At 36.8% G+C, this 144179-nt stretch overlaps 1 pseudogene; it reads right to left on the reverse strand.

Annotated features, from left to right (window-relative positions):
• Positions 1–5371: 5371 nt before the first annotated feature.
• Positions 5372–120617, reverse strand: LOC149263697 (methylesterase 17-like; annotated as a pseudogene).
• Positions 120618–144179: the final 23562 nt, after the last annotated feature.

Genomic DNA, 144179 nt, shown 5'->3' on the forward strand with positions numbered 1-144179 from the left:
TCTCTCTAAGAAACCAATTTGTTTCATAAGAGGATGATCAGCAACAAAGAGGAAATATGCTGATGCAAAATCAGATCCAAACACTTGAAAAACTTTCAGATACTATTGTCTCCATCACATCCATCAATCACATCCATACTTCATAATAAACCATTCACCTCATTCCACTCCATATTTTCCATTTTCATTCACATACACTTTCCATCTCTTTTTGTCCATTCATAACCCACCAATAAAAGCAAAAGGCTCATTCATATGCTTATTGCCATTGTCATTTCTGTTCTCCATTGCCATTGTCCATGTTCACTTTCCATTCCTTGTCATTTTCATTCCGCAAATAAGCCCTGCTTCAATGCACATTATTGAGTCCATAGTCCTTTGAGTCTAAGTTCTTTGTAAAAACACCTTGAGACTTGCATGCCTTAATGGCAAGTCCTCATGCTGACAAACAATGGGAATACATTAATGTCCCTTGTTCGTTAGATCTTCTAGGTGACTCGACATCAGCAAATTCATTCGTACCTAGCAAGATGTGTTTGGGCATCTTGACTCTCATTGTCATCAATGGTGAGAGTTCTCGTGTTGACTAGTGGCATCCATTAATGGCCACTAAGCCAACAATTTCCTACTATGTTCGACATCAGAACATCTTTTCACATAGTAGGAATTGTGCCAATGAGTTTTGAAGACATGAAGACTATTATTTTCAGCATTTTGGAGCAAATTCAGCAAGTTTTAGTAGAAGCAATAAAAAACCATCTTATCTCTCTATCCATGACTCCTCTTGTTCAGCCACTTGAAGAAGAATGTGATCAGAAGTTTTTAGCCACCACACACATACAACTCATCCATTCCAAAGGGTAAGTGAAGGTACGACATTTTCTAACTTTTAACCATAGAATTCCATAAAAAAAGCTAGAATGATACTTGTTGGAAAAACATTTCTCTTCCTCATTTCATAAAATTGCCAATACTATCAGTTGGGGGGGGAATACATTCATATTCATATCTTTCCATGTCCATAACATATTCAAGAGCTCACATACTTCCAACATATATTAACTATTACATTGCTATTATGAGCATACAATGGCTTTTGAAAAAGTGCTTAAAGGATAAATTGGATACAAACAAAATCATGGTTGTCACACAAGAACCAACCATCATGCAATCCAATAGAGATATACTTTGCAACAATAATCAAAATATCATTATGCAAAGTTCAAAGATCAAAATAAAAGGCAACAATAAAAAAAAAATGGTTGTAACACAAGAACCAACCATGTTGCAATTCAAGTGAAACACTTTGCAGAAATATGAAGTTATCAAATGATATCATGCAAAGTTAAGCCAAAGCTCAAGGATCAAAAGAGTCAATGTAATATATGTTGCATGAGGACATGCAATAGCTTCAGTTGGGGGGTATGTTGAGTCTTGAAAATGTCATTCATTTGCATTACACTTTCGCTATTATGTCCATTATATCACCTCCATTTCACCTCCATTTCACTACTATGTCACCACATTCATCCCACTTTCATTATCATTGGGCTACCTTTATGTTTTTCCAATATTTATTATTTCTAAGCCTTTTAAGTGAATTTGTGGTTAAACATTAGAAAATAATGTGCATATGCTTATACCTAACAAATGGGTTGAGTTTGTTGACATGTGTAGGTTGAAAGGAGACTTCTAGAAGACCCTTATGTGGCACTCTAAGGCCAAATTCGAATTTGGTTGAAAAGAATCATGGGATCATGAGGATATGTGTCACATTTCCTAATTGTATTGTAACTCTAAAAGACATGTGTCTTATCAGTTCCTATTTTGATTAGGACTCTAGAGGTAGAGGGAGATATTCATGGATTATCATTAATGAGATGGCTCTCATCTTTTTGTATAAATAGGAGATCTCTCTCCTTCATTAGTTAGTCTCTTTAGTCTTTTTTTAGTCTCTTTTTAGTCTCTCTTTGGAGAGCTTTGTTGTACTTTGCACTTTTGAAGAGATTGAATAAAGCTTTGATGTTCTCAACATGGAAGGAGATGTGAAGTAGATGTCATGAAGCATATTAGGATGTAAGTAGATTAGATTTCATTTTGAATGTAAGGTAGATTAGATTTTCATTCATGCAATTTTAAGTATGCTTTGATTTCATAGGTAGAAGGGGGCCCCTGCCTTGTACAGTTTGAATTATTGCATTTTATTTTCTCCCGGGATTTGTTTTTATGTTTATGTATTTGCTTTACAAACTAATGGTATTTGAAGTTGACAGGTTCAAGCTGCTGCCTTTGTTTTTATAGCTGATTTTTAATTTTATTTCTCAAAGAGCTGCTAATACATAAATGATCTTCATCATAAATTGTTATATTTTAAGATCAAAATATCACTAACTTGCAGCTGGCTTTGAGTACTTTTCAGACTGTTCTTTCACTACTTTCTAACCATACTTTGCATAGTACATATGGCTGAAGTAGAGAGTTAGAAAGAGCAAAATATTATTACTAGTCTTTAAAGTAGATTTTTGGTTTTAAGTGCTTCTTAGACTAATCTTTCACTACTTTCTAATCATACTTTGCATAGTACATATGGCTGAAGTAGAGAATTAGAAAGAGCAAAATATTATCATTAGTCTTTAAAGCAGATTTTTCTCACTTTTCTAATTCAACTTAAGCTACTTTCTATCCGTGCTTTACACAGTACATGTGCTTAGAAGCATCGAGTTAGAGAGAGATAATCTTTATCTTTGGTTTTAAAAGTGACTTTCTTTTCTTTTATTTGCAGCAGCATGAATGGTGTCTAGTGCCATTGGAAGTGGTCATTTACTTTCAAGTCATTTCAAGTTCTTTGCTTTCAGTTTCATTTCAAGTTATTTCTTTCAAGCTCTTTTTTTGCAAGTTTAAAAGTTTGATTACTTTCTAGACTTATTTCTAACTACTTCCTAATCGTGCTTTACACAGCACATGTGTTTGAAGCAGAGTTTTAGGAAGAGTTGAACATTATAATTGGTCTTTAAAGTGGTTTTTCTTACTTGTCACCTTAGAGCTTGACTACTTTTTTATTTCTGACTACTTCTTAATCGTGCTTTACACAGCACATGTGTTTGAAGCAGAGTTTTAGGAAGAGTTGAACATAAACTATAAAACAACGAAGTAAGAGAAAGGTTAACTAAGCACATATAGTGCACCACACTTCATCAGTTTACGATACCTGGATTGATAATTTATGTAGAGCAATTTAAGACATTAAATTGACTAAACAGCTACTATAAGGAAAACATGAGGAATGGCCACTATATGGTAGAGATTTTCAAAATATGTAAATGTCTTGAGACATATCATTTTCAGAATATGTAAATGTCTTATCTAGAGCTTATAGCATCTATTTGAAATTCTGTGATATATTTGCAATTATGCCACAAAAAATTTAGTTTCACAATTGTTGCAAATTGTAGTCTACAGTGCAGTTGTATGTAGAATATTTTCTATCCTATATAGTCATGTTGTGAATACCATAGGGCTTATGAAGACATTTGTCCTTTATAATTATGTACTGTTTTTAACATAATATAAAATAGACAGTGTTTTCTTGCTGAAAAAAAGATTAAATATATAATAGCAATCATTCTCGAAAAATTGAAAAAAATCAAAAACATGAAAATTCATGTCAAACTTGAAACCAAATCAGATTCCAAAAAAGATTAAAATAAATAATAAAAATAATTTTATTATTATTATTTATTTTAATTTTTCCATGAACATAAAAGGCCAAGTTTCTCTAGTCTCCTTGGACATCACTAAAAAGAGGCCACGCATATCTTCAACCGTATCTGCAACCGTTGGACAGGGACGGTGAAAATCACTGAAGCCTAAGTAAAATGAACTATAAAAATATATAAAAATGGTTAATGGAGCACAAAGTCCAGCTTTTCGATAAGCTTACTCGGACTTGTTATGCGAAATGAATTTCAAGGATACATAAAGAAGGTGAACTAAACATAGGAGAATGCACTTGTGTTATTGCGATAGATATTATGCGTGTGGTTTAATTTTTTTCTTATTTTATAATAAATTTTTGGCCTGTACTGTTTCGAATCCTAATAAAATATATATTAGGGTTTTTAGTTGCTTTTTAAAAAGTTAATTGAAGAAAATTTCTCTCATTAACATATTTTTTCTATTAATTCAATAATGAGAAAATTTATTTGGGTGTTGGGTAATTTTAAATTTGCATTCCAATAAAATTTAAGATTTCCAGTGTATTGAAATCCATGCCGCTGGAACATGGATTAGAGGCTAGTGTTCACACTTTTTAGCCTGTTTTATTTTTATAGTTGAAAATACTAATTACCATATTTTTTTTAGAAAAGTCATACAATATAGTTGTAACCTTGTAACATATGGTTGCAAATTCTATAATAATGAAAATAAAGTATACATGACTCTACAAGGGGTGAAAAACAATTCAAACTTAGACTTCGTAATGTATTTGTTGAGGGTAAAGATAATTAATATTTACATCTTTGTACTTTATTATAACTGAATTGATGTCAATAACTTATGCCTGAAGATTCAATTAATCTTAACCATCTACAAATTTGATGTCAATTGCATATGTAGTAAAATAGCATATGTAGTAAAATAATGGTAAGAACTGAACAACTACTAAATGATTATTCTTTTCTTCCAAGAATAGAATATTTCATTATTCATTAGAATTGGAAAACAAACTTCTCCTTCTCATGACTAATAGGTCCATTCACTTTGCTTATTCTTTAACCTATCCATTCAAAAATAAGAAGGCATTTCATTTTCAACTTTATTATATCTAACCATTCCATCTTTATGGTTAAAATACATAAAATAGTAAAGTTGAAATTAAAATTGATAAAAATTGGAAGAACATTAAACATTACATTGGTAAATCATATAAAGATTTTTTTAATAATGATTAATGAAAAACAAATTAAAATAAATTAAATTAATAATAAAAATAATAATAAAATTACAATTAAAATAAGAATGTGAAAAAATATTTTTTTGCTTTAACAAAGTTATGTAATTGAAGGGTAATTTTTTAATAAAGCCTTTATTAATAAAGGATTAATCTGTTATAAAAACATCTTTTTTGAAAATAAAAATTTTAAGTATAACAGGGAAATATAAAAACCTTAAACAACCAAAAAAAAATAAAAAGAAAATCCAAATTCTAACTCTGAACCCAACTAATACAAAATAACAATAACAATTTAAAAACCGAGGTTTTTTTAAAATGTGTCTATATTTTTTCTTTTACTGATAATAAAGATTTACTGAAAATAAAGATTTACTTAGATAAAGTTTTTCCGTACGATGTAAAAGAGGCTAATTGCAATCATAAGCAGTATGTGTTGGCGATCTCCAGTAGCAGACTATGCAGCTTCTCCGGTGCAGAGAAGAATGGACTGTGGTCTGTGTCCACACTGTAAACCTTCTCTGGTGGCGAATTGGCGATGAGCTCTTCTTGTTCGGCCAGAGAGATGAGCTTCTCCGGTGTAGAGAAGAATGGACTATGGTCTGTGTCGAGGCTGTAAACCTTCTTTGGTGGCGAATTGGCAATGAACTCTTCTTGCTCGGCAAGAGAGAGCGTGTTATCTTTAATAGTTTTGATATAAACTCTTGGAACAACCCCATACCGCTCATCTGTGGTCTCCGGACTTAGGTTGGTCATTGCCCTGATTGGACATGGTCGGAGCAAGAGAGAAGCCAAAGTTGCATCCTGTCAACATCAAATTATATTTAGTACCACTCCTTTTCAACATAATAATAATCATATTATGATTATGTATTTTGATTTCTTTGAGGTAAAATGTTGTTAGTAGATTTAGCTAGGGGGTCGTCTAAACAGGCCCAGGAATTCCTCGCACTGTCGAAAGTGGCTGGAATCCGGTAAAAAATATCAAAAAATCTTGTAGAGGTATTGTTTGAATCGTGTTTTTGATGGTGGAAATGGATTCAGCACCATCAAAAACATCTAGGACATCTAAAATTTTGAAGTTTAATCGCTATAACTTGGATTTACAAAAATCCTTGCCAGATTTTCTCTTAATATGATCGGAATTTTCATAACCGTACAACTCCTCCACACATTTAACTAATATTAAATTAATATAGTTAACTAATTAAAAGTAAAAGAATATTCTTATCAATATGGAGGTTACAGCAGAAGAAATGTCATTAGTAAACATAACTAGTACCAATTTAATATAATCAACCAATAAAAAAATACACTTACCAATGTGGAGGTTGTACCGTAGAATAAATCCTTCTGAAACTTTTGAGGCACTAGTACAGATGTGGCAGGTTCTTCCCTGCCATTCCCAAAGTTATATTCACCTTTCCTAGTAATATCTCTGTCCCGTTGCATCTGCAAATGCAAAGACAATTAACAGGTTATTGTTTAAAGATTTCATATTTTTCTTAGTATGGTGGGTCACTATTTTAGTTTGAAAAATCAAACACTTTAATTTTTTTAAAAATGAATATCATCTATTTAAATTAAATGAAGATCATCTATTTAATACCATATGTGTAAAAACAAACAAATCTTTAATAAATTAAAAAAAAAAACCATAAAATTTCTCTTACTCACAATTGTATCTATATTTTTATTTCATTAATTATATCTTTGTAAAAAAAACCATAAAATTTCTCTTACTCACAACTGTATATATATTTTTATTTCATTAATTACATCTTTGTAAAAGCTAAAATCCTTACAAATTCCGTTTCTCGCTGCATGGATACACTGCTACCGCAATGAGATGCGAGAAACCTTCAGATCCACGGGCTACGCTAATGCCTGCCAAACTGTGCCCCACTAACACTATCTGTGTCTCCATAGAAATTATAAAAATGGTAAAATTATCAAAATGGTAAAATTTAAATTAACAAAATCCCAAAATATTTGTACGCTCTCAGGACTTTCAATTTCGGCGCCCTTTTCATTCTTCAATTTGAGCGGTGGTGTGATATGTTCTTTTTTATTTGTTGAACATAATTTTTATGAAAATTTTAGAATCTGATTAATAAAGATAAATTTATTATATAATATTGCTCTGGTCCAGCAAATAATAAAATTTATTATTTAAAATTGTTCGTGTCAGTCGATTTATAGACCAGATAAGAATGAACCTGCATACCATGAAGAATCGAAACTCAAACACTATACTAACGAACCCTAACCGATGCTTCAGTTCCGGAAAACTAAATGTTACTTTCACACTGCTCTGGTCATAAGTGGCCGGCTCCAATTGCAGAGCAAAATTGGTGGCTCTCTGGGGTATTACAGTGTGCGTCATGGTTTGTAATCGACAAGATTCTAGTTCTTGGAGAAGTATTGATAATCATTTTATGGATTCAGGGGGCAATGTTTTCGAGGTCCCTTTTTGGTTAACTGGATGCAAAACACTAAGTTGTTTTTTCTCTTTTTAGCTGATATCACCTTCCAGCATGTTTTTATAGAGAAAAATCAACTAGCTCATGCTATGTACGAACATCGATTTTTTTATTTTTCTGGGATTGATATTTTATGAGGTGTTGTCTACTAGGAATTGGTTAGACTGTCAAAAATAATTAGAATCTACCCAAAAAATTTAAAAAATTTTGTAGAGAATGTTTGAATGATGTTTTTGATGGTGAAGATAGATTCAACACCATTAAAAACTTCTACAACACACGAAATGAAATTATGAAGTTTAACAATTTTTACTTGAATCTAAAAAATCCCTGCCAATTTTTTCAAAATATAACTGAAATTTCAATAACTTGCCAGTCAAAAAAACATAATCCTTAGACTGAAGTGTAAACATGGTTGGCTGCCTCGGGCCCCATATTTTTGGATACACTGCGAAGGAGGTTCTATTTTGTTTTTGTTCTTTTCATATTTAGTATGTTTCCTGGTATTTTGGTGTCCTTTTTTATCTTCTTATTTCTATTCTTTGTTAGACTGCCTCTCGGAAAGTGATGTGCTTGTCATTGATGGTTGCTTTTTATGGCTCTGTTGATGAGCTAATTGAATCATGGTTTTTTTTTGGGTAGGATTTGCTAAATGGTTATCAAAAAGTGAATTATTAAATATAAATGTTTTTATTTTTAATAAAGAAGTTGTGTTTTTCTCTTTTTGAAAAAAATGTTAAAAGAACTAACACAGTGTTTATATACTTAGGATTGGGAAGTCCTTGTGTGCATCTTGCAACACTATTTAGCTGGCAACAGCTTATTGAATTGTTAAATTGAGGTTTCTGTGATCTATATCAGGTTTATGAGAATAGTCTCATAAAATATGATGTGATTTTAGGTGAGGACTATTCTTATAATCTTATTGAATGTTCACGGCATTTCTATTAAATATAGAGTAAGAAAATGAGAAATGGTAACAAAAATAATTATTTGTAGTAAGATGGATAACAAAGTATAGTATTATTGTTATGAGGATAGACACATTTTCTAGGTCACTAGGAGGATTATGTGTGATTTTTATTTTATGTTATATAAAAAATTCTCTAAATAAAAAAACAATGTCTATTATAATAAAAGATAAAAATTAATATTAATATCTAATCAGTTTAATTAAAAATATTATAAAATATCAATAATCTTATTTTGATTGTCTTAATTTTGTTTGATAATACAACTTATTCTTAAAAAAAATATGTGAAGTATGATAATTTTCTATTAATTTTAAAAAGATATAAAGTAATTATTAATAAAAAGAAATATTATATTTTTATGTGAGAAAAATCTATAATTTTGTTATATTTTGAAAACATTTCAATAGATAATTTCAATAAATTATTTAAATATCCAAATTAATTAATTAATTTAATTTAAAATAAGTGAAATATTCACCGAAAAAGATAACTCTCTGATAATATAACAGAATGTTATTCCAAAAACACTCAAACCTACATCCTAAAATAAAAAACCCCCCGTTTTATTATATGAGCTGTATAATTATATCAGAAACTACAACATACTTCCAAGGAAAAACTAAAACCTACATGGTAAAATAAAAAAAAAAAAAACAAACCGCGGTCTTATTATATGAACTGTATAATTAAATCAGAAACTACGACATACTTGCATTATTGTATTGCTAATAAAAAATATGTTTTTTACACTGCCTACTGCAAACAGGTTGTATTATTTGAAGAGTGCTTTTTTTCCTGTAAGCACTTTGTTCTCTCTCTTCTAAATTTTTAGGGGCAGGAAGATGCCATTGTTTGCATAATTGTTGATAGCCATGCGGCTTTCTTGGATTTGTGGCTGCTCTTGCAATCTTCATTTGTGAAAAGAGTTCAACAATTATTGCCTTAACTGCTTGCCTTATCACTCCAAATTTGTAGTCACTAATTTTGCAATTTGGTGACTATGGCTTGTGAAACCCTTAATGGTAAAGAGGAGATGAATATTTCTTTCCACTTTGGTTCAAGGATGAGTTCAGGGGATAAAGTATGCAACCTATGTAGGAACTCATTAAAATATGCATCAAAATGCTGCATATTATGGAGTTTCATAGCAACCAAAGTGATAGCAGTTAGATCATTGTTAATGTGCGAAAACCCAATGAAATTTACAGTAATGCCATAAAGTAAACAACCAATCATATTGTTTACACGGAGTGACGTTGTCGGGTCCATGTACACACTTCCATCTGCATTTAAAACCTGTGAATTTTCCCATGTTGTTAACACGGCAAGATCTTTCAATGTTTCAGCTTTTAACCATGAGTCTAAAGATCCTTCAAACCCACCAATAATTCTTTTAGTAGAATTAATGGGTCCAATTTCATCAGCCAAATAAGTTCTATAACAAACAAGCATAGAATGCATGACTCACAAAACTTCTGCCTCAGTGCAATTATCTATATTCCACGAATATGTGGAAGATGCACACCAATCTTTATGATATTCAGATTTCATCAAATCTCTTCTATCTCGGGCAGGGCTCCAGGCAGCGTTCCAGGTAGATCTAGATGTGGTCGCATTGACCATATGGTCTTAAGGAATGTTAAACTGAGCGAGGAGAAAAATTCTGTACATACTCTTCAAGTTCTTCTAGGGAAATTTCTTCATCATCTATATCTATCTTGTGCAACTCGGTAGCTTCTTTTTCTTCCTCATCATACCACTTTTTGCTTCCTGTTTCTTCCTCTTTTACATTTTCCTCCTCTGCTTTCTTCATTTTAATCCATTCTGTTAGAGAGGAATTGGTTCATGTACTAGAACGTGAGGAAGTTATGGGATTGGATTTTAAATGTCCAAGATAACTTGGGGCAGCAAAAAGACTGTATGGATAAGAGGTTCCTGGTTTGTGAAATTCTATTTCTACAGGCTTCTTTATAAGACTTGATATTGAACCTGAGATAGTGTAGGGTATCTCTGAGGAGGGTTCACTGAACAAGGTAGTGGATTTGTAGGAATCTGATGAAGGCTTTTTCTACAATAATTCAATAGAATTGGAAACATTCAAAACTTGCTTCTTTATAATATCAAGACTAGAATTTACTCGAACAATTTCTTTCCATGGACTATAGGTGCAACACCTATCTTTTTTTTTTTTTGTCTGTAGATATCGTGAGTTTATCCAAACTTGCAGCTATATGTTTATCATTTTCTGCTAGAGTCTTGACATTATCATTTAGACAAACCAAAGCATAATCCTGCTTTTGCAACATTCTATTCATTAAGTCTTTCAGAATGTCATTCATTTCTTCGATGCACTTATGCCGGTTTCTTAGATATTTTTCCAAACTAGAAAGAGCAAGATTAGTCCAATTTGTGGCGAGGACAGAGTCTTTCACAGAGTCCTCTGTCTGGATTGGAAACAGTTTGAATATTTTCCCATCATTTTTTCTGATGACAAAGTTTTTCCAACGTGGAAAATCATTGTGAGTTTCATAGATTTGTCCATCAAAAAGTTCCCATTTGTGTTTTGCGGGGGAACCGCATCTGATCATGTTTACCTGCAAGCAACTGCAAATCCTTGGGTAGGTTGGATTTGGATATCATACTTTGTATTTTTGGAGAAAATTCTGGAGTCACAAGGGGAGATGGAATAGTAAGAGGATTGGATTCCATCTTTTTTGCTACAAAATTATCAACATTTAGAATTCTCTTCTACCTGGCTCGATTTAAGAAACTTTTCCTCAAGGACTCCTCTATTTGATTAGAGGCACGATAATACCATTCATAAAAAGAAATCCATTGATTGTTGGATTTCATCTATTTTTTCCATTCTTCATTTTTCTGGATGTTGAAATTTTTCCTTTCTTCTTTAGGCAACAGTATGAGTTCTTCAACATATTTGCTTTTAGATTTATATGTGAAAATGTCCCAGTTAAACATTTTCTTTTTCCATTGATTGTCAAGATCATATGGACTAATTCCTTTATAGATTTTCAAAATGGCAATAATTTCATTATCTGAAGGAATTTCCACATGGCTTGGAATTTTATTTTTGGGATTTTTTTCTGTATGATGGAATTTCTGATCCATCCATGAAACCTAAACCCTGATAGTTGTTTTTTATTTTGACTGAATCATTATTTCTTCATTGATGGTGAAGAAATTTGTCTTAGTATATTCTTCCTCAGATTTACTTTTATTTGGTATAAAAGTAATCATGTTTATTCTCCTTCTGTCATCTTCAACATTGCCATGTGGATTTGGTGGAGGTGAAGAAAATTGACAGAAAGTTTTAGAACAGTGTGGATGGTCATAGAGAGAAGCTAGGGAATTACTGGAGGAAGCAATTTCACTCATAACTAATTTTTTTACAGTATGGAGAAATGTAGGATCAACTGAAAATGTGGGACTAGTATTTACAGATGTAGAAATATTTCTAGAGGGTCCACCACGTTCAGCTCGTGACTCTAGAAAGATAGTATGGAAATTACCATCTCTGGTGGTAAAGATTGTGGAGGAATTGATAGGAGAAGGTCAAGTTGGTTTTCTGATGGATTCCCATTTAGTAACCCATTCGGAAGGAGGTTTCAATTCAAATCGGAGAATCATGTGGGGTGCAATAAGATTCATGCCATAATCATGGGTGATTAAAGTGGTGAATTTAGATTTTGATGAGACAGATTTAACCATAGAAGGAGTAGTCTTTTTATAGAATTTGACTACTGAGGACCACCATATATGGCTATGTTTTTACTATCATCCTCAAAATCCTCATAACCATGTGCTTGTAAGCCTAACATCAAAGCATTTATAACATTTGGATTTGTCAAGGCTATGGAGAAATCAGGAAAGCATGACCATGAAGCTGGGCCATAGGCAAGGGTCCCTTGGCATCCACTAATAAGGGATTTAGGAAGAGTTTTCCATCGTCGATAGAAAACACAGGAGAAAAAGGAAACATCCTGGCCTTTCCGGTGTAGAGGCTGGATACCTATTTGGACATGGCCAAAATGGGCAAAATTATAGCCTGCTTTTCTGGCAGCATCAAAATTAGACTGATTTATGATATTCATAGAATGGAGGATATTGTTATTTGAGGTTGTTTGCAAAACTTTTTCTTTGACCTTATATCTCCAGAAATGGATGGAGTCCAGTAATCCTAAGTTTTTGTAAACATTTTTCGGGTCTACTTTTGGAAGAGTCCAAGAATCATATGCAACAAGTTCTGAAAATAGATTAACAGACTTATCAAGAACTATAGACTCTGTAACATATGAGCTTCTTTTCTCTATATTTGCTTCTTCTTGTTCTTTTAGAATTTCTTCAAACGATCTATCCCCAAATTCATAACGAGAACTAGATGCAGATAAAGAGTCCATGACAGCATGAAGAAATAAGTATAGCAGAAGACAATTAAGTTATGCAACTTCAGAGTAATAGATATAGATCTTCAGAATGCTGTGTACCAGATTTATCAGTATTGCGATCGTAAGTAGAGCAGGTTTTGCGGCCCCTCCTGGAAAGAAGTTCTAATCTCCTAGTCTTCAAACGCCATAGATGCAATCTTCGGCTTTAACAGGCAACAAACATTATCGAGATTCAAGCAAACTCAGATGTTCCCAATAGTAAGCTCAAATGAAATGCAACTTCGCTCTGATACCATTTTATTACTGATAGAAAATTGGTAATTACAAGAACACTCAAAGATATTGTAATTGGTTTTTCCAAAACAAAATTTTTCGGATTTGATTAAAAAAAAAAATATATAAATTTTTTATAATGTTTTTATAAAGTTTATTTTAATATATATCTATATATATATATATACAGATTAGACGATTTTTATAAAATTTAAATTATATTAACATATATTTTTTGGAATAATATCTGGTTTTGATGATGAATTACACTTGTTAGTTTAAAATATATTTTTTAATTATAATTTTAATTCAATGGATTCACTGTGTACTTTATTAACACAATTTCATTGTATTTATTAAAAGCCTTTTGCTTTCAACTGAATACTATTGACCGTTCACAAAATGAGATACTATCCCCCAAAAGCACTTTAAACATCAAGCTATAAGCTTTAATTTCATTGATTTTAAGAATCATGAATATTGAAATAGTGACATGGCATGATTCTAGGTTGAATTTAAAACTAGTAATTTAATTTTTGAGTTGGTTTTAGTGTTATTTTTTAGAAGTATTTTTGGTAGATTTTTCTAGTCTAATTTCTCTAAAATTTCTCTAAAATTCTGTAAAAATTTATTGAAATCACAAATTTGACAAGTAACCCCTGCACAATAAAAGCGCCCTAACAAATTTCATCACAATATTTTCCACCAAATTCTAACACCAAAATTCCAAAAAAACAAAAAAAAAACACTAAAAATAACTTTTTTAATCCCTATTCAAATATGCACAAACTCGGAATTTTGGACACTTGAAAACGAGACAGAACAAATATTAACATCAATCGCGGAAAACACTAAATATTCCCACGTCATCCAGTGTAGTGTAATTAATAAACACATCTCTTGCAGCTATAGCCTGAAATGTTGAGTAGGTGTGTAAAAACCGTACAGATTTTATATGCCACTCTACTTTGCAACCAGAAAAACAACTTTAAATTTAATCGGAAATATGTAAAATTATATATATATATAATTTTGTCATTAATATGTCAATGTGCGTCACCCTCTTCCCGTCACCCTCTTCCCATCACTAGTGTGAAGTGGTTGGGATTTTGAGTTATTTGAAAGGTTCTATCTTCTCACTGAAATTTTAAGAATATTTTTTTAGTATATAGGTTAATTACAAAGAAAATAATTTGTATTAATATATTAAGTGATTGTGGTTTAAAGAAATTATAATTTTAGTTGAAAACTAATGGAAATTCTAGTATTATTTTGAGAAAATCAGTTTTTTAATATTTTTTCGAAATTTAGGTTACAATTGTCAAGTTTTAAGATTTTGTTTGCTCTAATTATTTTAAAAAAGAAATATGTCAATCTAGATGAGATAGAACCCTTATGAAGAAGATAATAGCCACTCCTCCTTGCCACTCTAACTACACCCTCTTGAAAAATTTATTTTGTATATATATACACACAAATAAAAATATTTAAAAAAATTAAACTAATTATGATCCTCATTATTAAAAAAAAATATTATTGCTTTATCTCAATATTTCTAAATTTGTGCCCACGGGGCTTTGGATTGACGGTGATTGGGTGCGCTGTTAAGGCACTCCTTGCGATAGGTCACCGGTTCAAATCCCCCGTGGGTACTAACACTCCTTGCGATAGGTCACCGGTTCAAATCCCCCGTGGGTACTTAGGTTAGTCTTAACTGAGAAAAAAAAAAATATTTCTAAATTTGTATTTATAATTAAAAAAATTAATAAAAAATTTCAAATTTATATAAATGATTAAATAGAAGAGATTAATAATTAAAATAAAGTAAATAAAAAGACATTTAACTATATATCCATAGTTAAAAAAGAGGTTATTAATATTAATATAAAAGATAAAAATATCTTTTATATATCTATAATATAATATTAAAAGGTCATTAAGCTTAATATAATAGATGAAAAATATATTTAGATGGTAAATAATGTAGAGGAAAAATAAAAAATCAACTTTATGGAATAAAAATCTATAATGAAATAAAGAGTTAATTATTTTTCAAAAGTTATAAATATTCTAATTATAATTGGTGTATATTTTTATTATGATGATGATTAACCTCTACTAAGATTATTAAGACCTTAAGAAAATAAGAGATTAGTAGAAATTCTTTAAGACTTTATTTCTATGATCGAAAATATGGGAGAGAAGCGTTCCCAGATTGCCATAATTTTTCTTACATAACAAGTCAAGAAGGTTGGTAGTGTGACAAAGATTTTGAAAATTAGAAAATATCTGAGTAAAAGCTAGGGAATCCAAGAGAAAGTGATTTTCATCTTCAACCATCTTATTATCACAAATGTGATAGACTCTTTCATCCCAAGGTGTTTTGGTAATTGGACAATGCTCGGTTTCACTTTGAAACTCATGAGAATTAGTTCTTATCATGACAATGTTCATTTTCTTCTTAGCACTAGTCAAGACAAAAAGATAATTCTTGTTATCAAGGTTGGGGCTGATCACCTCCTTATAATACTTAGCTTCGTTTTTCCCTCTAACTTCTTATCATCCCACAACTTATCCTTAAATTTGGAAGTAATTATATTTCTAATATTATCCTTATTATCCAAGATGGTCTCCTCCTTTACCCTCGAGTGGGCTAGTCAAGACTAGGCATCCTTATGCCAACCTCTCTTGAGCCAGTGGTGGGGTTTTTGGCTAGAGTTAGAAGCAATTTTGTGGAACCTCTTAGCTTCCATTTTGTATAACTTCTTCTTATACATGAGACATCTAATTATAGGCATGCTTTCAATGGGGAAAAATCTAGCTTCAATCAAGACGATAGGGTAGGGAGTATTTCATTTAATTTTGAGGTTGTAGGTTATAAATTTCTTTTGGATGAACTCAATTTCCCTCCTTAGTTATCTAGATATATTGCAACTCTGAAACTCACATATATATAAAATAACAAAGGCGACGAGAGTTTCAAAGAGGAATTTTTTTACTTCATACCCAAATATTTGTTGATTACAACTATTTTCAAGCCATAATAAGCTTTCCAACCTCCAATTTTCCTTTTCTCAATGTTATAATTCCAATTGAGTTGATGATGAATGTCAATTCATCGATATTTGTATGAAGAAACATTCTAAAACTAGTTATTATCATAAATAAAATTATCATAGTTGGTCTTTTTGGATTTGATTTTCCTTACTTTAGTTTTGTCGGTATTAACAATCATAACCATCTTGGAGTAGAAATATTGGGAGGAATCTAAGATGATTGTCGAGATCATCAGGGCTCTTGGCTAGAAGAACAATATCGTCAACATAAAGGAGAAGAGCAATGACCATACCTGTGAGCTTAGGGCCATCACATCTTGTAGCTTCCAAACACTCTTCTAATTTATCGATGTAAATTCCAAAAAGGGTAGGGGATATGGGATGCCCTTGCTTAACTTCGATATTGCATTTAGTTACTTCTGACCAACTCTCGTTGGTCCTAAATTTGGAAATAACATTCTCGTATAGCCTAGTCACAACAACCCTCAACTCAATGTGAACCATTATCTCTTCTAGCCTCTTCCATAGCTTGTCACAAGGAACTATGTCAAAATATTTTCTAATGTCAACAAAACAAGAGAAGGGATCAATTTTGTTATGATGACATTCCTCTACAATGATCCTAAGAGTAACAATACGATCTATAGTTGAGTGATGTCTCATGAAATCTTATTTTCGAAAATGAGCCCATATAGTTTTGATAAAATGTGGCTAATCATAATGGTCTTGTAATTAGAGGGAATGTTTTTTCACCACTTTTAAAGATAGGCATAATAAGACTTTGTGTCCCATTCCTAGGAAGCTTTCAATATCCCTAGATTTCCCATTAGCAAGTTTCTTAATCCCAAACTCCATGTCTTCCAAAAAAAATATCCTCCTCTATAGGAGTGTTCAAGATGGCATCCATGGTGTTAGGGGAATTATAAAGATTCCTAAGATATATATCTAGTTCTTTAAGGAGATCAAATTATTTTCTTTCATTTTACAAATACAAACTTGCCTCTAAAACTTCTTAGGCTCAACTTTAGAAAGGTGAACAAGATGCTCTTGCATCCTATTTATACAATATCATTTCTTCCTTTAGATAATAGCTTTGTACATATTAATTTTTTCAATATTTACAGTTTTGTTAGGAGAATATTTGATCGCTTTCCTAGAAATTTTACAATCATTATCATACAAAGTGTTGGAAGTTCTATTATTCTTTTTATAAGACACCTAAGTAGAGAAGTTGTTAATGGTAGTGGAAATGATTGTAGTAAAAATGTGGTAGATGTGATCAATGTTATCATTATATGTTAAGAAAGATAAATCCCTTTTTAAATCTTTTAAGAAGAGATCCATTTTTCTTTTGTCAAAACAAATGTGCCTTTGAATCCCACAATTACGTTGCATGTGGTTGGTGTGCATGTAAAGGTTTAGAGTTAAGGTTAGGGATTTGTAGTCAGAATTAGGCTCATGATTGGTTAGGAGGTCAAGATTTACAATACATTGAGCCCATGAATACAAGTCATTTGGTCAAAGGTTGGCCACTTATTAATTTTATTACAAATTATCAGGTCTTGGGAGCTACAGAGCTTGATTAGCTTGATACCCAATAATTTATGGGTTATGTCTTTAGAATTCATTTTGAATATACTAGCTACTTCAGAGTCCTCATGTAGCGATAGAGGATTAGGGTGAAATTTATTACTTGGGAGAGTAGCTTGGTTAGCAGTGGTTCTAGTGTAAAGTACCATAGCAAGAGGATATTACCTTCATTCCTTAGACTATGAATATCCTATTATAAGGTATTAAAGAGGAATTTCTTATATAGGTTTTCCTTCTTATAGGAGGCAGAGTTGACAGGAGAAAAATAAAAAAATATGAGATAAATCCTATTGGTGTTAGAGTCAAAATATTGATCCAGATGTACTAGTTGAGGGGATTGATCTTATGAAGTCGAATGTGAGGAGAAATAATTTTTTTTATATATAACAAGCTATTCCACAAAAACCTCTACGAGAGGATTTCTTGTTCTAGGCCGACCAAAGAATGAATTCATTGATGTGGGGGACCTTACATTCATCATGCTCCCAAGTTTCAACTAAGAAGATAAGATCAAAATCACTTGGGATCTGACTTAACATAGGACCTCTATGCCATGGAAAACCATGATAGTCCTAGAAGAAGATCTAGAGTGTTCCCAATTCGTATTTATCACTCTTATTTTGGTGTCTATTTCTAATAATAGCTTTCCTAGTCCTCATGATTGCCCATTTTGCCTTTCTTTATTACCTTCTTTACCTTTTGAACCTATTTCCTTAGTTCAACTTGGTCATACGGAATAAGATCCTCATTTATAAAGATTCCCGACCCTTTTAGGCTTGGAGATTTACTAAGTATATATAATTTATGGCCATTACAACTTACCTTAAGAAGAATCAATTTATGTGTGTGCTTGAGTATCTTTCCCACCATTTTAGCTTGTGTTAGATAAGTTGTTTGAATTTCTCACTTAGTTTGTAGTTGTTTTTTTACTTTTTCTAATGTGCCTTCATTATTTTGCACTATTATATCAACAATTTTAAGGTCTAGGGCTCTTTTATGGTGCTCATGATCTAGTGGGATAAGAAGTTTGTGGGGTTCTCACAAAACGGGCTTCTGGACATGGCCCATAGCCTCTTTTGAAAGATACCTCATAGGGAAGTGATCTCTTGGACTATGTTTTGGGTAGAATTTGCATAGAATGGACTCATTGACAGATCCTTAAAAGTGTTTAAGGAAATGCCTTAGCTGAATATGGTCTCGTGGAATGTAACATTTTTAGGATTTGCAGAGAACGGGCATGGTGAGGAGAAAATGAAGCTCTTTGTGAAATTTGAGCATGTTGAGGAAGAAGAGAAAGTCAAAGAAACCTATGAGATATTTATAAAAAATATTAATGGTGAGTCTTCCCCACTGTGGATCGGGGATTTGGACTTGGTGGAAAATATGAAGCAACCTATTGAGAATAGGTTGGGCATCAGTATGAATACTCAGTGTCTATTTTTTGAAGGGAATATGCTTTAAGATCCTACTTAGATGAAGGAATACCACATATCTAGGAACTCTACCATTATCTTGAACTTGAGGTTGAGTGGAGGTACTCCATGACCCAAACGCCCTAATGGTTTTGCCTCTATCAAGGATGTGGTACAAGGAAATGCATTCAACTTAGTCGATGAACTTCAATTCAACCTTGGATCCTACATTGTAGAACAAATGAAACAAGTACCAAACATGGAGGTTAATCACTCCCTCTTTTTTTCTCTCCAATCCAAAGTTGTAGTATGCATGTTCAATGGATTTTGGCCTAGATATGATGCCTTACACTAGTGGGTCCTTTCATCCTAGATATACTAATGTGAGAATTTTTTTTTATGTTCCAAAGGTGCTTTTATTGTCCAATTTGACACAAAGGAAGATTTGGAGAAAGTTTTAAATGACAGGCCTTGGTTTTGGAGAAGCGTTAGGCTCCTCATCACCCCATGGTTCCCAGATTTTGATGCCACAAAAATGGTGGTCTCAACAATTCCTGTATGGGTAAGATTATCAAATCTCCCCCTCCTTTTGGGACCTCAAGATTCTAGAAGAAATTGGAAACATTCTATGAAAATTCAAAATGACGAACCTCAAAAGAAGGGAGAAAGGTCTATTTACCTTCGTCAAAATGTGTAGATATAGACCAGAACAAAGGTCTACCTGATCACATTCAACTAAAAAATTAAAACTTTTATTGGATTTAATTATTATACTATGAGAATGTGACATTCATATGCCCAATATGTTTCCAAACAGGACACTTGTAGAAGACATGCCCTTAGGAAAAAGAGCTTCCAAAAAAGAAAAAGAGGCGGGCCCATAAATCAAAAGGATGGAAACCATTTGATCCTCACTTGTTAGATGAAGATGAAGAAGAAACCATGGAAAACCATCTGAATCAAGCAGTAGTGGACGCATAGGTCCAACATGGTTTTGAATCCTAGATGCATAATGACATTGAATCACAAGAGATCTAGGCATTAGAGCAACAAAAAACAACACACATACATAAAATGGGATACGAGGTACAAGGAGAGCTCATGTTTTTGAGAGCTCAGACTCAAACAAAGAACTGTACCAAAGAGAACATGATGCAAAGAAGCATTGGTTCCAGTTGGTCTGAACTCAAGGGGATAGTAGAATGAACAAAAAAGAAAGGTAATAAAGCGAGGTTAAGTGATTATCATCACACTTAACTTCAAAGTTTCATATGTAATTTTTGTTTTTAAGTTTTTTTCTCTTTATCTCATAAACTGAGAGGCTTATCTTATGGGATGTTTTACAACATATGAAAAATGTAATTTTTTCCTTGGTTCAAAAAAAAAAATATGAGTCTTTTCCCCTTGGAAAAAAAATTTATATATGAGCTATAGAAGTAAAATATAAAGATATTTATTTAGCCTAAAAAACACTATACCCAAGCTTTCCAATAATTACAAGCTATTCATTGTTTTAACTATCCCAGCATGTAAACCCCATAAGCACCGAAAAGATTACAGGCGACAGAGATCAAATAACCTGTAGTGATATACCCACGTAGAGATTATATATCTATATATATATATATCTATCTATATATATATATCTATATCTATATATATATATATATATATATACATATACATATACATATATAATGAGTTGTAGAGATATGCCAAAATAAAGATCAAAAGAGGCACAAAGAACAAATGATCCGGTATAAATGAAAAGAAACAACTTAGTTAAAATATATAAATAAGGTTTTATAATAAAATAAAGAGTTGGATAACTTTAAAAAAATCATGAAATGAATTATATTATGAAATACTATTTAAATTTGTTTTTCATATAGGGTTTATGATGTGCTAGGGTTTCAAGGTTTCAGAATCACCACCGCCAAAACTGCATTTTCCTACTTATGCAACTGACAGACAACCTTGATGCCACTCTACAGCTGATTCAGAACATGTCAAGCCCTCCTGGGGGAGGGGGTCTACCTTCTCCTTCAAATATGTGGTAATCAGTGCTCATCACCCCTCCAATGGTCCGTCCTCCAGCACATGGTAGCAAAAGGGTAAGCAAGTAGACTCACCAGCGCAGGGAGCTCAATTACAGTCCAGAATGTGGGGCCACTACCTCCCAAAGGAAACTAAAAACCTGTGAGTAGTGATCCCCAACCACTATGTTAGGGTCCCAATAATACTAGTGATTACCCCATTACTATTGTAGTTGTATCCCTTATTAATATTGTTGAGCCCCTATTGTCCCGATATTTTTATTACTGTGCCCCATAGAATCCCTCTATTGTTATTTTTGTGGCTTTATATTATTATTGATAGGTCAGCTGGGTTATATTGTGACTCCATAGACTCCTATATATAGAAAGGGGGTTTTGTCATTTGTATCATCCAAGAATTGTTCATTTGTGTAAGGTAAAGGAGGTTTCCCCCTCGAAGAGGCTGAATTCTAAGGCGTTGATCTCTCTTTTCTATCTTTTTGTGAGCTGGTTTCATAACATTTGGTATCAGAGCTTTGGATTCTAGGGTTTCGCTGCTCCAAATAGGTCATCGTGGAATTTTCGCTATAATTTTTTTTTGTGAAGTTTCAGAAGCGAAATCGAAAACCCATTTGAGAAGAGATCGCATGGAACCTCGGGTCCAAATTTCAGATATTTTCATGCTATATTTACAGAGATATGATCTGAGGAATTTGGTCTTTTTGCAGACTCCTAAATTACATTCCAAACAGGTGACCTGGGGAAAATCGTCATAACTTTCTCTCTGGGCATCAGCTTGAAATTCTATAAGAAGGTATAGAAAGAGGATGGGTTGTAGTTTCTTGTATATATTGTTCAGTGCGATAGGTTGAAACAGTGATACATCGCACTTCATACAAGTTCACTCTTCTGGAAAGGTCTATAATGAGGTCATCTTGGGAGATTGTGCGTAAGTCTTTCTTGGAGAATCCAATTTGGATCAGACTGGTGGCATTGGAAGTAGGACGCAGAGGGCTACTACAGGCCGCAATTTCAGAATTGGATGGTCTGAAATTACAGAGATACATTAGATTCAATATCAAGCTCCTACAAAGTGAAAAAACGTGTGTATTTTTATTTTTATTTTTGCTTAAGCTTGGTTTGAAGAATTAGTTTGAAGGAATTCAAAGGGAATAGTAAAGCATTATTATCAATAATTGATGCCCCGAGGAAAAAAAATGCAAACACCTAGTAAGCAGCATGAAATCTCTAGCATGACTCATGAAGAAGAGGAAGGAATGCAACATGATATATCAAAATTACAAGACCAAGTGCAACAAGTGTCACTTGCACAAAAAGTAAGAGAATCTAAGATGAAATATGTAGAAGCTAAGATGGATGGTTTAAAGAAAGGTATAGAAGTTGAGATGGATCATTTAAAGAAAGGTGTAGAAGCTAAGATGGATGGCATGGAAGCTAAGATAAATGGCATGGATGCTAAAATAGATGGCATGGATGATAAGATGGACGAATTAAAGATAAATATGAATAAGTTGCTACAAGAAATGGTCACTAATGGTGAAAGGGTAGTAAAGGAAACTCACGATGAGAACAAAAAAAAGGTTAATCATGATTCCATTGACTCTAATGTTGGATTGAAGACCCACCATATTCCAAAAATCAATATGAGGAAGTTTGATGGCAAGGATCCCGCAACATGGATATTATAGACAGAGTAATTTTTCAATCTCAATAATGTGCAAAACACACATAAGGTACATATTGCAACGTTATATTTGGAACCAAATCAGTTTGTATGGTATCAATGGCTTTGCTCTCATAAACAAATTATCACTTGGGCAATTTTTACAGAAGAATTGATAGCACATTATGAGGATACAAAAAGCAACACTATTTTTAGCCAATTGATAAGTCTCAAACAAAAGGGTTCAATAATGGAGCATATTGAGGAGTTCCAAAAATTGAACATAAGGGTTAAAAAATATTCCAGAGGAGCATAGGATTGATGTGTTCATAGGGACTTTAAAGGATAATATCCAACATGATGTTCGCCTTTGGGAAACTGATTCATTAGAGAAGGCATTCAGGTTAGCAAGAAAAATGGAAAGCAAAATTATGGCAACCAGGAAGCATACCAATCACAACTATAAAGATGGAAGTGTTGTTACCCCTAGCCTTCCACAACCTATAAGGTTGACACCACAACAATTGGAAGAAAAAGGAGCAGAAGGGCTTTGTTACAGTTGTGATAGCAAATACACTAAAGTTCATAAGTGTGCTGAGAAGAAATTATTCTACATAGATTGTGAAGAGGAAGAAGAAAAGGAGCAAGAAAGGTCAAAGGAAGAGGATATACTCCAAGAACAAAGCCTAGATAAAGAAGAAATGAATCTGACCATATCTTGTAATGCATTGGCTAGAATTACCACTCCTCAAACCATCAAGATAGAAGGACAAATCAAGAAGAAAAAGGTAATAGTGTTGATTGATTTGGGAAGTACCCACAATTTTATTCATTGTAAGGTAGCAAAAGAATTGAATTGCTTCTTATATCCAGCACTAGTTTCAAGTGATGATTGCAAATGGAGGAACGATAAATTGCTCTGGAAAGTGCCATAATATCAAGCTATCCATGGGAGAATATGTATTGAATAGCCCAATGCTTTCCATTCCAATGGGAGGTGATGATGTTGTACTAGGAGTCCAATGGCTACAATCCTTGGGTAAAATAGCTTTTAATTTTCAAGAACTTTTCATGAAATTTTCTACCGAAGGAAAGGAAGTTGAATTAAGGGGTATTGTAGGGAAACAGGGAAAGATAATCAGCTCTAATGGTATGAAAAAGCTTCTAAAAAAGGAACAAAGAGGTGTAATTGCTCAATTATATTCACTAGATGTTTGCACATCAGAATCATCTATTTCTCCAGATCTCCAAAATTTTTTGGACAATCATTCCAAGGTATTTGAGACTCCCAAAGGTCTCCCGCCTATTCGTGATCATGATCATGCTATTAGTTGAGTGGAGGTACTCCATGACCCAGACGCCCTAATGGTTTTGCCTCTATCAAGGATGTGGTACAAGGAAATGCATTCAACTTAGTAGATGAACTTCAATTCAACCTTGGATCCTACATTGTAGAACAAATGAAACAAGTACCAAACATGGAGGTTAATCACTCCCTCTTTTTTTCTATCCAATCCAAAGTTGTAGTATGCATGTTCAATGGATTTTGGCCTAGATATCATGCCTTACACTAGTGGGTCCTTTCATCCTAGATATACTAATGTGAGATTTTTTTTTTATGTTCCAAAGGTGCTTTTATTGTCCAATTTGACACAAAGGAAGATTTGGAGAAAGTTTTAAATGACAGGCCTTGGTTTTGGAGAAGCGTTAGGCTCCTCATCACCCCATGGTTCCCAGATTTTGATGCCACAAAAATGGTGGTCTCAACAATTCCTGTATGGGTAAGATTATCAAATCTCCCCCTCCTTTTGGGACCTCAAGATTCTAGAAGAAATTGGAAACATTCTATGAAAATTCAAAATGACGAACCTCAAAAGAAGGGAGAAAGGTCTATTTACCTTTGTCAAAATGTGTAGATATAGACCAGAACAAAGGTCTACCTGATCACATTCAACTAAAAAATTAAAACTTTTATTGGATTTAATTATTATACTATGAGAATGTGACATTCATATGCCGAATATGTTTCCAAACAGGACACTTGTAGAAGACATGCCCTTAGGAAAAAGAGCTTCCAAAAAAGAAAAAGAGGCGGGCCCATAAATCAAAAGGATGGAAACCATTTGATCCTCACTTGTTAGATGAAGATGAAGAAGAAACCATGGAAAACCATCTGAATCAAGCAGTAGTGGACGCATAGGTCCAACATGGTTCTGAATCCTAGATGCATAATGACATTGAATCACAAGAGATCTAGGCATTAGAGCAACAAAAAACAACGCACATACATAAAATGGGATGCGAGGTACAAGGAGAGCTCATGTTTTTGAGAGCTCAGACTCAAACAAAGAACTGTACCAAAGAGAACATGATGCAAAGAAGCGTTGGTTCCAGCTGGTCTGAACTCAAGGGGATAGTAGAATGAACAAAAAAGAAAGGCAATAAAGCGAGGTTAAGTGATTATCATCACACTTAACTTCAAAGTTTCATATGTAATTTTTGTTTTTAATTTTTTTTCTCTTTAGCTCATAAATTGAGAGGCTTATCTTATGGGATGTTTTACAACATATAAAGAATGTAATTTTTTCCTTGGTTCAAAAAGAAAAAAGATGAGTCTTTTCCCCTTGGAAAAAAAAATTATATATGAGCTATAGAAGTAAAATATAAAGATATTTATTTAGCCTAAAAAACACTATACCCAAGCTTTCCAATAATTACAAGCTATTCATTGTTTTAACTATCCTAGCATGTAAACCCCATAGGCACTGAAAAGATTACAGGCGACAGAGATCAAATAACCTGTAGTGATAAACCCACGTAGAGATTATATATATATATATATATATATATATATATATATACATATATAATGAGTTGTAGAGATATGCCAAAATACAGATCAAAAGAGGCACAAAGAACAAATGATCCGGTATAAATGAAAAGAAACAACTTAGTTAAAATATATAAACAAGGTTTTATAATAAAATAAAGATTTGGATAAATTTAAAAAAATCATGAAATGAATTATATTATGAAATAATATTTAAATTTGTTTTTCATATAGGGTTTATGATGTGCTAGGGATTCAAGGTTTCGGAATCACCACTGCCAAAACTGCATTTTCCTACTTATGCAACTGACAGACAACCTTGATGCCACTCTACAGCTGATTCGGAACATGTCAAGCCCTCCTGGGGGAGGGGGTCTACCTTCTCCTTCAAATCTGTGGTAATCAGTGCTCATCACCCCTCCAATGGTCCGTCCTCCAGCACATGGTAGCAAAAGGGTAAGCAAGTAGACTCACCAGCTCAGGGAGCTCAATTACAGTCCAGAATGTGGGGCCACTACCTCCCAAAGGAAACTAAAAACCTGTGAGTAGTGATCCCCAACCACTATGTTAGGGTCCCAATAATACTAGTGATTACCCCATTACTATTGTAGTTGTATCCCTTATTAATATTGTTGAGCCCCTATTGTCCCCATATTTTTATTACTGTGCCGCATAGAATCCCTCTATTGTTATTTTTGTGGCTTTATATTATTATTGATAGGTCAGCTGGGTTATATTGTGACTCCATAGACTCCTATATATAGAAAGGGGGTTTTTTCATTTGTATCATCCAAGAATTGTTCATTTGTGTAATGTAAAGGAGATTTCCCCCTCGAAGAGGCTGAATTCTAAGGCGTTGATCTCTCGTTTCTATCTTTTTGTGAGCTGGTTTCATAACATTTGGTATCAGAGCTTTGGATTCTAGGGTTTCGCTGCTCCAAATAGGTCATCGTGGAATTTTCGCTATAATTTTTTTTTTTGTGAAGTTTCAGAAGCGAAATCAAAAACCTATTTTAGAAGAAATCGCATGGAACCTCGGGTCCAAATTTCAGATATTTTCATGCTATATTTACAGAGATATGATCTGAGGAATTTGGTCTTTTTGCAGAATCCTAAATTACATTCCAAACAGGTGACCTGGGGAAAATCGTCATAACTTTCTCTCTGAGCATCAACTTGAAATTCTATAAGAAGGTATAGAAAGAGGATGGGTTGTAGTTTCTTGTATATATTGTTCAGTGCGATAGGTTGAAACAGTGACACATGGCACTTCATACAAGTTCACTCTTTTGGAAAGGTCTATAATCAGGTCATCTTGGGAGATTGTGCGTAAGTCTTTCTTGGAGAATCCAATTTGGATCACACTGGTGGCATTGGAAGTACGACGCAAAGGGCTACTACAGGACGCAATTTCAGAATTGGATGGTCTGAAATTACAGAGATACATTAGATTCAATATCAAGCTCCTACAAAGTTAAAAAAGGTGTGTATTTTTATTTTTATTTTTGCTTAAGCTAGGTTTGAAGAATTAGTTTGAAGGAATTCAAAGGGAATAGTAAAACATTATTATCAGTAATTGATGCCCCGAGGAAAGAAAATGCAAACACCTAGTAAGCAGCCTGAAAGCTCTAGCATGGCTCATGAAGAAGAGGAAGGAATGCAACATGATATATCAAAATTACAAGACCAAGTGCAACAAGTGTCACTTGCACAAAAAGTAAGAGAATCTAAGATGAAATATGTAGAAGCTAAGATGGATGGTTTAAAGAAAGGTATAGAAGTTGAGATGGATCATTTAAAGAAAGGTGTAGAAGCTAAGATGGATGGCATGGAAGCTAAGATAAATGGCATGGATGCTAAAATAGATGGCATGGATGATAAGATGGACGAATTAAAGATAAATATGAATAAGTTGCTACAAGAAATGGTCACTAATGGTGAAAGGGTAGTAAAGGAAACTCACGATGAGAACAAAAAAAATGTTAATCATGATTCCATTGACTCTAATGTTGGATTGAAGACCCACCATATTCCAAAAATCAATATGAGGAAGTTTGATGGCAAGGATCCCGCAACATGGATATTATAGACAGAGTAATTTTTCAATCTCAATAATGTGCAAAACACACATAAGGTACATATTGCAACGTTATATTTGGAACCAAATCAGTTTGTATGGTATCAATGGCTTTGCTCTCATAAACAAATTATCACTTGGGCAATTTTTACAGAAGAATTGATAGCACATTATGAGGATACAAAAAGCAACACTATTTTTAGCCAATTGATAAGTCTCAAACAAAAGGGTTCAATAATGGAGCATATTGAGGAGTTCCAAAAATTGAACATAAGGGTAAAAAAATATTCCAGAGGAGCATAGGATTGATGTGTTCATAGGGACTTTAAAGGATAATATCCAACATGATGTTCGCCTTTGGGAAACTGATTCATTAGAGAAGGCATTCAGGTTAGTAAGAAAAATGGAAAGCAAAATTATGGCAACCAGGAAGCATACCAATCACAACTATAAAGATGGAAGTGTTGTTACCCCTAGCCTTCCACAACCTATAAGGTTGACACCACAACAATTGGAAGAAAAAGGAGCAGAAGGGCTTTGTTACAGTTGTGATAGCAAATACACTAAAGTTCATAAGTGTGCTGAGAAGAAATTATTCTACATAGATTGTGAAGAGGAAGAAGAAAAGGAGAAAGAAAGGTCAAAGGAAGAGGATATACTCCAAGAACAAAGCCTAGATAAAGAAGAAATGAATCTGACCATATCTTGTAATGCATTGGCTAGAATTACCACTCCTCAAACCATCAAGATAGAAGGACAAATCAAGAAGAAAAAGGTAATAGTGTTGATTGATTTGGGAAGTACCCACAATTTTATTCATTGTAAGGTAGCAAAAGAATTGAATTGCTTCTTATATCCAGCACCAGAGTGTCAAGTGATGATTGCAAATGGAGGAACGATAAATTGCTCTGGAAAGTGCCATAATATCAAGCTATCCATGGGAGAATATGTATTGAATAGCCCAATGCTTTCCATTCCAATGGGAGGTGATGATGTTGTACTAGGAGTCCAATGGCTACAATCCTTGGGTAAAATAGCTTTTAATTTTCAAGAACTTTTCATGAAATTTTCTACCGAAGGAAAGGAAGTTGAATTAAGGGGTATTGTAGGGAAACAAGGAAAGATAATCAGCTCTAATGGTATGAAAAAGCTTCTAAAAAAGGAACAAAGAGGTGTAATTGCTCAATTATATTCACTAGATGTTTGCACATCGGAATCATCTATTTCTCCAGATCTCCAAAAATTTTTGGACAATCATTCCAAGGTATTTGAGACTCCCAAAGGTCTCCCGCCTGTTCGTGATCATGATCATGCTATTCATCTGATCCAGGAATTGTTCCTCCAAACATCGGATCGTATAGATATCCCTATGCCCAAAAGAGTGAAATTGAACGTATGGTTGCAGAAATGCTAGAGGCTAGTATAATTCAACCTAGTCAAAATTCTTTCATTGCTCTAGTAGTATTGGTGCACAAGAAGGATGGATCATGGCGCATGTGTCTAGATTATAGGGAGCTTAACAAGCTCACTATTAAAGATAAGATTCCCATTCCTATCATTGATGAATTACTGGATGAATTGCATGGATCAATTTACTTCACCAAGTTGGATATTCATTCAGGATATCATCAAATCAAAATGAAGATTGAAGACATTCCGAAAACAACATTTAGAACTCATGAGGGTCATTATGAATTTTTGGTCATGCCTTTTAGCCTTACCAATGCAACTTCTACATTTCAAGGTTTGATGAATTCCATTTTCAAACCCTTCCTTAGAAAATTTGTGTTAGTATTTTTTGATGATATACTAATCTACAGCAAGTCATGGAAGGATCATGTTGAACATGTTGACAGGGTGCTACAACTATTGGAGGAGAAACAATTATGTGCAAAAAGGTCCGAATGTTTCTTTGGAGTACAAGAGGTGGAATATCTGGGTCATATTGTATGTCATGAAGGAGTTAAGGTAGACCCTAGCAAAATTAAAGCCATTAAGTAATGGAAAATCCCCACATCCATAAAGCATCTGCGAGGATTTCTCGGGTTGACAGGGTATTATCGAAAGTTTGTTAATAATTATGGGAGAATAGCAGCACCTCTAACAAAGTTATTGAAGAAAGATGCATTTTCATGGACTCCAGAAGCAACAAAGGCCTTCGAACATCTTAAAGAGGCAATGTGCCAAGCACTAGTCTTAGCTAGACTCGACTTCACAAAAACCTTTATTGTGGAATGTGATGCTTCAGGAAATGGAATTGGTGTTGTTTTAATGCAAGATGAAAGACCCATTGCTTTTGAAAGTCATCCAAGCAAGGGAAAGTTTTTACACAAAGCTATTTATGAGAAGGAAATGTTGGCAATACTACAGGCACTTAAGAAATGGTGACCCTACCTAATGGGAAGACACTTCAAGGTAAAAACGGATCATGATAGCCTTACATACTTTTTAGAACAAATATTATCCTCTGAAGAGCAACAAAAGTGGGTCACAAAGATATTGGGTTATGACTTTGAAATCATCTACAAAAAAGGGAAGCAAAATGTGGTGGCAGATGCACTCTCAAGAAAGGATGAGGATGTGGAAGCATTGTTGTCCGCCATTTCTATTATCCAACCAGATTGGATAAACAAAGAAAGGGAGGAATGGAAGAATGATGAAGAAGTATGGGCACTTATTCAAAAGTTACAACAAGATTCCAGTACATCTAATACATTTAGTTGTCAAAATGATTCATTATGGCACAAATATCGCTTATACCTCTGTAAGAATTCACAACTCAAACAAAAAAAATCTTATGGAATTGCACACTTCTCCCTTAGGGGGCACTTAGGATTTTTAAAAACTTACCACAGGGTTAAGAAGGAATTTTTTTGGGATGGCCTTAAATTGGATATTCAAAAGTTTGTGGTGGAATGTTTGATTTGCCAACAAAATAAAGTTGAAACAATTAAGACCCCGAGTCTATTACAGCCTTTATCCATTCCAAGCCAACGTTGGGAGGAGGTTTCAATGGATTTTATCACAGGTTTACCCAAGTATGAGGGAAAGAGTGTGACCATGGTGGTAGTTGTCAGACTTACCAAGTATGCACACTTTTGTGCATTATCACATCCATTTAAAGTCAGTACAGTTTCTACTGCATTTATGGAAATAATTCAAAATCTACATGGAAACCCAAAGATTATTGTAAGTGATAGAGATCCCATTTTCACTGGAAATTTTTGGACAAAATTATTTTCTTGTCTTGGTACTCAGTTAGCTCATAGCTCATCTTATCATCCTCAATCTGATGGGAAAACTGAGATAGTAAACAAATTTTTGGAAGGATATCTTCGTTGCTTTGTATCTGATAAACAGACACAATGGGTCAAATGGTTGCCTCTAGCTGAATGGTGGTATAACACTTGCATACAGCAACAAAAATGACCCCATTTATGACACTTTATGGATATCAGCCACCATCCATCACATCATATTTAAGAGAAAATTCTAAGGTTCAAGCAGTGGAACATCACATCGAACATCAACAACAAGTTCTCCAACTCTTAAAGGATAACCTCGTGTTGGCACAGAATAGAATGAAAGAACAGGCATATCAACATCGCAGTGAAAGAAGTTTTGATGTAGGTGATTGGGTATTCCTACGGCTACAACCATATAAACAAATGTCCCTCAAGAAAGCTAAGAAGGATAATAAATTATCACCAAAGTATTATGGTCCATACAAGGTGTTGCAAAAGAATGGTACTATGGCATACAAATTGGAGATTCCTGCAGCGTCTCAAGTGCACCCAATTTTCCATGTTTCATGTTTAAAGAAAGTTATAGGCAACAAGATCCCAGTTCAAAAGATATTGCCAAAACTTGACGAGGAAGGAAAAATTATATTGGAAACGGAAGCAGTCAAAGAAACAAGAATTTGATAGCTACGAAATCGATCAATTTCGGAGTATCTCATCAAGTGGAAGAACTTATCCGCTGAACGTTCCACATGGGAGGATGAGAATTTTATACAGAAGCATCGAGAACTACTTAAGCATTGAGGACAACACTTTTTTGAAGGAGAGGGGCATGTTAGGTCCCTATAATACTAGTGATTACCCCATTACTATTGTAGGTGTATCCCTTATTAATATTGTTGAGCCCCTATTGTCCCGATATTTTTATTACTGTGCCCCATAGAATCCCTCTATTTTTATTTTTGTGGCTTTATATTATTATTATTAGGTCAGCTGGGTTATATTGTGACTCCATAGAATCCTATATATAGAAAGGAGGTTTTGTCATTTGTATCATCCAAGAATTGTTCATTTGTGTAATGTAAAGGAGGTTGCCCCGTCGAAGAGGCTGAATTCTAAGGCGTTGATCTCTCTTTTCTATCTTTTTGTGAGCTGGTTTCATAACACACTATAAGGAACAATGTCGACAATTTATGCAATATAATTCGATAGTTTGTAAATTTATGGGAATCTGGCCCAAGGAGTCAAATATTCTTAGATGGATCCAACTCAAATGGAAACCACAAGCTCCATTTGATCTTGGCCTCCATGTAAAGGGTTTCTTCACAATGATATTTGAGGATTTGGAAGACCGAAGGAGAATTTTGGATAACGGGTCTTACTTCATGAATAATGCAGGGTTATTCATGAGGCATTAAGAACCTAGCTACAACCTGAAGAAGGAAGAGTCCTTGGCAGTGCTTATTTGGGTTTGACTTTACTCTTTGCTAGAGGATTTTTGGGAGATGGACAACCTCGAATTGGTTGGTAATTCCACTGGAATTTGTTTCCAAGTCTCGGAGATCACCAACCGCCGACGGTTCTCATCCTATGTCAGAATCTGTGTTTACATGAAAATATCACAACCCCTTATAGAATATGTTGACATTGAGTACCAGGATGAAGGTTGGTCTCAACCATTGGACTACGAACATTTCCCTGTGAAATGTAGATTTTTTAATGAGTATGGGCACCTATTCCATGATTTCCCTTAGTGGCAGCAAGAGATCCCCTCTCCTTCAGCTAATCCCCCCCAAACGGATTTCAGGAAGTTCCAAAATGATGCCCTTCAACCATTAAAAGTCCTCCCACTAATTCTATGCCACTCCCTACTTCGGAGGTGGTTAATCGCTCATCTCGAAATTACTTTGCTCTTCTAGCAGATTCTAGTGAAAATGATAAGCCAAAAGCACCTAAAGTTTTGTCTCAATCTCAAGCAGCAATGCAGGTGGAAGTAGGTCCAGAAAACCCTAAGAACAAATAACCAAGCAAAATAAAATCATTGGAAGAGCTATCAACTGGTACATAGATTCAACGAGTCCTCAGCGAAGCCTAGCAAGGCTTACAACATGAAATCAAAATGGATCAACTCAATTCCGATGAGCAGCTTATGATAGCTTTCCCTCGGAACTGGGGAAAACCTAGATCGAAAGACATTCCTCAATAACAACTAGATCAATTCCACTGGATCTATATATAATGGGAACAAAGTCAAGCTCCTATGGAATCCCCCCCCACACCTAATCTTGGCTTTCTGTAATGAGGAAACACCTAGTAAGTGTGCTAAATCCAGGTCGAGGCCTAGGAAGAAGGGAAGAAAACCCAATAGTGAAGTGATTAGAGAAGCAGGCTCGATCTTAGTTAACGCAGAAAAAGCCAATGGCATCACGGAATACTACCAATGAACTCTAACTCCTCCTCAATGAAGGTGGTTTCCTAGAACATAAGGGGCCTTAACTCAAAGGGAAATTTGAGGTACTTGAGAGATAGAATTCAAAAAAAAATCCTAGATATCATAGTATTGCAAGAAACTAAGGTAATGTAGAAGAAACTAAGTGAAATCATGAGAAGAATCTGGCCCACAAAATAATGTATGGCATTGGATCCCAAGGGTAGTGCAAGAGGGTTGGGAATCCTATGGGGCTCCAGATCTATCTCCTTCGAGGCCTGTTAGGTTTCCCTAACAATCTTTCAGGCCAATTAGAATGTATAGGCTCCTCAGAGATGGTTTGGTTAGCAGGGGTTTATGGTCCTACTCTTCCATCGGTGAAGCCAACTTTTCTTAGCAGTTTACGATAGCTAAAGGAGATTCTAGGTGTGGCCAGCTGGATTCTTGTAGGATATTTCAATATGATCAAGGATTTGGGTGAAAATAAAGGAGGAGTTTGACAATTGGATCCTATCCCTATCTCCTTTCAGGATACTATTCAAGATATCAGAGTAGAAGTCATTGATTTCATTAATGGCTCTTTCATGTGGAATAATCGATGAGGGGGAAACACAATATTGCCTCATGTCTGGATCACTTCCTTACCTCAGATGATGTCCTCCAGCAAGACCTATATTTTTAAGCTTAAATCCTTCCATGCATGGGATTAAATCATTGGCCTATCTGTCGGGAAATTGACTTGAGGATGGCCCCGAGGAATAAACCTTTACGCTTTGAATCTTTAGCTAGAAAGAGATGAATTCATTGCAAAGTTAGAGGAATGGTGGAAGGACATCAACGTGATGGGGAAAAATCATATGGAAAATTTCTAGATGAAATTGAAAGAACTTAAAGCCTAGGATTAAAGCTTGGAATCATTCTAAATTCGGAAATATTCATCACAAAAAGAGGCGTTTGGAGGAGGCAATGTGGTTAATCTAACAATGGATCATCCTCTAAGGTCGAACTAAAACTCTTGCTGCATAGGAGGGTCAGGTCCATGATCTGGAGGAAAGGAGAAAACAAGAGGAAACCTTATGGAGGAAAATATCAAGGATCCAATGGCTTAAAGAAGGTGAGCGAAACACAAAATTCTTTTATAGGACTATGTTAAAGCACCGACATTTTAACATGATCTTTCCTCTCATGGATCGGGAGGTTAATGAATTTTTCAACATGAGGAGATTTCAGAAGAGCTGATCACCCACTTCTAGACGTTGTTCACGGAACCAAGGGTAGAGTGAAGTGGGGCCATCTCTAGAATCAGGCAATGCATTCTCCAACTAATTTGAAAAGATCAGAATGAGGCTCTTATGAGGGGGATATCATACATAGAAGTTGAAGAGGCTATTCATGCGCTCCCCTCAAACAAAGCTCTGGGCCCTGATATATTGAACTCAAAGTTCTTTAAAGATGCCTGACACTTTCTTGCACTAGAAATCCATGAATTAGTCGATGAATCCCACCATTCCCAAAGAATATGGTTGTGTAAGAATGCTACATTTATCATGCTCATCCCAAAGAAATGTGTCGCATTGGATCCTAATGGGTTCAGACCAATCTCCCTATGTAACATTATTTACAAAATTATTTTAGGCATTTTAGTCAAGAATCTCAAACCTTTACTGAAAATGATTATTGGACCTGAGTAATCAGGCTTCATGGAAGGTCGGAAAATTATGGATGGTATCCTAGTCGCTCATGAGGTAGTCAATTCTCTATCCTTGTCCAGATTTCCAGGTATGCTTATTAAACTCGACCTCTCTAAAGCTTACGACTATCTGAATTGGAATTATCCCCTGTCTATTCAAGATGATTTTGATTTCTCTCACTCATGGATCGGTTAGGTTAAATATATGATCGAGACTCCATTCTACTCCATCCTCGTCAATGGTTCACCATCTCGCACTTTTCAAGGTTCTAGGGTTTTGAGACGAGGGTATCCCCTCTCCCCCTTTCTTTTTATTATTGCAGTAGAGGGTCTAGGATGTCTCATTAAATCTTCATCTGATTGCCATCATCTTCAGGGCTTAAGGCTTTCTCTAGAGCCCCCTCCTATAATGCATCATAAATTTGTTGACGAAAACATGTTATATTCAAATCCAAATTTAAAGGAAGCTAAGAAAATTAGCTTCATCCTTGAGGCATTTTAGCAGGACTCGGGCACAATTATCAATGAGAGAGAATATGATATTTTCATTTCCAATACCCACCCAAGGGTGCAAAGTCATCTGGCCCGGACCCTTGGCTTTTGAATCAGTTTGTTTCCTAGTAATTATCTGGGAGTCCCCTTGGTCTCTAATTCTCTGAGAATGACATGTTGGAAAGAGTTGTTGAGTTGTATTGATAAAAATATTTGTAGCTGGACCTTCAAGGTTTTGAACTCTACTGGTCGGTTAGTTATTTTAAGAGTAGTCCTGCAAGCTATTACGATCTATAAATTTTCAACCCTCCCAGCCCCCCGTAGTATTTACAAGGAATTAACAACCAAGTTTCAGATATATCTTTGGTCGGGGTCACAGATCAGGCATAAGTGGGCTCAGGTGGTCTGGGATAAATTATGCAAACCCAAGATCCACGGTGGTCGCAACTTGAAATATCACAAGTTCTTATCAAAATCTCTTAGTGCAAAAATTTGGTGGTGGTGGTTGCTTGGTGGACAGGAGATATGGAGGACCCTCTGGTCATTCAAATGGATTAGCTGGCGGCCATTACCCTTTTTCTGATCACCAAAATTTGTTGAATGGCTCCTCTATCTAGAATATTAATTTAAAAGTGAATCAAGATATTATAAAGGATAATAGATTTTGGGAAGTCAGGAATAGATGTAAAGCCAGATTTTGGGAGGAGGCTTGGATGCAATACCCCAAAATAAACCAAGAAGGTCACTTTTGGGATATCCAAACATCCACCTCTCAACTAGGAGTCATGCAGGTCAAGGAATTCTTGAAAGATACCAATAGGTCATCAAAATGGAGAGTTTGGAGATCCCTAACGCATTGGCTAGATCATAATCCCCTTTTGGACTGGGAGGCCCTAGTCTTGATCCTCCAACAATAACCTATATTAAACAATGGAGAACCAAATAAAATCAGATGGGGTCATCTTCTGAGAGGTATGTTTTCTCTCAAGGAAGCATATTCTATTCTTTCTTCTTCTGCAGATCTGAATCCAAATCCTTTATGGAAAAGAATTTGGTATTCTAGGCTATGGCTAAAAGTTTCATTCTTTATCTTGTTAATTGGGCATGGAAAAATTCGTACTTGGGAAACTATTAGGAAAAAAGGGTATTTGTGGTCCTTCTTGGTGTCCACTTTGTTATATCACGGAGGAAACAATGTACCATCTCCTTAAATTTTGTTTGGTGGCAGTGGATATATGGGACCGAATTTTCGCACTTTTGAGGGCTATGCATCGATCTAAAAATATTCTGAGAGAATCATTGGAGTCATGGCGTTGGATGCTCTTCAAGAATCCCATAGTGAATAGAGCATGGTGTCTTTCACAAGGATTTGTCCTTCAGAATCTTTGGAAAGCGAGAAACAAACCAGTGTTCCACTCAGAGATCATCAAGGCTGATGAGGTTTGTGAAGTAATAAAATATAACATCAACGAATCCATCTCTATTTCCCATTAGTCAGAGGAGGATTGGAAAATTGAGGGTAGGGAGAACGACATTTGGAATGTCTTAGCTCGTAGCCCAGATTATCTTGCACCAGGGTCCACTCACCTGATACATTTCTTCAACCCCCGCCTGGGCTTTTTAAGCTAAACTTCGATTGTGCTTCTAAAGGAAACCTTGGTTCGACTGCCATTGGTGGTTTAACTCGTAATGATAAGGGTAAAGTAGTGATTTTTTTTGTGGCCTTGTGAAAAATCTCTACCAATAATGTTTCTAAATTCCTCACATTGGAGAAACGATTCAAATTGCAACAAAAATGGTATTTGCTAAATTGCAAGTCTCTGGGGATTCCCAAATCGCAATTTCTATGTTGCAGAAGTTTATTAATGGGTCTCCCCTAGATAAGGTGATGAAAAGATGGAGACTTAAGCTTACTGGAGAACATGTACACTCTTGGATTTCCTCCTTTGACTATGTAGTCACGGAGCACATGGGTCATGAAGGGAATAAGGTGGCTCATAGGTTAGTTAATTGGGGAAGTGATCACCAAGGTCATAAATTTCTCAATGACTAACCTTTAAACTCACAAAATTCCCACCTTGAGGAGTTCAATAGAATAATCGCTTCAAAATAGGCATCCATGATGGGGGTTATGAACATCGAGGATACCCAGATGCATGGGTTATGATGATGAACATATGGCAAATGGTGTGGAGGTTAGTCACCTAATCCTCCCATTGCGTTAGCAGTATGGGGGAATTAACGATGAGATGTGCGAGTTTTCAATTGGTCTCTTCGAGATTGAGAGTGGGTGAGTGTCATTGGTATATGGAAATTGTTGATCTCCAAGTTTGGTATTATGCTCTGATAATTTGGTGGTTAGCTGTTTGAGGATTGAGCTCCGCTAGTTTCACATGTTTCTCTGGCTGGTGGCTTGCCTGGGAATGGTGGCGATTTCATAGCTGTTGTCTCCTCCTCAGCCTCCGAGTTATAAAAACGATAAGTTCCCTTTCCTGTGTGTGGTTTCCTTCTTTTTTCAGAGGTTTATGTGAATTGTTTCTGGTTATCAAGTCAACCCTCGAGCCCTTCTGCGTGGTGTTAGTCAATTCTCTTCCTGGAGCTCTTTTGTGTTTGCAGGGGTGTCTATGTATCTTGTCAACCGGTATTATTCTTAGTTATCCTATTTTCATAGCCTTTCTGTCACCTCTCACTACCAACAACTAGGTGAACAGATATTGGGGTTGGTGGGGGGGGGGGGGGGTGTGGGATCGTCCTAAGGTGTCTACAAAAACTGGTTATCGAGGGGGTTCGTGCCCAGTGGGTTGGTGGTTGGATGTCCCATCACCTGATCTACATATTTCTTTCTTACTTCTTACTCTAATAGAGGTGTTGGAAAGATTCTGGTCTACTTGTTGTGTTTCCTAGCTATGGTCTCATTTTTAATTCCTAGAGGTGGAGATAGTCGGTTGGAAGTTCCTTGTTGTAGAAGTATTATGAATAATTTAGGGTTGTCTGTTTCTTTGCTGCATATTTTGGTGCGTTTCATGGTGACATTTTTTGCTGGTGTTCTTGTCTCTGAAGAGTTTTCCTGGGCTTTCATACCCGAGTCCAAGGGAATTTTGGCTAGCCACATGGAAGACTGTAAGCATTTGAAGGTGGTGGTGGTGGACCAAGTGCCTAAGAGTTCAAGGTGGGGAGGCAAAACAACTAGTAGCATGGTTCGGGTGGTCTCGGGGGACCGTGGTGGTAGAGGTGGATTGAGAGAAACTCGAGGTGGGTGAGTAATGAGGATTGGGAAGTTGGGCAGTGTGACGCATGGGGTGGATGACGTAGGATGCATTGGTTAGGGCGTGCAGGGGTTGCTAGTTGACACCATTCCTCTGAGGATTTTCGGGATCTGGTCCAGTCTCTTCTGGGTCAATTAGAAATTCATGATAAGGCTAGGAAGGAAGACATGAAGTTGTCATTGCTACACTCAACTAGTTGCATTACTTTCAATGCCATGTTTGGGAGAGGATCAGGGAAAATTTTAAGGATGGAAATTTATCTCAATGTTTAGAAACCTTAGCGAATACCACTAGTCCATAATATGAAATCTATAAAATGTTTGGAGATATTTTTGTAAAAATAATCAAATTTATGTTATTTTTATATAGTCTATATATAATGTTTTGGCAATTTTTATGGTAAAATAATTTCATTCTATAAAATTTGGGCGATTCATTTTTACAAAAAAATGGAAATTAGCGAATCTTTTTTCTGGAAAAATGTATAGAGTATTAGCCCATGGGCGAATATTAGCCCCTAAAATTTTCCATGGAGAGGATTGTGGTGCTATGGCGTGGTCAAAATTTGCTATCTAAAAAGGTGGAAATGTTGGAGACATGGATGGCTTGTTTCAAGCATCACCTCCAATGCACTTACCGCCCCCCTCCTCCTCTAAGGATTGGACCAGATAATCTTGTCCCGATTACCTCTAATGATTGAACATGGTTATAGGCGTTCTACTTGTTTTATTTGTCTTTTGGTGCTTTTGTCCTACTAAGTTGTGGATTGTCTCTAGTTGTACTTATGTTTATTTTCTATATGTTGCTAGCAGTAGTCAACAGACCTAGTCGGGGTGAGACTCCCTACATTTTGATACCTATGTACGTCTTTTTTGATGAATGAATAGAACCTTGATTTACAAGAAAAATAAATATGAAATCAATTAATTGGTCATCCTTGTGATACCAAGAAAATGAAAGAAAAAAATATTCTCTTTTATAATATAGTACCAAAGTCTAAATTAAATGTGAGTTGCAAAATATTATTACACTATTAACTTTTATTTATAATAAGTGTTTTTTTAATCTTTTCAAATATAGAAATAAAATTTAAATGAATCAAGTAATCTCTCTCTTAATATAGTGAAGGGTGATTTTAATAAACTTTAACCTTTAGTATTATAATAATTAATTTTAAATTAAAATTGTATTTTGATAATGAAAATAAGAATAAAACTAGTATAGATCTATTTTAACCATACCAACACTCGAGAGGGACCAAATCTCATTTTATGTAAATATTCTTTTTAGATTGAAAAACTTGAAAAAAGATTTACACGTCAAGAGATTTAATCCCTTTTAGTTCTTTGTATTTATTGTTTTATGTTAAAAATTAAATGAGTTACACATTTTCCTATTATTAGGAAATAACTACATTATTTACCTTTAATTACTTTTTTGTGTTGAATATTGAAACATTTTGTTAAGGTAAACATTAACACACACACACACACACACTTTTTGTATATATATAGAGAGTTCATACTAAAATATATTAGTTAATACAATTTATTTAAGTTTTATATTGAGATATTTATAAGAGAAATATAATTTTTTTTAATTACTTTATCTCTACAAAGTTTTATAAAGTTATATTATTTAACATATATATCAAAATATTTTATTTATTACTCGAAGAGTGAAAGTGAAATATCAACCAACCAAGTAGAATAAAAGTGAAATATCAAGTTAATTGTTGTGTTAATGATTTTTAATTGTTTATTTAAATTTTTTTCTTATTTTTGTTAATTTAATTACTTTTTTAGGACGTGACATACTTACACATGTCCTTCATACTGGACCTCATACTAGATTGTGGAATGAGCCTCTCGTCTCAATACTGTTGGTTTATTATTAAAGAATTAATAAGATAAAAAATGGTTTATTATAAAAAATTTAATAAATTTTAATATTTTTAGAAAATTAAATTATGAATATATTTATAATAAATATAAAGAAGCGAAAGAACTGGGTGCAATGAAATTGGTGATTGTTATGTTATTAAGTATTATGTAAATCATAGGGGTGGCAGGATGGGGAGGGCTTATAATTAACCTTGAAGGAAACTTAGCCATTAATTGCTCCCAAGGCTCGGAAAGAAAACCAACAACCAAGTGGAAATGTAGTGTCTATTATTAGGCATATTATTGGCTCAATATATGGGAATCCCCGAAACTGTAATCTTGGGAGAATCATTTACCACAATACAACATTTGAATAATGACTCATCTCCTAAAGAGAACCACCTTAAGCTCCTCCTCCAAGGAATTGAATGTGCCTTGAAACACTTTTGAAGTCTTTCTATCATATTATAAGAGGGAAACATATAGAAGCAGAGAGTCAAGAAAATATAGCCTTCCTTCTCAATGTGGGTCGAATGGAAATAAATCGATCCAAAGGATGAAGAACTATACCTTAGATACAAGAATTATGTACAATAATATATCACAAGCTCACCACAGCTCATACAAGGTGACAATATACAAGAAATTTTAAGGTTGGATAAACATATGAAGAGACATTTCTATTTGGATGTCGTGGCTCCTACTAAGTGAGCGGGCCATGCATGGTGTAACAACCACCATTAAAAATCCATGTAATAAAGTTAATAAAGGAAAACTAAGACCAAGGCCATGGGACACGTATTCCAAGTTGAATGGTGGGAAAATCATCCTAGTGGGTGTTCATTTTGGTTAATTAATGGCTATGGAAATTGTCAAAGGAATTGACAAAGGAAAAGAGGCAATAATTAACATTTATTTATGAAAATAATGGAAAATAAGAGAAAAGGAAGGTGAAAGGTCACATATTTGCATGAGGAGAAAATTGAAGGAAAAATAGAGGAAAATGAAGACAATAGAGGCCTCAATGATAAAAGGATTCTCATGATATATTCATGGATTTTTCCAATTAAATCTTTTGTCCATTCTTTGGCGGAGCTCTCAACCTATTCTTTCACTCTCTCATACTCTTGCACACTTGGAGTTTTTTCAGAGTATATTGGATTTGGAGAAAGAAGGAAAAGGAAAGCGAGAAAGCGCAACGGAATAGGGAGATCAACAACTACAATTGGATTTCTTTGCAGGTATCGAGTTGCATGGATGGTTTCCTTGCTAGTTTTGATAGGCATTGTATATGCATGCAGTTAGTTGGTTATGATTTGTCATTGGCAAGGAGGATTACCTGGATTGACAATGGTTTTGCCTAGCCTTTCCATTTCCTAGATAGCCATGGTGTTTTGGGTTTCCCCATTTTTTTCTCATTGGTTCTAATGTTCCTTATGGATGTGGGTCCAGTTACTAGTTCCTAGAGATTTGGTTGAAAAAACTCTTTGGAAGCCCTATAACAACTTAGGTTGAGTTACTAGTCCATGAGCCTTGGTTGGGAAAATTCTTTGGAGCCCTTGATGGGTTGAGTTACTAGTCCTGGAGCCTTGGTTGGACAAATGATCTAGAGCCCTGCGACAATTGTGGGTTGAGTTACTAGTCCTAGATTTGGGATGGAAGAAACGCTATGGAACCCCGGACAGCTTGGGTATAGACCGATCTAGTTGGTGTTAGTGATGCTCGACCGTGAGATGGAATCAATGGTTAGGGGTTGAGGTGGTTTGGCCTATGGAAGCCCTGATTTGATTTGTATGGTTTATTCCATGATATTCCACATTCAGGCCTAGAATATGGCATGGGGGTGATTCGTTGGAAGAGAGATTTGGTTCAGCCCAATCTATGGTTGGGTGGTGCATGGAAGCCCCCGACTTGGTTGACATTTTCATATGTTAATAAGAGTTATTTCCTATTGTGATCTATGAGCAATTCATGAACTAGACAATGTTATGACAACTATTATGAGAGGGCACCAATCCTTCTTTGTGATTCTTAGATAAGTATCAAATCCTTATGTTTAAATATGCATTCATGACCTATAGATTACATGCTTTCCATGTGTTTGACAAATTGTTTGTCATGGATTGGATTGGTTAGGTCAATTTCTTGACTAAGTTTTACATTAATGGGTTTTTCCTTGTGTCATTCATAATTTTGGAAAGTTTTATCAAATTATCGGCAGAGCTATGGATACTAGCCCTGAAAACATGGCTTATATTTTGGGGTCGCATGCTCGGAACTGGGAAATATAGACTACTGTCTCTAGGAGACATACTTATCAATGTGACTAGAGGGTCATAGGCACTGGCTTGCCTTGTTATGAAAGTGGCTAGGAGTCCCTATCACTAAAAAGACAAGTTAGCTCATGGTTTGGGTACTTGGAGTGGTTTTTTAGCTCTTGTAGCCCCTCTAGGATGTGGTGAGTTGTCAGTTTATCTTACGTAGTCAGACCCACTTCCTTAATGGGACCTAGGATGTTGGGTCATGTCATGGTAGCTCCTCCTTTCATGTTTACCCTGTCAGGTCGCTGAAATTGGGTAGATATGGGAGGGGAGGTTACAGAGTGGTATAAGAGATCCCTAGTTTAAACACTTAGATTAGATGGGTGAAATGTGTTTGTTATGTGTGCATGTTAGATTTCTATGTGTTGTTATGCATGCATTGTGATAGTCATTTTTGTAGTTTTTGTCATCTTGATGTTGATATGTTGGCTAAGATGGACTACGAGATGCAAATCATCATAGCGAGGCTGTACCACTAGACTTCATGGTGGGATCGGATCATCATATAGGTTTGTATGTTTGAGTATACAAGTATGATTGGTTAATAGTTTTTATATGAATTATAGTTATGTATATTCCTGTCATTCTATCGTTGTTGTGGTTATATGCATGATATATGATAGTTAATCAGTGCAATCATATGCATATGAATCAGATAGTCATGTATGGTATTTAACTTGTTGTATATGCATTGTAATCATACACATGATGAATATGGTCATTTTATTTAAGTTATTAATGTTATATGTATCATGCTAACTTGGAATGGCTCATGCAGATGATTATGGTTATTATATTCAGGTATGAGTCGATGTATTTGTGATATTGTGTCATACTAATCTGGACTGACTTGTGTTGATGCGATAACCTCCCCTTAGATACATTGAGGTATGAGTTGGATTATGTTCTCTGTTTAATTTATTTAACATGGTATGTTCACAGGTGGTTTGAATGTCTTATTGATATGAGTATATGTCTATAAGGTAGCATGAAGGAATGATCTTGTTCAAGATGATTGTACTAATATAATATGTGCTGAGATCACTGATATGCACAAGAGTGTAAGTACGTGCTAGTTGTAGTATTATGACTAATGACTATGAGTTGACTGTTGATTATGATATGACTATTAGTATTGGTAAAGGATGATTTCAAATTAATATACATCATGTCTTGAATTTTGGAACATGTGGCTGACATGTGTGAACAATTGCAGGAAACATGTTTGGTATTAGTATGACAAGGTAATAGTTGATTTGTTTATATAACTAACATTTGGGTGATGTCACAATATATTGTAGGACTCGATTGAAACAAAGTAAAAGGTAAAAGGAAGGAATTGGGTAAGAATTCCTTTGGGAATGTTTGGAAATGGTAGTTCCAAATGAATGAGTGCTTGCATCAATACATGAAGTCTTCTGAACCTTGATTTTTTCTAACATTATGTGGATGTGCTAGTTTCATGAACATGTATTTAACAAGTATACCCATTGGTTAATAGTTTTATATGTATCCGTTAAGGTAATTAGTGTCCCTTGAGAGATGACATGGATGTGTTCAGTTACAAGGAAACATGCTTAGCACAACAAGGTTAGATAACTTGTATACTCTTATGTTTATTTATGCACTAACAATTATGTGTTCATGGCAGTATGATGCAGGGGATTGCATGGAAAAGATATTTCCATGAAATGTTGAAGAAGGCTCAAGTTAAGCTTTCCTCTGGAAGCATTTGGAACCCATGGGGTTGAGCCATGGTGTTTATTTCTATTTTTGTATTTTTGGTATTTTTTGATTTGTTTGTGTTTGACTTGCGATCTTGATTGTGTCTTGTAGTTTTGTGTACACGTTGTGTAGGAGGTGTTCTGTACAAATGGTATTGTGTGCATGTTGTACATGTAGTATTGTGTGAATGTCATACATGTTGTGTTGTGTACATGTGGTATTATGTACATGTCATAAATTCTATGTTGGATACATGGGGTATTGTGTTACGTGCATTGTTTAATCGTTGTATTGTGAAATGTATATTCATTGTGTTGTACTATGTGTATGTATATGTATTGTGTGGTGTTGTACACTGGGTGTAGGTGTATGTGTTGTGTTGCATGCAAGGTGTAAGTGTATTTTGTTGTGTTGTACACTAGGTGTAGGTTTATGTGTCATGATGTATACTGAATATAGGTGTATGTATTTTGCAGTGTTGTACACCGTGTGTGGATGTATGTATTGTGATGTAAATTGTGTATGTGTATGTGATTAAAGAGAAGAGAAGAAATTGGGTGTTTCTCGGGTGTGACAACCAATCCAGTGTGTGTACGAAAAGGACAAAGGAAAAATATAGAAGCAAAGAACCGATTAAATGATAATTATCAATATTTTATTTCAATTTTATTATGCATGTGACCTTTGACTTTGATTTATGATGGTTACATGTGATCTATAATTTTGGTCTATGATGGTTGCATGTGATTTATGATTCTAGTTCATGATGGTTATGTTTTGAGCTAACCAGATGTGATATCTTTATACATGATGATTTTATCAAATCGTTAGTTTGACTTGTTGTGACAAGAAGTAAACACAATTGTAGGTTACCTTTTGGTGAGCTACCAATGAGGTATGATTTGAATTATTTCAATTTATTTTGAATCTAATGGGAATTACGTGCTTGGTACAAGAAAGCATGGAAATTCCTAGTTTGGGTGGTGGGGAATGCCTGATTGGGTGGTTGAAATTGACTGCAAGAATTAGCAGGAAAAAAAAAGGAATTAGGACATGCAATAGTATGTTGGTAAAGAAATTCAGGAGTAGGGCCATTATGGGACACTGGTACCCAATATTGTCCATTAATTTCCATGAGCATGCTATGAATGGTATGATGGCTTTTAGGCAGGGATATGCCTTGTTTTTTATACTTTCTAATGCGAGGAAAATTTACCAAGGGATGGATGGACTGAGAAAGGGGATGCTGGGGAAATTGGAAGGTGAGTGGTTGCATGGAAGGGGGTGACTGGATTGCCCGAGGGACTGTGTAGCAGAGAAGGGAAGATTGATGAGTGAATTTATTTTGGTCATTATCATTTCCAGATGGGATCAAAAGCACAATGGGAGTGTGCCATGGTGAAATGAGTTAGTAATTGTTCACTAAGGGGACTAGTAGCGCAAGGATCATAGCACTAGAAATTCAATGCAGGTTGACTTTGGCAGTGGATTTTGGACTTACTGGGAAGGAGGTGAATCCTAGTATCAATTTTATGGTGGATGATCCGTAAAATGTCATGGATATTCCACTGGACAGTTTGTCACAACAGATATGATAATATTATATTAAAAATTTGATATTCTACACTATTACAGTTTCGTTTAATTTCTAGATCTGTAAAATTAACTGTAATTAGTGCATGCATGTAAAAGTAAATCAAGAAGAAAAGTAGAGAATGAAAAAATAAGCTCACACACACACATAACACACAATATATGCTTTTTGGGAAACCCTTTCGGGAGAAATCCCAGCTGGAAGGTGAGGCCGATTCGCTCTCTTTCTCTATCTAGAAATATGACTGCAGATACAAAGAAGTAATGATTGCGGCCCATGGGCTACTATAGTGCACAAATCCTCTCTGTATGCCCTACCACCTATCTCTCCTAGCTATCTTTTGTCAACTATAGAAAAAAATTCTCTTGAAAGAATGAAATGCATCTTCCTCCTAGTGGCTCGATTATAACACAACCCGATAGCCTACTAGTGGTTAAGTTTGACTATATCAACTCTTAACTAGAGTTACAAAACAAAATATTCTAGATTCTTTTGCATCACAAAAATGTGGCCAACCCCTTTTTTATGAATAATGGGGGCTGATGTGAGATCATCCTGAACTGTAGATGTGAAAATAGAAAGGTCAATGTCTGAGTGGCATAAATTTTGCATATGGAATCTGATTGACGTGATTCTTGTGCAGTTGGAAATCTCTCCATGTGTAGAACAACATGAAAAGGTGTTACACTAAAGCGACAAAGTTTTACCCCCAAAAAAAGGTCATTTGATGCCTCAAAATGCTCTTGAAAGGTTTAAGACCCTATTTCAACAAACTGGGTCTTATCAGTAAAAACAGTCCCATGAGTTGATTCCTCCACATTTTCCACCCCATTTTCATAGAGATGGTTGAAAAAAAATATAATGATCTAATTCATATCACACCTCCCCATTTTTCGAGGCTTTTGGTCCCAAAAAGATTTTACTGAATGAGGTGAGGAACTTTTTCCTCCACCTTCTCTCTAGTGTACCATTTAGCTTTGCCTGGAATTTGTCCATTCAACCCAATCTACCAAAGGTCTTGTTTCCCTAGCCTTGTAGTTATGGACCTCTTCTACAAAACTGTATCTTTTGTCAACTCTGCCTGAGTGTTTGGTGCCAAATACTCCATAGACATTAGGACCTGTTCCTCTTCCTCATCTGGCATGGAAGGCTCATAGAGTTTCAAATTCTCTACATTTACAGCTGATTAAATGCGAATATATTGTGGTAAAGTAAGTCAATAGGCATTATCACCCACCTTTTTGAGTATCTCAAAGGGACCATACCTTAAAGCCTTGATTTTCTTACCAGGCCCCTGTAGCCTCCTCTTGTTCAACTGTAGCCATACTTTGTCTCCCACCTTGAATGATTTCTTTGTTTTGTGCTGATCATGCTTGGCCTTATACTTCACTTACGACTTCTACAGTGTTTCTTCTACCTGTAGATGGATCTTCTTGATCTTCTCTATAATTTTTTCAACCCTCAAATCATATCTTGTAATGTCTTCTTTCACTCCTCCTTACTGCCCATATGAAATATCCAAAGGTGAAGGTGGAAAATATATAAAACAATTTTCAAATGGGGACTTTTCTATAGAAGCATGGACCACTTTGTTATAAGAATGATGTATATATACCATATTTTCATCTCAGGTCCTTGGATGCTTCTGGTTGTAACCCCTTAGAAGTTGCACCAAAGTCTCGTTAACTGCTTATGCCTGTCCATCTATCTGTGGATGGAATGTTGTAGATCTCTTCAACTTCATGCCCAAATCCTCCCACAATGTAGTCCAGAATTCACTGAGAAATGTTGTATCCCTATTTGAAATTACGCTCCTTGGTATCTGAAAGTGTACCCAAACCTGTCCAAAGAACAAGTTCATTACTTCTTGTCCGCTGATGGCATTTTTACATGGCATCAAAGCACATATCTTGTTGAACCTGTCAACTACCACAAACAGGTAGTCATGTCCCTTCTTGGTTGTCGGTAAACCTCCCACAAAGTCCATGTAAATTATTTCCCAAGAATGAATAAGTATAGGTAAGGGATGATACAAGCCCCGTTTCTTGTTGCTAGGCTTGCTGGTACAACAAAGCATGCATCCTCTTATGAACCTAGCTACTTGTTATTACATCATGGGCCAATACACATACCTTTGAAAGTTAGGCACGATCTTCCCTACACCAAAGTTACCTGCAACCTCGGAGGTGTGAGCCTCTCTTATCATTCACAAATGCTACCTTTTGGAACACATAGCTTATCTAGCCTGTAGAGTAAACCATCCTAGAGATGGTAGTAAATGGTGTTGTCACCATCGTGCACATGACTCTGACTCTGTAACTGCTGATGCACCTCCTTGAAGTCCCCGTCTTCTAAATATGCCTCTTTGTATGCATCATGGGTGAATTTATCCATGTGCATAAGAGTCCCCAAAGCTGTAATATTTGATATGGGTGGCCCTAAAATCATATCGGCCAACTTGTTTGTGCTTCCCTTCTTATACTTGATCACCAAATGAAATTGTTGTAAAAACCCCATCCACTTGTAATGCCTGCTATGCTGTAGCTTATTATGGGCCTATAGTTACTGTAACAACTGGCGATTTATGTTGATTATTGTCTCCTTTCCCATTAGATAGTGCTTCCAATTCTTCACATCTTGCACCATGGCATAGAGCTCCTTGTCATAGGTAGGGTAGTTAAGAACTGCCTCATGAAATACTTAAGAAGGGTAGCGAATAGGCCTTCCTCCTTTCATAAAGATAGCTCCCATAGCATACCCACTCGCATCTGTCTCCACTTCAAAGGGTTATTGCAAGTTTGGTAATGCCATAATTGGTGCTTCATTGAACGTCTTCTTTAACTCATCAAAAGCCTTCTGCTTCCCTTTTCCCCACTAAAAACTCTTGTCACTTGTTGTTATGGCGTGGAACGGTGCTGCTACGGCTAAAAACGAGGCTATGAATTTCCTCAGGTACTGTGCTTCTCCAATGAAACTCCTAACCTCAGTAACATTAGAAGGCACTAACCATTTCATGATGGCTTCAGTCTTGAAAGGATCTATCTTCAATTCTCCTCCACCAGTCACATATCCCAAATACACCAAGGACTGTTGTGCAAACTCACACTTCTTGAGATTTGCTAGCAGCTGGTGCTTCTTCAATGTTTCCAACACCTACGTCAAATGTAAAATATGCTCCTCCCACATAGCACTATAGACTAGTATATCATCCAAATAGAATATAAAAAATGAATCCATATAAGGGTGTAGTACATCATTCATTAATCTCATAAATATAGCTGGTGCATTACATAGGCCAAATGGCATAACTAACCACTCATACAAAGCTTTCCTAGTTTTGAAGGCGGTCTTCCATGTATCTTCTTCTTTGACTTGAACCTGGTGATATCTAGACTTCAAGTCTAGCTTGGTGAAATACTTTGCTTGCTACAACTGATCTAGCATATCATCTATCCTGGGAAGGGGGTATTTGTTCTTGAGCGTGATTTTCTTCAATGCCATGTAATCTATACACATCCGCCAAGTCCCATCCTTCTTTGGCATAATGATTATGGGTGACCCACATGGTGATGTAATCGGTCGAATGACACCCTGTTACAACAACTGCTGCAACTATTTCTTCACCTCACTTGATTCTATAACAGACTGCCTGTACAACCCAATATCTGGAAATGGGGAATCTGGAAATAACTAGATCTCGTGCTCCACTTCTCTCTTAGGGGGCAGCCCTTTAGGCTCTCGGAACACGTCCTTTTCCGCCTGTAACAACTCCTCCAATTATTGTTTTTGTTTCTTACTACACCCCTTTAGGGATGCCTTGCCTCTTATTGACTCCTCTACAGACTGATTTTCCCTTTAAAAAAATAAAACATACTTCTTACTAGAACTGATCAATTTTTGCCTTGGTTGGCACTTACTAGTGAAATTTTTAACTTGCCTTTGTGCGTGTTGATGATGAATTATTTTCCATCCTTGATGAGATGATACTAGTTAGCTCTCCTCATGAATATTGCATTATGCATGTACATGTATGGACTCCTGGAAACAACTCCACATACATCAAGGGGAACCACATCCAGATCTACTTCATCAATAAAATCAACACAGATAAAAATTCTAATTTTACACTGTGTTGTTACCTTTAGCTCTACATCCTTATGTACCCATCCTACTAGATATGGGTTTGGTTGATCGTGAAATTCCATCCCAAACTTCTTGACCAGATCTGTTATAATGATATTTTCTTGCGATCCTGATACAAACAGAGCATCAATCTTCATCTTCCTGACCTGTATCTTTACATGGAAGAGTTTGGTCATTTCTTTCTCTTCTTATTGCTGAAGGCTACTCAAATTCACCTCCTTTTGCACTGATGTACAAATGATCTTCTCATTTACATTTGAGTTATTTTCAACTTGGTTGCTTGAATCAATGGCCATGAGATTCTTCTTCTTATTATCTTTCGTCTTATTCTTCAAGTTTAGCTCTAGATGCAACTTCCAACACTTCTCCTTTGTATGTCCATGAATGTTGCAGTGGTTGCTAAGATCTTTGCACTGGTGTATTATGGATGTTGTTTTTTAATCTTTTCCCCATTTCTTCTTCTTCTTCCCATCCTTAGAAGCGTCTTATTTCTCCTTTTTCTTCGATCCACTTGATTGCGCTCCTTTCAGGCCTATGTTCTCGAGGTATTGTGCTTGTACACAACCCTGATCCACCATTTTGGGCTTGAACAACATCACTTTCTCACGAAAATGGCAGTGCAGACCCCCCAAATACTTGAGGAGTACATATGGGTTCTTTGGAGAGAGACCCAACATTATAGCCATCCTTCTAAATTCTACAGTGTACTCCTGTATGCTTTGGCCCAACTTTTCCCTGAAGTAATGCCTTCAGATCCACTTGTCTTCCACATACTCAATGGGATAAAACTATGACTTAATGATGGTTTTGAAATCCTCCCACTTAGTAACTAGAGGTTCTCCCTCCAACCTCAAGGTTTTCGTGTGGTTCTCCCACCAAGTCAATGCATGGCCCTCTAATTTCAGCTGTGCAAATGAGAGATTCTGCCCTTCCTCGATTTCATGGACACTAAAATAAAATTCCAATCGCTGTAACTAGTGGTTCAACTTGAGAGCATCAATTTTCCACTGCATGGATTGATATCAAAATTTTCTTCCACTTTAAACATGGATTGATTCACGACACTTGAATTGGGTTGATCTTTTTCGGGTTCTTCGTTTGGCTAGTTATTTGCATCTTCTCGATCTCCCAATCCCCCTTCTGGTTTGTCCTCTGCATTCGAACACACTTCTTCTCCAAATATCCCCATCTTATCGCTTAGGTCTGCCATGAGTAGGTTGACATTGCGGTTTTGTTGATGGTGCTAGACTCACCAACATTCATGGGATCACCCCGGTATGAAGTCCCAACTAGACCTCACACCATTTGGTGTGGGAGTCCCATCTAGTATGATGGCCCAGTTGCCATTATCTTAAGGATTTGCCTCAACTCTTGCTTGTCAGCACAGGAGAGTGGTTCACTTTGTCTTTGAGAAGTGAGTTTTGCATGCCTGGTGAGTCTAAGTGTACTTGTGTCAATGGTTCTTTCACTGTGAGGGGGAAAAGGTGACGGTGAGTTCCATGTTGAAAGGACTCAGTCCCAAATCAGCTAGGAACACACAACACAAAGGACATACACAACTTTTGTCAGAGTAGTCCACTCGAATGTGGCAGTCACAACAAACAAGGTAAGATAACATGTACACCACTCACAGATCAGTTCGAGACTAGTGCAACAATTTTTACAACAAGGTTCATGTGAAAGGTTTGTTTGATGTCCGACAAAGCAATTGACATGGATGGGACAACATTAACAACATATAAAACACATTTCCATTAATAGATTATGCATTACAACAAATTAATCAGTTCGGATGTAGAACACATGGTTAAATCAACATGCATTACAAGTGCTAAAGATCGGTCTTACAACAAATACAATACATGTGTGAAAATGTGTTGGCCTGTTGATAGGCTTTTGAATTAAGAAAAAGTTCCAAGACACATCGTTACACCATACATCACTAACCCCATCAATGGGGCATTGGAGCCACTACTTACTCCTCAAAGAAAATATTACAGACTCTCTTCGCTATGTGGGAGGAGCTGAGGTGAAAATTCCTTTCATGTACAAATGAGGGTGGTATTTATAGCCAAGGGTGAAACTGACCCTTGTGGCCGTTAGACTACCCTCATGACTGTTCGACTTCCATTAATTTTTACTTACATGACTCTATGTTCAACAAGTGAGTCTCTTGGACTTCCATGTTACATCACATTGATTGACAACAAGCCCATAGTGGAGATGTGGGCAACGTGACTTATGACTTGACTCGACATGACTTGACATGACAATGCTGGTACATTTGTGCTATTGCTAGAGTGCATGTCGAGCTATTGCTGCTGAGTGATGAATGTCTTCATGATGTATCATAGCTTCACCTATGCATGGCGAAGTGCGCAGAGTCTTCGATGGTCCTTGGTTTGCTGGATGAATCTCTAGCATGTTGTTCCTTGCTTTCGTGTTGGAAGGCTTGAAAGGCTCACTTTTAGCGAAGGTGCATGTTCACCACATTCGTCTGTTTCACATGCTTCATTTTTTCATCTACTTCACGTGCTCCATTCGTTCATCCATTGGCGAACCTGTCCATTTGCATGTGCTCTCTTTTTTCACCCTGTTCGTCATCTTGACATGTTTGTGGGTGTACTTGTACCTGCAGTCACTCATGGCGAGACGACATCAAATCCAAAAGCTCATAGTCTACCACGACACATGATCATTCAGATGTGGGTGATCGGGAGAGGCAGTAGGGTTGTGATGCGTGATGATGGCTCTAGGAAACTGTTGATGAAAGTTGTGCAAGAGTCACTGAGGGATGGAGACAAATGATCTGTGTCGACAATGATTGTATGCAAGGTCTGGCTTGGCTGGGAGTAAAAATTGCACAAATTTTAGGAGGGACAGTCTGAGCTGTAGGAGGGTAGGGTATGCATACTCTGCGCATTTTCCAGAACGAACATCCAGCAGGGGTTGGACAGCCAAATTTGTGCAATTTTCCAGAGGAACGGGTAGGGCTGCATGAGGGGTCAATAGGTAGGGATTGCACAATTTTTTTGGGGAACTTCCCAGGAGACTGGCAGCTAGAACTATGCAATTCCCAGAGGGAATTGCCAGTTGACGGCTGGGGTCACTAGCAACTAGACTTGTGTAATTCCCAGAGGGAACTGCCAGTCAGTTGCTGGGGTCACTAGTAGCCAGACTTGCGTAATTCCCAGAGGGAACTTCCAGTTCGCTACTGGGGTCACTGGCAGCCAGATGTACGTAATTCCCAGAAGGAACTTCCAGTTTGCTGCTCAGTCACTGGCAACATAAACTACGCAACTCCTAGAGGGAACATGCAGTCTACTACTGGGAGCTACTGGCTGGGAAAATTACATTAAGGACGATAGGTTGTCCTGCTGATCATCTCTGTCCAATGTATGAGCTGAGATGACTAATGGGTAGCGGGATGCCTGCTCATGAGAACTGCGCAATTTCTAAGATGAACAACTGGTCGACTGTCTGGGTGGCCAGCAGGAGTGTTGATTGAATTTCTTGCGAGTAGCACAACTTGAAAGAACTATCTTGGTGCTTCTGCACTGTTCTGGTTGACAGTTGATTGGGTTGAAATCATGGTGATGGTCCGGTTGTCAGTGAGGAGTCTCGCCTTCAGAACTTCAGCAAAATTGACTAATTGTGTGAACAATCGAAAGATGCATAAGTGATCATATAGACATCTTGCATGACTCGACGATGAAATGACCAAACCATCCAAACACACATGTTCAGCATGACTGACCAAATGTGCAAGTGACAAGCATGACACTCGTGATTGAACGTTCATGATTGAGATGACACTTGCGTGACAGTGAATATGACTCCGTGTGTGAGTGCGATAGATGTCTTCATGGAAAACATAACAAATGCATAAGAAGCAAAGACTTTGAGCATAACTAGAACACAATCACAAGCATGACTTAGACATCAACATGCAGAGACTTGAGTGCAATAAACAAGCAAGGCGAATGTAAATACTCACACAAGCTCATGGAGTGAACCTGAGTGTCTGCAGTCATCAAGTGAAACTATCCAAGGGAGGCTTCGAAATTGGTGTAGGCCAAAACTTTGGAGGGTGTTTGTAGCCGCTACAATAGGTTTATATCTACGACTTGTTCTTCGAGCCACGAAAAACTCACCTCTGCAGAATCATGAGGTTTGTTTACAGATTCTTTTCCCATGATCAGGGTTTTACGATTTTCAGCCTCGCCGATCTAGGTCCCTACAATATCCACAAAATACCCAAAGAAACATGCTCCGATACCAAATGATCTATAAACTTCTGTGGATATTCCACTTGACAGTTCGTCACAACATATATGATAATATTATATTAAAAATTTGAGATTATACACTATTACAATTTTATTTAATTTATAGATCTGTAAAATTAACTTTAATTAGTGCATGCATGTAAAAGTAAATCAAGAATAAAAGTAGAGAATGATAAAATAAGCTCACATACACATATAATACACAAGATATGCTCTCTGGGAAACCCTTTTAGGAGAGATCCCAACTAGAAGTTGAGGCTGCTTCGCTCTCTTTCTGTGTCTAGAAATATGGCTCCAGATACAAAGAAGTAATTTCTTTGGCCCATGGGCTACTACAGTGCACATATCCTTTCTGTGTTCTCTACCTCCTATCTCTTTTGGCTATCTTTGCTTTACTATGGAACAAAATGATCCTGAAAGAATGGAATTCCTCTTCCTCCTAGTGACCCACTTATAACACAACCTGATAACCTACTAGTGGTTAAGTTTGACTACATCAAATCTTAACTAGAGTTATAAAATAGACTCTTCTAGAGTCTTTTACATCACAAACACGTGGCTAGCCCCTTTTCCATGAATAATGGGGTCTGACACGACATCCTCCCGAACTATAGGTGTGAAAACAGGAAGGTCAACTTCTGCGTGACATAATGTTTGCATACAGACTTTGATTGACGCGATTCTTACAAAATTGGAAAGCTCTCGATGTGTAGAATAGTTCACAAAATTAAAAAGTTATACGCTAACACAATAGAGTTTTCCCCCAAAAAATGTCGTTTGATGCCTCAAAACGCTTCCGTAAGGTTTCATACCCCGTTTCGCCAAACTGGGTCACAACGGTAAAAATGGTCTCGTGAGATGATTCCTCCACTTTTTCCACTCCAAATGCATCGAGATGGATGAAAAACAATATAATGATCCAATTCGGATCATTGGAGGTGCGATCATCTAGATTACTTTTTGCGGATGCAGACATCATATCTTTTTATTTGTTGGTTAGAGAAAACATGCATATTTATATGTGTATATTATTGTAAATATTGTATCCAACTGGATTTATAAAGCTCCATGGACAATATGTTTATTTATTGGTTGAAGAAAATGTGCATAAGTATATGTGGTTGTTATTGTAAATACCATAATAAGTTGTGTTATAAAGCTCCAGTAAACAATATGATTGTCATGTTTTCAGTAGATGTCATTGTAAATACTTCGATAGTTGTGTTATAAAGCTCCATAGGAAGTATCTTATTGATTTCAAAAGTTCTTGGCTAATAAGTGTCATTGAACATCGAGGATGGTGTTCCCCCAAGGGGGAGGGTTCTATAACAACCCCAATTAAAAATACATGTAAAGGTTATGAGACATGTATTCCAAGTTGAATGGTTGGAGAAACATTCTAGTGGGTGTTAATTTCAGTTAATTAATGGCTATGGAAATTGGAAAAGGAATTGGCAAAGGAAAGAGGCAGTAGTTGGCATTTATTTGTGAAAATAATGGAAAATAGATGGAAGGTGAAAGGTCATAGATTGCATGAGGAAGAAATTGAAGGAAAAATAGAGGAAAATGAAGAATATAGAGGCCTCAATGATAAAATGATTTTGAGGATCAGTTCATGGCTTTTGCAAGTTCTATGGTAAAGCTATCAATCTATTCTCTCACTCTCTCATAATCTTGCACACTTATAGTTTTCTTAGTGCATTCTTAGAGCAAATTGGATTTGGAGAAAGAAGGAAAAAAAAAGCGGAAAAGCATAAGGGAATAATGGGATCAACAATTGCAGTTGGATTTCTTTGTAGGTATCGACTTGCATGTATAGTTTCCTTGATAGTTTTGACATGCATGGTATATGCATGCAATTATTTCGTTATAATATGTCATTGTCATGGAGGATTACCTAGATTGATAGTGGTTTTGCCTAGCCTTGTAATTTCCTGGATAGGCATTGTGTCGTGGTTTTCACCATTGATTTTCTAATTGGTGCTCATGTTCCTTATGGATGTGGGTTGAGTTACTAGTTCCTAGAGCCTTGGTTGGACAAACGATCTTGAAGCCCTGAACAACTTGAGTTGAGTTACTAGTCCTCGAGCCTTGGTTGGACAAACACTCTAGAGCCCTTGGTGGGTTGAGTTACTAGTACTGGAGCCTTGGTTGGAAAAACGCTATAGAACCCCATGACAGCTGTGGGTTGAGTTACTAGTCCTGGAGCCGGGTTGGAAAAAACAATTTGGAGTCCTGGACAGCTTGGGTAAAGACCGATCTTGTTGGTGTTAGTGATGTCTAATCGTGAACTGAAATCACTAGTTGAGGGTTGAGGTGCTTTGGCATCTAGAAGCCCTGGTTTGGTTTGTTTGGTTTATTCCATGAGATCCCACATTCATGCCTTGAGTATGGCATGGGGGTGATTGGCTAAAAGAGAGATTTGGTTCAGCCAAATCCATGGTTGAGTTGTATGTGGAAGTCCCTGACTTGGTTATAATTTTTATATTTTAATAAGAGGTATTTTCTATTGTGATCTATGTGCATATGTGTTGATTATGATGGTTATTTTATGGTTGCATTGCCATGGCTTCTACACTGGTTATATGTTGGTTATGTGATGTATATTACTTATGGCTGTTGACATGTTTTGATGAATATATGAATGGCTGATGAATGCATGGACTAACTAATGTTATGGTAACTATTATGAGAGGGAATCAATCCTTCTTAGTGATTCTTAGATAAGTATCATACCCCTATGTTTAAATATGCATTCATGACCTATAAATTACATGTTCACCATGTGTTTGGCGAAATGTATGTCATGGATAGGCCTAGTAAGGTCAAGTTCTTGACTAATTTTTCCATTAACAGATTTTTCTTTGTGTCACTCATCATTCTAGAATGTTTTATCAAGTTCTGGGTAGATTTCTTGATACTAGCCCTTAAAAGTGGCTCAAATTTAGAGGTCACATGCTCAGAACTGGGAAATCTGGATTGTAGTCGTTGAAAGGTAGGCTTATCCATGTGACTGGAGGGTCACAACCACTGGCTTGCCTTGTTATGCAAGAGAATGGGAGTGAAAATCAATAAAAATGTAAGTTAGTGCAGGGTTTGGTCACTTTGAGTGGTTTTTTAGCTCCTGTGGGTAATGTAGCCCCTATACGATGTGTTGAGTTGCCAATTTGTCTTCCGCAATTGACCCCATTTCCTTAATGAGACCTAAGAGGTCAGGTCATGTCATAGTAACTCCTCCTCTTGTGTTTAACCCGACAGGCTGGTGAAACTAGGTAGATATGGGAGGGGTGGTTATGCATGGGAGGCCACACCATTAAATCCACATGCTACATCCTTGATGTTCATACAAAATTTCCTGCCTCAACCTGATTAGGCACTTCATTCTATGACGAGTTTTATGAAACTAAGCATCATGAGTATTAATGGTGATTCAATGGATTGTCCATGTGAGGCAAAGGGATCTTGTAATAAATCTATGGACTGTATTTGGTTCCCTTATATAAGTGTTAGGGTGCAATTACAATGGAAGCAAATGCAAAATCACCACCAAGCACATTATGTGTCATTCCATTCTTGAAAGCATTGTTTGGGTTGCTACTCATGGAGACAATGCGCTATGTATTTGGCTCTTTGTGGAAGATTTTTCAATGTGTGACAATGGGTTATGTGTTTGGATCTCCCATCTATTGAAAATTTGTAGTTGAGGATGCAATTCCCTCCTTGGAGAAGCCCAAAAAAGCTTAAGGAGACCCCACTTGCACTTGGAAAAATCGAATATGCACATGGAAACATATTTTTTTTAATGTTGGTCCAAATCAACTTAAAAGGTACATGTCAGTGTAGAGAGATCACATATAAATATACCTAACTTGACATCACTTGGAGGCATCACATAACACATGAAATCTTCTTCATTTGGTTCAATCTCCTCTGAAACCTGCAGGTCCAATTTCACACATGCGAAAGGAAGAGGAGCTCTTTTACCACATTTGACTGAGATGTTGAACAACCATATTTTACCACATATATGAAGTTGGGGTTCACCACAGGTTAACTGTTTACTTTGGCCAAATTGTTGGAGGAATTTTGGATCTGTTTTAACTCAATTTGACTAAGGAGAAGAGGCCACATTATTTTATTGGTTGACCAAATTTTTCTGAGCACTTTGGACCAATGAATTTGGCTAGTTAAGGTCACCATTGACTGTTGTTGACTGCACTTTGACAGGCCTGAAAATCGCAGAACTGGTACTTTGACAATACTTGATTGTTTGTCTCATCTTTGATTGGATATTGGATTGTTGACTTTGATAGTCAAGGCTTTGACCTTTGACTTATTGATGAATGTACCTGGACTATGTATCTCTACTAAAAATTTGATGAACATCTAATAGAAGAAGAATTTGGTTTGGTTTTCCCCCTTGTGGGTTTTTTTTACTGGTCTTTGACCTAAATCTCTATGTCTCATTGATATTGCCTATCTTCTATTATGAAATTTGTTTATTTTTCTATCTACAATTACTTACTGTTATTGGGTGATTGAAAATAAATTGGAAAAGTGATTGCTACTAAAAGAAGAAATTGTTAAGTGATTGTTACAACATATAACATTGTGAAAAATTGACATGGTGTCAGTGTTGAGGTGAAGAAAATCCCAAGTAGACAAGAGAAATAATCGATGTGAATAAATCTTATATATCGTTGAAGTCCAATTTTCTCGGTCAAGATGTCTACCTCATACTTCAAGATTGAGGAGAAGCTAAATGACTCCTCCAAATTTTCTCCATGGAGGGATAGATTGGCTTTGACTTTGGGAGAAAATGATTTTAAGGAGTATGTTGAAAGAAAAGTGCCCGAGCATCCAAAAAATGCAACTGCTACTGCCAAGTTCAAATATAAGAAAGGTGTGATCAAAGCTAAGAAAATTATTATTGATTATTTGAGAGCTCATTTGATTACATATGTGTACAAGATAAATAAATCCAAGGAAATGTATGATAAGATGATTGGGATGTATGAAGTCAACAACTTGAGCCAAATTCTTGCTTTCAAGAATCAACTCAAGGACATGAAGATGAACAAGTGAGACCATTCAAGAATACTTCATGGGATATCTCCACTCAAGGATCAACTTTTGACTACTGGTGAAATTGTATCTAATAGAGAGCTAGTGTTGGTCACCCTTAGGGGTCTTCCTATGATTTGGGATACATTTATCACAACCATTAGCAACAATGGAAAGTTTCCCACATTTGATGAGATATTAAGCAAGTGCACTCAAGTAGAAACGAGGATGATCTCTAGAGGAAGAACTCAAAAGCATGAAGAAGGAGAACCTACTACGTTTGCTGCTCAAGGTAAGAAGAAGAAAGAGAAGGGAAGGCCCTCAAATTGGAAGTCAAGAAAGAAAGGTCAAGGATTCAAGAACAACAATCTAGGATTCAAAAAAAACAATATAGGATTCAAGAATGGCATGTCCAACATCCAATGATACAATTTTCATAGGCATGGTCAATATGACCGATATTGTCTGAAAGAAAGAAATTCTCCAAGGAACAATTAAAGAATGAAGAGATGAGGACCCCCTACCCAAGAAGAGACTTGTCATCCTCCCATGAGATCAAGGAATTCAAGGTATGATAATAATGTAGCTGAAACTCAATTTGAATACTTTCTTGTTTATGCTCTTTCTAGTTCCTCTCCTTCAGATTATGATAGCTGGTTAGTAGACAGCAGGGATTCTAGACATTTCATTAGCTAAAGATAATTCCTCTAAAATCTAATTGAGAGGGAGTATGATTTGAAGATAATACTTGGAGATAATTCTACATATCCTCTGAATGGGTTCATATATATTTCTTTTCATTTGAATTGTGGTGAAACTATACATCTACATGATGTCTTATATGTGTCGAGATTGAAGAAGAACCTTGTGTCAATTTTTACCATGGAAGACAAGTACCACCCTGCCAAGCAAAATCTGCTTCAGGAGAACTCATACTGAGTCCCTGCATCGTAATTTCTCTGCTAAAAGACACAATAAAACAAGGCCACCACTGAAGCTAGACCGGAGACGTGGCCCTCGAGAATAGGGTGAACGCCTTATTAAAACTGTTTGTGTCTTTGTGTAGCTTACTGTATTTCTCTGCTGTATTTCCAATTAAAATGTTTGTGTATTGGCAATCTGATCGATCCGTTGTTTCAATAACATAGAACACACACCAGCACATGAGTCTGTAATACCTTTTGTTTAACAACTCTTTAACTGAGGTCACTCATAGGGTGATTTTCAGATCATTATTCATTTTGGGGGAAGAATTATTCCTCGACATAATACATGAGGTTTCTGTGGGGTAGGTGGAAGGGGTCAACCCATTCAATCTCATGCCCATTCACAAATATAGGAGACTATGGCCAATTATTTCTCATCAACCTCCTATTCCACCCAAACATAGATTCACAAATTGAAGTCTTAGGCTGCATGCGAGTGGCATGCTTAGTCAAATTCAGAGTTGCTAGAGGAAGTGTCTCAATGGCTTACAAGCAGTGGCAATACCAAGGGACACATGAATCAATATTTTCAGAAGATCATGTTTCATTGCCAGTTAAAGACCTTACTTGGGAGAGTATTAAAGGAGAAACATGAAGACAAGAACAACATTATCTCCTTTCTCAATGATATTCAACGTAATTAGTGGAAGAAACATGACAATTTGTATATATTAGAAGTGTGCTTAACTTGAACATTGAGAGGCACATCCAATGTGAGTTTAAGCCCTTTATGCAACCTTATTTGAGTAGAAGGATTTATATCATCTATCATCATTTCATGCCTGATTTGGCTTTAAGGCTTGGTTATGTTTCATTAGGTTATAGTACTTTGGTTTTTTATTTAGTTGTTGTTTTTGGTCATCTATGTAGACATTTTGTGACTTTCATACTGACCTATAACTTTGGTTTCTGAAATGGCAGGGTGAGGTCGGTAATTTTGATGATGGGCTCAATGTTGATGTACGCTGATTTTGAAGGTTATATGTATATGTATATGTATATGTATATGTATATGTATATGTATATGTATATATATATATATATATATATATATATATATATATATATATATATATATATATATATATATATATATATATATATATATATATATAGGTGTATTTAAGATCTCTGTGGTTTATTTCTTCTGATTTAGTTACCGAAGAATCCACAATAAGAACCATTTTCTGCCAACGTTTCAAATCCCAACCGGGATCCATCATCAGGACCACTTGAATGCTTGATAGAAGAAGAGCTAATTTGAGAGATTAAATATTAATGAGAGTAGCTTAAGATGAATGTTGGCTCTCTTTTTTGAATAATAATTTTGATTAATTATTGATGAGATGTCGGATATTTTTATTTTTATTTATTTATTTGTTTATTATTATATATATATATATATATATATATATATATATATATATATGAGCTAATTAATTGATTTAAATTAATATAAATTATTATTATGTTGATCATTATTAAAATTAATATTAATTTTAATTAATCAATTATAATGTTTTTAATAATTAGTTATTTTTAATTTAATATCATAATAATTATTAATATTAATTGTAAATATTAATAATAATAATAATAATAATTAATAGTAATCCTCGTATATTGTATTAATATTTAATATTTATTATATATAATGTATGTTAGTAATTTTTTATTATGATTATTATCAATTAGAATTATTGATAATATATTTTAATAATTAGTTACCTTTAATTTAATATAATAAATTATTATTAATATTAATTGTAAATATTATTATTATTATAGCCCCGAGGGATAGCTCAAATGGTCGAGTTCCCGTTGCTAGTACTCTCCCGGTTTGGGAGGTCACGGGGTCAAATCTCCTCGACGCCCTCGGGGTTAGGCCTGATATGGCCGACCGGCAGATCCCTTCGGGTGGAGCTGCCCCGCTTCTCTATGTGGACGTAGCGGCCACTCCGTTGCCCGTGAACCACACTTAAAAAAAAAATAAAAAATATTATTATTATTATTAATATAATAGTTAATAATAATAATATTAATAATATTAATTGTGCTATATTGTATTAATATTTAATATTTATTATATATAATATATGTTAGTAGCTCTTTTTCTATCAAGCATTCAAGTGGTCCTGATGATGGATCCCGGTTGGGATTTGAAACGTTGGCAGAAAATGGTTCTTACTTTGGATTCTCCGGCAACTAAATCAGAATATAGAGGTGTAGTCTAACTTATATACAAAATAACATTTTTTCACCAGAATTCACTAAAATCTGACAATACAATTTCAAGTTTTTTTGTTCTTTAAAATACATTTTTGAATGCATAAATGGATTCAACACCCTGAAATTATGAAGATTAAACAATTTAAACTCAAGTTTTTAAAAATCTCTATTAGATTTTGATTAAAATTAACCAGAAAAATGTTGTGAAAAAGGTCATTTCGTCTTTAAGTTAGACTACACACATATATGCACTTAACTAATATATTAATTATTTTTATAATTATTAATAATAATAATTTAAAATAAAATTGTCAATGGATCTTATCTCCAATAGTATGGTGAATAGTTTATTTCCCTAGTTGTTTCATTAGCTTTTGGAGATATAGCCCATTAGTGACATTTGTGAAATATTTGTATTAAAATAAAATTATAATTTAGTTAACTTTTATGATTCCTTTAAAATAAGTAAATAAGATTTTATAAATGAAGTAAAGAGTTAAATAACTCGTAAAAAATTATGAAATAAATTAATTTGTATTTTTATGAGACCAAGAAAATGAAAGATTAAAAATATTCTCTTTTATAATGTAGTGAGGAAGTCTATATTAAATCTCAATTTCAAAATATTATTACATATAGTAGGGAATTCTATAATAAATCTCAATTTCAAAATATTCTTACATTATTAATTTTTATTCTTATTTGTAATAGGATTTTTTTTCATTCTTTTTAAATATAAAAATAAAAGTTTAAATAAATCAATTTGTTCTTTAAAATTAATATAATGAAAGTGATTTTAATAAAATTCAACCATTTTCATTGTAATAATTAATAATTCAAATTATAGTGAAAGTAATTTTAATAAACCTTAACTATTTTCTTTGTTTTTGGTAGGTAAGAACCCACAGGGGATTTGAACGAGTGACCTATCGCAAGGAATGCCTTGACAGTGCACCCATTCATCGTCAATCCAAAGCCCCGTGGGGTATAAACCTCAACTATTTTCATTATAATAATTAATAATTAAAATTATAGTTTGGTAATAAAATTAAGAATAAATAATGTTTATTTATGGATAAAAAATTAATAAGATAAAAGAAGGTTGATTATTAAAAAATTAATAAGATAAAAGAAAGTTCATTATTAAAAATTTAATAAATTTCAATTAAAATTATGAATATTTTTATAATAAATATAAGGAAAAAAAAATATAAAAATAATAATAATTTTTTATTACCATATAATAAAATATTATAAAATTAAACATAAGTTTTTTAATTTGATAAACAAAAAAATAACAACCATAATAAATTATTATGTGTTGTATAATGAAATTTAGAAAATCCAATACACTTTTGAAAAATTGGAATTTTTTACTTTTAAATCTTATATATATATTTTATTTTTATTATAAGAGATTCATTTTTAAGGGTAAGGCATATATACTTTATTTTTTTGGTTTTGAACCTATGATTTTTTAAGAGGAAGCACATGCTCTTAACGATTAGGCCCACTCAAGCTCTATTATTAGGCTCTCACACACATGAAATAATTTTTAAACTATATATATATATATATATATATATATATATATATATATATATATATATATATGGGACTCATTTTTAAGGGTAAGGTATACGTACTCTATTCCTTTGATCTCTTAAGAGGAAACACATGCTCTTAACCATTAGGCCTACTCACGCTGTATTATTAGGCTCACTCAATATATATATAATTTGGAAAATTAATAAATTGAATTAAAATATGAAATTTTTAAGAGAAAAATTAATTATGAAGTGATTTATAATTGTGAAATGAGAATTTTGATAACAAAGAGTTAATTATATCCGAGTGTAATAACAATTTTGATAATCAAAAGTTAATCATATCCAAGTGTTTTATTCTAGCATGTTGAAATAAATGTTAATAAATATATTTTTTTGTCTGTTAGGTAATGTGAGTCTTGAAATCACTGTGACTTTTGATAGGTGATTTGAGTAATGACTATCTATGAATGTCTAACGAGTCAAAATCAACTAGTGCACTTGGGCTACACTAGCCCTTAGCATAGCTAGATTTTTGCCGACTAAATTTTGAATTGGTGATTTTTTCATCATGGAATACCTTACCAAAACACCCTATTACCTTGTATTCTAGGCCCATGAGAAAATGTTAATAAAATATTTGATTAACATGATAATATTTAGATAGATTAAGATTTTGTTTGTAAAGTGGTTTCAAATATCTATTTTTCTCACCAATTCAAGGAAACTAAAAGAATAAATGCATAATTCAAATTTAAGAAATAAGAACAACAACTTCTAATAATTAAATTTAAAAAATAGATGAAAAAATGTAAATATATGTTTCTAATTTAAAAAATAATGAAGAAAAAATGTAAATATTATAAACATATGTTTAAAATTTAAAAAATAATTAGGGAAAAATGTAAATAGTATATGTTAGAGAGCTAATCCTCGGGATTAATCCTGGGTCAGTTCGAGTAATTACGAGTCCAAAAACTCCCATAAACTAAATCAAATGTTTTCTGTATGTATTAACATGTATACATTGTACATTGATTGAGATTGATGAATATATATTTGATTTAGTAGTCTCATGTGTTTTACAGTGGTATTAGAGCGGGTTATTTAACTTTGCTAATTGAATGGGCCACTAGATTTGTGGTCATCTAGAGCATTGCGCAAGGGAAATAATTCAGGTAAACGTATGCAGAAGTGAGAAAGTGGGAATGAAGAATGTGTGGAAGCATCAAAAGATTTGAAGCCTCAATGCAGAACATTAAGAAACCAGAACTTCGTCTGCTTGAAATCTGTCCATAGCATTGAATCTTGGTGTACGGTGGTTGGTACAGTTATAAAAAGGTGCGTTAACAGTTATTTTTATTTTCCAACGATAAATATTGTATGTGTTCCTGGATCCCTGAATAGGTGACGAGCGGGTGAGTAGAGTAATGGATTCGTATATTGTGCCTAATAATTTTAACGCTTCTAGTTTCTATTGTGATCATAACCTTAAATATGGAGTCTAGGGCCAATTGTTGGAATAAATTTTATTGTGGCATGTCTAAAGATATTACAAAGATTTGTTGATGATGATGATGATGATGATGGTTAACGTCCGCTGAGACCAAATAATGGTCTATCGGACCTAAATAAACAAATTATCTATTTTGATTTAAGATTTTATTCCTATGCTCAAAAAGCTTGGAGAGAAGCCTCCTCATCTCACTATAATTTTGACATTGTAAAAGGCTAGGAAGGTCAGTATTGTAACAAAGATTGTGAAACTGAGATCTAATGTGGTTATACGCGGGGCACTCTAAGAGGAAGTGGTTTTCATCCTCGATGTTCCTATTCTCACATATATGGCAGATCCTTTCCGTCCATGGCGTTTTAGGAACTGCCCAACGACCTGTTTCACTATGGAGATCATGAGAATTCGTTCTAATCTTTGCTATATTAATTTTCTTCTTTGAGCTAGTTAAAATAGAGAGATACTTTTGATCTTCTAGGGTGGGGTCGATGACCTTCTTATAATAACATAATTTTCTTTTAGCCGCTAAGTCTTTCTCACACCACATTTTTTCTTTGAACTTAGAAGTAACAATGTCTTTAATGTTATTTATGTTTTGCAATGCATCATTTTCGTTGATCTCCCAATAGTTTAACCAGGCCCTTGTGTCTTTATGCCACCCTCGATTGAGCCTTAGGTGGTTTTGGCTAGAATTTAAAGCTAGCTTAGGAAGTCTATGATCGTCTATGTTACTGATTTTGTGCTTGTACAACAGAAACCTAAGCATAGCTAGGCTCTCAATAGGGGAAAGACCTGCTTCTATAAGGAGAATAGGATAGGGTGTATTACTTTTAATTTTCAGGTTATAAGTTATAAAATGCTTCTGGATTTGCTCAATCTTTCTCCATGATTCTCTAGAGATGCTGCAACCCCAAACCTCATAGCCATATAAGATATCCAGCACTCTATCAGTTGTCTCTACCTGTGGTTGGCTTCTTTTTACACCGAGCATTGGAATTTAATTGTGAATGGATTGGAGAAATTAATTGGTATAAGCGTTGTAATGATTATGTGATGCGTATCATGCGACTACATTTTACACTCAACATTGAAATTTAAAGTGATGTGTATCGTGCGACTTTTTTTTACATTGAGCATTGGAATTTAAAGGCGCATATTGGTGACATCTAGGAATCGTTGTTGAAGTTAAAAGCAATCAGGGGTTTCTTTGAGTTGGGGTTTTCGACCTAGAGATGCGACAATGATCTGTTTAATTCCGGTACAGTAAAACACCCAGACTCCAGAGAGCGGTTCCATGTGATTATGCTCTTTCCCACTTCGTATGATAAAGCTCAAAAACGTCAGTACTAACTTAAAAAAAAAATACCCTCAGATCACTGTTGAGGAAAGAATGGCTACACATTTAATTAAGAAAAAATCTTTGAAATATGACATTAGAGTTTAAAAGCATATTTTAAAATGTTTAGCGTGTTGGAATAAGTGATGATTATTTAAAGAGTGAAAAAAGTAAAAGAAAATTCACGATGGTAACTGTATTAACTATATTTATCACTGATGTATGAATGGTAACTGGAAGGTGGAGTCGAAGGCTGGGCTTAATCTATTGTTTGAGAAACAGATGATTTTGCACTACATGAGTTTTTTTTTTGTTTTTTTGGGTTGTTTTTTTTTTGGTCTTTTGTTTTGATTTTGTTTTTTGTTTTTTGGTCTTTGTTTTTTTTTTTATTTATTTATTTTTTTATTTATTTATTTTTTCTCCCGAATATTGTTTGGAATTATTTACAACATTTTTGTTTGATTTGCTTAAATTAATCTCTTCGATTCTCATTTTTTTTGAATCCATGTTTGAAGTGGATCCCGACATACAGGTGCCAGATTTGTTAGCACAATATGCCAAAGGGAATATAAAGTGCTGCCTCTAGTGAAATTGCATTCAGCTTTCTGCCAAATATGAACAAAACTGTTCATGCTTTAAATAGCCTCTCAAAAGTTGATTTCTTCATTGTTTGACCAATGAGTAGTTATTTGGTTGTTTTGACTATGTTTTCTTATAATGTTGTGGTGTTCTTGAACTCTGGTAGCAAGAGTATTTACGCTGAGCAAAGGTTGGCTGATTGTTCAGTGGTAGTCTTTCCCTCTCCATGGTATTATTTATGACGGGCGCAGTTTATTAAGATGATCATGGTCTCTCATAAGTTGCGAAACCAGACCTTTGATTTGGATTTTATTAAGTTTAAATTATAGAGTTAATGAATATGAAATCAAGAAGGAAAAATGGCATTGTGGTTATCCCAACTCATCTAGCTACATGATGTATTAGAGGTCATTAGTTCAAACCTTTGTGGATACATTTGTTTAAGTTGTTAAGAGCACATATTTTTTGCAATAGCTTCCTTCTTGATCTGACATTATAAACAGGTGCATTTTCAGTTGAACCTGACACCCAGTTAAATCATCGTCAATTTATTTGTATTGGGTGCATTTTCAGTGGTAGCAGACACTCCTTTTTCAAAGTTGATTGCTCAAGAAAATGTCAAAGTCAATGATTTGTTGCAGTTATTACGTAGTTTAGTGTCATCTAGTGTTCATAATAGTGTCCAAGTTAGCAAGGACACACTCTCTCACATTTAGTCATGTTTGCAAAATGCTAGAAGAAAAATTGAATCCTTGGAGCTAGAGTCCCAGTTTCAGCAAGAAGAACTACAAAATAAGATTTCTGAGCTTGTCCTTATTCAGAATAATAATTTGTTTGAGCCGGATCGCTAGTTAGAAAATGATCAGAGTAATGTAGTGGTTTCAAAAGAAAATGCAACTGAATGTTCTTATGATAAGCCTGTTATTCCCAAAACTTTCGTAAGGCCATGGGAAGAGATTAGACACAATAAACACAGAACTCGTTTGGGTTACAAAGAGGATATTATGGATGTATCTTTTCACATTTCAGATTTTGCTGAACCGATACAATTTCAAAGTGTTGGATTTTTGGACGGTGTTGTTCCAGAAAAGTTGATAGATGCCAACAGTGTAACAGAGTTGGACATGTGAAGGATCGATGCTTTGATCTTCACCTGTGTGAGCATTGTGGAAAGCGAAATCATCATACAAATAGATGTTCCAAAAATAAGACTACTGCAAGAGAGAAGGTAAATTTCAGATGGATTTCTTCATAGGATTGGATGAAAACAACCAAGAAGATTTACAGGTCATATCAAAAAGAATATGTTCCAGAGGGATGACCAGAATTGCACTGATGAAGAGTACTTCTAAACCTGTATCCAACAAGGGGGGAATTGCTGATGGTCTGCTACAAGTTCGAGTTCAAGATGTCAAGCAAGCCTGAGTCATATTTGAGTTGATTGAGTTGATTGAGCACTTCCATGTTCGCAATTGTTAAAGGAACTATTGTGATAGTTCTTGAGTTTATTGTCACCGTAAAAACACATTTTTGTTGGTGTTAGGAGAATCACTATTACGGTTCCAAAGTTGGTTTTGGCTAAGATTTTGAGTTCTCCCATATTGGTTTGTGGTTATCTTTGAAAATCATTTTTGAGAGACATTCAACTCTTCACTGAGATGCATTTTTTCATTTTGAGCTCTCATCCTTGGATTTTGGTATACCCCTTTGGATTATGGGGGGAATGTTAGATAGCTAATTCTCAGGATTAACCTTGGGTCAATTTGGGTAGTTATAGGAGTCCAAGAACTCCCGGAAACTAATTCAACTATTTCATGTATGTATTAATATGTACACATTGTACATCAATGATTGAGATTGATTAGTATATATTCAATTTAGTTTCCAGTCTCATGTGTTTTACATAATAAACATACGCAGAGAACAAGTTTTACTTTCTAAAAAGTTGTAGGTTGAAATGCACATGGTAGTAGAATATGTACACTCTACGTAAACTTTTGACTATTAATTTGTTACACAAAAACAAAAATTGGGTGATTATTATTGTTATAATATAGTTTTTTTCACTTTTATAATAATTTCAAAATTGTTTATTATTTTTAAATGGTTACACAAAGACATATTAAAATCATATCATTATTATTGTTATAACATAGATTTATTTTCACTTTTAGAATTTTAAATTTGTTTAGTAATTTTCTATAAATATTTTGTAAAAATAAAACATTTAATATAAATATTTAATAAAATAGTATAACAACATTAAAAATATTAATGTGGTTTTGTTGAAGCGGCTACATACACCCTCCAAAATTTTGCCTTAGCTTCGTTTTGGAGCCTCCCTACCAACCATCCTTACTAGCATGTCTTTTATTGTCAATTACATAGGCTTCAATTGAGTTTTAGTGGCTTGCTGACCTGTGCATATTAGATTGTTTGTCTCCCTCCTGTAGGGCAACATTCCGGACTTAGAACATTTGCTGGCTGAGACACTCCCCCAAAAAATTGTGCAATTCTGGAGGGGAACCAACCTTCCCTCTAGAAATTGTGTGAATCAGTTGGGTAGCTTGCTGGGCTCCAGAAGTGCATAGAACAGTCAGAAAATCCTCCTTCAGAAAAATGCACAATCTGACCTGACACTCGGCCATAGCCCATAAATTGTGCAATTTTGGGAGGAAGTGACCTGTTCAACCTAGAAATTGCGTAATGCCTGAAAGATAGCCAACTCTGCTCAACCTAGAAATTGCGCAAATTTTCATCCCATGCTCACAAACAGATGCATGGGCCTTCACGTTGATTGGTTCCCTTCGGGACCGAGCAAACATAATTTTCATGCATGGGTTGTTTTTAAAGAAAAATAGTAAAAGGTAGCATGCAAAGGCATTCCTAGATTTGAGGGACCTATTTCTAGCAGCTAGAGGTTACATGGAAAGATCATTTTAGAAACCTCTCGCTAAGTGTCGCTTTTTCTTACATTTGTGGCATGCACGTCATAACCTCGATCTTATCAAAACTTATGAAACAAATATTGCAGAGCTCATTCCTCACATTGATCTTGCAACTCTGACATCCCACATCGCATCGAGGAGTCTTCCGCACTTTCTCTTGTCTTGTGTTGCGTTTCTGTCGCTTTTTGTGTTTCGCTTTGTTTAAGTGCTGTCTACTTGGTTTCAAAGAGCACTTGCTATAATTTTAATGTATGTTAGCTTGTAGAAGCACCATTTCAGTTTTCATTTTCATCTCAATGTTGTTGCATGCATGACACTGTTTTTGCACCAATAGTCACCATTGCGGAAACCCGCTTCACACATGTTGGGCCGTTAATATGTCATTATTATTATCACTTTTGAACACTTATTCCACCCATTTCTACTATTCTTCATCATGTCATTTATTATAATTTACTATATAAATCCATTTTATGATGATTTATGCTTCTATGAATGAATATTATTTATTCTCCTTTATTTCTAATAAATTGTTGATTATGCATGATTTTATCAATGATTGTTTTAATAAATCAGTTGTAACATTATTCATCATTTTTAGCCTCCAAGATAATTTCGAGATTGAAGATTTGATCATTAAAAGTGCCAACTCAGAAATTCGCTGGAATAAGAAGTGACAGTTTTTCAGTTGCGATTCTGAGCAAATGAAGTAGAATCTGGAAAATTCGGAACATGGGTTTTGTCCAAAACGGACCCAATTAACTTTAATGAAGAACGGTTTGCCAAAATTTGGCTTTTACTGAGATAAACACAGGGTTCTTTGAGCACGATTTTCTCAGATTTGTTGTTGCGGCCGTCCTCCAAATCTCAGCTGCAAAGCCAAATTCGTCTTGCTCTTGTTGAAAGCTGGATGGAAATATATCTTCTTGTTGATCAATTGGTTAGGAGCAAACAAATTTTGTAATAGAAATCATGTTGTACCTATCTTTATTGTGACTGCTCTCTGATCTCTCTTTATTTAAATCGGAACACAGATCAGAGAGGGGAATGGGAATGATGGAAAAATGATGGAATTGAGGATTTAGAATTAGAGATTTAGAATTAAGAATTCATGATAGGATAGGAGGAAGAAAGGATTGTTTCAGGCTGTAAGTCTCAAAGCTGCTGCTGTTGTAATGATTTTACCATTTAATGATTAATACCTGATTTGGGAGTTGTTGTTCATTCTTTTCATCTGAAGTAGCCCAGCAGCATCCGCTGGCGGCTAAGGGCCCAGCCTCTGGTGGAGTATGCTGCTGCTGTGTATGATATATTTACAATTTCTGCTGTGTGATGGTTTGATTTATTTCCTATTCTTTTGAATTGCATTATTTTACAGTTTCATGTTTTTATAGTGTGCTGTTAGAATATTTTATGGAATTGTTTTATTGCACAAGTTGAGATTGAATCGCGTGGCTGTTCTTTTCCATCATAATAGAGATTACTATCCTTTTCAACTTATATTGTTATGCTGTTCATTTCAAATGTAAAGCTTCGTTGTTCATTTCAAATTGTTGGTTATTCGATTCTAGTAATTAGAGTTTGTTGTTCAGATTTATTAAATATGATTTGTTGTTTAATTCCTTTAATTATAAGTTTGCTGTCCATTTACTTCGCTATTTAGTTTAGTTGATTAATTGCAAGAGTTTGCTCTTAAAGAGTTTTCCTAGTTTACTTTCAATGGCAGCTTTAGTTTAATTTCTATTTCCTTTTAATTGCTTTAAAGCAGGACTGTCAACTGTAGAGAACATTGGTTATTGCTTCCTCGTTCCCAGATTGATCGTCTTATTCCAGTTTGATTTCAATTGCATCAATATCCAGAGGAATGAGTTATTGCTATTGTATCCTCGATTGATGGTTGTTTGAGTGAATGATTTAGTTTAAGAACATTTCAGTTTCTTTCTATTCCATTTCTTAATTTTTTTTTCATTTCTTATCTGTCGTTCCATTTCTTGTTATTCGCATTATCTTTTCTTTGGTGTGAAGAACGATCTAAAACTGTAGTGGGCATTGGCATTTTCTGTCTAGTTCCCAGATTGATGATCTGTTCCTTGATTACTTTTGGTTACATCAGTTTCCAAAGGGATGAGTTATTGCTACTGGACCCTTGACTGATACATTGCTTATTTTTCCGAATGCATGATTTAAGTCTTAAAGTGCTTTGTTGTAAGTAGATTTTATTTCTAGCTTTCATTTACTTTTGGATTTTGAGCACTATATTGCAAAACATTACCCTTGAGTAAATAGCTGCCTCAGACTGAGTACACTCTTGAACTAAAATGTCGTCCCTGGGTTGATAATTAATGTGAAGGTAATTAGGAGTTCAAAAGACACCTTTTTATCGCTCCACATTTTGGTACCATTGCCGGGGAGAGTGTAGCCATTTCTAAAGAGTAGTGTGAATCTGATGAGTGCCTACTAGGGAAGAGTTGGATCTTAAAAACGGAAGGTAAGAACCTGCGTGCGAAGCATGTAAAAGCCCTGCTCCACTGTCCGCTTTCCTAACAGATTTGTTGTTGCTTTGTTGGGTAGAAATAGATGTTTGAATTTGTGTGTGAATGAATTAAAAGAAAAAAAATAGAAATTTTGAAAAACAAATCTCATGATTTCTCTCAAGTGGTGATGTAAGCACCACCCATTTCACTAACCAATTGATAGGAACATTTGAAGAAGGGGCCTCGAAGAAACACATGAAGAACATCTTCTATTATGGTAAGAAATGGATCACATTTTTACTTTTGAATTTCCTATCAAAGATCTAGGAGGAGTGACACAAATGCACATAATTCCCCCATTGTCTCTACCAAATTTTCATGGCTTGACAAATAAAGATCTAGATACATTCTTATTTGAGTTCGAAATACTTTGTAGAGGATATGATTATTGTACTAATGATCAAAGATTGAAAGTATTTCCTTTTACTCTAAAAGGAGCAGCTCTCCAATGGTTTATGAGCCTAGGTGGGAATTGCATCCAAACATGGGAGGACATGAAAAACATATTCTTGAAGAAGTACCAAGACTATTGCAAATCCAATGAAGATATTTTCGGTATGATACAAGGGGAAGATGAAAGTTTGGAGGATTATGTAGATCGATTTCATTATAACCTTCAAAAATCAAAGCATAAGCATTTGGAAAAAGAGATCTTAAAAACACTCCTTCTTAAAGGAATCAAAGATGAATTTTTAGAACTCTTAAATCTGATAGGAAAAGGTGATGTTTTTTAGTTATCATATGATGATGTTTGTGAATTGTGCATAAGGTATTCAAGACGAATCTCCAAGGCTAGTAAGAATTCTAGAGATGTTTGTTCTTTCTTTTCCAAATCTGCTACAAGAATAGGAGACATAAGAGCTGAAATCAATACTTTATTTGAAAATTTTAAAGTTGATTTTATTAGCTCTCTAAGTTCAAAATTGGATGCTTTGCAGGTTCGGAGAAATCAACAATTTGATGAAGTGTTTTCCACTCATGACCAAAAGGAGCAGTCCATAGATAGTTGTTCTTCCTTATCTAGGATGGAAGTAGCATATCAAAGAGATGAGGAAGATGCAACAAAGTCAAAACCATGGAAATCATGGCCTACAGGTATGGTTCAAAACACTTCCTCTTCATTCTCTTACTTGCATAATCCATTATGGAATACTAATATGTTAGGGCAGCCATGTCAATTTCAATATAACCACCAATCTTGTTTACAAGTTGGGCATGGTTCATCTTATGATGGCATGACTACTCTCCCTCATCTTGTAGCACAAACATATTCTCCATATTTTTCACCAGCTCTTCCACAACATCCTGCTTGCATATCAAATTTATCCACTCAACCCAACCAACTACATCATCACAATGCTCCATTCCTTACACATTTTCCTGCTCAACTAATTCCACACCCTCACCACAATAAACCAATACAACATGCTTACAATGTTGAACTGCCAAATTTACCCACCCTTCCCACCCATTCTATCTCACATGTGCCATTAGAGAAAACTTATAATGAGATTCAGAATGTTTCAAATTCAAAAATTGTAGAAGCTATGGAAGAAAATGAGGTTTCTTATAGTATGTATCAACAAGCTATTTTAAAAGCTCAAGAACTTCATGATTTGATGGATATGAGAAATCAAGAAAGTAACTGATACATTGAACATTGGTTTCACTCCATCATTTGTTTGCAACATCACTCTATGCTTCAACAATTTTTGATACCATTTTTTGAAGGGAAGTTGGCTTTTCATACCCTAATATCCATTAACATGCATTTTTCAAATTTGGGTATGTGTATATGTGAAGCCTTATTTCTAAAATGGTTCCACTGGAAATACTCTTATACCTACACATATTCGATTCTCAAAAGAAGAGTAGGATAGTGGAGAAAATAAAATAAATAAAGAAATAAAACAAACACATTTTTTTTATGTTTGTAGAACTAGTTGTTTTTTGTTGCAACATGCTATGCAAATCAACATTGGTGATAATTTTTTTTCAATTCATTTGTGTATGTATATGAATTATAATGGAAATAATAGTTCTAAAAACACTCATTTTCATTTTTATCACCAATTTGAAAAAAATGCTTGAATACCATTTTTTGGCTTGCGGGCTTGATGAAATTTCTGGAAAAACAGTCGGGACAGCCATGTTTTGAGGGACCAAAAGTGAATATTTTAAAATCACGTTTCTACCCTAAGTAGCCCTTGATTTATACTTTCCAACCCAATTTGAATCACTCAATTTGGATTTGAAATGAAAAATTTAGAACCAAAACATTGACACGGTGTCAAGCGGGCAACTCAGGAACAGAGTTGGGACAGTTGGTTTTTGAAGGCCTAAATGAATGACTTTTTAAAACCTGTTTTTATGGTAGATTCCTCTATGAGTCTAGTTTACAACAAAATTTGAATCACTCATTTTAGATATCGTATGGGGAATTTATGTTCAAAATACTCACTGTCTATCGTAAATCAGCACCCTTAAAACTATGTCTTTCCGGCTGTTCCTTATAGTATTTGACCTATCAACTCTTCTTGTGTTCAAAACCTGTTTCTATTGGAGATAAATAAATGAATCTAATTTCATTTCCAATTTGAATCATTCGAATTTGACATCAAACGAAGAATCTATGCTTAAAACATTCACTGTTGTTCTAAGTGGGGTAATCGAAAAAGACTCTGTTATGCAGGTTGTTCTAAGTAAAATTGACATATAATATCATTGAATTTTCAAAACCTGTTTCTATTGGAGATATACCTTTGAATTCTCTCTCATCTGGCTTTGAAATCACTTGATTTGGACGAAAAACAAAGAAGTTGTGATTAAAACACTGCTGGTTAGTATGGTCGACCACTGCTCTCCCGCAAGTGACAAATAAATTTTACTTTGTTATTTTCTCTGTGGATTTGTTATATAGAGTAACTACTTGTTATTTTTTTGCATAATTCTTGGATTAGGGGAGCCCGATGACCTCTCTTTCTCCATGATTTAATGTTTTATTGCAGGTAGACACTCGTTTTTTGCAGGTCTTGGGAAAATAAAGAAGGTCAATTTATGGACGAGTGATTTTTGAAAGAAATTTTAATGAAACAAAGGAATTTCATCCAAGTCATTACCCAACGGATTCATAATAGAAGAAATGAAGAATTGATTTCAATTTGAAGATTCATGTCTTGTCACTGCTGCCAAAACATTTTTCAAAAAGATCATTTTTTTTACATAATATCATAGCTGTTGTAACTTAATTTACATATTGTTTTTAAATAAAATGTTGTTTCTTTTCTAATTTCTCTTATATTTTGTGTTTCAGGTATTGCTTCATTCAAAGTGTAACTCATCCTCAGCATCAATACAGTGAACAGCTAATTCATTCTTTGCGTGCTTGTGTTTCATGCTTGTGCATTTTGCTGTTCCTTTTCTGAAGGGACAGCGTTTGTGTGCACTTTTGTCGTTTCTGCTGTTCCTTTTTCAAAGGGACAACAATTTCTTCTTACTGTTCCTTTTCCAAAGCAATAGAACCTTTTGCGTCAGCCATTCATTTTGCTGTTCCTTTTTCACGGTTCATATTGCTGTTCCTTTTTCACAGTTCATTTTGCTGTTCCTTTTCCATGGTTAATTTTGTTGTTCCTTTTTCACGGTTCATTTTGCCGTTCCTTTCTCACGGTTCATTTTTTCGTTCCTTTTCCACGACTCATTTTGTTGTTCCTTTTTCACTTTTTGTTGTTCTTTTCCGAATGGAACAACACTTCTACACTTTCACGTTTTGTTGTTCCTTTCTGAATGGAACAACACTTCTGCACTTTCACTTTTTGTTGTTCCTTTCCGAATGGAACAACACTTCTGCACTTTTACTTTTTGCTGTTCCTTTCCGAATAGAACAACACTTCTGCACTTTCACATTTTTGCTGTTCCTTTCCGAAGGAACAACACTTTCACATTTTTGTTATTCCTTTTCAAAGGAACGACACTTTTCATTTTTTCTGTTCTTTTTCCAAAGGAACGACACTTGCTTTTTTTGTTGTTCCTTTTCCAAAGGAATGACACTTTTCATTTTTGTTGTTCCTTTTCCAAAGGAATGACACTTGTGTTTTTTCTGTTCCTTTTCCAAAGGAACGACATTTTTCGTTTTTGCTGTTCCTTTTCCAAAGGAACGACACTTTTCATTTTTGCTGTTCCTTTTCGAAAGGAACGACACTTGCGTTTTTGCTGTTCCTTTTCCAAAGGAACGACAGTTTTGATTTTTGTTGTTCCTTTTCCAAAGGAACGACACTTGCGTTTTTGCTGTTCCTTTTCTAAAGGAACGACACTTTTAGTTTTTGTTGTTCCTTTTTCCAAAGGAACGACATTCTCATTTTCACACTTTTTTTGTGTGTATTTTTGCTTCTTTTGTGTGCATTTCCTTTGCTGTTCCCTACACGGAACACCACTTTTTGAGTGTTTTTGTTGTTCCTTCAAAATAGCAACACTTTGGGAGTATTTTCGAGAGCAACACTTCCTTTCTCTTGTGGAATTATTCTTAGTTCATCTCAACCACATTTCACTGATTCCCCTTCATGGCATGAAGTACACTATTTTTATGAGGACAAGAATTATGGATTCTATTGAAGCAAGTTAATATCATTCACATTATGATCTTTAACAGGACATCTCCTTGATGATAGATTATTTTCAAAAGGGACACAATTATTTATATACTACTTTACTGCATTGTTTTCTGTTGAACATGATATTGATTGATCATCTTAATACCATGCTCGTTCCACCCTTCTGGATTATAATCTTCTCTGTCTGTAATAAATGAGATTATGGGTATATTTTTTATTGACATGTTCAACTTCTTCCACCATCTCTGCTCTTAAGGAGTATTGAGCCTCCCTCTTTTTATCATAAAAATGTGTAATAACAACAAAATTTTGTTCGTAGATGGAGGATAGGGGGTCTCATTACGAGCCAGTCTACCATGTTCATAAGGCTATAACAAAGTGACATTCCCATTATGGCCACCACACCAGGGTTATGATCCATTGGATAGCCAAATTATCCTTAGAATAGGAGGTCTCATCACGAGCCGGCCTGATCACTTTTGCTACATTCCAGTGAATGGCAGTGTGGTTATCTGGTTACCACACCAGCGCACTGGTCTCTTCTGTAAGAACAACACTGAAACTCTCTAGTTATAAATTGAGGATTCTGGCTCATATGGGTTAAAAAGCAACCCTATTGTGGCTATGGACGCCTGCTAGCAGCAGAGGCTCTGCTTATGGTATTGAAGTTATATTTTATCGTCAATTATTACTATAATACCCTTTTCTTATTTTTTCTTTTCATCAGAGAAGTTATTTCCTTAACTTTTTCCCTGTTTTGAACTTTTATGCATGAGAAATTGTTTTATGATCAATCACATCATTTTCAGCTAGCATACTATCAGTAAAGCATCTTTTTGGCATATTGTTGTTCTTTTTATATTTTTCATAACTTATCATCAATCATAAGCGTCCTATCTCTTATTCATAACTATCTTTACATACTCTGCTCTCATTATAACCATAACTCTCGCTGTCCTATCATTGATAAGTGTACTCTGCTTCATTTACTGATATATTGTTCATTCCTTTGCCTTGTCATCAACATAACCACTCTCATACGCTTTATGGTCATGGAATTCATTTTCCCATTGGAGGGGGGGAATGTATGCATTATGGGATTGCATGTGACATGATTATTGTTGGAAATAATACTGAAAGGGGGGGTGAATCAGTATTATCTGGTAATTTAACAAATCTTCCTTATTTGATCTTTGAATTATTCTTGCATATCAGTACCATAAAATAATGAGCATGAACAAAGAAAACAGATAGTCACACCAAAGAACACAAGATGTAAGGTGGAAACCCAATGTGGGTGAAAACCACCTGCTGCAATATGTCTCTATCTTCTTTCAAATTAGAAACTCCTTTTACAATGATTTTGTACTGGTGCAGTCCTTTACCAGTACACAGGCTGCAACCTGCAGAGAGCTACAACTCTCTACTTCTTTTCATAAAGCATCAAATGATCATCCAGTACATAACAGTTACTGTCTACTACAGATAACAGAATTAACCCAGAACACCTTATCAACAGATAAATACAATCAATAGAACAGAGACGCAGTTTTTCCTTCTGTGGCCTGCGACCAGACGCAGCTAACCTTTTGCTACACTGCGTCCAGACGCAGATATCCTTCTGCTGCGCTGCGTGCCCACGCACTGTTCCTTCAACTGCTCTGCATTCTGTTGCTTCAGGGACGCATCCAGAAACACAATCGCGCCGCATCTTTCTGCTACAGGGACGCACCCAAAACCACTATCGCGCCGCGTCCTTCTGCTACAGAGACGCACCCAAAAACACTGTCGCGCCGCGTCCTTTGCTTCAGAGACGCACCTGAACCTTGATCGCTCTGCGTCCCCACGCAGATCTCCAGTTACTGAACCGCGTCCCAGACGCACCTGAACTTCGTCTGCCCTGCGTCCCCACGTAGGTCTCCAGATTCTGCACTGCGTCCCGGCGCGCTTTCCTTTCACCGTACCTGCGTCCCTCCGGGTATGAATGATTTCAAGACTTTAAGTGTAACCCAAACAGTCAGATCTTCAGATCTGATCTTGCGCCAAAGAGATCTCAGTCCTTCAGTAGATTCGCCTTCTTTAGATTTAGATCAGATCTCACCCAAAAGGATATTCAACCAAAGACATACTTAGCCAAATGATCTCCTTGCTTTATATAGGCAAGCTCCTCCTCAAAACATGGAACAATACCACGAGCCGACACGATAGAAACACAAAACCGTCGGCTAGATACCACACAAGAAACCCCCACGTGCTTTTTCTCTGCCTTGAAAAGTGTGCACTGGGTGGACGCATCCCCTGAACGGCTGGACTGCGTCTCTGGACGCGGATCCTGCATGGTGTACCTGCGGGTACGCACCTTCTGAACTGGTTTCTTGCGTCCTTCTTAATTTTCAACAAACTGAGAGCCTTGCCACGGGAGTTGCCATCAAGTACAACATCTGTAACATACAGCCATACCAGAAAAACGTAATGCCAACAATCTCCCCCTTTGGACTTGATGGCAACCTCACAAACTTCAGCTTCATTCTCACCCTTTGACATCAAGGGCAAAGGGGTATGCTCCCCCTAAGATCATGCTCCCCTTGAACCAGATCTGTAACAAAGAACCATGATCCTCCATGAAAGAGATAGAGACATATTGCAGATATTTCAAAGATCTCCTTCTGACCATCCTCCATAATGCCAACAATGCATTATATGCTCCCCCTGAACCTGTACCATCAATTAGAGAAGGTTCAACAACAAGAAGATGCATCAACAACCCCCAGCTTTTGCCTGAGGTACTCAAAGGTGTCCCTGGGCAATGGTTTGGTGGGAATATCAGCAACTTGTTCCTTAGAAGGAACATACTCCAACTTGAATTTCTGTTCAAGCACTTGTTCCTGGAGAAAATGATACTTGATTGGTATGTGCTTGGTTTTTGAATGCATAACCGGATTCTTTGAGATGCTGATTGCACTTGTGTTATCACACAAGATGGGGATAGGTGGCGTACAAGTGATTTGAAAATCCTGCAAAGTCTGCATCATCCAAAGAAGTTGGGTGCAACAAGATGCAGCAGCAACATATTCTGCTTCAGCTGTAGACAAGGCAATCGAACTCTGTTTCTTGCTGAACCAAGATACCAGTCTGGAACCCATAAAGAACGCACCACCACTTGTGCTTTTCCTATCATCCACGCTTCCGGCCCAATCTGCATCTGTATAAGCATGAAGAGTAAGATCTGTATCTCTAGGATACCATAAGCCATAATTTTGAGTCCCTTGAAGATATTTGAAAATTCTCTTCACTGCCTGAAGATGAGTCTCCTTCGGATTTGCCTGAAATCTTCCAACTATTCCAACTGCTTGCATGATGTCTGGTCGGGTACCTGTGAAATATAGTAAACTTCCAATCATAGATCTGTAGGTTGGTTGATGTACTGCTGCAGATTCATCATTTGCACTGAGACTACATCCTGTGACCATGGGTGTACATACTGGTTTTGCATCTTCCATGGCATATTTCTTCAAAATCTGTTTGAGATACTTGGTTTGAGATAAAAAGATTCCTCCTTCTTTTTGTTGGATTTGCAAACCAAGGAAATATGTCAGTTCTCCTAGCAAGGACATTTCAAATTCTTTCTGCATGACCGAGGCAAAGCTTTGACTCATAGCTTCTTCATTGCTGCCAAAAATAATGTCATCTACATACACAACAAGTATTAGCAATTTGTTATTTTCAACTTTTATATACAGATTGCTATCTGCTGAACCTTTTGAAAAACCTTGTTGATGAAGATATTTGTCCAACCAGTAGTACCAAGCCCTTGGAGCTTGTTTGAGACCATAGAGAGCCTTTTTCAATCTGCATACAAGATTTGGATCATTTCCAAGGATGAACCCATCTGGCTGTTCAATGTACACTTCTTCTTCCAAGTCTCCATTCAGAAAGATTGATTTCACGTCCATTTGAAATACTTTGAAGTTTTGAAAACTTGAGAGAGCAAGGAACATTCGGATGGCCTCAAGTCTTGCAACAGGAGCAAAAGTTTCTTCAAAGTCTATTCCTTATTGCTGCGCATACCCTTTACAAACAAGTCTGGCTTTGTTTCTAATTACTTCTCCATTTTCATTCAATTTATTTTTGAAGACCCATTTTGTTCCGATAACATTCTTATCCTTTGGTCTAGGAACCAGCTCCCAAGTGTTGTTCTTTTCGATTTGCTCAAGTTCTTCATCCATTGCTTTCACCCAGCATTCATCTTTGCATGCTTCTTTCACATTTTGTGGTTCAGTAGAGGAGAGTAATGCCAAATAGCTTGAGGCTTCTGCAACTGTTCTTCTTGTTTGTACACCTGCTTCTTTCTGCCCCACAATCTGAGATTCTGGATGATTCTTCTGAACATATCTGGATGGAGTCTTTTCTTCTATTCTTGTTTGCTCTTCTGGCTCTTCTTGAGGTTCTTCTTGAGGTTCTTCTTCTTCATCATTTTGTCTTTGAGGATAGCCTTCATCTTCTTCGATGTTTTCATGATGGACTTGCCTAGGAATGTATCCCTTCTCATCAACCACTACATCAATGCTGTCAACAATTCTGCCAAGTCTTTTATTGTAGCACTTGTATGCTTTGCTATGTGGAGAGTAACCAAGAAGAATGCCTTCATCTGCCCTAGGTTCAAGTTTGCCAAGCTGCTCATCAGTATTCTTGATATAGCATTTACTCCCAAAGATTTTGAAGTGCTTTACCGAAGGAGTCCTGCCACTCCAAAGCTCATGAGGAGTTTGAGTGCTGTTCACCCGGACATTTGTTTTGTTGAGAATAACAACCACAGCGTGTGCAGCTTCACCCCAGAAAGTTGTAGGAGTTCCTGATTCATCAAGCATAGCACGAGCCATTTGTTGGATTGTTCTGTTCATTCTTTCAACAACTCCATTTTGCTGAGGAGTTCTAGCTGTAGAGAATTCTCTCCTTATCCCATGTTCATCACAGAAATCGAAAAATTCATTTGAAGTAAATTCCCCACCTCTGTCGGATCTGAGGCACTTAATTTTGTGACCTGATTCATTTTCAACCAAGGCTTTGAAGGATTTGAATTTTTCGAATGCTTCATCTTTGTGCTTCATAAGTCCTAACCAGACAAACCTGGAGAAATCGTCAATAAATAATATCAAGTATTCCTCTCCTCTAGGTGTTCTTTTCCTGAATGGACCACATGTATCTGTATGTACTAGCTCAAGAGGTCTGCTAGCTGATCCTTCTTTCTCTGGAAAGTTAGTTCTGGTTTGTTTTCCAAACTGACATGATCTGCATATGGTGTTGTCAGGAATTTTGATATCTGGAAGATCGTGAACTGCCTGATATTTGCATGCTTTCCTTATTTGTGAGAAGCTTAGATGTCCCAACCTTCGATGCCATAACCAGTGCTCTTCATCCTTGCTCAGATAACATTGTTGTTGTCCTTCTTCAAATATGTACAGATTATTTGGAGTTCTTTTGCCTTTGAGTACTGTTTTACCTGTATCAAGATCACGAACAAGACATCCATTTGATTTGAAAATAACCTCGGTTCTTTGATCACACATCTGGCTGACACTTAGAAGATTATGCTTCAATCCATCAACATACAAAACATTTCCAGCTTTGACCTTTTCTTTTAACTGAGCAATCCCTTTTCCTTTTATAGTTGCAGGAGTATCATTTCCAAAAGAAACTTTCTTTCCCTTTTCTAGAGCAGAATAAGATTCAAGTTTTTCTTTATCACCTGTCATATGTTTCGAACATCCACTGTCAATGTACCATAGATTTTCCTGTCCCTCTGCATAAAATGCTATTCCACATCTTTCTGTTTGAGGTTCCTTTATTCTCCATGTTTTGGTGCTTGAGGCTTGCTCCTTTTTCTGCTAAAACCTGCTCCTGCATTCAGATTCTTCATGACAAAAATTATTGCAAATAGAACATTCGACTTCATTTTCAAGAACCGAAAAGTTGTTATAGGTCCTTTTTGTAATCCCTGTCATACTTCTTTGTTTTTGAGCTTCCCTAGTCATGATTGTTTTATATGCAGCACATTGAGCTGCTTTGTGACCAAAGTTATGACAAGAAAAGCATTGTCCATTGAAGAAACTTCTGCGGTTATCGAATCTACCAGCTGACTGATTGTAATTTCTATTTTCATCTATTCTTGGACCAAATTGAGAAGATTTTACCTGTGGCTGGTTCACCCTTAAGATGGATTGCCCTTGATAGTTTCTGTTTGTAATTCGTCCCTGCTTTACCTGATGATCTTCATTGTTCTTTTGCTCATTTCTTCTTGCTGCATCAAGATAACTCTTTGAGGTGGATGCTTGAGAGGTTTCTCCATTGTAGCCCAGACCTGTCTTGTTTAGAGGAGACCGCTGCACATTGATAATCTTATCCAAGGTTTCGGATCCTTTGACAAACTTAAGATTAATAGCTTTTGTTTTCTCAATCTCTTTTCTAAGACCAACAATTTCTCCTTCTAATTTTTCAAGATGTTTTTCCTTTTCATCAATTTGAAATTGTAGAGTATCAATGATCACATTCTTTTCTTCTATACATCTCCTGAGTCTAGTGATTTCATCATAAAGGTTATCCACATCTATAGCATCCATATAATCATCATCTTCAAATGCCATTAATAACTTATATTCATTACCTCGTTCATCTTCATCACTGTTTGATAGACCATCACTATCTTCATGGGTGTAATAGCTTTTCTTATTTGTACTTTGTTTCTTGTTCCATCTAGCAGGTTCCTTTCCTTTATCCTTATAAGGACATTTTGCAGCATAATGACCTACTCTTCCACAAGCAAAGCATTTGAAAGGTAGCTTACCTCTGAACCTTCCAGAACCCCTTTGAAGATTTCTGACAAAATTGGATTCTTCTTCCTCTTCTTCTGGAACATGGCTTGCTTCATAGTAATCTTCCTTGCCTGATGCCTTGAAAGCAGCTTCCCTTCTGTCTGATGGACCTCCCTTTCTCATTTCATAAGCAGTTAGAATTTCATGTAGCTGAGACATAGTGAGAACTCGGAGATTTTCCTTTTCTTCTATTGCAGATACTTTAGATTCAAACTTGGGGGATAATGATCTTAGAATCTTTTCAACTACTATAGCCTCTTTTATTTCTTCACCCAAATTTTTCATACAATTAACAATCTCATCTACCCGAAGAAAATAATTAGCCACACTTTCATCATTATACATCTTAAGAGTCTCATACTGAATCCTGAGAGTTTGAAGTTTAGCTCGCTTTACCTGTTCATCTCCTTCATAGCTCGTGACCATTTTGTCCCATATCTCTTTTGCTGATTTGAAGTGCATTACCTTCATGAATTCTGTTTGGGATATACTTCCTAATAGAGTACTGACTGCTTTTGCATTTGTTTCATACTTCTTTTTCTCAGCTGGATCTGTAGGAGTAGCTGAAGGAAAAGCATAGCCTGTTTCTACAATGTCCCAAACTTCTGTACCAAGAGATTGAAGATATGCAGTAACTCTTACCTTCCAATAATTGAAGTTTGTCCCATCAAAAATCGATGGCCTGATTGATGCTTCTCTCTCGTAGTTGCTCATGATGAACGATCTACCTTCAAGCGATCAAGCTTCTCTGAAGGACCTACTCCGATACCAATTGTTGGAAATAATACTGAGAGGGGGGGTGAATCAGTATTATCTGGCAATTTAACAAATCTTCCTTATTTGATCTTTGAATTATTGCATATCAGTACCATAAAATAATGAGCATGAACAAAGAAAACAGATAGTCACACCAAAGAACACAAGATGTAAGGTGGAAACCCAATGTGGGTGAAAAGCACCTGCTGCAATATGTCTCTATCTTCTTTCAAATTAGAAACTCCTTTTACAATGATTTTGTACTGGTGCAGTCCTTTACCAGTACACAGGCTGCAACCTGCAGAGAGCTACAACTCTCTACTTCTTTTCATAAAGCATCAAATGATCATCCAGTACATAACAGTTACTGTCTACTACAGATAACAGAATTAACCCAGAACACCTTATCAACAGATAAATACAATCAATAGAACAGAGACGCAGTTTTTCCTTCTGTGGCCTGCGACCAGACGCAGCTAACCTTTTGCTACACTGCGTCCAGACGCAGATATCCTTCTGCTGCGCTGCGTGCCCACGCACTGTTCCTTCAACTGCTCTGCGTTCTGTTGCTTCAGGGACACATCCAGAAACACAATCGCGCCGTGTCTTTCTGCTACAGGGACGCACCCAAAACCACTATCGCGCCGCGTCCTTCTGCTTCAGAGACGCACCCAAAAACACTGTCGCGCCGCGTCCTCTGCTTTAGAAACGCACCTGAACCTTGATCGCTCTGCGTCCCCACGCAGATCTCCAGTTACTGAACCGCGTCCCAGACGCACCTGAACTTCGTCTGCCCTGCGTCCCCACGTAGGTCTCCAGATTCTGCACTGCTTCCCAGCGCGCTTTCCTTTCACCGTACCTGCGTCCCTCCGGGTATGAATGATTAAAAGACTTTAAGTGTAACCCAAACAGTCAGATCTTCAGATCTGATCTTGCGCCAAAGAGATCTCAGTCCTTCAGTAGATTTGCCTTCTTTAGATTTAGATCAGATCTCACCCAAAAGGATATTCAACCAAAGACATACTTAGCCAAATGATCTCCTTGCTTTATATAGGCAAGCTCCTCCTCAAAACATGGAACAATACCACGAGCCGACACGATAGAAACACAAAACCGTCGGTTAGATACCACACAAGAAACCCCCACGTGATTTTTCTCTGCCTTGAAAAGTGTGCACTAGGTGGACGCATCCCCTGAACGGCTGGATTGCGTCTCTGGACGCGGATCCTGCATGGTGTACCTGCGGGTACGCACCTTCTGAACTGGTTTCCTGCGTCCTTCTTAATTTTCAACAAACTGAGAGCCTTGCCACGGGAGTTGCCATCAAGTACAACATCTGTAACATACAGTCATACCAGAAAAACATAATGCCAACAATTATTGCACTCTGCGATAACTTGTTGATTTCACAAAATATCAGTATTGCATGTATACAAAAGTTTTCTCTGAAATTTTTGCATGCATCTTATCTGTTGCTATTCAAAACTAACACTATGGATTCAAGAACATTGTATGCAAAATAGTGATTTGTTTACAAGAGAATAACAAGTATGGGGGGAAAATTTATTCGCAGCATGACCACACTATTGCAACTAACAGAAGAGGCTCGAGCAACTCGTGAACATGAACAATTCTTCAGACATGATGTGCTTACCTGGATCCAGCATTTTGCATCACTTTCAGTGCCAACTCTGCCTACATCAGTTTCAACACATGCCAGTACATATATGTCATTCCACATTTTTCTTTTTGGAGGTAAAACTTGAGGTAAAATAGCATACTTTTCTGATTTGTTACGAATTTAGGAGAATTTAATGAAATCCATTTTGAACATCATTTATCATCCTTCATTCCACATCTTTACCACTTCCCCTTTTTCAGCGGCATATTATCTTTCAGTTTGGGGAGTGTTGCTTTCATTCATTTCTTTCTTATGACCATGTCATTCATATTCTTTATCCTCCATTGCTATTCTTATTCATTCTCAACACCTCCCTTATTCCATGTTGTTTTACACCAAGCATAGACTTCAACAGATAGTAGCAACCACCTCTATTTGTTTTCTAGCATCGCGTGAGGGCATGCTATTTTTTCAAAGAGGGCGAGGAATTGCTACGCATGATGGATGTTTGAATTGCTACGCATGATGGATGTTTTCTATTTTTTTTCTCATTTAAGGCATACAATTTTAGTGTAGAAATTGATTTCCATAATATTTCTAAAGCTATGAACTTAATTCTTGTGATTTTTGGAAAACACGGACGTATCATTAATAAAAACCTAGACAATTTCAAGATAAATTGGTTCATAAAATTTCGGAAATCATGCACTCTCACCTACAACCATTTTGTTTATATCTCATGATCCGTGCATCAAAACGATCTGATTTTTGTATCATAGAGGCATTCGTATATTGTAAATTTACTTGCAACATTTCAACAAAATCTGGTTTGTAGTTTTTGAGAAAATGGTTAATGAAGTTTGTTGTTATCTATATCATATTTTGCTGCAACTTCATACATATAGTTGAATGTCAATGTAAAAATTGTTATGCCTTCATCAAGATTACTAAAAGTGAATATTCATTAATTAAGGAAGAATTCATTTGTTCTATCCATTTCATGAGCTGAGATGAACATATTTTTTATTGCTTGGTTAACACATGGATTTTTGTCTTTGGGTTGCATGAGGACATGCAATCTATTCAGTTTTCGTTGCATGAGGACATGCAACATATTGAGTGTGGGGGTATATTGGGCCATTAATATGTCATTATTATTATCACTTTTGAACACTTATTCCACCCATTTCTACTATTCTTCATCATGTCCTTTATTATAATTTATTATATAAATCCATTTTATGATAATTTATGCTTCTATGAATGAATATTATTTATTCTCCTTTATTTATAATAAATTGATGATTATGCATGATTTTATTAATGATAGTTTTAATAAATCAGTTGTAACATTATTCACCATTTTTAGCCTCCATGATAATTTCCAGATTGAAGATTTGATCATTAAAAGTGCCAACTCAGAAATTCGCTGGAATAAGAAGTGACGGTTTTACGGTTGAGATTCTGAGCAAATGAAGCAGAATCTGGAAAATCCGGAACATGGGTTTTGTCCAGAACGGGCGCAATTAACTTTAGTGAAGAACGGTTTGCCCAAATTCGGCTTTTACTGAGCGAAACGCAGGGTTCTTTGAGCACGATTTTCTCAGATTTGTTGTTGCGGCCGTCCTCCAAATCTCAGCTGCAAAGCCAAATTCGTCTTGCTCTTGTTGAAAGCTGGATGGAAATATATCTTCTTGTTGATCAATTGGTTAGGAGCAAACCAATTTTGTAATAGAAATCATGTTGTACATATCTTTATTGTGACTTCTCTCTGATCTCTCTTTATTTAAATCAGAACATAGATCAGAGAGGGGAATGGGAATGATGGAAAAATGATGGAATTGAGGATTTAGAATTAGAGATTTAGAATAAAGAATTCATGATAGGATAGGAGGAATAAAGGATTTTTTCAGGCTGTAAGTCTCAAAGCTGCTGCTGTTGTAATGATTTTACCATTTAATGATTAATACCTGAGTTCGGAGTTGTTGTTCATTCTTTTCATTTGAAGTAGCCGAGCAGCATCCGCTAGCAGCTAAGGGCCCAGCCTCTGGTGGAGTACGCTACTGCTGTGTATCATATCTTTACAATTGCTGTTTTGTGATGGTTTGTTTTATTTCCTATTCTTTTGAATTGCATTATTTTACAGTTTCATGTTTTTATAGTGTGCTATTAGAATATTTTATGGAATTTGTTGGGTCCCTATAATACTAGTGATTACCCCATTACTATTGTAGTTATACCCCTTATTTATATTGTTGTGCCCCTATTATCCCCATATTGTTATTTTTGTGCCCCATAGAATCCCTCTATTGTTATTTTTGTGGCTTTATATTATTATTGTTAGGTCGGCTAGGTTACATTGTGACTCCTTAGACTCCTATATATAGAAATGAGGTTTTGTCATTTGTATCATTCAAGAATTGTTCATTTATGTAATGTAAAGGAGGTTGCCCCCTCGAAGAGGCTGAATTCTAAGGCGTTGATCTATCTTTTCTATCTTTTCTTGAGCTGGTTTCATAACATTTGGTATCAGAGCTTTGGATTCTAGGGTTTCGCTGCTCCAAACATGTCATCGTGGCATTTTCGCTATAACGTTTTTCTGTGACATTTTAGAAGTCACAAAAAAAACCCATTTGAGAAGAAATCACTGAACCTTGGGTCCAAATTTCAAAGCTTTTCGTGTGATAATTGCGGAGTTATGATCTGAGGAAGTTGGTCTTTTTGCAGACTCCTGAATTACATTTAAAACCGGTGACCTGGGGAAAATCGTCATAACTTTCTCTCTGGGGATCGGATTGAAGTTTCGTAAGAAGGTACAAAAAGAGGACGGACTGTAGTTTCTTGTGTGTGTTTTTCAGATTCAAAGGCTGAAACAGTGACTCGTGGTACATCGTACAAGTTCGCTCTACTGAACCAGTCTAAAAGCAAGTCACTGTGGGAGATTTCACATAACTCTTCCTTGGAGAATCCAATTTTGCTCAGACTTGTGACATTTGAAAGAGGACACAGAAGGCTACTACAGGTAGCAATTTCAGAATTGGATGATCCGAAATTACAGAGATACATCAGATTCAATATCAGGCTTCTATAAAGTGAAAAAAGGTGTGTAGTTTTTTTTTTTTTGTGTAAGATTGGTTTAACGGAATTCAAAGGGCATAGTAAAGCATTATTATCGGTAACTGATGCCCCAAGGAAAGAAAATGCAAACACCTAGTAAGGAACCTGAAAGCTCTAGCATGACTCATGAAGAAGAGGAAGAAATGCTACATGATATATCAAAATTACAAGAACAAGTGCAACAAATGTCACGCTCACAAAAGCTAACAGAAGCTAAGATAAATGGCGTGGAATCTACGATAAAGGGCATGGAAGCAAAGATGGATGATTCAAAGATAGATTTGAAGAGAGACATGGCAGATTTGAAGATGGATTTGAAGACAGACATGGCAGATTTGAAGACAGATAGATAAGTGGCGTGGAATCTAAGATAAATGGCGTGGAATCTAAGATAAAGGGCATGGAAGCTAAGATGGATGATTCGATGGCAGATTTGAATATAGATTTGAAGACAGACATGGAAAAATTGAAGAAGTTGCTACAAGAAAGGGTCACTAATGGTGAAAAGGTAGTAAAGGAAACTCATGATGAGAACAAAAGAAATGTTAATCATGATTCCATAGACGCTAATGTTGGATCGAAGAATCACCATATTCCAAAAATCGATATGAGGAAGTTTGATGGCAAGGATCCCGCCACATGGATATTACAGATGGAGAAATTCTTCGATCTCAATAATGTGCAAAACACATAAAAGGTACGTATGTCAACTGTATATTTGGAACCAAATCAGTTTGTATGGTATCAATGGCTTTGCTCTCGTAAACAATTTATCACTTGGGCAATTTTTACGGAAGAATTGATAGCACATTATGAAGATACAAAAAGCAACACTTTTTTTAACCAATTGATAAGTCTCAAACAAAAGGGTTCAGTAATGGAGCACATTGAGGAGTTCCAAAAATTGAACATAAGGGTAAAAGATATTCCAGAGGAGCATAGGATTGATGTGTTCATAGGGTCTTTAAAGGATAATATCCAACATGATGTTCGCCTTTGGGAACCTGATTCATTAGAGAAGGCATTCAGGTTACCAAGAAAAATGGAAAGCAAAATTATGGCAACGAGGAAGCATACCACTCACAACTATAAAGACGGAAGTGTTGCCCCTAGTCTTCCACAACCTATAAGGTTGACACCACAACAATTGGAAGAAAAAAGAGAAAAAGGGCTTTGTTACAGTTGTGATAGCAAATACACTAAAGGTCATAAGTGTGCTGAGAAGAAATTATTCTACATAGATTGTGAAGAGGAAGAAGAAAAGGAGCAAGAAAGCCCAAAAGAAGAAGATATACTCCAGGAACAAAGCCTAGATGAAGAACAAATAAATCCGACCATATCTTGTAATGCATTGGCGAGAATTACCACTCCTCAAACCATCAAGATAGAAGGACAAATCAAGAAGAAAAAGGTAATAGTGTTGATTGATTCAGGAAGCACCCACAATTTTATTCATTGTAGGGTAGCAAAAGAATTGAATTGCTTCCTATATCCAGCACCAGAGTGTCAAGTGATGATTGCAAATGGAGGAACAATAAATTGCTCTGGAAAGTGCCATAATATCAAGCTATCCATGGGAGAATATGTATTGACTAGCCCAATGCTTTCCATTCCAATGGGAGGTGCTGATGTTGTACTAGGAGTCCAATGGCTACAATCCTTGGGTACAATAGCTTTTAATTTTCAAGAACTTTTCATCAAATTTTCTACGAAAGGAAAGGAAGTTGAATTAAGGGGTATTGCAGGGAAACCAGGAAAGATAATCAACTCTAATGGCATGACAAAGCTTCTAAAAAAGGAGAAAAGAGGTGTAATTGCACAATTATGTTCGCTAGATGTTTCCACATTGAATCATCTATTTCTCCAGATCTCCAAAAAGTCCTGGACAATCATTCCAAGGTATTTGAGACTCCAAAAGGTCTCCCACCTATGCGTGATCATGATCATGCTATTCATCTGATTCCAAGAAGTGTTCCTCCAAACATCAGGCCGTACAGATATCCCTATGTCCAAAAAAGTGAAATTGAACGTATGGTTGCAGAAATGCTAGAGGCTGGTATAATTCAACCGAGTCAAAGTTCTTTCTCAGCTCCAGTAGTATTGGTGCACAAGAAGAATGGATCATGGCGCATGTCTCCGGATTATAGGGAGCTCAACAAGCTCACTATTAAAGATAAGTTCCCCATTCCTGTTATTGATGAATTACTGGATGAATTGCATGGATCAATTTACTTCACCAAGTTGGATCTTCGTTCGGGATATCATCAAATCAGAATGAAGATTGAAGACATTCCGAAAACAGCATTTAGAACTCATGAGGGTCATTATGAATTTTTGGTCATGCCTTTTGGCCTTACCAATGCACCTTCAACATTTCAAGGTTTGATGAATTCAATTTTCAAACCATTCCTTAGAAAATTTGTGTTAGTATTTTTTGATGATATACTAATCTACAACAAGTCTTGGAAGGATCATGTTGAACATGTTGACAGGGTGCTACAACTATTGGAGGAGAAACAATTATATGCAAAAAGATCCAAATGTTTCTTTGGAGTCCAGGAGGTGGAATAGCTGGGTCATATTGTATCTCATGAAGGAGTTAAGGTAGACCCTAGCAAAATTAAAGCCATTAAGGAATGGAAAATCCCCACATCCATAAAGCATCTGCGAGGATTTCTTGGGTTGACAGGGTATTATCGCAAGTTTGTTAAGAATTATGGGAGAATAGCAGCACCTCTAACAACATTATTGAAGAAAGATTCATTTTCATGGACTCCGGAAGCAACAAATGCCTTTGAACATCTTAAAGAGGCAATGTGCCAAGCACCAGTCTTAGCTACGCCGGACTTCACAAAAACCTTTATTGTGGAATGTGATGCTTCAGGAAATGGAATTGGTGCTGTTCTAATGCAAGATGAAAGACCCATTGCTTTTGAAAGTCGTCCAATCAAGGGAAAGTTTTTAAGCAAAGCTATTTATGAGAAGGAAATGTTGGCAATACTCCATGCACTTAAGAAATGGCAACCCTACCTAATGGGAAGACACTTCAAGGTAAAAATGGATCATGATAGCCTTAAATACTTTTTAGAACAAAGATTATCCTCTGAAGAGCAACAAAAGTGGGTCACAAAGATGTTGGGTTATGACTTTGAAATCATCTACAAAAAAGGGAAGCAAAATGTGGTGGCAGATGCACTCTCAAGAAAGGATGAGGATGTGGAAGCATTGTTGTGTGCCATTTCTATTATCCAACCATATTGGATAAACGAAGCAAGGGAGGAATGGAAGAATGACGAAGAAGTGTGGGCACTTATTCGAAAGCTACAACAAGATTCCAATACTTCTGATACATTTAGCTGGTAAAATGATTCGTTATGGTACAAAGATCGCTTATACCTCTGTAAGAATTCCAAGCTAAAACAAAAGATTCTTATGGAATTGCACACTTCTCCCTTAGGAGGGCACTCAGGATTTTTAAAAACTTACCACAGGGTTAAGAAGGAATTTTTTTGGGATGGCCTTAAATTAGATATTCAAAAGTTTGTGGCGGAATGTTTGGTTTGCCAGCAAAATAAAGTTGAAACAATTAAGACAACGGGTCTATTACAACCTTTATCCATTCCAAGCCAACGTTGGGAGGAGGTTTCAATGGATTTTATCACAGGTTTACCCAAGTCTGAGGGAAAGAGTGTCATCATGGTGGTAGTTGACAGACTTACCAAGTATGCACACTTTTGTGCATTATCACATCCATTTAAAGCCAGTACAGTTTCTACTGCATTTATGGAAACAGTTCAAAAGCTACATGGAAACCCAAAGATTATTGTAAGTGACAAAGATCCCATTTTCACTGGAAATTTTTGGACAGAATTATTTTCTTGTCTTGGTACTCAGTTAGCTCATAGCTCATCTTATCATCCTCAATCTGATGGGAAAACTGAGATAGTAAACAAATGTTTGGAAGGATATCTTCGTTGCTTTGTATCTGATAAACAGACACAATGGGTCAAATGGTTGCCTCTGGCTGAATGGTGGTATAACACTTCCTTCCATACAGCAACAAAAATGACCCCATTTATGGCACTTTATGGGTATCAACCACCATCCATCACATCATATTTAAGAGAAAATTCTAAGGTTCAGGCAGTGGAACATAACATCGAACATCAACAACAAGTCCTCCAACTCTTAAAGGATAACCTCGTGTTGGCACAAAATAGAATGAAACAACAGGCAGATCAACATCGCAGTGAAAGAAGTTTTGATGTAGGTGATTGGGTATTCCTACGGCTACAACCATATAAGCAAATGTCCCTAAAGCAAGCTAAGAAGTATAATAAATTATCACCAAAGTATTATGGTCCGTACAAGGTGTTGCAAAAGATTGGTACTATGGCATACAAATTGGAGCTTCCTGCAGCTTCTAGATTGCACCCAGTTTTCCATGTTTCATGTTTAAAGAAGGTTATAGGTGACAAGCTCCCAATTCAAACAATATTGCCAGAACTTGATGAGGAAGGAAAAATTATATTGGAACCGGAAGCAGTCACAGAAACAAGAACTTGACAGCTACGAAATCGATAAATTTCAGAGTATCTTATCAAGTGGAAGAACTTATCCGCTGAAGATTCCACATGGGAGGATGAGAATTTTATGCAGAAGTATCCAAAACTACTCAAGCGTTGAGGACAACACTTTTTTGAAGGAGAGGGGCATGTTGGGTCCCTATAATACTAGTGATTACCCCATTACTATTGTAGTTATATCCCTTATTTATATTGTTGTGCCCCTATTACCCCCATATTGTTATTTCTGTGCGCCATAGAATCCCTCTATTGTTATTTTTGTGGCTTTATATTATTATTGTTAGGTCGGCTGGATTATATTGTGACTCCTTAGACTCCTATATATAGAAATGAGGTTTTGTCATTTGTATCATCGAAGAATTGTTCATTTATGTAATGTAAAGGAGGTTGCCCCCTCGAAGAGGCTGAATTCTAAGGCGTTGATCTATCTTTTCTATCTTTTCTTGAGCTGGTTTCATAACAGAATTGTTTTATTGCACAAGTTGAGATTGAATCGCGTGGCTGTTCTTTTCCATAATAACAGAGATTACTATCCTTTTCAACTTATATTGTTATGCTGTTCATTTCAAATGTAAAGCTTCGCTGTTCATTTCAGATTGTTGGTTATTCGATTCCACTAATTAGAGTTTGCTGTTCAGATTCATTAAATATGATTTGTTGTTTAATTCCTTTAATTATAAGTTTGTTGTCCATTTACTTCGCTGTTCAGTTTGGTTGATTAATTGCAAGAGTTTGCTTTTAAAGGGTTTTCCTAGTTTACTTTCAATGGCAGCTTTAGTTTAATTTCTATTTTCTTTTAATTGCTTTAAAGCAGGACTATCAACTGTAGAGAACATTGGTTATTGCTTCCTCGTTTCCAAATTGATTGTCTTGTTCCGGTTTGATTTCAATTGCATCAATATCCAGAGGAATGAGTTATTGCTATTGTATCCTCGATTGATGGTTGTTTGAGTGATTGATTTAGTTTAAGAACATTTTAGTTTCTTGCTATTCCATTTCTTAATTGTTGTTTCATTTCTTATCTGTCGTTCCATTTCTTGTTATTCGCATTATCTTCGCTTTGGTGTGAAGAACAATCTGAACTGTAGTGGGCATTGGCATTTTCTGTCTAGTCCCCAGATTGATGATCTCTTCCTTGATTACTTTTGGTTACATCAGTTTCCAAAGGGATGAGTTATTGCTACTGGACCCTTGACTGATACATTGCTTATTTTTCCGAATGCTTGATTTAAGTCTTAAAGTGCTTTGTTGTAAGTAGATTTTATTTCCAGCTTTCATTTACTTTTGGATTTTGAGCACTATACTGCAAAACATTAATATTGAGTAAATAGTTGCCTCAGACTGAGTACACTCTTGAAATAAAAAGTCGTCCCTGGGTTGATTATTAATGTGAAGGTAATTAGGAGTTCAAAAGACACCTTTTTATCGCTCCACAACACACATGCATGCTTTCCCATTTTCTGAACCCTGCACTTGCGGTTTGCATGCATGACCATGCACACTTTTCTACACTCAATTTCACCATGCACACATACTTCTCGTATTTTCAGTCGCCTGTTGGTGGGTCTAGGCTACCTTGGTCCAAACCTTGCCTTGCCCGGCTAGAATTGTGCATTTCTGGAAGCGAAGGCTCTACCTTCCCTCCAAAAATTGTGGAAGTCTCGCCCAACAATCACGTCCAAGATTTCATTGCACAATTCTCAGAGGTAGTGCCTTGCTGGCCCCAGAAACTACGCAATGTAGTTTGCTGGTTTGCATGTCATTGCTGACTGAAAATTAAGAATTGCATTGCATAGTTACAACAGGCAGTCATCCAACCTCCCGACAACCCATATTATGCCTTTTGTAGTTTTGGCAGTTAGTCTCCCAACCTCGCGGTGAGAATTGTGCAATCTTCATAGACAGTCGCACAGGTATGTTGCATGTTAGTCCTCAAGTTTGTTTTGGTTTTCAATTAACATATTTCTTGCCATAAGTGTTTCTATGTATCCATGTATCGCAGGTGTTTGTCTGCCTCTCAGCAGCACATGTATAATGGATTCTAGGAGAGCAGAGTCAAAGAAACCATTCAGAGCGTGAACACCATTGAACGCGCAGACACCATCACAGATGACCAAGCTTAGCATCAATTCACCACTGTCAATCATGGCGAGGATGTTGAAGAGTTTCTCTTACCACAACTATCTGAGTCTTAGTAATAGCTTGCATGGCTCGCTCAAGCCTATTTTTTCTCACATGGGTGCATGTGTAGATTGTATGTAACATCTTGCAAAGTGAAAGTCCAAGTGTCCATAGTTGAATGTAGCAGTCATGTAGTAGGTGAAGCGTCATCAGGGTAGGTGAAGAGTCACAAAGGGGAATGCCAAGGGTCACCCCACCCTTTACTATTTATAGAACCTCATAAATCATTGTAAGGGCTTTTGGGTAGCTAAGCTTTCAATAGGAGTATCTTAGAGAAAGCTTGGAGAGTATTGTAATGAGCATTGGCTTCTGCACAGTGCAGAGCTAGTACATCTCTTTGGAGGAGTAGGCGGTAATGATTGTAATGTACCATAATCGGGAGTAGTGGTTGGCCATGGTTGTACTATATGATTAGAAATTTCACTTCTTAATATAACATCATGTTGTAGTGGCTACAACCACCCTCCAAAATTTTGGCCTGCACTAATTTCAGAGCCTCCCTTGAAGAGTTTAACTTGATGACCGCACACACATTAGTTCACTCCTAATCTCGTGTGTGTCTTTACATTCACCTTGCTTGTTTATTGAATTCAAGTCCCTGCATGTTGATGTCTAAGTCATGCCTGCGACTGTGTTCTGGTTATGCTCAAAGTGTTTGCTTCGTATGTGTTTGTTGTGTTCACCATGAAAGCATCTGTCGCACTCATGCACAGAGTCACATTCATTGTCGCGCAAGCGTCGTCTTGATCATGAGCGATCAACCATGAGTTTCACACTTGTCGCTTGCACCGTCGGTCCATCATGTTCAACATGTGTATCTGGATGATTTGGTCGTTTCATCATCAAATCATGCGAGTGTGTGTTCGTATGATCGCCTATGCATCTTTCAATTGTTCACACACTTAGCCATTTTTTGCTGAAGTTCTGACGACCAGACTCCTCACTGACAGCTAAACCATCACTCGACTTTCGACTCAATTGACTGTGAACTAGAAGAATGCAGAAGAAACAAGCTAATCCTTTCAAGTTGTGCTGCCCGCAAGAAACTCAATCAAATCGCATGCTAACCACCCGGACAGTCAGACCAAGTAGTCAGCCCGAGACTAACTCCCCTCAAAAATTGCGTAGAGGCCATTGACCTCTCCCATTCAACTGACTGAGGAAATTGTGCAGACAGGTCGAACAGACACCAAGTGCCCATCCCTGTCTCCTTTAGAAAATTGTGTAGTTTTCCCAGTCACTCATCCGGATAGTCGATCAAATGTTCGTCTCAGAAATTGCACAGTGCTCATGACCAAGCCTTCCACTGCCCATTAGTCAGCTTAGCTCAAAAATTGCGCAGAGATGATCAAAAGACTGCCTGTTCCCTCCAGGAATTACGCAGTTTCTACTTCTAGTCACTGAGTAATCAAATGCCAGTTCCCTATGGGAATTACATAGTTTTGGCTGTCAGTGACCCTAGAAACCAACTGCTAGTTCCCTTTGGGAATTGCAGAGTTTTGGTTGCCAGTGACCCCAGCATCCAACTAGAAGTTCCCTCCAGGAATTGCACAGTTTTTGTTGCTAGTGGCCTAACAGCCAACTGGTAGTTACCTATGGGAATTGCGTAGTTCTAGCTACCAGTATCCCAGGAAGTTCCCCAGAAAAAATATGCAATCCCTGCCTACTGACCCTTCATGCAGCCCGACCCGTTTCTCTGGAAAATTGCACAAATCTGGCTATCTAGCCCTTGCTGACTGTTCGTTCCGGAAAATGCGCAGAGCATTCCTACCTTGCCCTCCTGCAGCCTAGACTATCCCTCCCAAAATTTGCGTAATTTTTCCTCCCAGCAGAGCCAAACCTTAGAGGCAGTTACTGTCAACTCAGATTGTCTATCTCCATCCCTCAGTGAATCTTGCACAATTTTCATCAGTAGTTGCCTGGAGCCATCATCTCGCATCACAACCCTGCTCCCTCTCCCGGTCACCTGCATCTGAATGATCATGTGTCATGGTAAACTAGGAGGTTTTGGATTTGATGTCATCTCATCATGAGCGACTGCAGGTACATGTACACCGATAAACATGTCAAGACGATGAATAGGATGAACGAAGGGATCACATCTAGATGGAAAAGTTCACCAATGGATGAATGAATGAAGCATGCGATGTGGACGAACGTGACGAACATACACCTTCACGAACGAGTGAGCCTGTCAAGCCTTCTAGCATGAAAGCAAGGAATAACATGGTAACGATTTATCAAGTGAACCAAGGACCATCGAAGACTTTGTGCACTTCACCATGTGGAGGTGAAGCTATGATACACCATGAAGACATCAATCACTTAGCAACACTGTAGCTCGATATGCACTCCTATAGTAGCACGAATGTACCAGTATTGTCATGTCAAATCATGTCGAGTCAATTCATGAGTCATGTTGCCCACATCTCCACTATAGGCTTGTTATCAATCAATGTGATGTAACGCGGAAGTCCACGAGACCCACTTGTTGAACATAGTCATGTAAGTCGAAAATTCATGGAAGTCGAATGGTCGTGAGGGTAGTCGAATAGCCACAAGGGTCAGTTTCACCCTTGGCTATAAATACCCCCCTCATTTGTACATGAAAGGATGTTTCACCTTAGCTCCTCCCATATAGCAAAGAGAGTCTGTAATCTTTTCTTTGAGGAGTAAGTAGTGGCCCCAATGCCCTGCTGATGGGGTTAGTGATGTACATTGTAAATATGTGTCTTGGAACATTTGCTTAATTCAGAAGCTTGTTAACAGGCCATCACGTTTTTACACATGTATTGTATTTGTTGTAAGACTGATCTACATCTGAGTTGATTCATTTGCTGTAATTCATAATCCGTTAATGGAAATGTGTTGTATATGGAGTTAATTCTGTCTCGTCTGTGTCGACTGCTCTGCCGGACATCAGACAAACTGTTCACATGAACCTTGTTGTAACAACCATTACACTCGTTCAGACTGATCCGTGAGTGTTGTACGTGTTATCTTACCTTGTATGTTGTGAATGCCGCATCCGAGTGGACTGCTCCGCCAGACATTGTGTATGTCCTTTTCCGTTGTGTGTTCCTAGCCAAGTTGGGAATGATCCCTTTCAACGTAGAACTCACCTTCACCTTCTTCCCCTCACAGTGAAAGAACCATTGAAACAAGTACACCTACTCTCACCAGGCATGCGAACCTCACTTTTTGAACACAAAGCGAACCACTTTCTTGTGCTGACAAGTAAGAGTTGAGGCAAATCCTTAAGACAATGGCAACTAGGCCATCATACCGGATCGGACTCCCACACCAAACAGTGTGAGGTCTAGTTGGGACTTCATACCGGGGTGATCACCTGAATTTTGGCAGGTTCAACACCGTCAACATTTATGGCACTAGAAGGAGGGCAACCATTTGTACATGCCTGAAATTCCCCTCACACTCATTCAACAAACATCTGGTCAAGGTAGTAACTTGCACTCTCTCTCACCTACATCTGACTTAGCGATTGGTTACTCCTCACCTCCCAATGTTGAGCACGAGACTTCAGATCAACACCTTCGCTCCGTTCGTCCCATCACTCACTAGTTCGTGAAAGTAATCGAACTAATCCTAGACAGACAACATCTTCCACACATAGTGAGGAAGCCAAAGGCCACTCCCACGAGTGTTGTTGTATCATCAGTGGAAGAAGCGACCCTTTCCACACTTGAAGGTCTATGAGAAGATATCAAAGACAAAAAGAAATCTCGAATCCTCTGGTAAAGTGAACAAGGCACTCTTGTGATCTCGAGATTAGGCTTTGGTGTAGAAGGTGGAGGGGAAGGCAGCGGAGGAGGTAGAGGCAGAGGCAAACCAACAGACTCAGAGTCAAAAACATCAGACTCCGAAGGAGAGGAAGAGTACAAAGAAGATGAACAGATGTCTGACCCAAATCCTGAATGGATGACTCAGGGACCATTGGCTCTCCCAGCCCTCTTGCATAAGATGATGAGGTAGGTGGAGAGAATGAATGTGAAGTTTGATCCTGACAGCATGGTAAAGGTGGAAGACCACCTAGACAACTTCTACCTATAGCTGTAGACCCTCGAGGTTCTTTATGATGATGTCACATGTAGATTGTTCCCATGTACCTTGGTTGGTCAAGCAACTGCTCGGTATCACAGCCTTCCACCGAACTCTATACACAACTGGGTCATATTCAAACGCATGTTCCTTGAGAAGTTCACTGATGACAAGATCCCAGCCATGCAATTCAAAGAGTTGGGAAGCCTTAAGATAGAGGGAAAAGAGAAAGTGAAAGATTTCAATAATAGGTTTAAACGTATATTGAACAAGTTCCCAGCAGACACTAAGCCTCATGACTCCATCACCACTGATTACTACACGTCTGAACTGCCAACTAGCATTTCGCAGTTCGTCAAGCAAGATGTGAGACCAGCACTATTGGAAAATTAAGAAGATGCTATCGTTGTTGAGAAAGACCTGTGTGCAGTTGGAGTCATCAAGGATGATGAATTGACGAAGGACTGCAAGGATGCGAGCAGGAAGTCCCAAGCAATGATGAGCAAGGGTAGAGATCAGGAAGCAACCAATATTGAGATTTTCACTTGCCTTCTCAAGAGCTTGACCACTAAAGTGTCCAAAATCAAATAACGTAAAACAGACACTTTTTCAAGCAATCCTCCACCAAGGCAGAGATAGGCAAGCAAGTCATCAAGCAACGACCAGTTCATTTCAAAAACTATGCAGAAGCTTGTGTTCTAGCTTGAACAATGTGCAGATCCTAAGTTCTGTTCTTTCCATGAAGAACATCATCCTGAGAACTCTTGTTCAGACTGGAAGTGAGTCAAAAGTGCTTTCTACAGTCATACACTCAATGCACAAAGAAATATGTAGGAGCAACCAGAAGACATTGACAACGATCAAGAGGTTGCACTTGATGAGCCATCAAGCTCTAAGCATGAGGTGAATGTGTATCAGTGCTCGCAAATGAACACTGAGAAACATCTCCAGAAGCAAACTGACCATAACAACCTTAGAAGTAAAGGGGCTCCCCCTACACTTGGGGAGATGCAAGTAAAGATTAGACTACTGGTAAGGAAGGCCGATCCACCGGCTACCCCGAAGCAGAAAACACAAAGAAAGTCCGAGGAGACAACGACGGATGAGAGTACATCCATGAGTAGCAAGTTACGAAACACTCCACCGGACAACACGAACATCCGTTCCACCCCGGACACCTCGGTGAGTCAACCACCTCTAGACTACAACATTGTTGATGACATGAAGAAAACTCGAGCGAACATCATTTTGTTCGAGTTGGCTAAGATCCAGAGTCAGCGAGATATCCTATTGTTCGATTTGGGATAGACAGCAGTAGACAGTGCAGCCTCTACCACCGAGGGAGCAAGAAAACCTCCTTGATCACTTTCCACAGTGCCCAATATGCTCTAGATGGAAGAAGCAAACCCAGGTTGCCCTCCATTCCTACTTTCATTTCAAGTTTTTAATTACAATGTTCACAACTTCTTGGTTGATTCTGGTGCGACAACCAACATCATGCCACTCTCCGTTGCAAATAAGATCAATGCACAATGGAGTGAGACATCCACGTGAATAATCCAACTTGATTGAACATCGGTACTAGCCATTGGTGAACTGCGGGACGTGAACATCCAACTATCCCATGACATTCGAGTCCACCGATGCATCAACATAGTTGTCATCGACATATCGGAAGCATATGGTATATTACTCAGCAAAGACTGGTCCAACAAGCTACATGGATATTTCACCACAAACTTGTCTCACATGTGGCTTCAGTACAAGGGAAAGTGCAACCAAATCTGGGTAGAATCTGAGTGGTACATGAAGCATAATGTCATTCCCATCAATGGTAAGAATGAACCATTGGCTCTCACAGAACTCATGTTCAGCAACTACCTAGAGAAAATGCTGGGGTGTTACCTGCACGATCAACTCCAACCCCACCAGACACACAGTTGGGACTGCTTCCTTCCCCAACTGATGGTAATGAAACTTGTACAGTACATTGTACCAATAGTAGTAGTAGTAGCAGCAATACTAGCACATGAAGCAGTCCACGTATAGATGAGTTGTGGACTTTGTACTTCGACGGATCAAAGACACAGGACGACTCAGGAGCCAGGTGTGTTCTAATCGACCCTTGCAATAGGAAGCATTTGGTGTCAAGCTTCTCAGAGTTTGAGTGCATGAACAATATAGCAGAATATGAAGCACTCGTGTTGGTCTTACAAAAGGCCATAAACCTCAAAGTGGTGATGCTTAAAGTGGTAGGTGATTGAGAGATAGTGGTACGCTAGTGTTGTGGCCAGCAACACCCCCCCTTATTCAATTAAGTATCAACCATGATACTGAATGAATGGGGACCCTTAGTTAATTTTTAGGAAAAGCAAGAGTTTCTTTTTGAAGTCACAATCATACGCTTAGAAAAAGCCTCTTGGATATTTTTAAGACTAAGTCTATGATAAAAGAGAAAACCTTTAAGGTCGCATTGAAAAAGGATAGGAAACACCTTCATTTCCGTTTTCATGCGCACCATCCTCATGTTAATAATGACATCGCATCGCAAAATAGTAATGCTCATAAAGAAAAACTTAAAGATTCGCCGATCTGCGATAACGCTGATCGCTAGATCGCATATCGCAGAAATGAGCCAGGCAAGATTTGGTAAACATCAAATTTCTGCGATCAGCGATATTGCAATCGCTGCGATGCCACATCCATGCGATTTGCGATGATGTGATTACCGATTGCGCGACATGCGAGATTACGTCAGCAAATCATAAATCACTTCGGTACGAATCCTTCGGGCGCGCCATTCAAAGAAAAAGCCACTTACTATAATCTGACCCGAAATCATGCGCTTTTAATGATAGTAAATGAATTAGTTGTCAGTTATTAAATGGATTAAAGACGCGTGCCTTGGTAGAGATTTGCTTCACGTAAGGTGGCATATTTGATTTATCCGTTGCATTTAAAACTCTCCCATCACCTTTCTGGATTAGTCATTTCCATTTCACTCGTAATCTGCAGGAACAAAACGCTAAGACGACTCAGACAGAAACGCAAAGAGAAATGGGAAAGAAAAATAAAGCTCAAAGCTCCGAAGCGAGGGAGAAGACCAAGGAGATGGCGCCCCTGTACACAGACACAGCCTGTAACAAAGATGCAGGGATTTCAACATGGGAAGGCATGTACAGGCTGCTAGAGGAAGAAAAGCCTAGAATAATGAAGGTGACTGTTGTTGCGGGTGCACCATGCTCTTCTGAGGCGTCATTGGAGGACCTAACATGTTCATTCCTTCACAGAATAGCGGCAAGACCCAAAATTATACCATACACAGATATGATCAAGTGGATATTGGATGATGCAGAATTGAAGAACAGACAATTCAAAGTTCATGGACATGGGCTCGTGGGATCGTTTGCTGCGCAAGATTTGAAGCTTATGTATCATCTTCCTGAGCCGCAAGCGACCTATAATGCACAATTTGTTAAGAAGTTCATGGTGGAGAATCCAGATCTATCAGACACCACTAAGGAATGGTCTAGAAGAGATGAGCCGCTAAAAAAGGATAAAAATGGTATGTACAACACTGGTTCCCTCACCTCTCCATATTGTTTTTCTACGGCCATGCTCTGTAGGTTATTTGGGATGCTGGATATCAACAAGTTTTCATCTAAATGGCTGCCATTAATTGATGCTGCCACTAATGCTGACATCCTAGATTGGGCCAAAATCCTTTCTGATACTCTATACACGGCTGTTCTCAATTACCGGTCTAAGAGATCCTTGTCTCAAAGGGTATATCCTCCTTTTTATCTGTCTGCCTATATTATGAATTTTGTCTGTCTTGTATCTGAATTCCCTATTATGGGTTGGAAATGGACTACCCAAGACCCTTTTCCCATCCATGTTTATCATAAGGTCTTATGGGATTCCCAGTTTACCCCTCACTTTTACCAGATTTGCCATGGGCTTATTTTGCCTCTATATAGAATGATATATGATAAGGACCCCCCAAGGTGCTCTCCCAAGGCCCAAATTGACATCATCCCCATCGCGAGATGGTTTGGGGAAGAATGGTTTACTTACATTAGAGTTTTTGGAAGCACTGTACCTCCACATGTCCTACCCCTATATATCCCTGATAAAATTTTGGCCCGGGAAATCGCTTATCAAACCTGTTCTGAAGGCAGCCTGACCAAACACCTAAAGGACAAGAAGAAGGCCATATCGCCTCAATTTCACATAACTTGTGGGGCCTTCTCTTTGTTTGATGTAGGACACGCTTTTGGTGAAGTGGAGAATGTGACGTGTCTTCAATTATTTAAGTTCTTAGTGAGGCCATTCGACCCAAATGATGTGGCCCAAGAATTCACAACGAACGTCAAGATAAGAGTGTTCTCTGGAAAGAAAGATCCGTTTGATGATCTGTTTCAGAGTAAAAGTTCGCTCAAAGAAATTTTGTGGGAAGCTCAGTCGAGGTTGTCTCCAGATGACCTCCAAAAATTCATGTTATACAGAGAAAGAAGGCTAGCCAATATTCCACGAGAGAGGCTGCGACTACCTACTAGGGAACCAACTCCAAGCACCAGCCTCAGTGAAAACTCCAGCACTTCCAGGTCTAAGTCCAACGCCGAACAAGAAGTATCTGAGCATCCTGAAGAGTCTGGTCACGACCAAGGAAAAAACGAAGAAACAACCAAAGACACAGCTCAGTCGAGTGCAATGTCTCAGCAGCAAGTTATCGCCTCACCACCAAGAGATGTCCCCCCTCCTGTCATCGAAGCACCACTTGTCACGACAGAGCTAGATAAAGAGCGGGAAACCTTCAATGAATTGATCAATCTTGAAGGGCAAGTCCCGAAAACACCTGTGAATAATACACAGGTGGTGCAAGAAGTCGTTTCAACCATGGTCAGTAGTGCCACAGAAGCTGAACACCTTCCTATCGCTCCAACCTCAAAACTTCTACTTAGCGTAGAAGAAATTCCCCCACTGGATGTATTCTATAGTCCCCAACACAAAGCAGTTGTAAGGAGATAGAGAAAGAAAAGAAAGCTTGAAAATACACTGTCTCAAGAGGCTGAACATTTGGACGTCTTATGGAAAGACCCCAATAATAATCCGATTGAAAATCTTACGAAGCTGTCTCAGATTGCAGGGGCGTATGCTTCTGCAACTATTGATAAGGCCTCCGAAGTTAAGCAACTATTAAAGGAACAAGAAAATCATATACAACTGCTACAACAACAATTGCAACAAGCCAACGCGAACACTGAAGCTTCCAGACAGCTTGAAAAGCTACAGGAAGACTTTCAATGGATGCAGATAGGCTATCAAAGGAGTCTCGAAGAAAAAAAAAACAATTGCAGAGTTTGCAAGAAACGCATAAAGATGAGCCTAAGCTAGCAGAGTTTATCTCAGAATCTATCAGCTTGAACGAGCAACTACTGCAACAACAGGAAGAGTTGGGACGTAAAATATCACAGCGGAGTCACTATTGTGCGCTGAGTGACAAAATCACCAATCAAGTGGTGGATTTGCGGAGCGACGATGATCAGAACAACAAGAGGGTGACAGAATACTTGACTTGGCAAGATGATGAGGAAGGGAAAAGAGCAGGTGCACTTAGGATTAATGAAAATCATAAAGAGTTGCTCTTTAATAAATGGGACGATCAAATCACGCGGGCGGAGCAAGCAGCAAAGACAACAGCGACACAGGCAAGCATTCTTATCGACTGTGTAAATGAAAATTTACACAGGGCAAATTTAATTGCAGAGATCACCCCGGGGTACCTACCAAACAAGTTGCAACTGGAAATAGAATGGAGGCAGAAAGCACAGGCAAAAGGAAAGGCAATCCAAGCATTGGTGAGGCTGAATTGGGAATGTTACTGGACGTATTTGGTTAAACCGCACAGCCAATGGATGACAATGAAATGCATTACAAACGCAGCCGAGAAGTTAGCGCCAGCTCTCGTGGATGCCGTTTTTGCAGCGCAGCTCAGCGCATAAATCAGCCAGCCGACTCTTCTCAAGCCTATGCTGGACACTTGCAACTTTAAAGACCAAGCTCATAAGTGATTTCATTTAGAATGTTGTTTTTTCTCTTTTTACTAGATTAGAAAAAGGACGGTCATTTGAAAACCGTATCCTAAAATTTTGTAATGATACTATTATTAGAATTAGGAAGTAGTACTTTAACCCTTCTCATTGCATTGGAGAAGGGTCCAGAAATTTGTCAAAAACTTATCCTCGGAACATGCACTTCTGCACCTTCAGAGGAGGTTTTGATGAATGGAATGATCGAGACTTATTTGTGTTTGTATTTTAATGTCTGCTACTGATGTTGCACTTCTGTACTCTTAGTAGATGTTAGAAGTAAGTAGAGATAAATCATTATTGCTTGAAGTTTATTAGTGAAAATCAGTTATAAATGGTACTTTTATCTCTTGAAGAATTTCTGCTTATATTCTTAGAGTGATATGCAGTTTTAGTTGTTTATATGTTGATGTATGAATGTCTGGGTTACCATTTGGCACTTCTGTACGGTGGAGTCATTTATTTATGCTTGACATATGGATAACTTAGTATGTGATTTGCTGTTCACAACTGTTTTGCCTAACTTCTTATGCAGAACGATTTATCTTAATTGATTTACATTCTTATGATAGCTGAATGATATTTATTACCAGTTATTGTATGAAATCTTTTTAGATCGCATAATAGAAGAGATATATCTCGGGTTAGCGTAGATTAGATGTGTTGTTTTCATTAGATTACAATAGCATAGAGTTAGTTTACAAGTTAAATTTGAGTTAGCTCTATAATACTTCTAGAATTAGCATAATCAAACTCTACACACACACTCATTATTTGGATTGGGAAGCTGGTCCCATTATCCCCAGTCGGACCCGCTACACCAAACGGGCAAGGAGCCGCCAAGCAGGTTCCGGACCGGGTGGGTATCCCCCTTGTCATCGACCCGATTTCCAGGCCCTCAACATATTTGGCGCTAGAAGGAGGGCCTGAGCATAGTGTCTGTTGGCATGTTTTCCAAATTATAAAGCTTGGAACAGGATGGTTGCTCATAGAATTCCTATTTGGAGTTGCATCCATGTTCCTACCTCTTCTAACACTCCACCAGATGTGGTAAGGCTCTTGTCTCAGGTAAAATTCAACGGTAAGAATAATTCTTCTGCATTTAATCATGCCCTTCAGTTCATTCAAAAAGTTTCAAGTTCTGATATTCAGAGAATTGATGAAGGCGCTTTGTGCAGAATTTTTACTCTTACATTCACAGCGGAAGCTAGAAAATGGTGCAGAACCCTCCCAGTTGCATCAATCCACAGCTGGGACCAATTCATCAAGATTTTCATTTTGGAATTTGATTGTTATAACTATGACCAGGTGTATGATGAAATTGACTATCTACGGAAGCAAGATGAACCGGTAAGGGATTTTAATATGCGATTTCATCTTAAATGCCTAATGTATGATATTGAGAGTGAGCTCACGGATGAAGAATCTTCAGATTATGATGAGTATTCCCCACCTCCTACGCCTGATCAAGCAGAAATTAGTTCAACCTTTGTTTCATTTTCGTCTAATATGAATGAGCATTTCAAGTCAAATACACAAATCATCCGTGAAGAAGAAAATCTGCAAAGCTTAGGAGTCATGCATCCTCTAATACCGGAGAACAAAAACGAAAATACTGAAAGAGAAACTACCTTAGAACCAGAAGATTACTCTGATACAAAGTCAGACAATATCATTACGAATCAACGAATGCAGGGGCCAAGGTTAGAACAGTGAACTATTTCTCTTTCAAAAAGTATCAGCGCACAAAGGTATGATCTAAAGCCTAATGTTTATGATGGATCTGATGAACAAAGTTTTTTTTATGATGTTTTCAAATGTATTATTCCAGATTCACATTTTTCTCTTTATCCCGATGTTTTTAGTGATGACAATTTTTCCCCTCTCAACATTAAAGATATCTCAAAGAACACGGAGGGCTATTCAAACGACTCATCATTAGGTCTTCAAGATAAAGAGAGCTTTAGCACATCCTTTGATTAATGTCAAACAAGAGCTGCTTGACCTCCCTTGTTTGAAAATATATAATGAAAAAGAGGAACCTAGGGAAATCTGTAGAGTCTTTAGTGATGGTTACTTTGACAACAATGATGTTGTTGAGTTATCCCAAGTAACTCAACTAGGTTCAGATAATGAGAAACAACTTGAATCAGAAATCATATCAAACGACCCTCATTTCAAAGTAAAAAATCATTTGGATGATTTTACTATCCAAGACAATACCCCGATCTATGATTCATATCATGAGGAAAACTCCACTCCTGTTCGCAATCATAACTTATTCCCTGATTCACAAGACCTGGCCAGTTCTTGTGAGGAGCAAGATGTTACAAGTAAATCCCAGTTGTGCTGTAACAATATTTGTACAAATAATCATTCATTTCTTTATCACTTGAACTCATTTTGTACAAAATCGGATTTCTTTTTAAATTTTCAAGCTTTTGATAGATTATGTTTTAGCGATTTATATATGAGAACTTTCGTTTCAAACGAAATCGCTAAAAACCCAGCGTTAACAAAAAACAGGTTACAAGCCGTTGAAACTAAAAAATCCTTTTCACAATCTGACTTGTTATCCTTCCTATTGTGAGATCATCAATTCATAACAGAAATTCATCCTAATTTTTATGATCCAATAGGTATCCAGTTGGAAAAAGGTTCTCATGAGAAAGGAAAATCAGACAGAATTCCAATTGAGGTTGTATGTTCTTATTCCACAGTCAATATTTATGATCCAAGGAAAGTTTGGTTCTTTACACTGATGTTTGAAAGTTTCATACCACTAGGAATAAAAATGAATAGATGGTTCCATTGGAAATATCATTTCACATAAGTTGATTTTCTGTATATAGTTAGAATAGGAGTAGGAGCAATTTAGCTAGGTTATTAGGTTTGCTTTTAATAATTGATAGGCAAAGTCATTCTGTACATAACCCTAGGGAATGCTTGCCTCTCATTGCGTGAAATATTTTTCTCCATAATAATGTTTACTTTGGTTAACGACATTTGGCATTTACTAAAGACACCTTTTCTCTGTTAAAGATTTTTGAAACTTCTGCTTCTATGAACAGCAAATCTTTTAGGGATTTGATCTTTATTATCAATAGAACTTTAACCCAGATATGATGATAGTTTCAACTGCAAAAATTTAAAGAAAGCTATCTCAGTGGAGAATTTGTTTTAGGTCAACACAATGAAAGGTATCAATATTAAAATAAAGATTCTCTATAGAAACAGCAATTACCAAAACAGCCCTATCATTGTTGTCCAGAACTTTCTTAAGGAAAGAAAATTTGACTTCCTCCCTGCTAAAGGAAAACGCAGCATTCAGAGGAATAATCCAAAAAGACACTATATCTCAAAGAATAAGAGGTCTCATCGCGAGTCGGCTTATCATAATCACAGATATTATAACTTGCTGACTTTGCCAAAACTGTCTACCAAAACAAGGCAATGACTCAATATTGTTGCAATCAAAAGACAAGGGGGCTCATCACGAGCCAGCTTGTTCAGCAAAAGTGTAAATCAAGTGAATGACTGTGTCATAATTTGGCCACCAAACCAAGACATTGTTCTTTAGAGAATAAAAAGGAAAAAGTGTCAGAAAAGGGATTTTTCTCTGAAAAAGTTGTAAATAACCTTAAGCAGGATAAAGGATCATTGCTGGGTAATAGGTAACCCTGTCGAGGCTATGGATGCCTGCTGACAGCAGAGGCTCTACCTTCGACAAAGGAGCATATTTACAAAGAGCTGATACATAGAGAAGACTTTATTTTATGTTTTACAAGACCAACTAATGACTGATTTAAATGCAAAGACAAGCTGAAGACGCAAGTAATTGAAATAGAAAAGAGGTTGAAACGAAACATCATTGACAGTTTAAAGTATCATTTGCCTTATCTTTTTATAATAAAGTTCAAGTTTTTCTTTAAGAAATTTTTTTAGAGGTTTGAAAGCGTCAATATAAAAGCAGAGATAACTGGTTCTCCCAAGTAAATCGCCAATTGTTGTTGCCAGCATCACCCCCGCTTATTCAATTAAGTATTAACCATGATACTGAATGAATGGGGACCCTTAGTTAATTTTTAGGAAAAGCAAGAGTTTCTTTTTGAAGTCACAATCATACGCTTAGAAAAAGCCTCTTGGATATTTTTAAGCCTAAGTCTATGATAAAAGAGAAAACCTTTAAGGTCGCATTGCAAAAGGATAGGAAACACCTTCATTTCCCTTTTCATGCGCACCATCCTCGTGTTAATAATGACATCGCATCACAAAATAGTAATGTTCATAAAGAAAAACTTAAAGATTCGCCGATCTACGATAACGCTGATCACTAGATCGCATATCGCAGAAATGAGCCAGGCAAGATTTGGTAAACATCAAATTTCTGCGATCAGCGATATTGCGATCGCTACGATGCCACATCCATGCGATTTGCGATGATGCGATTAGCGATCGCGCGACATGCGAGATTGTGTCAGCAAATCATAAATCACTTTGGTACGAATCCTTCGGGCGCGCCATTCAAAGAAAAAGGCACTTATTATAATCTGACCCGAAATCATACGCTTTTAATGATAGTAAATGAATTAGTTGTGAGTTATTAAATGGATTAAAGACGCGTGCCTTGGTAGAGATTTGCTTCACGTAAGGTGGCATATTTGATTTATCCGTTGCATTTAAAACTCTCCCGTCACCTTTCTGGATTAGTCATTTCGATTTCACTCGTAATCTGCAGGAACAAAATGCTAAGACGACTCAGACAGAAACGCAAAGAGAAATGGGAAAGAAAAATAAAGCTCAAAGCTCCGAAGCGAGGGAGAAGACCAAGGAGATGGCGCCCCTGTACACAGACACAGCCTATAACAAAGACGCAGGGATATCAACATGGGAAGGCATGTACAGGCTGCTAGAGGAAGAAAAGCCTAGAATAATGAAGGTGACTGCTGTTGCGGGTGCACCACGCTCTTCTGAGGCGTCATTGGAGGACCTAGCATGTTCATTCCTTCACAGAATAGCGGCAAGACCCAAAATTCTACCATACACAGATATGATCAAGTGGATATTGCATGATGCAAAATTGAAGAACAGACAATTCAAAGTTCATGGACATGGGCTCGTGGGATCGTTTACTGCGCAAGATTTGAAGCTTATGTATCATCTTCCTGAGCCGCAAGCGACCTATAATGCACAATTTGTTAAGAAGTTCGCAGCGGAGAATCCAGATCTATCAGACACCACTAAGGAATGGTCTAGAAGAGACGAGCCGCTAAAAAAGGATAAAAACGCTATGTACAACACTGGTTCCCTTACCTCTCCATATTGTTTTGCTGCGCCCATGCTCTGTAGGTTATTTGGGATGTCGGATATCAACAAGTTTTCATCTGAATGGCTGCCATTAATTGATGCTGCCACCAATGCCGACATCCTAGATTGGGCCAAAATCCTTTCTGATACACTATACACGGCTATTCTCAATTACCAGCCTAAGAGATCCTTGTCTCAAAGGGTCTATCCTCCTTTTTATCTGTCTGCCTATATTATGGATTCTGTCTGTCTTGTATCTGAATTCCCTATTATGGGTTGGAAATGGACTACCCAAGACCCTTTGCCCATCCATGTTTATCATAAGGTCTTATGGGATTCGCAGTTTACCCCTCACTTTTAACAGATTTGCCATGGGCTTATTTTGCCCCTATATAGAATGATATATGATAAGGACCCCCCAAGGTGCTCTCCCGAGGCCCAAATTGACATCATCCCCATCGCGAGATGGTTTGGGGAAGAATGGTTTACTTACATTAGAGTTTTTGGAAGCACTGTACCTCCACATGTCCTACCCCTATATATCCCTGATAAACTTTTGGCCCGGGAAATCGCTTATCAAACCTGTTCTGAAGGCGGCCTGACCAAACACCTAAAGGACAAGAAGAAGGCCATATGGCCTCAATTTCCCGTAACTTGTGGGGCCTTCTCTTTATTCGATGTAGAACACGCTTTTGGCAAAGTGGAGAATGTGACGTGTCTTCAATTATTTAAGTTCTCAGCGAGGCCATTCGACCCAAATGATGTGGCCCAAGAATTCACAACGAACGTCAAGATAAGAGTGTTCTCTGGAAAGAAAGATCTGTTTGATGATCTGTTTCAGAGTAAAAGTTCGCTCAAAGAAATTTTGCGGGAAGCTCAGTCGAGGTTGTCTCCAGATGACCTCCAAAAATTCACGTTATACAGAGAAAGAAGGCTGGCCAGTATTCCACTAGAGAGGCTGCGACTACCTACTAGAGAACCAACTCCAAGCATCAGCCTCAGTGAAAACTCCAGCACTTCCAGGTCTAAGTCCAACGCCGCACAAGAAGTATCTGAGCATCCTGAAGAGTCTGGTCACGACCAAGGAAAAAACGAAGAAACAACCAAAGACACAGCTCAGTCGAGTGCAATGTCTCAGCAGCAAGTTATCGCCTCACCACCAAGAGATGTCCCCCCTCCTGTCATCGAAGCACCACTTGTCACGACAGAGCTAGATAAAGAGTGGGAAACCTTCAATGAATTGATCAATCTTGAAGGGAAAGTCCCGAAAACACCTGTGAATAATACACAGGTGGTGCAAGAAGTCGTTTCGACCATGGTCAGTAGTGCCACAGAAGCTGAACACCTTCCTATCGCTCCAACCTCAGAACTTCTACTTAGCGTAGAAGAAATTCCCCCACTGGATGTATTCTATAGTCCCCAACACAAAGCAGTTGTAAGGAGATAGAGAAAGAAAAGAAAGCTTGAAAATACACTATCTCAAGAGGCTGAACATTTGGACGTCTTATGGAAATACCCCAATAATAATCCGACTGAAAATCTTACGAAGCTGTCTCAGATTGCAGGGGCGTATGCTTCTGCAACTATTGATAAGGCCTCCGAAGTTCAACAACTATTAAAGGAACAAGAAAATCATATACAACTACTACAACAATAGTTGCAACAAGCCAATGCGAACACTGAAGCTTCCAGACAGCTTGAAAAGCTACAGGAAGACTTTCAACGGATGCAGATAGGCTATCAAAGGAGTCTCGAAGAAAAAGAAAAACAATTGCAGACTTTGCAAGAAACGCATAAAGATGAGCCTAAGCTAGCAGAGTTTATCTCAGAATCTATCGGCTTGAACGAGCAACTACTGCAGCAACAGGAAGAGTTGGGACGTAAAATATCACAGTGGAGTCACTATTGTGCGCTGAGTGACAAAATCACCAGTCAAGTGGTGGATTTGCGGAGCGACTATGATTAGAACAACAAGAGGGTGACAGAATACTTGACTTGGCAAGATGATGAGGAAGCGAAAAGAGCAGGTGCACCCAGGATTAATGAAAATCATAAAGAGTTTCTCTTTAATAAATGGGACGATCAAATCACGCTGGCGGAGCAAGCAGCAGAGACAGCAGCGACACAGGCAAGCATTCTTATCGACTGTGTAAATGAAAATTTACACAGGGCAAATTTAATTGCAGAGACCACCCCGGGGTACCTACCAAACAAGTTGCAACTGGAAATAGAATGGAGGCAGAAAGCACAGGCAAAAGGAAAGGCAATCCAAGCATTGGTCAGGCTGAATTGGGAATGTTACTGGACGTATTTGGTTAAACCGCACAGCCAATGGATGACGGTGAAATGCATTACAAACGCAGCCGAGAAGTTAGCGCCAGCTCTCGTGGATGCCGTTTTCACAGCCCAGCTCAGCGCAGAAATCAGCCAGCCGACTCTTCTCAAGCCTATGCTGGACATTTGCAACTTTAAAGACCAAGCTCATAAGTGATTTCATTTAGAATGTTGTTTTTTCTCTTTTTACTAGATTAGAAAAAGGACGGTCATTTGAAAACCGTATCCTAAAATTTTGTAATGATACTATTATTAGAATTAGGAAGTAGTATTTTAACCCTTATCATTGCATTGGAGAAGGGTCCAGAAATTTGTCAAAAACTTATCCTCGGAACATGCACTTCTGCACCCTCAGAGGAGGTTTTGATGAATGGAAGGATCGAGACTTATTTGTGTTTGCATTTTAATGTCTGCTATTGATGTTGCACTTCTGTACTCTTAGTAGATGTTAGAAGTAAGTAGAGATAAATCATTATTGCTTGAAGTTTATGAGTGAAAATCAGTCATAAATGGTACTTTTATCTCTTGACGAATTTTTGCTTATATTCTTAGAGTGATATGCAGTTTTAGTTGTTTATATGTTGATGTATGAATGTCTGGGTTACCATTTCGCACTTCTGTACGGTGGAGTCATTTATTTATGCTTGACATATTGATAACTTATTATGTGATATGCTGTTCACAACTATTTTGCCTAACTTCTTATGCAGAATGGTTTATCTTAATTGATTTACATTCTTATGATAGCTGAATGATCTTTATTACCAGTTATTGTATGAAATCTTTTTAGATCGCATAATAGAAGAGATATATCCCGGGTTAGCGTAGATTAGATGTGTTGTTTTCATTAGACTACAATAGCATAGAGTCAGTTTACAAGTTAAATTTGAGTTAGCTCTATAATACTTCTAGAATCAGCATAATCAAACTCTACACACACACACATCCTTTGGATTGGGAAGCTGGTCCCATTATCCCCAGTCGGACCTGCTACACGAAACGGGCAAGGAGCCGCCAACCAGGTTCCGGACCGGGTGGGTATCCCCCTTGTTGTCGACCCAATTTCCGAGCCCTCAACAAGTAGGTACATGACACCATTCACTGTTTATCACCACATCTAAAAAACTACCAAGAAGAGGTATGGTGACTAATGTCAAACTTCCAATCATTTAATATCGTTGTTGTGCCATGTACGCGTAATGCATCTACCAATGCACTAGCAAATGCAACCTCAATAATGTCACTGATTAGGGATAGATTTACTATTGAAATTTTGTACAAACCATCTATCCCAGAAAACATAACTAACTTACGCGTGTTTAATGATGATCAACAAATACTACATTTTATGGCCAACACTGATGTTTTCAAAGATGCAGCAATAGACGCCGATAAGCATGAGCACTCTCTGCAAGAAGGAGTTGATGGCATGAAAGGTCACATTATCGCAAAAGGCGTGGTATCACTAGAAATGTTATATGACTTGCAAGAGTGGTTCCATGGGCCAAGGAACAACAAGACCCATTGTTTCACCATGACGCACGAACTGATAAGCCTGGGAACAGAAAAGGATCCGAAGTTTGTTAATATTAGTACATGTTGTACACAACAAGAACGGAAAGCTTTCATCCGCTTTCTCAAACAGTACCGAGATGTGTTCACGTGGACATATGATGACTTGAAAACTTATGACACGTAGATCATCCAACATATCATCCCAATTAAGGATGGGGTAAGCCATATAAAAAAAAGTTGAGAAAAGTACATCCATCGCTTGATATAGAAAGAGCTTACTAAATTGTTGGATGCACGGATCATATATAAAGTTTGTCATTACAGTTGGGTCTCCAACCTTGTGCCTGTATGAAAGGAGTCTGAGGAAATCCGCTTGTGTGTCGATTTCCAAAACGTTAACTGCACCTTGATCAAAGACAACTACCTTGTGCCGTCTATGGACCATATTTTGAAAACAATATCTAGGGCACAAATGTTCTCTCTCCTTGACTATTTTTTAGGATACAAACAAGTTCTGGTAGCAGAACTTGATAGACTCAAAACTAATTTCCGTACCAAGTGTTATATGTTCACGTATAGACAAATGCCATTTGGGCTTGTAAAACGCAGTCACAACATTTCAGCGCGTTATGGACATCGCATTTTGCAGACTCATTAGGCAGAGTGTGGTGGTATACCTCGATGATGTGACTATGTTCTCAAGAAGACGAGAAGACCACATACGCCATCTTAAGAAAATTTTCGAACGATGCTGAAGATACGGGATTCCCTTGAATCCTAAGAAGAGCGTATTCACTGTGTCAGAGGGAAACCTCCTTAGACACATTGTTTCTAAGAGCAGGATCAAGGTGGATCCAGACCGGGTCCAAGCTATCATGCAAATTTCTCACCCAGTCAACAAGAAATCCATGTCGTCCTTCTTGGGTAAGATAAATTGCCTTCAGAAATTCATCTCCGATTATGCACAAATAGTCAAGCCCATGCAGGGCATGCTTAAGAAAGATGTAGTGTACACTAGGGGCAAGAGAGAAAATCATGCATTCACCCAGATTAAACAAGCCATTACTGAAGCACCCACACTTTACTGCCTAGATTTCAAAAAAGATTTCCTCCTATACACCTTCGCTTTTGATAACTCACTGTTGCATTACCCACTCAGAAATATGAAGCTAATGATGAATGTACCATCTCTTTCATGAGTGCAAGCATGCAGGGACCAGAGCTTAACTACCCCACCATTGAAAAACAAGCTTATGCAGTTTACAAGGCAGTGAAAAACTTTAGGCCCTACTTGCTAAAGAACCACTGCATAGTCTTCGTTCCCCACCCAGCAGTTCGTACATTGTTGGTACAATAAGAGCTGGGAGAACGATGAGAAAACTGGATGACAAGTTTGCAAGAATATGATCTTGAAATCAAGCGAGTACACACGATCAAATGACATGGGCTCTACAGACTTGTAGCTGAAGCAGTACATGCTACGGAGAATGAAGAAGAGCTCACCTGTTGGGAGCAAGATATTGACATGTACGAAATAAGGTGAGCAACCCCCACGGAAAACGGAACCTTTTGGTACACAGATGTACACCAGTACCTTTAGCATGGCACCATAACCTCTCACTTTTCTACCAAACAGATGAGGGTATTCTGCCTGAAAGCCTTGGCATATTAGTCGGTGCACGAGGTGCTTTACAGAAAGCATAGTAATGGAGTTTTTCTCAGGTGCCTGGAGGCACAAGAACTAGAGAAGGTACTTCGAGATCTGCATGATGGACATGGCGGGGGTCACTTTGCAGGAAATACCACCGCACACAAGGTTATGCGAGCTGATTTTTACTGGCCCACATTATTTAAGGATGCACATGCCTATGCCTGCAAATGCTTGTTCTGTCAGTGATGCACCGACAGAACGTGAAGATCAGCAGCCCCACTACACCCTGTTGCAGTGACTAAACCATTCCAACAGTGGGGCCTAAACATCATTGGGGAAATTTTCCCTCATTCATCAAAGAAACACCACTATATCTTAACAAAAACTGAGCACTTTACGTGATGGACAGATAGAGTTCCACTCAAACAAGTGAACGACCAAGATGTCATCAGCTTCCTCGAACAGAACATCATCTCACGCTTCAATGTTCAGTATCACTTGTTTTTTATAATGAAACTTATTTTTCGTCTTTGAAACTCTATGACTTTGCATTAGAGAATGGTATTATGTTAAAACATTCATCGAATTACTATTCGCAAGGAAACGGTCTAGTAGAGACTACAAATAAAAACCTCATCCGTATAATCAAGAAGATCGTTTTCTTTTAGCAACGTAACTGGCATACTGCCTTGACGAATGCACTATGGGCTGATCGTCTAACACCTAAGCCCTTCTGAATACCTCACCATACTTCCTAGTTTACAGTAAAGAAGCTATCCTCCCGTCGAATATCTACTTGCCCGCTCTTCAGATTTCCCAAGAATCCCAAGGTGAAACTTGCCAGCTAGTTCGGCGTAGGATGGATGCTCTCCATAAGCTTCAGGAAGAGAGGATGAAAGCAAAAGAAAAATTCACACTCCACTAGAACCGTATCAAGAGGTGGCTCAATAAGAAGTCTGCAGGGAAATCTAGCTTCGATGTGGGTGACTTAGTTCTAAAATTGGATAAGCTCGATGAAGATAAAGGCAAGCATACGAAGTTCCAGTCCTTGTGGATTGGCCCATACAAAATCCATGAGAAACTTGGCCCCCACATGTATCATTTGTGATCAATTGATGGGAGGCTTGACAATCTTCCTATCAATGGACAAGATCTCAAGCTTTATTTTTAGTAGACCGGGCTGCACCCGTGCCATGTACATAGTCTGCTTGCTGCTTGTTGTTTCATTTGGTTTGTTTTGCTTATTATCTTTTCTTTCGCTTTTTTTGATATTACTATTTTTGCTCAAGTTCATTTTGTTTGTTTGATATTTGATCCAAGTCTCTTGATTTTACTGGAGGGTTAAAAATTCTAGAGAAGTTTTGAATAGTTTCTATTCTTTACAAATATAAACCAGTTCTTCTAACATTAGATATGCTTTGAAAATCCTTAAGAAATTGGTGGACATTCGGACATCAATTATTTTAAATTTATTAAAAGTAAATGCAACTTAACAAACTCTCTAGTACACTACAACAAAATCAATTTAAGCTCTCAATGAAAAAATAAAAATAAAAATCAACAAATCCCCTCATCTACAGTTGAAATAAAAATATTTTAGCTAAAAATTATAACATAAAATAATAATAATATAATATATATATATAATCCTATAAAGCATCAAATGATACATGGACAGAAGGATATATATATATATATATATATATATATATACATGTAATAGAAATCATGTTAGGCAGCAACAGTAGGCATTCTCGGTTTTGGTTTCTCTCACTGTATAAAAATAAACTACTCTAATAGAAAACATAATCTACAGTACTATTCCTCAAACCACTACACCTGGCAGGAGCCTGTTTCACTGCCTGTTTGAGATTCGAATTTTCACTGGAAATGTAGGGCAAAGAAATTTAGAAAAATACTTCGATCCTTAAAAGTCCAGATATCAAATTTCTTTACCTAACCTAGGATGGCTACCCTGTGACTTTTTCAGTCTAATGGCTGAAAGGTTCGAAAGATCATTGAAAGAAAGGCGTTCAAGCGCATAAATGACCATCGGAAGCATTAAAATGAAATCAACAATAAAGTAAAAATGTACAACAGGAAACGCAAGCACCTTTTCTGTCTGTGGGAGCTTGGCTAGGAAGTGCATAAGCGGCTGATTGTACTCCTCAAATGAGGTGATGGAATCAGCGGTAACCGAACTTGTACCAGCGCTCATCAGGTCGATTGCTGATACCCTGTGGCCATCTTTCTCAAGAAGCTCCACAATCTTATACCAACACCATGCTCCATGCATAGCTCCATGAACCAATACAAAGTGTACTCCCCTTCCTGTACAATCCATCTCTTTTGAATTTCTGCTATCACTCTTCAATCTTCTTTGTTATGCCTCATGGATTTCTGGCATTAAATTCTCTGGTTTGTTATTTTAAAAATCTCTCCCAAAGCCATTTCACAAAAGTACTAAAATATGGAAATGGGAGATCCTGTGGGACCTGGCTCGATTAAGACAACTTCTCAAGAGTAATAAAATCCGGAAATGAAACGAATCATATTCTGAAGCCAATTAAATTCTCTCGTTTGTTATTTTAAAAATCTTTCCGATTGTCTTCTCAGAGATAAAATATATTCCAAAGCCATTTCACAAAAGTACTAAAATATGGAAATGAGAGATTACGTGGGAACTGGGTCGATTAAGACCATTTCTCAAGAGTAATAAAATCCGGAAATTAAACGAATCATATTCTAAAGCCAATTAAATTCTCTGGTTTGTTATTTTAAAAATCTTTCGCATGGTCTTCTCAGAAATAAAATATATTCCAAAGCCATTTCACGAAGTACTAAAATATGGAAATGAGAGATCTGGGTTGATTAAGATAATTTCTCCAGAGTAATAAAATCCGGAAATTAAACGAATCATATTCTAAAGCCAAAAGGCATGAACGTATCTCTTCTAGATCCGTAGTAATCAAGCAAAAAAATATAATTTCTGAGATGACCCACCTGGGGAGCTATCGTGCAATGGATGTATTCCAGAAGACTGAGTAGACTGAATAATAATGTGAAACGTGGCACGGAGAGAATAGTGGTTGTTTATATCTGACTTACTAAAAACACTGTAAAAATTCGCTGTTATTGGAATATGGTATGGCAAAATATTTACAAATACAGTGTAAGTCCAGATATTTTACAATATTTAAAGTTTTTGGTGACTTAAATGACACTAGGTCGTCGATTGAAACTTTTATATATATATATATATATATATATATATATAAAACCATATATAACCACATTGAATATCTACTGAATTTGATTTATGCTATGGCAAAAGGGTTAGAATTTTTTTCACCATTATTAATAAGAAATCTATATATTATAATCTATGTTATATGTGGTTCTTTAAAAAAAAATGGTATATTCTAGTATGCATTTTAGGGATTTGTGAACACTTCAAAAATGTCCCCAAATTGTTGTGATTTTATTGGAGGGTGTAGAATTTGCTGACCATCTTGTAGATTTTAGGAATGTTTTTGATGTATTTTACAAAATACTGTAAAGAGTTTAGGGATTTTATGTGTATATTTTAGAAATAATTTAGTCATGTATTTTCAATTTTCACAATCATGGACATCCATGATTGAAGGATATCATAACTTTTCCCATTCATTATTTTTCTATTACACTCAGTCTAAAATTGTTGAACAAGTAAAGATCTAAAATATTGGTTTTCTACTAAGATGGGTTTCAATTACGTTTCTAGTAACTTAAATATTGTATTTTCAACTACAAAATTACAGTAAGCAAAGCATATATATCAAGAAAAGAGGAAATAGAACATTTTAAAGGGTTCATCCTTTCTCTTACTTTTTCTCATTTTTCAAGTGCATCGGTTTGCAAAGTCTAATGCTTCCGCCACCCCAACCTCATTGTGAAAAACAATCAAATAGTAATGATTTTTTTTGTAAGCTAGGGTAGTACCTTCCGTTTCTATTTATAAAAACAATTTGATCCACGTACAACATTTTGGTGTCCTCAACTTGCCCATATGGGAAACCAAGTCTGTTGGCCACCTGAGTTTGTTATAAGCCATCCAAAAACAAAATTGAATGAGTCTTTCCATCCATGCTACATAAACTGCACATCTAAAAACACTAAACATGCTACAAACTAGCATACAGACGTCTGAAAAGAAAAGCTAGCCGCAAAATAATCAAACAAGAAACTATAAAGGACTAATCCTTCCAGTCATCTATGCCAAAATCTGCATTAGCAGGTGTTGCCATCGAGTCTTTTGGTGCTAGAGACAACTTTATCAGCCTTTGCTGGATCTCATCCACCTTGCTGTCTTGCATTATCATGATGATCTGTAGATTTTTCATTTCCTTTTTAATATTGGGCATGCCTTGGGCTATTGCTGCCACTTCTCCTGCCACTTGCTCCAGTGCCTTCGCTAGTAAACACTTTAAAACCCAGTACACATGTAGAGCTTTCTAATAAAGCATCATTTGGCCTCTCGTGTGCCATGGATCGGGGATAATATCTCTCCATTCCTCCAACTCTCGTTCTGATTCCTCTCCCATTACACTGTCTTCCATCTCTTGAATTAGTTATTGGATGTTCGCGTCTGTCCCTTCTCTATAGGCTCGAGCTGCCTCTTGGACTGCCGTTCTCATGGATTTCCTTCCTCGCCTCTAACTTGCTGGCACCGAGGTTGACAGACCACTTCTTTCCGGCTAGCTCTGTCACCCTCTACCTCCACGACCCCTGCCTCTACCCAGGCGAGCCATTTTCTCCTTTATTGCCTCCTGATTGCAATTATCAACAACGAAAGTTAGCTTTCGGGGAGCTACAATCTTCCCATCAATCAGCATTTCCTTGTCATTTAGCCTTCCTGCCCCACTCCGACCATCCCCGTTGTTCTGAAGAGTCAAAGGTTTCTCCTCCCCTAGACAAAAGAAGGTGGGCAAGCCCTCTGTCATGCTGCCTCCGCCTGGATAGGGTTCATGGATTTCTTGGGCTGACCATCTACACCACTACTACAATTCCTCGACATACCTCTGCTTTGATCCTCGCTCTTCCTCACCATGCAAGACTTTGAATCGCTCAGCCACAACCCTTCTCCTGCAAATCCCAACTTACCCCCCTCTTCTGCCTTACTATGCATGGCAGAGTAAAAAGCAAGCTCGCTAGGTTGCCCCTCCCCATCAATTCCCATCGTTCCCCCCTCCTCCACCATACTAAGTAAGCTAGAGAGAAATGCAGGAAGAAAGCCAAAGGAAACATACCCATAATCACGCTCGACCGTTGATGATCCCAATGGCTACGCCGCACAGTTCTCCTCCTCCCTTCGTTGCATACTAAGTTTTTCTCCCACCTTTACCACCCTCATGTACCTCATCCCATCTGGCCCATGTCCCATCCCACTACCACCACCATTTCTTACCTCCTCTCTCCCCACACTCCTTCCACTACACTGCCTCAAAACTCCTGCAGGCATGCAGGGTGCCACCATGGTCATTTAATCTATGGTGAGGATAGTAGGTGGCCGTCCTGGCCATCCTCTCATGTGCGTTGTCCACCTTCTTGTACTATCCCTCTTTATCACCCTGATCGAGGGCCACCTGTGTCTACTATCTTGAGGTCATGTCTTCATGGCAATCTTGGGCCAGGATTGGGGCTCTAATCTGGGCTCCTCTAGTTGGGTCGGCCAGATGCTATCCAGCTTGCCCCCTTGTTCATTACTTCCCCAATTTGCTAGGAAATTAGCTGCTGTATTGCCCTCCCTTATTACGTGATTGATGATCATATATTAAAATCTCTTTATAATGGTTTCCAAATCTTGGACCAGGCTAGCCATCGTCCCGCTTTTCGTAACTTTATCCCATGTCTTCCCATTATTGAGATTCCTTATCATGTCAATAACCAGTTGGGAATCACCTTCTACTTCCAGGTTATTGTAGACATTTCTTATCACTATTCTTAGTCCTTGATAGACTGCCATAAGCTTTGCTTCATTAATGCTCATGATACCACCATAGTCTGAGTATACCCATCTTGTTCTGCCTTGGTCATCCCGGAATATGCCTCCGAGCCCTGCTCGCCCTAGGTTGCCTTTGGAGGCTCCATCAAAATTCAGTTTGATGAAACCTACCGAGGGGCGAGAAAAGTGGATAGGGCTAATACTGCCTATGTCAGGGAGTTTCCACATCTGAGGTGCTACCATTCCTAGTTCTAGATTAAGCTTGTGCAGAATCTGTTCTTCCTCAGGTGTCATTTTCCAATCCTCTTGACTGCATGTTTCCACTAGAATAGTTTCTCTTATATGGCTCAGGGTTCTTCTCCAGACCTATTCTAGTGGCAGCTCTTTGTTTTGAAATATTCTCCTATTTCTTTCTTTCCATATCATCCATATATTCATGCCTACTGCTAGAATCCAGGCTCTTCTTACCCCTTGGCTAAATAGTAATTACTTGAATTACGTACTAAATGTTTGAATAAATTTCAATTGAATTTCCTTATGAATATGAATATAATACATTTATAGAATCAAAGCATTTTGTAGTGGTTTTAAACCAGGAATACTATTTACATTTACTGTGACCATCACTAACAAGAAATATGAAGAAAATAGAGACAATCCTCTATCTCCTAGACCATTCATAAATATTACAAATTTAAAATAGTTACACTTAAATTTCCTAAAGCTATAATGCATTTTACTCATGTCTAGCAACCAATAATGGAAAGCCACTCAACTCTTTTCTATTTTTTTGAGATTTTTCAAAATTGGCAATTGTAAGGGATGCCTATTATACAACATTATATAGCTCTTTATGCTTATAAGCTTGAAGCAAATACATACTAATAGTGAACTTTGAATTTTTAATATCTCTCTCTCTCTCTCTCTCTCTCTCTCTCTCTCTATATATATATATATATATATATATATATATATATATATATACATAGCCATACCCAACCCACCATACCTAGCTCTCCTAGGATAGGTGCTCATACCCCAGAGTTACCCCATTTCTGGAAACCAATGCAAAATTAAACTATAATGTTAGTTAGTTTACAAAAACTTTAATTATAAAATTTTGTAATGAAAGTAGAAACTATCCTTGATCCATCTAAATATGGATCTATCATGGCCGAGAGGGATCAAATCCCTCGAGGTGCAAACATTCTTTTTGCAGTGTAGAACTTGAAGAAAAGTTTACACCTGGAGGATTTGATCCTACACATGATAGATCTAGAGCTAGATAGATCAAGGACGTGGAATTCTCAAATTATTATTATTATGTATATGTTTGAGATGAGCTTCATACTTTGAAATTTACATGTTTATTTTTATGGATATGTTTGAGGATTTAAAATAATGACATGTCAATACATTCTTCTTTGGACTTGGATTGAGTCTAGTGAGTTCATAAATTTGAATCTTTCATTATACATAAAGCTTACAAACTTTTCCTACATTAGGCTATTATTAAAAATATCCACAATGAGCCTATGGATTTCAATCATGTTTTTCCTTTTTTTCATTTGTCCATTTTTAAAAGGCTCTTCCATGGCTTTATATCATGTTTTGTTTTCTTTTTCCGAGTTTAGCCATTGTAAAAATATCCATGTCAATTTTACATTATGTTTTATTTTCCTAGGATGACCTTAACATTCTAATTTAGTATGTGTTAGATGCGTTGAGTGGTATTTGTATCCGAGTTTGGATGTTGTGACTGGATGTTATAGTCCTTTATTGTATATATGTTTGTATATGTAAATGTATATAAGCAATTAATTGTTGATGAAAAAGGGAGACAATTTTTCCAATAATTAATTTGTTGTTACAAGAGGATTGATTATCCATATCTATTTCATTTAATTCCATGTATGGTACCTTTGAGAGCTAATCAAGTCTTAATGGTTTCCCTCTAGGTATTACTAAATATATATTGAAGAGTATTTTTAATAATTAACTTCCATAAGATTACTGCTGAAATAATTTGTTTCTTGGCAAACTGCTGAAATAATTTATTTACTTCAAGAATATTATGATGATTTTTTTCATTGATAACCATTATGAAAATTCAAGAAATAATGAGTTTCTATATTTTTTCATGGGTAGCTAGGTTTATAAATTCTCTATACTATCTTTTCTTCAAACAATTATAATAGGGTTGAAGGGTTAGGAATGACAAGTTTTGGAAAAACAAACAACATAGTTTCATAGATAATTGGTTAAGGGATTTCTTATGAAAATTATTTTCATGATACGATTTCTAATGAAGTGATTTTTGTAAAATAATTTAATCTATTTTTTTTATTTTACCACATATCCACTTTCTATATCTCTTAAAAATGGACCTTGAATAACATTTTGATGTAAATTTTTAAGTTTTTGTTTGTTTTGAATGTTTATAAATATATGTCTTCCTCTAATAAATATTTTGGATGAAGGTTAAGAAAAAATGAAAAATGAAAAATTATTTTAATTTTTCTTATTAAAATAATAAATCCTAAATCCTAAAACAATAAATTAAAATGTTCATTTATGCTTACGAGTGCTTTTATTAATATTTTAATAGTGTAAATCACACACTATCATTTAATTGTGAATCAGGTTGGTAAACTTGAGAGGGGCTTGGTGCAATAAATGATCTATTCTAAGTGCATGGGGTTTGGTTGTTTCTTTGAAAGGATTCTGTTAGGATATTCCGACACATAGGAAATAGTTAAGTATAACATGGTCTAGTATAGAGTTAGGTAAAGTGTGTTTCTTTACTATGTACATTTTGTAACTTACAATCCGACGGTCACGATATGTAGTGATCTGATAGTTCATTCTCTCCTCAGTATTATCGACACTTGATCCGTGGCTTAACACCCGATTGGTCCATGATCTCTATTTAAAGAGCATGGAGGGTCATTTGTAGGTTAACCGTTCATGAGAGAAGCTTATGTAAATCTTCATTCTTTTATTAATAAATTGCCTGAAGTCGCCGCGTTGGCTCAGGCCGTGGACTGTTTCCCTCGTTGAGGGTTTTAACCACGTCAAAAGTACTGGTGTATTGATCTGCGATCTGTTTGTGAGCGGTGTCCTTTGGTGTTTTGTCTGAGGAACTTACCCTGTAAATTCCTACATGGTATCAGAGCTGTTTGAGGGCCGTGTCCATTGGTGATCCAAATCTGAAGCCGGTAGAACTGTATTTGACTGCCATTTCCTAGATCTACTGTTTCTAACTGCTTTCGAGCCGAGAGGGCTGCTCTGTTTTGTTGGGCGCATCTGTTCCAGTGAGGAACCCCTTTCGTTTCACGCGAAAAGGTTTCCGGTAGCCCTAGCTGCGTCATTTTTTAAGATCTGGAGGTATACAATGTTTATTTGTAGTTTACAGTTATTTTCTCTCTGTTTATTTCAGTTTCGGTTTATCTAGCCTTTTTTATTACCAGATCTATACCTTTCATTTCTGCGTATGCTCTTTGCCCCGCGACTCTATGCGATCTGGGCAAATCAAAAACAGAAAGGAAGGATTTTTCTCATGTGTATGCTCTTTTCCGCTGTGCCTTAGTGTGATCTCGGAAAATCAGAAACATTGAGGAAAATATTTAGTTTCTGGCTAAAGCTAACTTCGAGCCACAAGTTTTGTTTTTGAAAATATTTAGTTTCCAGCTAAAGCTAACTTTGAGCCGCAAGGTTCATTTTTTTTTGTATGTCTGTGTTGGGTTTTGTGTTTTTTGTTTTGTAGGGAAAAAGAGCTTTCTCAAAGCAAGCACGCAACCCAAAGCTTCAACCCCCCCCTCTCTCTCTCTCTCAAACTTTTTGTATAGCTCACTTGGTTCAAAGATAATTTATGAGAGTAGAGATCTTGAGTTCAAGTCTCCTTTTTGTGGGGGTGGATTTTTCATTTCCGCACATTCCCGCACTTCGTCGGTGACTTCATCAATTTTTTTCAAAAATCCATAACTTCTTCATCCGGAAGCCGTTTTCAGAACCCTTTTTTGAAACAACCTAATTTTTCGAGATCTTTCCATTGGTACACTTAGTTTCAGCATCTATAGCTTCAGTCTTTTTTTAAATGGAAAGTCCATGCCAAGTTATTCTTGACAGCATGAACTACTTCCAATGGTGGTCCTACATTGTGGATTTACTTAGAAGTAAAGGTCTTTACTGAATAGCCACAGGCCAAGAGACCAAACTGAAAGATGAAGAAAAGGCAGCTAAATGGGAAAATAGGCAAGACCAAGCACGTGGGTTGATAGGGATGTCTATTTCTCCAGATCTTAGATTCCATATTGCAGAACTTGATGCTCCTGATGAAGCAATGAAACAGATTACTAAAGTGTTTGGAATTAAAAATGAACTTAGAGCCCATCAACTTGAAAATGAGTTGCTTACATTGGACCCCAATAATTTTTCTTGCATTGAAGATTTTCTGTCCAAGTTCAAGACCCTTAGACTTCTCTTCGAAGGTGTTAAGGTTAAGAAAGAAGATAGTAACCTTATATATTCCATTCTTACTAAGTTGGGACTAGCCTACTCTGTGTTTGTTTCCACCTTCCATTCTACAAGAGAAGCCTTCATTTCTCAAGGACAAGACTACAAGTCCCCTTCCTTTGATTCTTTTTGTGATTATTTAATAAGAGAACAAGAAAAACTCTTACACCTTGGTCTTCTTAATCTTGGAAACTATTCTAAGAAAGCGTTAGTTGCCCAGCAGCAACCAAATCCAAAGAATCCTAAGAAGTTGTATCCTAAAAGGAATGGTCCTAAACCAAACAAGGGTCTTAAGCAATTTCAGCCTCAAAATGAAAAATCATTTCAACAAAATGATAAGACAAATAAAAACAAAGGGAAGAAGACTGATAGACATTGCAACTTTTGTAATCGAGATGGCCACTTAGAATCCAAATGCTTGAAGAAGATGGAAGCCTCGGAAGCAACAATGAAGAAGCATAAAGTCCATTTGGAGCACTCTTCAACTTCAACTTCATCTTCAGGAATGGCACTTTCTGCATGTGGTTGTCAAGCATCTCGGTCTGGCTATGCACTAAATCTATCTTCTTCTTCTCATTCTCATGAGTGGCTCATTGATTCTGGAGCTTCTTATCACATGGCCAAAAACAAAGCCATGTTTTCTTCTTTAAATGATTGTAACACCAAAAATATGTATGTTGGTGATGATAGATCTCTTAGTGTTGTAGGGACTGGAACTATTCATCTAGACAATGGTCAGTTTAATGATGTATTATGTGTTCCAACCTTATCATGCAACCTTCTATCTGTATATTAGATAACTCATTCAGGTGAAGGTAAAATCGTTGAATTTTCACCTCACGATGTTGTAATTAAGGACCTAAGAGATCCTAGACATATTTTAGCTACTAGCATTGCTGATGATTCTACAAGGTTGTATAAGTTTCACAACTTTGGGTCATCAAATCTTCCCTCAGTATTTGTTGCTCATAATGATGAAGTGAGCAAACTTTGGCATGAGCGATTTGGTCACTTAAACTATCGCTCTCTTCAGAATCTATGTAAAGAAAATATGGTGACAGGTCTTCTAATGGTATCTTGCAGAGATGGTGTTTGTTCTGGATGTGTACTCGGAAAACATCATCAGGACAGTTTTGAAAAATGTGCCTCTTGGCATGCCTCAGCCCCTTTACAGCTTGTGCATAGTGATTTATGTGGTCCACTTCCAGTTGTTTCCTTCTCTCGCTACAAGTATTTCTTAACTTTCATTGATGATTTCTCCAAAAGCACTTGGGTATACTTCTTAAAACTCAAGAGTGAAGTATTTAACATGTTCTTGGCCTTTAAGGCCTTTGTTGAAAAACAATATGGACATCAAATTCTTAAGCTAAGATCTGATAATGGCGGAGAATATGTTAAAAAGAACTTCTTCAACTTTTGCATTGAGCATGGAATTCAAATGCAACATACTGTTCCATATACTCCACAACAAAATGGTGTAGCTGAAAGGAAGAATCGCACCTTAAAGGAAATGGCTAATTGTATGCTTCAATCTAAAGGAATTAGTCTTAGTTATTGGGCAGAAGCAATTAACTGTGCAAATTACATAATAAATCGCACTCCTACTAAGGTTTTAAAGAATATCACTCCAGAAGAAGCATGGAGCTCAATCAAACCAGATGTAAGTCACTTTCGTGTTTTTGGAAGTGAAGCATGGGCCCATATTCCAAGATGAGAAACATAAAGCTTTAGAATCTAAGAGTGAAAAATGTATTTTTGTTTGATATTCTAAAGATGTCAAAGGATATAGAATTATTCCACTTAAGTCCAAAAATGTTATCATTACAAGAGATGTAAAGTTTGCTGAAAATATATCGGCCTGCGAGCCTAGTTCGGCAGATGTGCCACCTCTCCCTATCTCTTCTACTTTTGAAAACATTTCTTCTTCAGATGATGAAAGCGAGGATGAAAATCCTCCCCCACCTTCTCAGGATACTCCTTCAGCTCCTTAGCTTCCAAAATGGTTCTGCACTACTCGGGATGTCGCAGGTGATCTTGCCGGTGATCCTACAGATCAGTGACGTACACGTTCTCAGTTTGAGAGAGCCTCTTCTTTATTGGCTCAAGCTTCAGCAAATTATGATCCTGAAACCTTTGCAGGAGCTTTAGGCCATCCATATTGGGAAGCAACTATGAATGAAGAATATCATTCATTATTGGAAAATGATACATGGGATCTTGTTCCTCTACCAAAGGGACGAAAACTTGTTAGATGCAAATGGGTTTACAGAACCAAGTATGGACCAGATGGGAAAGTTGATAAACATAAAGATCTTCTTGTTGCTAAGGGTTTTTCACAAGTAAAAGGCATTGACCAGACTGAAACCTTCTCCCTTGTTGTCAAAATGAACTCTATCCAACTTGTTCTTTCCCTTGCTGCCTCTTTCAAATGGGAAGTCCATCAGATGGATGTTAAATCCACCTTCTTGCATGGGGACTTGCATGAAGAAATCTATATGGAACAACCTATTCGCTTTATACAAACAGACTCCAATCCTGTATGTCGGCTTAAGAAATCCCTTTATGGTCTTACGGAAGCTCCTCGAACTTGGTATGCCAAAATGGATAACTTTCTTTTAGAAAATGGCTTTTCTAGGTGTCATTCTAACAATACTGTCTACAGCAAGAAAGTGGGCAAGTCTCTTATCATTCTTGTTCTTTATGTTGATGATCTTATCCTGACTGGTAGTGATCCCAACCTCATAAACCATGTGAAGTCTAGCCTTAAAAGGAAGTTTGAAATGACAGACTTAGGACACTTACATTATTTTCTTGGTCTTCAAGTCTTGCAATCCAAGGAAGATATTTCCCTTTCCCAGTCCAAGTATGCTTGTGATATTCTACGCCATTTTCACATGGAAGACTGTAAGCCAGCCCCTTCTCCCTTTCAATCTGGAGTCAAACTTTCAGTCACTTGTACTTCTCCTGAAGTTGATGCTACCTTATACCGTCCAACTTGTAGGAAAACTTTTGTATCTAACCCATACTCGTCCTGACCTTTCCCTTGTTGTTGGCCTTGTTGCTCGGTTTATGCAAAACCCACGTGAAAGTCATTGGAAAGCAACTAAAAGAATACTTCATTATGTTCGAGGTACAGTTTAGTTTTGGATTCATTACAGTGCCGAAGCATCTCCTCTATTGGTTGGTTTCACTGATTCCAATTGGGCTGGTGACCCTGATGATCGGAAGTCTACTGCAGGTTATGTGTTCACTCTTGGTTCAGGACCTATTACATGGGCTTGCAAGAAACAAGGTGCCATTTCTCTTTCTTCAGCAGAAGCAGTGTATCATGGTGCCGTAGAAGCTAGTAAGGAAGCCTTGTGGCTTCGTGAGATCCTGTCAGAGTTTGGCTTTCAGCAACAGCATCCGACCACACTTTGGTGTGATAATCAAATTGAAATTCAACTATGCAAAGATCCAGTCCAACATCAGCGCAGCAAACACATTGAACTACACATGCACTTCATCAGAAAGCTCATCCATGACCATGTTCTTGAAGTGGAATATTGTTCAACAGATGATCAGGTTGCAGACATCTTTACAAAGGCTCTCACAGAAGCGAAGTTCACTAAAATTCGATTTATGGTTGGAGTTTAGGAAGTTCTCACTAAGGGGGGATAGGCTCTAGTGCCTCCTTCCTTCTCTTGGTTTGTCATATTTGTAAATCCTTCAATCCTATCCCAAGTTGTTCTTAAGGGGGGATGTTAGGATACTCCGACACATAGGAAATAGTTAAGTATAACTTGGTCTAGTATAGAGTTAGGTAAAGTGTGTTTCTTTACTATGTACATTTTGTAACTTACAATCTGACGGTCACGATATGTAGTGATCCGACGGTTCATTCTCTCCTCGATATTATCGAGACTTGATCCATGGCTTAACACCCGATTGGTCATGATCTCTATTTAAAGAGCATGGAGGGTCATTTGTAGGTTAACCATTCATGAGAGAAGCTTATGTAAATTTTCATTCTTTTATTAATAAATTGCCTGAAGTGGCCGCGTTGGCTCAGGCCGTGGACTATTTCCCTCTTTGAGGGTTTTAACCAGGTCAAAAGTACTGGTGTATTGATCTGCAATCTATTTGTGAGCAGTGTCCTTTGGTGTTCTGTCTGAGGAACTTACCCTGTAAATTCCTACAGATTCTATTTTTTAACCTTAGACTAATGGATTTTTAGTTACCCAAAAATATCTAAAGGGTAAGCACAAAATAGTTCCGAATGCATAAAAGTATTATAAATAATTTTGATTACCAATTTAGTAGTAATGGGCACTTATAATTCCTTTTAAAATGAAACCACACTCATAGCCCCTTTTAAAATAAAACCACCACTCATCCTCTTACAAACCCTAATATTTCAAACTAACTAGTTCATAAACCAGATTTCATATAACAAAAAGAAATGAGAGCATGTTGTTCAAATTGTATGCAACCATACATAAGCTGAGAAACACATAACCATAAACAATAAGTGAAAGAGTTAGTGATTCTCATATAAAATTATTGAAATGATCACATATAAATAGAACAATCGTAAAGATATGACAAACCACTCAAATGAATATGACAAGCCACTTAAATGAATACATAAAACCACTTGGAAAAAAAAAACAAATTAATCTAACCAATAAAAATAAACACAAAATATTTGGCACTTTGACCATGCCTTGAGCAGGCCCAACTCAAGGCTTGGTTAGTGCTGTGGTTCATTAACTAATTAGTGCAATACAACATAGATAAATAACTAGCAAAACATACCAGAGCACAATATAGAGATGAATTTAGAACTATGCTAATCACCCAAAGCACCATAGTCAATTAATCTTCGAGATAAAAAATGATAATAATAGTTGATTTTGCGCTCTTCGACTTATATAAAGTTTAAAAGAAACTAAAAATAAACAAGCCATAGTTCATGCTTATCTCAACTAACTGTCTCAAAGATAAATGGAGTAAATTGTTACACACAAATTGGATTTAGTTGTGAGAGTCAACCCATGCTATTTTCATCTCTAAAATTAGGAACTATGGATAATTCGTTTAACATTTAAATCATATACTTAGAATTTCTTAGTAAAAATGGTGCACATTACTTATGAATGTCTCGAAATAGTATCTTGACTATAATTGGTTCGAGATAGTGGCTTGTTGTCGGGATCCTCAAACATTTTTACCATCACCAATTTAAATGCTTCGTTTGAATAGGCTAGAACTCGTGCAGGGAATTTTCAAGAAACAAAAATAGCGCCCAAAACCCTTTCAAATCAATCAATAATTATGCCACTGAGTTACAATTTTATGTACAAGTTGCACATAAAATTAAAGCTACCATGAAAACAAATTTCCTAGTTAGCAATCCAACCACACCCACTATCAAATTTTTCTAAACATAATGCTACTAATATGCCATATGGACAAATAAACAACTAACTATAACCAATTCCACAATATTATAGTCAAAAGTATTAAGAGGATCTCATTGATATGCCACTTGAACTGACTTACAAGTATGCCCATTCAACAATTAATCCATGCTCAAAATCCATGGTAATTATCAACAAGTTTTGCAAATAAAACCATGTCGACATGCAATGTGGAGATAACTATAATATTTCACCTATGGGCTTCAATATATGGACATTCTTGAAATGAAAGATAGAGTCATAAAAATTATGGCCGATAGGAATCTATGAATGATACCCTACCAATACAACCGAGACATGTGAAACCATATGCACTCTTGTCGTCACGACACATTTAATTATAAGTCACCTTGAGACTTTTATTTAAATCACACTTTATATATATATATATATATATATATATATATATATATATATATATATATATAAGACATACACACATAGGTTACTAATCAATTCTTTTAGTTATTTATATATAAACAAAAATAGTTATTTATATATAAACAAAAAATACAAGGTTTGAAAAAAAATGTAAATATACCTGTGCAGGAATAGGTATGAAAAGTTAGGAGTAAGGAATGATAATGTTATTAATCCAAAATTGAAGGCTTTTAATGACAAAATTGTTTTCATAAGAAATAATCATGATCTCCCCCTAGCCTGTCCAGTTGCATATCCCCATGCAACCCTATTCAACTTCTAGAATACCAACATGAAGGCTACCTTAGTTGTATGCTAGGTGACCAAATTCTCCATAAGAATAATAAACCATGGTATTTTCCATAATAGTTCAGTTCGATCGCTTTTCTTCCTCATCCCACCGGGTAAGAATTCTATAGAATCATGTTAGACACCATAAGAGTGGGATATGAAATTGGATTCCCACCCAATGAGACCCATGTTTCAATACTGAATGTGTGTAGAAAGATGCATGATTCAATTCTAATTAAAATAAATGGTAAATCATAGGTTTTTTCTCACTAAGGGATATAAGTAGCCCTTCTCAAATGTCCCAAGCCACATCTAGAGCCTCCACAGAGTAGGTTCAGGCCATTTGATGGTATTCTTTTACTACATCTCGTTGATTGGTTATGATGGTGGAAAGGTCCCCTACATATTCTCTTAATCTCATTAGCTCATTAACTACCAACCCCTAGTAGAGGGTACTCCTCTCTTACTGTAGTACCCCTCCATTTTTAATGTAATAATTTATTGTTTTAGACATGGTCTATATTTTATTTTTGGATTGGTGGCTGAGGAAGCCACATTAGGTTGTGAAGGATATGATTAAAAAAAACTTGTGGATGATGTAATTAATATATTTATTATATATACCTAATAATGTTATAAATTACTTAGAAAAGGGATCACGAGAGTAGAATATTTCATGCAAGTTGGAAACAACTGATTTATGATAAATTGAATCTTCCCAATAAATCTCCTTAAAATCTATCGGAGGAAAAAAATTTAGAAAAATGGATTTAATATGATGGGAGATAAAAATTATGTTAAATCCCTTAGTTGGAGAAAGATACTATGTTTGGGTAAAGAAAAGAAATTCGGGAGAAAAAAGGAAGGATTTAAATAAAAACAAAGTAACCTTTAAAAAAAATATCCTAGAGAAAATGGGTTGGAAGACCCAAAACAAGTGGGACATTTCTTAAATACGTTGAGCAGAAAAATTCTAAAATAAAATCACCCAGAAATGAATGTTGTTTTTGATTTTAGAATTAGGAAAGCCTGGCTCAAGGGGAACTGGGGAAATCAGTCATGATTGGGAGGAGTGCGACCCATACTTGAGTAATTTGGTTAGAGTTTTGATTATTTTCTCTTGATGTAATGCATTTTCCTTATTAAATTTTCTTCTAATACAATTTCTTTCTAGAAGTATAAATAAAGTTGTTTTATAAGGAAATTTCTACCTTAGAATAGATTACAGACAATATAATTTCCTTACCACTTACCATGGAACTTCCAAAATAGATGTATCTAGTAGATAGAATTATTTTATTTTTTATATGAGATAGACTTGCATGTTCAAATATAGGTTTTCTTTGTGGTCTGTATACAATAACAGAATTTGGCATGCAAAGGAGAGGAATTGTAATAACTCAATAGATAGTAAGTATTAACAGAAAGAATAAATAAGTGCATAGACATGCATTCTGTAGTAAATTTGTCCTTAGAAGAGTGACTATTAGTATTACTTTTCATTCGAACAACTAGAGTTCATTAAGAGTACATAAAAATGGCTGATTGTAGTTATAATGGGTAAGGGGTATGGGAAGCTTTGTGAGGAAGAATGAGTTTCCAAGAGGTGTAGGAAGCCAATAAAGAGCAAAGTTAGAGGAAAATAATGAATATGAACTGATTATAGAACCATTTGGTATTAAATTACCGTATTTTAGTGGCGAATAATTTTGGACACAAAAAAGGGGCTTGTTGTTGTTTGGGCCCTTTTCTCCTCGCATAGTCGTGCTGGGGGTTTGACTTGGTTGTGTGTGTGTTGAGGTTTTGGATTGTGTCGTGCCCTAAGATGTTGGGGTCTCCTCGCTCATGCTTAAACAAAAAGAAATATGTACTATTTATTGAGTTGCCCAACGACCATCTAAAATTAGAGAATATATATATATATATATATATATATATATATATATATATATATATATATATATATATGGGTGACAAGAGACACATGCACACTCTCGTATACACGTATTTTGTAGAGTAAGGGTGTGCAAGGGAAATGTCTCAAAAAAAGTAAACAATGGGAGGAAACAAAGAACTAAAGTTTGTATTTGTAGGGAGCCTTCAGTACAAGTTCGAGTATATCTCTGAACTAGACATAATATTTTAGGAATTATAATCTAGATAAATTCATAAAGATATTTATAAAATAAATACAAATAATTTCCATTAGCACAAAGCAAATTCACACTTCAGAAAATGACACCATTGAAACCTTGAGTAGTACAACTACACGTGATCAATATACATATGAAAGCTAAACATAAAATATATCCTTCAACAAAACAAGGTAAATTATTCACCATTATTAATAGTCCCATATCTCTATTAGGATTTTTTGTAAGAAGACAAAAATTACAGATATTTCACAACTAATAACAAAGAGCACATACGATGAGAGAATATGTTGAAATATGGCAACAAGAATATTCCAATTTAATTTGTCCTTGAATTAAATTGTGAATTAAAATTGAATTTAGTCTTAACAGCTACTTGGAATTAATTAATTAATTTATTTTAAATTAATTAGTTGGATAAATTCAAGTTAGAAGTCTTTCTGAAGTCATGCAAGAGTTACCCTCAAATTAAGGAGATAATATTGAATTATATTTCTGTTGTAATTAGTTAACTCAATTTACTGAGTTAAGTCCAGTTAAATTAGTTCCAAACTGTTTGAGGAACTAATAGAGAGTTAAAATTTAGTTGATGGATGCATGCACTTAACTAGTGCTACTCAAGTTAACTGAAGATTCCCTCATCAGAAACTCGTGCATGTCTGTTTTGACTATTTTTAGAAAGACCTAGTTGAGATTAAAGTCAATGATAGTGTACTATCAGTTTCATGTGTTTTCTCAAAGAGAAAACTCATGCATGCAGTCAAGGTATCATCCTTGAAGATTGTGTAGTTTTGGAGGCTTAATCATTCACTTGGTTGAAGGAGAAACATCCACAAGGAACAACACAAGGAAATAGGAGATTGGAGGGCAGAAAGGAAGGCTGGAGAGAAGCCAAGATTGCCTATGAGCATCTGTAAGGATTGTACTAAGAGCTGGCTAGCTGTGAGAGCTAAGTCTTTGTATAATTCCTATGTATTTCCATCATGTATGATACGACAATAGTGTGGGGTTTTTAGCTGAGGCTTTCCCCAAAGTATTTTCATGTGTATTGTGCCATTGATTCTTCTTCTCCTGGTTATATTGCTTAGCTCGATCTTTAAGCTTCCGCAAATTGATAGTAGAAGTAGGTTATAGTATTTTTCTTTGATTTATATTGCATTATTGGGTTAACCTATCATAATATTTTCTACATGGTATCAGAGCTGGATTTGTAGAAATTTTCTACATGGTATCAGAGCTGTGAATATTATACTGAGAAGAGATTTTGAAGTTTGAAGTTCAGGGTTGCAGGTGCAAATCGAATTCATTTCATACATCAAGGTTGGCCAATGGCATCCTATGGCTTGAGACTCGAGTATGCCTTGGAAGGTAGCTCAAATTACATAGCATGGAAAGATAGAATGGAGGCTGTATTAGAAGACAATGGCTTGAAGGAATTTTCAACTAATGCACAAGAGCTGGCTGAGTGGAAGAAGTGCGTGGTGAAGGAGAGACAGATCATCATTGAGGGAGTTCGAGACCATATTGTCTCGAGTCTCCATGGGAAGGATACTCCATTTTCAATGTGGAAGAAATTGAAGGACCTCTACCAGAATAGTAGTGACTAGAGGAAATTAGTGCTCAAGGATAAGCTTCAAAGAATCAAGATGGAGAAGGGTGATACTATTCCCACATATCTAAACAAGCTCACCACCTGTAGAGATGAGCTTCACAGTGTGGGAATAACTACTGCCAATGATGATATGGTGAGCCTCACTCTCCTTGGCCTTATAAAGAGTTGGAATAGCTACGAGAACTCTGTGAACGGAAGGGAGAGACTACCGGATTAGGAATGACTGTGGTCGAGTCTTATGTAGGAGGAGATCAGGAGGAGCACACGAGATGGTTCTTCATCCAAGAAGGATGATGAAGAAAATCTGACCTTAGCAAGTAAGGCAAGGAAAGGGAAGGGGAAGGCTTTCCATTTCAAATCAAATTCTTCTCATTGAGGGAAGAAGTGTGACATGTCTAAAGTAAGATGCTTTAATTGTCATGAGATGGGACATTATGCAACTAATTTGCCATCGAATAAGTCCAAGAAGGGATCCTCAGAAGGATCGAAAGGTGAGGCATTATCCTCTTATTTCGAAATGGACTTTACCCTCATTGCATGCATGGTATCATTAGTGATGGGTTGTGTTTGGTATATTGATAGTGGAGCCTCATTCCACATGACTTGATAAAAATTTATTTAGTGCCTTGGAGGAGAAAGACCTCAAGATGTGCATAGAGATGGGTGAAGATGGAAGGTATAGTGTTTCAAGCGTGGGAGCGGTTGCTTTTTAGAGGGAGCATGGAGCTCTTATCACCTTGATAGATGTGAAGTATGTGCCTAGACTGAAGAAGAACTTGGTATTGGTCGCAATTTTGGAGGACAAAGGATACGATGTTGTCTTCAGTAAAGGAAAGGTGTTCCTAAGACACATAGGCACGAGTCAGACAAAGAGGATAGGTATTCGGGTGAAGAATATCTATAAACTAGAGGTAGATGATTGTGCAGCATTGAGTACGAAAGCAAAATTGGTGCAAAACCAAGACATTAGCGAGTTGTGGCACAGGCGGCTGGACCATTTGCATCATGGTGCTTTGAAGATAATGCAATAGATATCTATAGGACTTCCCAAAGGTAAACTTGAGCAAGTTGACACATGCAAAGGTTGTACCTTGGGAAAGTACACCATGTCTTCCTTTCATGATCGAGACAGTTGAGCAGAGGCTATCTTAGAGCGAGTTCATACTAATGTGTGTGGACCATTCTCGACGTCATCCAAAGCAAAGAAAAGGTATTATGTGATTTTAATTGATGACTATTCTTGTAAATGCTAGATTTATTTCATGTAGAATAAGGACCAAACTTTCATAAAGTTTTGTGAGTTCAAAGCTTTGGTCAAGAAAGAGTTAGGGAAGAAGATCAAGGCCTTGAGAAGCGACAACAGTGGAGAATATGTTTCTCAAGAGTTTAAGTAATTCTGTGCAGTGGAAGGAATTAAATGAAAATTGACGACACCTCATAACCCACAACAGAATGGGGTGGCTGAGAGGAAGAACAAAATTATTGTAGGGGCAGCACGGGCAATGTTTCATGACGAAGTCCTACCACGTCACTAGTGGGCCGAGGCATGAAACACAGCGGTCTCTTTGCAGAATAGAAGCCCACATCGCATACTTGGAATGAAGACACCAAAGGAAGGTTTCTTCGATAAGAGAGTAGATGTGGGTCACTTCAGGATCTTTAGCTCATCAGTATATTTCCATGTGACAGAGGATGCAAGGAAGAAGATTTAGCTAATAGTAGAGTTGTGGATAGTTGTGGGCTACACGGATACACCTCACAACCATTTGGTGTACTTGCCTACTAGTCAAAGGAAAGTGGTTCACAAAGATCTCAAGTTTGATGAGCAGAGGGCCATGCGAGTTTCCCTTGAGAGGGAGCTCCAACTATAGGTTGTGGAGGAACTATTGGTTCCTAAGGAGGGCGAGCGTCAGACTGATGCGGAGCAATCGCATGCAGAGGTTCTAGGAGTGGAGACATCCACTCAAGCATAGTCTTCCAAAGATGGATGGAAGCGCACAAGAGAAGCTGACAGATTGTTGGAGGATGTGATAGAGAATGTGGGAGCACCATATTCTCAGTGCAGACCGAGGAGGTCACCTAAGAGGTACACTGGATACATGGCCCTTGCTCGGGAATGCGTTGAGACTGAGCCATCTTCCTTTTAGGAAGAAGTGCAGTAGCCAATTTGGTTTTATGCTATGGTGGAGGAGTATCAATCCATCGTTCACAATAGTGTTTGGGATGTGGTTCCGAGATTGGATAAAAAGTCAGTTGTGAGTTCCTGTTGGCTTTACAAGGTAAAGCAAGCTACTAATGGTAGTGTGGAGAAGCATAAGCCAAGATTTGTTGCCCGTGGATTTTCACAGGTTGAGGGGATTGACTATGATGAGACTTTTGCTCCTGTCGCAAGGTACTCATATATCAGATCTATGTTGGAACTATTAGCACAAATGGGTTGGAAGATCCATCAGATGGATGTGAAGACTACATTCCTCAATGGCCAGATTGAGGAAGATGTGTACATAGAGAAGCCAGAAGGTTTTGATACCTTCGATCGTGAGTCGCATGTGTGCCGACTCAAGAGAGCATTGTATGGGATGAAGCAAGTACATTGTGCTTGGTACACCACGATAGAAAACTACTTCACTGGGTTGGGCTTCACAAAGAGTGAAGCAGATGCGAACTTGTACAACATCATGGTGAAAGGTAAGCTGTTGATCATTGTACTTTATGTTGATGATCTCATATTGACTAGTGATGATCATTTGATCATGTCTTCAAGAAGAAAGACATGGATCTCATGGATTACTTCCTTGGCATGGAAGTGTGGCAGAAGGATGGGGAGTTGTTTGTGTCTTAGGGAAAGTATGCAAATGAGATACTCAGGAGATTCCACATGGAGAAGTGCAAGCTCATGCATACTCCTGTAGCATCTAACTGGAGGATGGAGGTTGCTACTTCAAGAGAAGTGGTAGATGCTATTGTGTATAGGTAGCTTGTGGGTTCACTGATGTACTTAGTGAACACACAACCAGATTTGTGCTATGCAGTGAACCAATTGAGTCAAGCGATGGTTCAGCCTACCAAGATGTTTTGGAAGGCAACAAAGCATGTACTGAGATACCTCAGAGGAACATCTCAGTATGGATTATGGTACAGATGGACAGAGCGAGTGAAGCTATAGGGCTTCCCTGGTGGTGATTGGGCAGGAAGTCCATAAAATCGGAAGAGCACATCAGGAGGGATCTTCAACCTTGGGTCACCGGCAGTTTCTTGGTAACGGGAAATAGAGGTCGATTGCACTCAGCTTCGCAGAGGTAGAATACATGGCTACAAGTCAGGTAGCATGTGAGGCTATTTGGATGTGGAAAATCCTAGTTGCTTTGTTTTATCAGAGGATGGATCCAACTATGATCTATTGTGATAATTAGAGTTGTATCAAACTCTTTAAGAATCTAGTATTTGATGATAGGTCCAAGCACATCAACATCCAATATCATCATCTTAGAGACTATGTAGCGAGGAGGATTATGTTGCTATAGTATATTTTGACAGAGGAGCAAGATGCTGACACTTTGATAAAGGCATTGTCAAAGTGTAAATTCGAGTTCGATAGAGATAGGATCAGGGTGATCAGATAATCCCTTTCTTGTTGAGAGGAAGTGTTGAAATATGGCAACAACAATATTCCAGTTTAATTTGTCCTTGGATTAAATTGTGAATTAAAATTGAATTTAGCCTTAACAACTACTTGGAATTAATTAATTAATTTATTTAAATTAATTAGTTGGAGAAATTCAATTTAGAAGTATTTCTAAAGTCATGAAAGAGTTATCCCTTAAATTAAGGAGATAAGATTGAGTTATATTTGAGTTGTAATTAGTTAACTCAGCTCACTGAGTTAATTCTAGTTAAATTAGTTCCAAACTATTTGAGGAACTAATAAAGAGTTAACAGTCAGTTGATGCATGCACTCAACTAGTGCTACTCTAGTTAGCTGAAGATTCCATCATCAGAAACTCATGCATGTCTATTCTGAGAAAGACCCAGTTGAGATTAAAGTCAAGGATAGTGTACTATCAGTTGCATGCATTTTTTCAAAGAGAAAACTCATACATGCACTCAAGGTATCATCCTTGAAGATTGCACAGTTTTGGAGGCTTGATCATCCACTTGGCTGAAGGAGAATCATCCACAAGGAACAACACAAGGAAATAGGAGTGTGGAGGGTAGAGAGGGAGGCTAGAGAGAAGCCAAGATTGCCTGTGGGCTTCTGTGAGGATGTACTAAGAGCTAGCTAGCTATGAGAGCTAAGGCTTTGTATAATTCCTATGTATTTCCACCATGTATGATAATACAATAGTGTGAGATTTTTAGCTGAGGCTTTTCCCAAAGTATTTTCATGTGTATTGTGCCATTGATTCTTCTTCTTTTGGTTATATTATTAAGCTCAATCTTTAAGCTTCCACAAATTGATAGTAGAAGTAGGTTATAGTATTATGCTTTGATTTATATTGCATTATCGAGTTAACCTACCATCAAATTTTCTACATGGCATCAGAGCTGGATTTGTAGAAATTTTCTACATGGTATTAGTGTTGTGAACAATATACTGAGAAGAGAATTCGAAGTTTGAAGTTCAGGGTTGCAGGTTCAAATCGAATTCATATCATACTTCAAGGTTGGATAATGGCGTTTTATGGCTTGAGAATCGAGTATGCCTTGGAAGGTAGCCCGGATTACATAGCATGGAAGGACAAAATGGAGGCTGTATTTGAAGACAATGGCTCGAAGGAATTCATTGATTAAGAAATCCCAAATCTAGCTTCAACTAATGCACAAGAGTTGGCTGAGTGGAAGAAGTGTGTGGTGAAGGTGAGACAGATCATCCTTGAGGGAGTTCGAGACCATATTGTCTCAAGTCTCCAAGGGAAGGATACTTCATTTTCAATGTGGAAGACATTGAAGGACCTCTACCAGAATAGTAGCGACCAGAGGAAATTGGTGCTCAAGGATAAGCTTCGATGAATGAATATGGAGAAGGGCGATACTATTTCCACATATCTGAAATAGATCACCACCTGCAAAGATGACCTTGTCAGTGTGGGAATAACTACTGTCGATGATGATATGGTGAGCCTAGCTCTCCTTGGCCTTTTGAAGAGTTGGAATAGCTACTAGGACTCTGTGAATGAAAGGGAGAAACTGCCAGATTGGGAACGATTATGGTTGGATCTTATGTCGAAGGAGATTAGGAGGAGCACATGAGATGGTTCTTCATCCAAGAATGATGATGAACAAAATCTAGCCTTAGCATGTAAGGCAAGGAAAGGGAAGGGGAAGGCCTTCCACTTCAAATCGAATTCTTTTCATGGAGGGAAGAAGGGTGACATGTCTAAAGTAAGATGCTTTAATTTTCATGAGATGGGACATTATGCAACTAATTACTCATCGAAGAAGTCCAAGAAGGGATCCTCGAAAGGATTGG

This window comes from Pinus tabuliformis, chromosome 6 (assembly GCF_031772625.1).
Source record: "Pinus tabuliformis cultivar Carrire ecotype Pingquan chromosome 6, CPIR1, whole genome shotgun sequence".
Taxonomy (NCBI): domain Eukaryota; kingdom Viridiplantae; phylum Streptophyta; class Pinopsida; order Pinales; family Pinaceae; genus Pinus; species Pinus tabuliformis.